Below are 144,179 nucleotides of genomic sequence, written 5' to 3'. Positions count from 1 at the left end.
ATCATGAAACATTTACATTTTGTAGTCCATTGTATAATTTAAATAAACATAAATGCAAATTTCACATGTGGAAAAAGTAAGTGCACGCCATGAAATGTTTTTTAAATCTTTTTAACATATGTGGACATATCAATATTTGATCTTCATTTAAACAGTATCTATAGATAGAGGTGATCTAATTGAACAAAAAACAATGAAAATTGACTTTGCAATAATTTATTCAACAAAAAATTGTTGCACAGCATGCACAGCTCGTTTCAAACCCCCCCCCCCCCCCCCCCCCCACAACATCTCGATGGGATTTAGATCTGGGCTTTGACTTGGCTATTCCAGAACCCTCCATTTCTTTCTTTTCAGCTATTCCTTGGTGGATTTACTGGTATGTTTAGGGTAATTGTCATGTTGCAAGGTCCAGCTTCCGTTGAGCTTTAACTTTCCAACAGATGGCCTCACATTATCCTCAAGCACCCTCTCGTACAATGAAGAATTCATAGTGGATTCTATGATGGTGAGCTGCCCAGGCCCTGATGCAGCAAAGCTGCCCCAAACCATAATATTTCCACCACCATGCTTTACATTTGGTATCAGGTTCTTGTGGTCAAATGCTGTCTTTGGTTTTCGCCAAACATGTCGTCTGGTACTGTGGCCGAATAGCTCTACCTTTGACTCATCTATCCAGAGCACATTGTTCCAGAAGTGCTGGTCTTTGCCTCGGTGTTCATTGGCAAACTTTAGTCTTGCCCTGATGTTTTTTCTGGACAGCAAAGGTTTCCTCCTGGCACACCTCCCATGTAGATCAAATTTGTGCAGCCTCTTTCTAATGGTAGACTCGTGCACTTTGACATCAACAGTGGCAAGAGCTACCTGTAGGTCCCGTGATGACATTCTGGGGTTCTTAGAGACTTCTTTCAGCATCTTGCGGTCTGCTCTCGGGCTGAACTTGCTTGGGCGGCCTGGCCTGAACAAGTTGGCAGTTGTTTGGAATATTCTCCACTTGTAGATGATCTTCCAGACAGTCGAATGATTGATTTCAAATTGTTTGGAGATCTTTTAAAATCCCTTCCCAGACTCGTAGGCATCTATAACCTTCTTTCTGAAGGCCTCAGTGAGCTCTTTTGATCTAGGCATGGTGACGTCACACACTTCAACAACAAAGAGCAAACCAAACTAAATGTCTGAGGTTTAAATAAGACGGGTTCCTCCAAGATCCTCTCTAACGATGTTCTAATCATTTGCACCTGAGCTGGTGCACCTGATTCTAATTATAGGTATTTGAAGTAGTGATAAATGTAGGGGTGTACTTACTTTTTCCACATGCGAAATTTGCATTTATGTTTATTTAAATCATACAATGGACTACAAAATGTAAATGTTTCATGATATTTGTTATATTATATCACCTTTATCTATCAATATTGTTGAAATGAAGATCAAATAGCTATATGTTGAAATATGTTGAAAAAGTCAAAACTTTACATGGGGGGTACTTTTTCACGTGACTGTGTACAGCAGATTACATTGGTGGACTGTGAGATTAATAACATTGTTATTAATGAGGTGAAAATCAAGCAGGAAAGGATTACATGCTTGTGTGAGTTGCCTAATTTGGTTGAGGAAAATCCTACCCAGGTCCAGCCTTCATGCTGACGATTTTATACGCGTTATGCAAAAAATGGAAAGCTCGAGTTGGCACGAGACAGATCAGTTATGTCAGTCATTATTGCAGGCCATGAGAAACAGTAGTCCTCATGCAGGTCTCCAACTGTCAGGCCTTCATAACCTCAATAGTGATGATGACATATCATGCTACCTCTGCACCTTTGAACGCATTGTAACTTCTGCTGGGAAGTCAAGAGAGGAATGGCCTCAACATTTGGAGCCGTATCTGACAGAAAAGGCCCAACAAGCTTTTCATGTGTTGAACAATGATGAAAAGAACAACTATGACCAGGTTGTAAAAGCTATTAGAGTAATTAGACGCAGATACCATCTCACTCCGGAGGCCTACAAGTTGAAGTTGAAGACTGATTCCAAGTGTGGTGATGAAACGTTTGAATAGTTTGGCAATAGGCTACAGAACCATTTCTTCAGATGGTTACAAATCACCCAGCCTACAGCTGACCTGCCTGAAGTAAGTAGGTTCCTCAATCTGATCATGATTGATCAATTTCTGTGCACAGTCTCAGATGTGGAACATTGAGGTTGAAACTACAAGAGTACAATGTGACTTCCCTCATCAGAGTGGTGAGAAGAGCTGACAAGCTCCTACTCCATCGGTGGTCAAACATTACATACGTGGGTGGTGAACCCACCCCCCCCCCTCCCCCCAAAGTCCATGTGTGGGGTGACCAGGGATCACCACCCAAATCCCACTTGCAACATCAATTGCTTTCGTTGTGGACCGTTGGGCCATAGGGCTGCAGAGTGCCCTACCCCTCCTCCTCAGCCTCCAACTCGTATGCCTACTCGGGTATCTCAATCGTCAGAAACCAGGCATGAAGTTAAGCCTCCCAAAGGCAACTTCATTGCACTCCATCGAGGGACCATGCCCAATGATAGATGTCATTATGAATGGCCAGAATGTTACCACGGAAGCTCTAGTCGACAACGGGTCAAGTGTGTCCCTCATAACAGATGAACTGTGTTCGAACCTATCCATCTCCCCGACAGCCTCCAAAAGGGAGGAGGCTTTTGTGATGGTAGATGGTACAAAACTGAACCCAAAGGGAACCATTGTGGTGGATGTTGGAGCTGATGGCAAAGACACGGAAATCACCTTTCATGGCATGGCATGAATCGTGCAACACTTGCCAGCGCCCATTCTTCGGGGGCGTGGATTTCGCTCGGGAAGTTCAACTGATCTTGGACTTTAGTGAGGGCTGCTTTATTACTGGTGGCAGGTATGGTCAGTCTGTGAAGTTTCCCCTGCGTGGAATCCAGGCCCCGGTACAGCTAGAACCAGACTACGATGTTGAGATAGAGGAACTTCCCACAAGATCGAGCCTTCTCCAAGGTAAGATTACCCTGACCCCAGATGAACAGCAGTGAGATCATCATTGAGTTTCCTGAAGTTTTCACCAAAGATCCTGGCCACACTGGTGTTGCCCAACACCCCATTGATGTGGGAGATGCTGTCCCTGTTCGTTCGCATCCATACCGCTTAGGACCAGAATGCAGAGAAGCACTTCAGGACTAACTAAATCAGCTCTTGAAAAGTGGTAAGATTGAGCCGTCGACATCGCCATGGGCCTCGCCTGTTGTTATGGTACGAAAAAAGAATGGAAGGTACCGGATGTGCGTTGACTATAGGAAGTTGAATGCTGTGACAAAAGTAGATGCTTTTCCCATGCCGACTGTTGATGCGAGACTAGGATCCCTACATGGAGCTAAGATATTCTCCTCCCTTGACCTACGTAGAGGCTATTGGCAGATGGGTGTTGCTCCTGAGGATGTTGAGAAGACTGCTTTCATCTGTGAGCAAGGCCTCTTCCATTTCAGGGTCCTTCCCTTTGGAGTTGTAAATGGTTCAGCAAGTTTCCAAAGGTTGATGACTCAGGTGCTTGGAGATTTGGTTGGCCACACTTGTTATGTCTATCTCGATGACATACAGTGCATTCAGAAATTATTCAGACCCCTTCACTTTTTTCACATTTTGTTATGTTGCAGCCTTATGCTGAAATCGTTTAAATTCATTTTTTCCCTCATCAATCTACACTCAATACCCCATAATGACAAAGAGAAAACAGGATTTTAGAAAGTTTTGCAAATTTATTAAAAAGAAAAAACTGAAATATCACTGACATGAGTATTCAGACCCTTTGCTATGACACTTGAAATTTAGCTCAGGTGCCTCCCATTTCTCTTGATCATCTTTGAGATGTTTCTATGTGAGGGCAGCACCCAGCTCCCCTCGTCTCCCCCTCCACCCAGGAAGAAACCCGGGAAGCACTCAGAACTGTTCACATGAGGTTTATTAAAAGAGCCAATTACATGCACGGAATATTCTCAGTCTATGAGCCAAGGTGACAGTCCCTGGTGCACAGCAGCATGACCCACATTAGCAAGAAGCAAGTCGCGATGCACACAATACACAAGGGATTGCCTCGATGCCATACACCGAAAATCTTAAAGTTCTCCCCGCCACACCCGGTCATGTACATAGTCCACACTAAAATTCCCCCCCAACCCCACGCCCCCACCCCCCCCCCCCCCCTCTCCTCATCCGTTACTGAGAAATCACAGAGGTGGTCGAGACAGTTTGAGAGAGAGGCAAGGCTATTGGGAGAAAGACAAGAATGCTTGACCACCATAGAGTAATAACAACTGACTTCAGGGGGAGAAATGCTTACAATATTTTGGCCTTGACAGCGATTGGACTGGTGGGGAGGCAGAGAGACAATATACAAACATGTCTGCTTCCTGCCCTCCCCCCCCCCATCCCCGCACGGACCCCCCACGGGGAGATCGTCTGGCATGGATGCACAGAGCCGTAGATAGAGAGAGAGTTCGGTCAACCCGGTTTCAACTGGTCTGCCCTATGATTGGTTAAGCGCTGTCATGTGATTCACAGGCGCCATGTTGTTACCCAACCTCCGTAACTAGCAGAACGCGCATCGCATTGCATGCATTCGCTTAGTGGAAGTTGGGATGGATGAGGGGAATTTGGGATAGATGAGTGGAAGTGGAGATGGTTGAGTGGAAGGACGGATGGATGAGGGGAAGGACGGATGGATGAGGGGAAGGACGGATGGATGAGTGGAAGGAAGGATGGATGAGTGATTGATCTTCCACTCATCCATCCTTACTTCCACTCATCCATCCAAAGTTCCACTCATCCATCCCAACTTCCACTCACCCATCCTTCCTTCCACTCATCCATCCTTCCACTAATCATCCATCCCTCCTTCCTTCCACTCATCCATCCATCCTTCCACTCATCCATCCTTCCACTCATCCATCCCTCCTTCCCCTCATCCATCCTTCCTTCCAATCATCCATCCTTCCTTCCACTCATCCATCCCGCCTTCCACTCCTCCATCCCTCCTTCCACTCATCCATCCTTCCTTGCACTCAGCCATCCCTCCTTCCACTCCTCCATCCCTCCTTCCACTCATCCACCCTTCCTTCCACTCATCCATCCTTCCTTCCACTCATCCATCCCTCCTTCCACTCCTCCATCCCTCCTTCCACTCATCCATCCTTCCTTCCACTCACCCATCCCTCCTTCCACTCCTCCATCCCTCCTTCCACTCATCCATCCTTCCTTCCACTCATCCATCCCTCCTTCCACTCCTCCATCCCTTCTTCCACTCATCCATCCTTCCTTCCTTCCACTTATCCATCCCAACTTCCACTCCTCCATCCCTCCTTTCACTCCTCCATCCCTCCTTTCACTCATCCATCCTTCCACTCATCCATCCCTCCTTCCACTCATCCATCCCTCCTTCCACTCATCATTCATCCTTCCTTCCACTCCTCCATCCCTCCTTCCACTCATCATCAATCCTTCCTTCCACTCCTCCATCCCTCCTTCCACTCATCCATCCTTCCTTCCACCCAACCAATCATCCATCCCAACTTCCACTCATCCATCCCAACTTACACTCATCCATCCCTCCTTCCCCTCATCCATCCCTCCTTCCCCTCATCCATCCCAACTTCCACTCATCATCCATCCGTCCTTCCACTCACCCATCCCTCCTTCCACTCATACATGCCTCCTTCCACTCATACATGCCTCCTTCCACTCATCCATCCCACCTTCCACTCATCCATCCTTCTTTCCACTCATCCATCCCTCCTTCCACTCATCCATCCCAACTTCCACTCGTCCATCCCAACTTCCACTCATTCACAACTGACTAAACAATGTATGAAACTCAGGAACATAAAAATAAACCCGTCCCTAATAGCAGTAAGTTGCATGCACGCTTGAACGCAAGTGCGCGTGCACTTGACCTTGGGTAACAACATGGCGCCTCTTGTTTAGTTGGCCAAACTCTCTCTATCTACAGCTCTGGGAATGCAGTGCTAATGGGCCGTTACTCAAATTGCATTTGTCATTTATGGTCTTGGACTGCCCTCCAGAGGATTGGGAGGGTATAAAAGGGGGAAATACTCATTATTCTGGCGTAACTGCGCTGGGAGTAATGAATAAACTCATCACTGCCACCACATCTACACCTTGATTGGAGTCCACCTGTGGTAAATTCAATTGAATGGACATGATTTGGAAAGGCACACACCTGTCTATATAAGGTCTCACAGCTGACAATGCATATCAGAGCAAAAACCAAGCCATGAGGTCGAAGGAACTGCCTGCAGAGCTCAGAGACAGGATTGTGTCGAGGCACAGATCTGGGGAAGCCTACAAAAGAATTCTGCTGCATTGAAGGTTCCCAAGAGCACAGTGGCCTCCATAATTCTTCAATGGAAGAAGTTTGTAACAACCAGGACTTCCTAAAGCTGGCTGCCCAGCGAAACTGAGCAATCGGGGGAGAAGGGCCTTGGTAAGAGAGGTGACCAAGAACCCTATGGTCACTCTGGCTGAGCTCCAGAGATCCTGTGTGGAGATGGTTGTCCTTCTGGAAGTTTCTCCCATCACTGCAACACTCCACCGATCTGGGCTTTATGGCAGAGTGGCCAGATGGAAGCCTCTCCTCAGTGAAAGCCACATGAAAGCCCGCTTGGAGTTCGCAAAAAAAGTACCTAAAGGACTCTCAGACTGTGAGAAACAAGATTCTGTGATCTGATGAAACCAAGATTGAACTGTTTGGCCTCAATTCTAAGCATCATGTCTGGAGGAAACCAGGCACCGCTCATCATCTGCCCAATACCATCCCAACGGTGAAGCATGGTGGTGGCAGCATCATGCTGTGGGGGTGTTTTTCAGCAGCAGGGACTGGGGGACTGGTCAGGGTTGAGGGAACAATGAACGGAGCAATGTACAGAGATATCCTTAATGAAAACCTGAAACAGAATGCTCAGGACCGCAGATTGGGCCGAAGGTTCACCTTCCAACAGGACAGTGACCCTAAGCACACAGCCAAGACAATGCAGGAGTGGCTTAGGTACAACTCTGTGAAGGTCCTTGTGTGGCCCAGCCAGAGCCCTGACTTGAACCCAATCGAACATCTCTGGAGAGACCTGAAAATGGCTGTTCGTCCACCTACGGTCCCCATCCAACCTGACAGAGCTTGAGAGGATCTGCAGAGAAGAATGGCAGAAAATCCCCAAATCCAGGTGTGCAAAGCTTGTCGCGTCATACCCAAGAAGACTCGAGGCTGTAATCACTGCCAAAGGTGCTTCAACTAAGTACTGGGTTAAGGGTCTGAATACTTATGTCAATGTGATATTTCAGTTTTTTCTTTTTAATAAATTTGCAAAACTTTCTAAAAGCCTGTTTTCTCTTTGTCATTATGGGGTATTGAGTGTAGATTGATGAGGAAAAAAAGTAATTTAAACGATTTCAGCATAAGGCTGCAACATAACAAAATGTGAAAAAAGTGAAGGTGTCTGAATACTTTCTGAATGCACTGTAGTGTGTTGTTCTTCCAGTGTACAGCAGCATTTTGGTGACTTGCGGGAAGTTCTGTGCAAGCTTCACGTCGCTGGCTTGACTGTCAATCAAGAGAAATGTCAGTTTGGTAGTCAAGAAATGAGGTACCTGGGACACATTGTGACGTCAAACGGACTGAGACCAGATCCAGAAAAGGTTTTGGCCATTTGCAGATATCCAGCACCTACAAAAATAAAGGAACTGGAATGTTTCCTCTGCATGATATCATGGGACCAGAAGTTTGTACCCAAATTCGCGGATCATGCAGAGCCCCTGTACAAACTCAAGAAGAAGGGTATGGGATGGAATTAGACTGAAGACTGTCAGTCAGCTTTTGTGATGTTGAAGGAGGGGCTGATTACCGAGCCAATCCTTGGTTATCCAAATGACAGAGACACATTTACTGAACATACAGATGCCAGCAATGTAGGACTTGGCGCAGTGTTGATGCAAAAACAGGGATCCAGTACCAGGACTATTGCCTATTCAAGTCGAACTCTCACCAGGCAGAGAGGAATTACAGCATGACTGAGAAAGAATGCTTTGCAGTTGTTTGGGCTCTAGAGAAGTGGAGGCCATATCTGGAAGGTAAACAGTGCCGAGTGGTAACAGACACAGGCTCTATGCTGGCTGTTCCGGAAGTCGAAGCAGCAATCTGGAAGACTGGTTCGTTGTATCTTACGGCTACAATACTTTACTTTACAGGTGGTGTACTGTCCGGGCACCCAACAATGTGTTCCTGATGTCTTGTCCAGGATTCCAGAGGTTACACATATTGTTGGTGTGGTAGTGGGTGAGCTGCAGTCTTCCAGCGCCTCTACAATTGATGGATCTACAATCAGCTCGCGAGTGTGGAGACGAGGCAAAAATATCAATAATTGTGCATGTGGACCAATTGAAACCATGTCCTGAGGGATGAGGGCAAGGCAAATAACTCAACATCTTTTTTGTGCTAGAATGTTTGAGCATTGCATAAAATATTATATTAATCACCTGCTTGGGGACAATTTTATTTGAACTTGTGATTGATTCTTAACAGTGATTCTTAAATTTGAACAAAAATGTCAGTTTAAAATTGGATTGCAAACTTTCAAGTTGGAAGGTTAAGTTTTGTTTGTTGTGTTTTTCTTTGTTTATATGATTGAAAAGACAGTAAAATGACCTATGGGTTGATTTTGGAGGGGGAGTGTAAGGGGATGTTGGGACTTCCGGGTGTGACGGAATGTGCCCTTGATGTTTCTGGATTAGGTTTCGCCGATCGATAAAAATGGCGCCATTAACCCTTTGAGTACAGATGACGTCCAGTGCCGCAACCCGCGAAAAAGTTTTGTGTGCGGATGACGTTACTACACATCATCGACTCTACCTATAAATAGATCGTCAGTACGTGGTTGCATTGAATTTATACACTGAACTACTGCCTGGAGATTGTTTATAATTACTCTGGCTTTGTGCAGACGGCAGCACAAGTCAGTTGGATCGTCTGCTGCATGTGTTTTGGCGGTCTGAAATTAGTACACGTGCGCTGAGATTTCTTGTAAAAAACATGGCGTCTCATAATGTACGAAAGCTTACTGCGTCGCAAGTTATAGAGGATTTGATGGCCACAAGTGACTGAAGACATCGATGGCTCTGAAAATGACTTATTCAGATGGTGAGCTGTATTTTAGTACAAAACGTCGTGGGGTGGAAATTGGGTTTTTGGCCAAAATGAATCCCGTGCCGAGGGTATTTTTATCAAAAAAAATTCCCGTACTCAAAGGGTTAATAAAGAATAAAAAGAAGACATACCATACCATACCATACCACCAACCTCGATCGCTTCCAGAGGAGGATTATTTGTATTTCAATGACTGGTAATTGTTTTGTATTTATTTATGTGTACTTGTATATAACTGTCATAAATTTTAAAGGTTCAGGCACGATAAATTGATTTTTTTTTTTAATCCAAAAAAAACCCATCCTTTTATTTCAAAAATTATCTTAAATTTGTTTTGCCCAAAACACTCCCTGGCACTCACTGATGAACATCTGAAAGATTGACGAAGATCCGTTCAGGCCTCTCTGAGAAAAATGTGACCCAGAAAATAAATGAGAGGAGCTGTCTGCTGTCTTATACACCGCCCAGTATTCAATGTTTTTATCTGAGTAATTGAAATATATATATTATTTTCCTAGACGTTTGGATGAATTTGAAGCAACTTTTACTTCTTATTTCCTTTCCCAGGAACATTTCAGGATTGGACAGACACAGGTGACGTCACTAGCTTTTCTCTGTGTGGCAAAAGTAGGAATTGACATGGAGGACCTCCTCGGAAAGAAAAATCTGCTTCGAAAATCTGGTACGTCTTCGGGCATGACCTGGAGCTTCTTTGGATTTGAAAATAATCTGGAAAACCAAGCGAGATTTTAAATCTGAAGCAAGTTCGATGCGTGCTCAGCAGCAAGTACCAGTACCTCTGTGCTGCCATAAGCATCGAGAGTAATTTCCATCCAAGTGAAGCTGGTGGCCGGAATCGGTATCGATTCTCAAACTTTAAGAACCGCCCAAACATATTGTGAAGCAGTGATGGGATTTTGCCCAAAGTTGGTACAAGTTGGCCATTCTCAGAGAGCCTCCTCAGCATCGACGAGTCTGGTATTTCACTCAGGCTGACTGGCACGGTCTGCAAGCAGCCATCAATCATCTGGACTGGTCTCCCATCTCTACTGCCTCTGACATAAATTCTTCCTGGGAATTCTTCCAAAGCAAACTGCTCTCTCTCATGCACAGATTTATCCCATCTCGTCTTCAGTTGTCTTACCCTTCCTCCCGTCCATTGTACACTGAATCTTGTGGTGAGGCAGTTGCCCTGAAACATCTTGCCTTTGCCTCTTGGAAGGGAGATCCAACTGAAGGCAATCTCAGTTACTTCCACCAAGCTCGGAACAGGTGTGTGTCTACCCTCAGGAGTGCCAGGAAGCACGAGCTCTCCACACTCAAGATTGAACTCTCAAACCTGTCTCCTTCCTCCAAATCCTGGTGGCGTTTGGTCAAATCCGTTTCTGGTGTTTGTTCCCCCTCCATCCCCTCCCTTACCTCAAATGGCTACACAGTTGACAACACACGTGACAAAGCCGAATGCCTCAACTCTGTGTTTGCCTCAAAATCTTGTGTCCCAAACCCATCTCTCTCTGTTCTCACCTTTACCAGTCGAACTCAACTGCTCCTGGACTCTGTGTCCTTCTCTCCTGGACTCTGTGTCCTTCTCTCCTGACAAGGTGGAGAAGTTTTTGTCAAACCTCGACTCTGATTCTGCAACTGGACCAGACGGCATCAGCCCACGGGTCCTAAAATCCTGCTCTTCCGCTCTATCTCACCCTCTCTCTGTTCTTTTCACCCTCTCTTTTGCTCAAGGTCATCTGCCAGCATCTTGGAAATCAGCAAACATTACCGCTTTACACAAAAAAGGTGCAAAAACAGATCCTTGCAACTACAGACCAATCAGCCTGCTTCCAATTATCAGCAAAGTCATGGAATCCATCATTGCTTTGGATATCAAATCCTTCCTCTTCTCCAATGGCTTGATCTCTGATCATCAATTTGGATTCAGACCAGGTCATTCTACTCTGGACATGTTGCTTCTGCTGTCTCAACAATGGATGGAGGTCCTCAATGCCAAACAGGAAATCAGAGCTGTCTCACTTGACATATCACGTGCCTTCGATACGGTCTGGCACCCAGCTCTGCTCACCAAACTCTCCTCCTATGGTATCCATTAAAATCTCCACTCATGGCTTGCGGACTTCCACTCTGGTCGTAGGCAAAGTGTGGCCCTGAATGGATTTCTCTCATCTCCCCTTCCTGCTCTGGATGGAGTTCCCCAAGGTAGTGTTCTGGGCCCTGTGCTATTTCTGGTCTTCATCAATGATCTCTCCGACTCTCTGTAAAATCCTCTCTATCTCTTTGCTGATGACTCCACTATCTGCCGCTCCATTCCTCATCCCTCAGATCAGCAGTCTGCAGCCTCCTCACTCTCTGCAGACCTGGAAAAAATCACAGACTGGTCAAACAAGTGGAACATGTCTTTCAATCCTGACAAATCTCACACTCTTACAATGTCTCTCCGAAAGGACCAACTGGAAAACCCTCCCATCTACTTTCTCAACAATCCTCTCCAAAAAGTTCTGTCGCTCAAGCTTTTGGGTCTCACTATCTGCCATGATCTTTCTTGGGAAAACCACATTTCCAAGCTGGCCTCCAAAGCCAGTCGCCGACTGGGCATCCTCCGTCGTGCGAAGTCCTTCCTTGGCACACCTGAGCTCCTCACCACATACAAGGCTTTCATCTGCAGCTCAATGGAATACTGTTCCCCCCTCTGGGCTGGTGCTCCTGCCTCACACCTAGCTCGGCTTCACGCTGTTGAAACCAAAGCTTTCAGAATCATTGGAATCTCCTGCGATGAACTTAACTCTGAGGGCCTTTCACTCACTCACCGCAGGCAGGTTGGTGGTCTTTCTGTCTTCTACCGACTCCTCTCCGGCCTTGCACCCCCAGCTCTCTCTGTGCTCTGTCCCCCAAATATTCCTACAGGTCGCACAAGATCTGCCAGCAACCCTCTGATGGTTAAACTGCCGAAATCTCGGCTCTCTGCTCACCTTCACTCTTTCATTCCTCTTTTCTCCCGCCTCTGGAACAAACTCCCTCACTCCCTTCAATCCCACTCCTCCCTCCAGGTCTTTAAAACAGCTGTTCACCACCATCTCTTATCTTCCCCCATCCAAAACCTTGATCTTTTCTACCCCCGCTAATTCACCCCAGATCCACCTTGTTTGAAATTCCAACTTCTTTCCTGGAAGTCCTGGCAGTGTCCATATGTTTTATACCTCTCCCACCGCCCCCTTCCCATGCCCCCCCCCCCCCCAAAGCCCTCGCCCTCTCTCAGATCTCTCGATGTCTCCATGTCTCTCGGTCCCTGCTCTCAAATGTTGTGTTTGTGTCCTTCCCCCTCTCTCCCCACATCTTGTCTACCGCTCCCGATGTTATATGTTTTATGTGTCGGTTTGTCTTTCTGTGTGATTAATGTTCGCTCTTTCACGAGCCTCGATCTTGTATACAAAAAAAAAAAAAAAAAAAAAAAAAATCGTGCTATGTACGACATATTGTATTTTTTATTCTGCCATTTTAGATCACTTTTTGCCGGTGAAATATTCATTTTATTTAAACACCGCTCTAGTCATTCCAAAGCATTGGAATTTAAAATTAACATTTCACGACGGGCTTACCCGCCGAGACATTCGACCAGCTTCTGGTCACCTTTACTCCCGTTTCGCCGAGCGTAACGGAGATGGGGGATTGCCTCGAAGCATCTAACCACCATATGACCACATGTGAGTATAAATTCACACACATAATTTCTACAAGGGGAACCAAGTGCAGTATAGCATCAGTGTTCCACGAGCCAATGTTTTACTCTGATATTTCAATATTGTATTTTCACATCATTGAGACAAAGCAAGACAGGAGACAGAGTTATCACATGCTAATGAACTTTATTTGAATTGGTAATGCTTGGCCATTTCGACCACTTTCGACAAATCCCTGATGAAACACGAAAGCCCGAATGAATCCACATTTCTTTAAGGTTTACGTTTTTGTCCATCTCATTTCTTTGCAAAGCTGTCCATGAACTCTGCAAAACAAAAAAAATGCATGTGAACAGAAGCAGCGTTATAGGCATGCAAACTATTGGAGTTGGTGGAAATTGTATAATTAACAACCGAATACTTCACCGTCAGACAGGCGGACACAAAATTTCGTTTTTTAGTGTGATGACATGAACAGGGCTCACAGGGGTCCCCACTAGGCCACTATTGCGGTTTGGATGGGGCCCCCAAGTGACTAACGCCACCTCTGCATGTGAACGATGCCTTTTTAAATCATATATCTTTGCCTATACATTCCACCCTGAGGCTATGCAGCTAAGTGAAGATTGTGAAATACGTGTACATGTTACATCACACAATTTAACAGCACATCCTATGTGTATGTGCTTATATATTGTATGACAGACTCACCTTTCTCCGTTATATATTTGTTATCGTCTTTGTCCCAACGTTCCATCATATCCTTATAGGAGTTATCATTCAACCGCTCGTAATGCATCTTCAGCTCATCAAGGGTCACCTTCCCATCGCCGTTCTGAGGGCAGAGAATTGTTGTTTAATTTTAATCCTTTTCCCTGAATTCCCAACAATGTGCATCACAGAGCTGTACAAGCATTTCATATTCTCTTTTTGCTGCAACTGTTCAATGAGTTACCACTTTGCTAATGCATGTTACCCCATGGTTTGTTACTACAGCATGGAATGTCTTATCCATGGACAGATTTCACGATTAGAATGTCACGAAATATTCATATTCAGAACATGTAACCACGACGTCTCTTATAAATGGCTTGTTGTACCATGTTTCATCCACCTGTACAGGTACGGCCAAAGCTGAGATGAGATAAACAAGGTGCACACTTGTGGAGCGACTAGTCTCAAGTGAAAACGCCCAATGAGAAGAAAAAGTAAACATCTAAATATCACCAGAAGGAAGAACCTACACTTTATTGACACCGTCTGTCTTTTTGTATACATTGTTGAGGCTCGTGGATCTCGAACACAAACAGCAGAGACGAAGTGAGAATCAGATGAAGTCGAGAGGAAGATGGACACATTGGGGTGAACAAGCTACACACAAGCTGAATGAAGCAAATCAAGATGAGGAAGTGGGAAACGGGAATGAAACAGGAAAGGAACAAACCAACTGACAACTAACAAACAAACGGGGGTGAGGGAGAAGGACGAAAATCACAATAACCTGGAAAAAGGGAGTGCTTGGGAATGGGGGCATTTGGCATAAATGAGATCATGAATGAATGATGATGAATCGCATTTAAATGCTATTTTTTGAGAGGAAGAAAGGAAAAAGGGAATGGTTTTGAGGCCATTGGCAAAAGGCAATGGTTTGAGGCCATCTCCCAGGGTACAAAGGGACGAGTTTAACTCTCGTCTCTAGGGATAATAAGTTGCTAACATTGAGAGAATAACAGGCAGTAGGATGGATCCATGGTGCAAGAGAGTGAAGCAAAATTGAAGCAGAATAATCATGTTTTCCTGATGTATATTTTTTTTCATGTAACTCCTGAATAATGTGATAGTTATAAAACCAGCCATGAACATGCAGAACTCTCTAGAATCAGTTATGCCATTAGTTTATGTGCACAGATAGACCCCCACCTGTTGCCTAGATGGAAACGATACAAATGTGTTGTGTGGGTTTAGTTAGGTCTTTTCTCTTCTCTGCAATTCTCTTACATTATGCTCTCACATCTTTCAAACACAACCACATTACAGATGAAAACCCTTCATTCATTCCAGGGTACTAGGTGGGAAAGATCGTTGGTTAGGCGGAAAAATAAAACCGTTACAGGAGGAGCAACCGAACTCGGGGACGAGCCAGACCTTTGAAATGATTGTTGCATGGGCTGAGACTGGTGGGTGCGGTCAACGAGGATGTGCTGAATCGAGTCAAACAGCACCCCCCCCCCCCCCCCCCCCGACATCTTCTCCCAGGACTCCAACTCCCACAAATTTTGCTCCCTCGTGTCTCCACCCAGTCCAAGCAGCCTAAAGCTGGATGCCATAGCATTCGCTACTGTTGAAACATGTTGGGGGCTTGAGGAGAAGCTGCCTGCCTATTTGTGCCACAGAGAGATCACCAGTTGAGGTCAATTGCACTGGAGCTGGGACGAGCTGCGCCATAGCGGAGCCAAACATACGTGCCTTTTCTTTGGTAAATGCTTTTCCATCCAGCCCGTTTGTGTCATTTCCTTTATTGGTTCAATTTAGTGCGTACAAATAGAAAGATGGAACATTGTACCCCACCGTTCGCTCATACCACTAGCCAACATGCACTCACGGTTCCGCTCGGCTGTACGTGTTAAATGGAGTGGTGCATGTTGAGGGTACATACTCCAATTAACCCCGCCAAACTACCGAAAAAGTAACGTGTTTGTAAAAGAGCAAGGACCCTGCCCAATTTAGCAGTCTCAATCGGCATCTGTAGTTGCTTGACAATCTGTCCAGCCATGGATTTATCTGCACCGCAGCGGCCTGCAGGTCCAGAGGTCGGGGAGAGTCTGAGAAGCCCCCCTCATGGGGAACCCCTAAACCCCAATCCGTAACAATGTGTTTTGGACTTCACATTGTAAAACATGTTGTGACAGTTCTTGGAGTCCCCAGGGACGTACATTCCAATTGTAGTTATATTTGTTGTATAGTGTGTAGCTAAATTACCTCTCGCCTTGTATCGGTGAAAAGGGAAAATGCATTGTGTTTGTGTAGGATTTGAACCCCATTATGACCCCCTTTCTCCCTATCTCTCTCCTTCTCTCTTGCTATATCTGTTGCACCTCCACAGCACATTCAAACACACTTTCCAACACGCATACATCTTAAAACATGCTTTGCAACACACAAATCAAGGCAAAACAGCACAATTAAACACCACTAAGCCAGCGATCTGCCAGGGAAAGTGGCTCAACGTCCGCTAGAAAAGATCACGCTCTGCTGTGCTGAGAAAGCTTATCAAATCCCAATAGCAATGTCGACAATAACCTCAAGGCTTTATGGCAGAGTGGCCAGACGGAAGCCTCTCCTCAGTGAAAGACACATGAAAGCCCAATTGGAGTTTGCAAAAAAGCACCTAAAGGACTCTCAGACTGTGAGAAACAAGATTCTGTGGTCTGATGAAACCAAGATTGAACTGTTTGGCTTCCGTCTGGCCACTCTGCCATAAAGCCCAGATCGGTGGAGTGTTGCAGTGATGGTTGTCCTTCTGGAAGTTTGTCCCATCTCCACACAGGATCTCTGGAGCTCAGTCAGAGTGACCATCGGGTTCTTGGTCACCTCTCTTACCAAGGCCCTTCTCCCCCGATTGCTCAGTTTGGTGGGGCAGCCAGCTCTAGGAAGAGTCCTGGTTGTTCCAAACTTTTCCATTTAAGAATTATGGAGGCCACTGTGCTCTTGGGAACGTTCAATGCAGCAGAAATTTTATTGCAGGCTTCCCCAGATCTGTGCCTCGACAGAATCCTGTCTCTGAGCTCTGCAGGCTGTTCCTTCGACCTCTTGGCTTGGATATGCATTGTCAGCTGTGAGACCTTATATAGACAGGTGTGTGTCTTTTCAAATCATGTCCAATCAATTGAATTTACCACAGGTGGACTCCAATCAAGGTGTAGAAACATCTCAAAGATGATCAAGAGAAATGGGAGGCACTTGAGCTAAATTTCAAGTGTCATAACAAAGGGTCTGAATACTTATGTCAATGTGATATTTCAGTTTTTTCTTTTTAATAAATTTGCAAAACTTTCTAAAATCCTGTTTTCTCTTTGTCATTATGGGGTATTGAGTGTAGATTGATGAGGGAAAAAATGAATTTAAACGATTTCAGCATAACGCTGCAACATAACAAAATGTGAAAAAGTGAAGGGGTCTGAATACTTTTTGAATGCACTGTATATTAGTAAAAAGAAAAAAATGACCTTCTGTGGAACGGTTTGGGGACCCAGTGGGTGTCATAAGGTAGGTTGGAGGTTTCAGAAATTCCTTAATATTGTTGCGGTTTTGTGAATAAAGGATAACCCCCCCTCACCACAAAGAGTAGGTAGACTCACCACAACATGTAGCCTCGCTGTAGTTCAGATATTTCTTATTAAATGTAAGCATAGTCTCCTTTCCTGTGTTAGTTTTGCGTTGAGCAGGCCAGTGAGTAGGCCTCAATTGGGCTAGAATTCCATGTGCTCGGCCTGGAACAAGTCTGACAAGGCCGAAGGGAGGAGCTGCAGGGGGAGTGGCCGGTAAGCAGCGAGCCGCCAATCGGAGCTCGAGGGGAGTGGCGCACCATGGCTACGAGAGGAGGGGCATGGAACATTCGGGTAAGGCCGGGGCGGGGCCATAAAACCCTGCCCCGAGCCCCCCGCAGTGGACAAGTCAGAGACGGTGAGAGAGAGACAAGTCAGAGTCGCCCAACCCCTGAACGAGTCGGAGTGCTTGAATTGAGTTGCTTGTTATAGCCTCGTGGGACGCGAATTCCCCATGCCCTGTGCCTTGCGCTCTGCGGTTGTATTACTCGTGCTTGTGGAGACGATCCATCCCTGAGCCACCTATGCCGATGACCCTCCTACCTGGGCTCCCTGCATACGTGCCGTGTCCACCAGAGGGCCACGCCGGGCAAGCTGTCCGGGAGCGACCGACGGCAAGGCGTGTTTGGCACGCGAACTTGCTCTTCCTCCTTTTCCCCGCGTGAGTGAGTGGGCCCTTTGTCTGGGTATTAGTTAAGACTGCGTAAGTGCCTGCTCTGTGTCCCTTCCCTTTATTCGGATCATTGTACATTATAAATAAACCTGTGTTCTTTCTTCAATTTGATCTTTCCCGTCCTTTCCATCTATTGGCCTAGCATCGTACGAATAAAACCACTCGAATCGGGTTCAATAAAAGTAACGGCATGAGTCACGTGATACGCAAACCGCTCGGCGTACTCGATTAGCGTGGCTTGTGCGAGGTCAGATCCCCGTTTTCGTGGCAGCGTGGGTACCAAAGGTACGTGTGGAGTCGACCCGATACCCTTTTCCACACTCGCTGAGGGAGTGGCGATTCGGCCTCGTGGACATGAAGAACAGAGGGGGAAAAGGGGTTTAACCTCCCCTCTGTACGTCGACGGGCTTCGGGAGATCCACAACATATTGGTGTCTGGGAGTGGGATAATTGGACCGAGAGTGCGCTTCACGCACTCGAAATTACGAGCGCACGAAATTTAGTTTTAAAAGCCAAATTAAATTCGTACGATGGCTGGCCAAGGCGGTAAAATGCCAGTGGGAATAATGGAGGATGAGGAAGAACTGATGACCCAGGACCAGCAGGGACAGTTGGTAGTGGAGGCTGAAGAGGGTGCGGCAGTAGGTAAAGACAATGGCCACGCTTCGCATGCACGGCCGGCGGCGGAGGCCAAACCCATTGTGCAAATGAGTGTTGAAGACATGCAATCATTCATGAGACAAATATTAGCGCTCTTGAACGGGTTCAATGATCAAATGGTCAGGAGGGAGGAGGCGAGATGTGAGAAGAATAAAATGACTACTCAAATGGACACCATGAAAAAAAAATGGGGGAGGACATTGGGCGTGACCCGAGCGGGAAGGTCGCGGTGGTACGTGACGAGGTGACCCAATGCAGAGAGCGCATGGGGAGCGAGCTAGAGCGGAGCACAGCCAAGTTTACCCGGGCTATGGGAGTCGCGACACGGGGTGTAGAGGAGCCGGCGATTGTCGCATTGGAACAGAAAAATTTTGGGGGCGCCGGCAAAGGCTGAGTTGGAAAAGAAAATTTCAGGGGCGCCGACGATCATAGAGTTAGAGGAGATAACCCGGGAAAAAGAAGAAACAATTGGGGCTGAAGAGACGGGAGAAACAGAAAGTAAGTCACAGAAGGAAGAAATGGAATCCGCGCAAAGTCTGTTTTTGCACCGTGATGCTGGGCTTGCTAACCCAATAAAAAGTTTGCAGGTGCTGGCGGAGAAGGAGGGCCCCGAGGTGAGTAAAAATGGCGCGAATGTGTTTGGCGCGAACGGGTGCTCGGCGCGCTTGGGAGAGAGGCGAGACCCGGACGTTCGCGATGGGCCCATTGTGCAGTGTACGAGTGAGGGTGGTACGATTTGTGAAGGGCCCATTGTGCAGTGTGAGAGGGAGTGCGTGGAGCGAGAGTGTGTTATGGAAGAGTGTGCACCAGAGTGTGTGATGGCCGAGTGTGTAACGGAAGCGTGTGCACCAGGGTGTGCGATGGCCGAGTGTGGAAAAGAAAAGTGTGCACCGGAGTGTGCGAGAACTGAGTGTGTGGAAGAAGAATGCACACCGGAGTGTGTGTGGCAGGAGTGTGCACCAGAGTGTACAACGGAGTGTGTGTGAGAAGAGTGTGCACTGGAGTGTGCGAGGGCCGAGTTTGTGGAGAGAGAGTGTGCACCGGAGTGTGCGATGGCCGAGTGTGCACTAGAATGTGCGAGAACTGAGTATGTGGGAGAAGAATGCACACCGGAGAGTGTGTGGGAGGAGTGTGCACCGGAGTGTACAACATAGTGTGTGAGAGACGAGTGTGCACTGGTGTGTGCGATGGTGGAGTGTGAGGGAGAATGCACACCGGAGTGTGTGTGGGAGGAGTGTGCACCGGAGTGTGTGACACCGGAGTGTGTGAAAGGTGCGTGTGCACCTAGAGAGTGTGTGATGGGCGAGTGTGTAGAGGAAAAGTGTGCACCGGATTGTGCAGGAAAAGAGTGTGCACCGTAGTGTGCGAGAACGGAGTGTGTGGGGGGTGCGTGTGCGCCTGGTTGTGCGAGTGTGGAGTGGGTCGCGAGGTGTGGGGATGCGGCTCAAGCATCGACACCGACCGGGGTAGCACCTAGCGGGACGGGTAGCATACGTGAGCCCCCGGTGAGTTGTGTGCTGCAGGGACGGGAGGGGATTGGTGCTGCGTCGGTCTCATGGACACGAAAACCCGAGGGGGAAAAGGGGTTTAACCCCCCCTCTGTACGTCGACGGGCTTCGGGAGATCCGCAACAATATAATTATGATTTTACTCTGGGTAATGTGCTAGTATTATATATGCAAGGACATTAGTAAGGAAACGCAAAAATAATTTTAATAGGACACAGAAACCAACCTTGTCCATAGTTTTGTAAGTTTCACGGAGATTCTTCTGTTTACAATCGTCCTGTTGCACACAAAAAAGAGTGTTTGAAAAAACCTGTCATCGCACAAAGATAAGCAAACTTAAAAATAACAAAAATGTAACCAGCATGTACAAGGTGGCATATAATCAGGTTATAGAATTAAAGAACGGAGTCGCTTGCCACCTTACCGACATCGTGCTTGTCCCGTAGGTTTTTCAATAGGTGTCTGTGAGTCCTGTCCTTGTCCCGTAAGATTTTCAATATGTGACTGTGAATATTATCCGCTCAAAGCTTCTTTATAAAGAGTGCCCTGCCCTCCCTCTAGTCGGGTGTGGTGAATTGTTCTTCCCACGGGAATTTCAGTTTCATTATTTTACTAGCTGAAGTACCTCGTGTTGCATGGGGAAATTCAATGAAATATGTATATAAATATTTCCTGCATGTCAAATTGGGGAATGTTGGCCTTATGGTTTTGTATGAATCACTGATCTTGGGCATTGCAAAATGCACTTTGACCGTTTTACCTTTTTCAACTTGTTTTTTATTAATTTTGTTTTTTAAATACAACAAATCACTATAACCTCAACATACGATCTTCACAATAAAATAATTGATCGATCCAAAAAAAAAAAAAAAACCCAGGCACTGTGGGACATACTCGAGGCCTGAACCTGCATGTCAAATTGGGGAATGTTGGCCTTGTGGTTTTGTATGAATCACTGATCTTGGGCATTGCAAAATGCGCTTCGACCGTTTTACCTTTTTCAACTTATTTTTTATTAATTTTGTTATAATATTATTAATATATATTATTAATATATAACAATAATATATTATTGTTATAATATTATTAATTATTTTGTTATAAGGTGTTATAATAAACCTGTGTAAAGCAATCTTTTTAATAACAGGTGCATGTAGAAACACTATAATGATTAAATTTGTGTTGTCGACAACAAATACCGACGACCTCAAAATACGATCTTCAAAAAACATATCAATCAATCGCTCCCGGAAAAAAAAAAACTATGAGCACAAGACCCGATCGAGGCCTGAAGGCCAATTATCTGGTTTTATCCGGGGTTAACTTTTACCTCCGCCACCGAAGGTGGTTGGAGGTTATTGTTTGCACCCCTGTCTGTTTCTTTGTTTGTCTGTCCGTGAATAAAATATCTCAAAATGTTGTGGACGGATTCGGCGACATTTGGTGGCGAGGTTGGGTATGTCACACTGATGAAATGATTACATTTTGGTGAAGATCCGGATCCGGATCTGGATCTGAGAATTATTTAAAGTGATTCTTCACCATTAAGTGATCGGGCTAAAACTGATGTATAGCACGATATCTCAAAAGGTTATGGACGGATTTGGACGAAACATGGTGGGTGAGTTGGATAAGTGACAAAAACAAGTCGATTATATTTTGGTGAAGATCCGAATGCCGATCTGAATACGAGAATTTTACATTTTTAAAAGTGATTCTTCACCAATGAGTGAGAGGGCCAAAACCGATATATAGTACGATATTTCAAAAAGTTGTAGACAGATTATGACAAAACTTGGTGGATGAGTTGGGTAAGTGACAATAACAAGCGGATTAGATTTTGGTTCAGGTCCGAATCCAAATCCGACTCATCAGTGGGATACAAAACATAACCTGTTCAGCATGGCGGATGTATGCTCTCTACCAAGTGTTGTTCCAGTTTGTTTTTTCCCCCATCAAACAGTAGCCCTCGACCTTCCTCTGGTTGAAAGAGGAGACCATGCAAAGTTTGGTTGCACTGGTTCCTGCAGGGTCTGAATACATAAATGAACAAACAAACAATCTTTATTCTTTATACATTAGATTTATCTATTTTTGAGAAATTGTATTTATTTACTCCAGGTACATTAGCTCTCTTTATTGGTTAGATCATTTTATGTTTTGTCCTTCCTCCTTACCCAAAGAATAATTCAAGAAATCTGTCATTGTGACTGAGTTGTCCTTTGCCAACAAAAGCACAGTAAGGTGTGTTAAGATCCCCTTACTCTAACCCCAACCCTAACACTCCCCCAACCTTACTTTTCTTCTTTCTTCAGCCATAATTTCAACAGTTAGGGGTTGGCCACTCAAATATGTCTTCTTCATTCTCCTCTATGTTTGTATGATCTACTCTGAAGAACCCAAACGATAATGTTCTAACAAGTTGAAAGCTTTCATGTACATCTCAGAAATGTTTTGATAATATTGATTCCAGAAGTGAAGTAATATAACAATAATATAATATTATTATAACCAAATGAGAAAGGTGGACATTGCAGTAACAAACAGTGACGTCTGTTCCTTCACGTGATCATTTACAAATACTTTGTGTGACATGTCTGGTCAAAAACTTTTCATTCCTTCTTGATGATTTATTTGTTTCTAAGCTGCACACCTTTAACATTTGGTTGTAAAAAATATTTTATTATGATTATATCGTTCTGGAAGATGTAGAAACAACATCACAACTAGTTAGGTTTGCGTATTCACGAAGGGACAGGGGAGACCATTGTAAGCTGTCTTCGTGTCAGTGTGTGTGTGAGTCCACACACAGATCTACTTTCATATAGATTGTTAATTCTTAAATCCACAGTAATCTACATATACTCTTGTGAGGCTCTGCATTTTTATACACACAGTATTATAATTATAGTGCGAATGTTTCAATGGCTGAGAATGATCCGTGGATCCTTCAATCAGGGCAGCTATTTGAGAATTCAGTCAGTGTAGTAGCACACAATGGCCTACAGTTTTTGAATGGTACTTCAATGTCCACTGGTGATTGTTATCCCATGGAACAGGTGACAATATCCACTTGATGGACAGTATGCTCAAGCATGCAACACCCTATATATATGAAGCACCAAGATGTCACATTAGGAATCGAAAGAGACATGGTCCAAAGGTGAGTTCACAACCTCAAAACTATCCTGCCATCCTCAATATTTTAATTGAAAAGGATAAACAATAATGGAAAGCTGCTGCATTTTGCTGCCACAAGGTGTTATTTCAGAAGCAACTCAAGTCGGACAAATGCACATGGTAGATTCCAGTGCATACATTTCAATTTACAATATCTGAATGCATGGCAAGAGAGTGTTTCATTCTTATTATTTAGTTCACTTTTGAAAAAAGACAATGAGAGGAAAATGGGATTGAGAAAGGAGAACATTTTTATTGGAATATGCCTGAGCATGTTTGCATGCCACCAAAGGGAGCTGTCATAGCTGATTGCCTCAGGCAACACTAGCATGAAGTTTCTATTGTTGCCATTTTAATTCCCACATTGTAATAGCAAATCTGCAGCTATGCTCTCACATGTGTTTGGGAAACACTGGTTTGGTTCCCAACCTGCTGTCCCCTGATCTGAGACCATCGGTTCGGGATCGAGGGGCTCACGAGAGGGTGAATCAGACACACTTCTTAATCTCTGACCCTGGCGCCAACGATCCACGGATAATTCGGCTACCCGACGGGTTTCCCGATAAAGGTAACTAAATCTGGCAGGGTTTCCACAACCAAATCTCACGTTGCCTTTCAGTGATGAAGCTATCCCATATGGGGAACCGTGCTCTTGGCTTCTCACTTTTATCCATCAATTATGTACAGCCGAACAGAACCTTAGGTGGGACATTGGCTAATCGAGTGCAGCAAATCAGTGGGGTACAATGTCCCATCTATTTATTACATGCTATGTGTAACCAATGGTGGAAACACAATGGAGCAGGTTTGGAAAAGTTTATGTATTCACAAGCATGTATTTACAAGAAGCAGTGTCACAAAGAAACAGTCGTACCCCTAGCAAAGAAGAACCCCTTCAGCATTCGGCTTTGGTACGAAGAACACAACACAGGCACATATCATTCACCCGGGAAATTAGATCAGAGAGGGGAAGAAAGAGGAAGAAAAAGAGTTGGGGGTGTTTTTGGCCCCTTTCTCACCTGCACCTGAGCCAGCAGGCCATCGTGTGTCCCAACGTGAGGGGGAGGGAAGGGGAAAACTGATGTGGTGTAGCATGTCGGGAGAGGTGCCGATGTATGCAAATGTATACAGCAAAAATACTGTGAGAGTGCAAATCAGTAACCCCACCCGGACGGGTCATGGGGTAGTCGTTGATACTCTGTGTACCCTGACGGCTCAAGAGGAAAACATCGAGCTCTCTTGAGCATCTCAAGTCGACAAATTAGAAAGTATGGATAACAAGAACAGATCTTGTGAATCAGTATGCCTGGCCGCTGCGTTCAAGTAACTTGTGCTGCCCGCCCACTTGGTCACTCGTGGCCCAGCCTGCTTACCCTGGCAGAGACTCAACCTTGTTCAGGTGGCACAGCTATACCCGATCCGTCTCCCAGACAAAAGCAGTTCCTCTTTCCATTCGTCAGATGCAAATAGCACAGAAGCCTTGAAAGCACCATCTTTTATGGCTCCTGGGAGAGGCATGGCTTCTGAGAGCATAGCATCGTTTGACCCCTGTGTGCTGCTTTCTCATTGGCATGCATGGCCCATAGCTGCTCAGAGGTTTGGTCTAGCAACCTTAGCTCACCTGCCAAGGGTGTCCGCTGGATAATTCATGCAGCGTTTCCCTCACTGCAGCGCTCAGGATGGAATGGCTTGTGTGGCAGTGATTGTAGCGCTAAACTAGCGCAGTGTGAATTACGCATTGTGGTAGCATTGGAATGGCCTTGCAGAGTCGTGATTTTAGTGCTTAACTAGCTTTGAATGTGTGTGTTTTGTCACATAATGTAATGAGTGCATCTTGTTATGCGTGCTGGAGGAAAGTGCGGGGAAGGAGAAGGATAAAAGGGACGGGGAGATGGAATAGAAGGGATTGATGAAGAGAGGGATTTTACAAAGGGGAGAATTGCAAAGGGGGATCGAAGCAGCTATACACATACAACTAATTTCCCTGTCCACTGAAATGAGGCCATGGGTAACTTAAATAAACAAAATTACTATGCAAATATCTAAATGAGGGATCCCTTGTGGGTTGAGTGTAACACCTTTCCACAACCGCAACAGTATTTTCCATTTGTTAGTCAATCCATTTCGGTCAGCATTTTCGATTCTTTGAAATAAGACATTCACAAAACGTTGCGGAAATCATCCTTATGCAGAAACAAGAGGTGCTACTCTCACGTTTGTTTATACCATCCCCAACATTGTCATTGTAAGCGGGTATTCCAACTCAGAATTAAAATAATATTTTCAATAATTTTCCCAAACACTAAGCTTGGAAATTTCGATCAAAACTGGGAACTTAACTTCATTTTGGACCTCATTGAATTGAGGAACATATAAAAGCCAACCCCACAAATTTTTAAAGGACCCTTCTGGGCTCAAAAAGTTCAGGGTCACATGATGTGTCCAGATATTTTGGCTAGCCAGGGCCAAATGCGTTAAGGAGCTGTTATTGTCACTATATATCATTCAGTGCTGAGATTACACCTGTTCACTTATATAAATGTCGGTTCTGCCTGTTTGCATAATTTTCTTTTACATTTTACAAACGATGTCACTTTATGCTGGAGAGTGTGGAACACACCTGCCGACTTGTGATGCTCACCTTCCTGCCCCCTTTTATTTCCTCTCCCATTTTATACAGAGATTGTTTGTCTGTCTTTCTGACTGTGAGGAAGGTATCGCAAAAAGTTATGGATGGATTCCGACAAAACTTGTTCGACAGGTTGGGTGTGTGACAAGGAAGAATTGCTTAGGTTTTGGTGAAGATCCAGATCCAGATACTAGAATTTTTAAATGTAATTCTTCACCATTGAGAGATAGGGTCAAAATGATATATAGCGCGATATCTCAAAAAGTTATGGATGGATTTTGACAAAACTTGGTGGATATGTTTGGTTATTGACAATAACAAGCAAATTCGATTTTGGTTCAGGTCTGGATGAAAATCCGGTCTATCAGTGGGATACAAAATGTCAACTGTTCAGCCTGGCAGGGGAATGTTCTCTACCGAGTGCAGTTCTAGTTTGTTGCTGTTTTATAGAGCCAGCGGCATTATTTAAGCAAAGCAAATACCTTGGTTGTTGTTGTTGTCGTCGTTGATGTTGTTGTTGTTGCATCGTATGCAGCCTGTGGCTGCTGTTGCATCATTTTATGTAAGCACAGCTGTGCCGCTGATGCAGTGCCCCTGTTACCAGTAAGCTTGTACCAATTTTGTCGACTTTGGAAGGATGATAGGCTGAGTCAACCCACCTGGTGTTATTGAACAGCCCGACAGGGGCTCAAACTCAACACCCTAATATCATAAGCCAGCCACCTTAACTGTTAAGCCAACACCAGACAGCAAATGTCCTAAAAGCACCAACATCTTACTATAATTCACCAAATGTCCGTCCGTCTGTCTGTCTGTCTGTCTGTCCGTTCGAAGGTACCGCAAAAACAGCTGAACCGTTCGCAACGATATTTTGGGTGGGTAATCCTGGGATCCCCAGGAGTAAAATAGGCTATATTGTTTTTCCAATTTCAGCTTTGGTCTCCAGCATTCTCAGGTTTGGACTCCGGCATAACATTCGCGTTCGCATAACGTTCATTGTGACGATGTTTTCATTGTGACGATGTTGTTTTCCCGGGTGCCGCACAAACGGCTGCACCGATCGCTGCACAGCTGCACCGATCGGACTCGGTGACCTTTTATAAGGACACGGGTTGAATCCACTGATCTCTATACTAAATGGATTGGAGGCTCAATGCCAAATCAACGCTAATCGGTCCATTCGCTGTGAAGTCACCGGAAGTACATTCGTCGCCATGTTGGTTCCCCCAGAAAATCTGCGTCCGTTCATTGTCTTTATCAAAAGACAATGCCTGCTATATTTTATAAAATAATTTAATCGAAATTTCAACAAAATATTCGATTCAAATTGACTTTAGACAGCAAGTTGCTGTGAGGAAAGATGCCGTCCTGTACACATGTTGCTATTTTATATTCTGTAATTATACTTTATCATAATTTGGCAATATCCTGACATGTCTTGGAGGAGAATAACAAAAATATTTACTATGACCATCATGTTTCTCTGCCCAGAAGTATAACTCAGAAGTTTGTTTTCACTATACTCTTCTGATTCTGATTCTTTGATAAATGGATGCAATTTATTTTCAATGGTACTCACTTCAGTAAGAATATTGTGCCATGTGGAATGAAAAAACAAAACAAAACAAAACCAACACTTGACCACAAATATGGTATACAAGTATTCACATACCAATTTATTTTGCAGATCCATGTTATATTATCAGCCATGAAAAAGTAAACGCAGTCCTATTTTCCTATTCTTTAAATTTTTAAAGAATATTTAATTACTATTAGTATTTAATATTAATATTATTTAATATTTAATTTAATTTATTTAATTATAATTTATTAATTTATTATTTATTATTTAATATTATTATTTATTATTAGAATATTTAATGTATTTGTTATTTAATATTTAATTAGAGGGAATTTAAAGAATTTAATATTTAATTATCAGCATATTTCCTACGAAAATTCCACCGTCCCACTTTATTTTATTCCATTCCGAATTGATTTTAATCCGTTCCAGGGTTGAAAAAGCATTATTACAGGATTGATGAAATGCCATCGTACGCTGCTTACGGTTATAAAAACCGCAGCGGTCGATTTGAATGAAGAAGAGGAATCACATTACATAGGTAAACTAGAACGGGCACTCTGTAGAGCGCATACCTTCGCCGCAGCTACTGTTCTGTACTTGGCATGGGAGTGTAGGGAACAGAACAGTGAACAGTTTGGTGCTGATTTCATGCAAATCGGATAAGAATTGACCGAGTTATGACAAATAAAAATACGATTTTGACCTTTTCGTGACCTTGACCTTGACCTTTGACCCGATTGCTCCCAAAATCTAATCAAATGTGTCCCGTATAATAACCAATCATCCCACCAAATTTCATGCAATTCGGTTGAATACTTTTTGAGTTATGCGAATAACATACACACACACACACACACACAGACATACAAATAAATACACAGCGATCAAAACATAACCTTCCGCTTTTGCGAAGGTAATGACATTCGTTTTGGGGAATCGTGGGGGAGCAAAGATGGCGGACAAATGGCTTCAAAAAATGAGCTTCCCTTCATATCCAGTTAGTATTAAGATCAGTGGTTGAATCCCTGCTTGAGAGAATTCCATCCTCCTCCCCGCCATCACGGCCGTCTCTCCAACTCACAATCCCACGAGACATGCGGAAAGGACGACCCAAAACCAAAATAAACATCATTAAAAGTAAATAATGACCTCGGCCAAAGTTCAAACGACGTTTAATCTCGACATGAGAGAATTCCACATAGCTATTTGGGCGGAGTATACGCTAACATATCGCTGTCTCCATCGATCTTTCCAAGGCCGTAACACCTATCGGCTCAATGTCCGTTTTAACTGTTGATTTGGTACAGTTACACGTTTCGGGAATTTGGTACACGTATCGGGAGTACATACGACATAGCGATTGTGAATGTGACAGCTCTGAGGCGTCTTTCGCTTCGCATCGCAGTGACGGCGAGCACCAACATGGCGGCTGTAAGATTAAAATCTGGCTTCAAGCCCCCTCACCACCCAAAGCCTTCAACCAGACATATTAACACGCTCCTCCCCCTTCATTCCCGTTCTTCAAAGCAAAGCGGTAAAAATTGTTGTATCGCCATTATGTATTACAAGCAACGGTACCTGCCCTAAGGGCGGGGCTTCAATTGGGAGGTGCGATTTATATGAACATCCGTTAAATATCACACGCAAATCATCAAAATCTAAACAGTATTTTTTGAATTTCAGCGAGGTATCCATCATCATACTCGGCGAGCATGTGGACCATTTGAACGTCATCCTCTATAAGCGTGAAGGTAGACTTGAAACGATGACGGAGCTGCCCCGGAGCTACGATCTTCTTCACTATGTGCTGATGTTCCCCCATGGTGAAGAAGGATTCAAGATCGACATCCCTCATGCATCAATTTTTTTCCCTAAAGAAAAGCGTACAGTTGATATCACGATTTGAAACACGATGGAATAATATTTGCCGATATGAACAGTGATGTGGCTTTCATTGAAATTCTACCAATACTGTTTGGATGTGATTTGATGATTTGCGTGTGATATGATTCAACGGATGTTTATATGAATCGTTTAAAATAAAATAAAAGCCTTTAATTTCTGATGTTTTGCCTTTTCATTTGGGCCTCCCAATTGAAGCCCCGCCCATTGGGCGGGTACCGTTGCTAGTATTTCGAATTTTAACCATTGAAGGGAAGAAAAACGGAATCAGCAGTTAACACATCTACATTTAATGCATTGTGACGTCACACCCATTATTACGTCACAATAGTGTTGATCGGGCCTCCAACAAGCATCTGCAAAAATGGCAGAGAGACAACATCAAGAGATGAGTTCAGGGACACAGGAGTGTGACCCAGACAATGAAGGTTTGAAGTGGAGCTTAAACTTTGAAAGACATGTGATTATTTGATACATGAGTTTTGTGATTGTATGTTTTGGTGAAGATCTAGTTTCACCCGAACTTTGTTCATTTTTTAGCAACTGAGTGTAACATGATGGTGGTAGTTTAATGTTTGAGAAATATTTGTTATCATGATTTTTCACTTACCCACAAGTGAAGAAATGAATTCTTACCATGAAGTGCACCTTGAAGGAATGAAGTGCACTGGTGAATAATTTGCAGATTATATTGTAATCCTGCACCACATGGGTAGAGGAAAGAGCAGTGCTTATGTTCAGAATAATATATAATAATAAAAGGGTGTGTGTGTGTGTGTCTGTGTGTGTGTCTCTTTGTGTGTCTGTGTGTGTGTCTGTGTGTGTATGTGTGTGCACACGCGCATGTTATTCTCCTCCATAACTCCAAAACCATGACACCTATCAGCCTCAAACTTTGCATGCCTACGAAGGGAACTCCACGGTAATGCATGAATGAAAACTCGGTGTTTGTATGAGTTTTTAAAGATCATTTACGATAACAGGCTTACCTTTGGTCAGCCTGCATTCAGGTCGCTCTGCTTGGGGTCTTAATTCCGCTATTTGTCCACTCAATGCAAGTATGCCTTGCCTCAGAACTGTTCGGTCTCTGTACAATAAAGCTTCATATCTACGAATAGTAATATAGCTGATCTTCATACTGTATTCCTGTATTCATCGCAATGCTTATAAACGCCAGTGTTTGTGCCTTTATTTAATCCTTGCAAAGCTCGAGAATCGCTTCTTCACCTGAACCGAATTTCAAAATTTTAACCAGAATTGAGCAGTTCCGACTATTAAAAAAGTGTTCATCTGTCTAATTTGAATATTGTGGGACACTCAACAGTATTGTCCGAGTGCTTAAGCTTAAGCCCTTGCTGTCTCCCTCCCCCTTACCTTCCCTCCCCCTTTCCTTTCTTCCCACTTCACCTTCCCTCACCTCCCTCCTCCCCCCTGTCTCTCTCCCCTTCCCCTCTCCCTCCCCCCTTCCCTCACTTTCTCCCCTCCTCCACTTCCCTCCCCTCCCTCCTCCTTGCTCCCCCTCTCCCCTTTCCTCCTCTCACCTCCCCCCTTCCCTCCCATTCTCCCCTTTTTTCCATTCTTCCCTTCCCTTCCTTCCCTCCTCCTTGTCCCCCCTTTCCCCTTCCCTCCCTTCCCTCACCCCTTCCCTCCCTCCCTCTCAATATTCCCATCACGAAGCGACTCCACGTTGCCTGCAACGCTGGGTACTTTTGCTCGTGTTTAATAAAAAGGATCTTCGCACCAACTGCTAACTTACTTATCTCTATAAAATGAGATGGTTGCTGTGGATTGATACTTGATAATGGAGATGGGCCATGAGACCAGCACAATTGCCAAAGTAAAATCCCATAAACCATAGTTCAAAATCGATGAGGAATCTAAGTGAGTCGAACTTTCAACCACACGTACCACCACTAGCCACTATGGGTGGAACAACCATACAAGGCTTGCAAGTCAAGGAATTGACAAGAACGTGCACGTCCTAGGCCTGGCATTATAACACCTGTCAGAAACCAGTTAAACATGTTTCAGTTATTTTATTTTATCATGCACAATCCAAGATTCTACACAACGATATAGGATTGCTATTTGTTAATTTTGGTGAGAGATCTATTAATTGAACTCTATATTTAACTGGCAAAAATACCTGGCAGTGCCAGTCAATGTATGGTTCCTCCAACCCCTTCCTCTCCCTCATCCCACCTCGTCCCCTGCCTCCTCCCACCCAAATTCCCCTCCCTCCTCACTGTGGCCCCTACCTCCAGACTCCCACATCACTCCTCTCCCAGAGAGACCCAAACAGTTAAATCTTGGTTCCATCAGACCACAGAATCTTGTTTCTCACAGTCTGAGAGTCCTTTAGGTGCCTTTTTGCAAACTCCAATCGGGCTTTCATGTGTCTTTCACTGAGAAGAGGCTTCCGTCTGGCCACTCCGCCATAAAGCCCAGATCGGTGGAGTGATGCAGTGATGGTTGTCATTCTGGAAGTTTCTCCCATCTCCACTCAGGATCTCTGGAGCTCAGCCAGAGTGACCATCGGGTCTTGGTCACCTCTATTACCAAGGCCCTTCTCCCCCGATTGCTCAGTTTGGCCGGGCGGCCAGCTCTCGGAAGAGTCCTGGTTGTTCCAAATTTCTTCCATTTAAGAATTATGGAGGCCACTGTGCTCTTGGGAACCTTCAATGCAGCAGAAAATTTTCTTCTAGGCTTCCCCAGATCTGTGCCTCGACACAATCCTGTCTCTGAGCTCTTCAGGCAGTTCCTTCGACCTCATGGCTTGGTTTTTGCTCTGATATGCATTGTCAGCTGTGAGACCTTATATAGACAGCTGTGTGCCTTTCCAAATCATGTCCAATCAATTGAATTTACCACAGGTGGACTCCAATAAAGGTGTAGAAACATCTCAAAGATGATCAAGAGAAATGGGAGACACCTGAGCTAAATTTCAAGTGTCATAGCAAAGGGTCTGAATACTTATGTAAATGTGATATTTCAGTTTTTTCTTTTTAATAAATTTGCAAAACTTTCTAAAATCCTGTTTTCTCTTTGTCATTATGGGTTATTGAGTGTAGATTGATGAGGGGAAAAAATGAATTTAAACGATTTCAGCATAAGGCTGCAACATAACAAAATGTGAAAAAAGTGAAGGGGCCTGAACACTTTCTGAATGCACTGTATGGCACCTGTTAGGTCCACAATATCCAAGAACCAAGAGAGTGAAAAAACGTGTTCAAAATCCCTTTGTTCACCCTCACCAAGGGTGGGGGGATATTGGAGGTGTCCTGGCTCCCTATTGGTGGAGCCCATTACTCCGCCCCACAAGTCCCCCCAAAATGATTCAGGACCTGGTTGGTGGGTTTCTGAACCTGGACACCATGGTGTGCCTTGGAGCCTGGTGCATTGCCTGGTAAATGATTCCTTATGAGAGGAGGACCTATCTTTCCCTTTCCCCAATGCATAAATACATACTAACCCAAAATAATGGAAAGGGACTAAGATAATGGTCTGCTATGAAATAACTATTCTAAGGGATATGTATGGTGGTTGCCATTACTTTTTAGTGCTCTCCCAAAACCGCCACAATATAATTCATAAAGTGCTCCAAGCTCCTAATTTGCAAACTATAGCACCTACAGAAGCGACCTATGCAGCGATTCGTAGGTATGAAGATCAGGCATTCGATGGTGTTAGTGAGAAAAGTGGAAAAAATAAATTTTGAGTGCTTAATCGTGCAGAAACCCTTGCGGCCTGTTTAAGGTAAGGCGTTTTTGAGCAGGCCAAAGCCCTAAGACCCTGCGAGAGATAGCAGGCTGACCAATGATAAAGCCTGATTTTGTTTTAATTTAATAAGCAGCTAATTATCTTCAAAAGGGGTGTTTTCATTTATCCAAACAAGCAGTTTTCATTCATGGACTCCTTTGGAGTTCCCTTAGTACGCATGCAAAGTTTCGGGCCGGTAGGTTTCATGGTTTTAGAGTTATGGAGGAGAAACACTGACTAACTGACACACTGACATACTCTCTCTTTCATAATTATAATTATTATTATTAGTATTATATGATGTATCAACTGTACTCTGTAAGCACAGAAGAGTGTAACAACATAGAAGGTGAGGGGAACTGAACAATGACTGACATTTAAAAAATGGAAAATGTGAGGGGAGGAAGAATTTATATTGTGACAGGAATGGGTAAAAAGTCAAAATAAGCCAGGTCAATGGTCAAGGGTCAAATATAAAAGGGAATAAATGAAAAATCAAGGGTCAAAAAGTTCCAATGGCATTGCAAGACTGGTTGGTTGTAACTCTGCCCAAAGCAAGGCCGAATAAATTTACAGAGCCATTGAATACATTTTGCTTTGTGTGAGCAATAAAGCATATTGTCATGTGACTATCCTGCAGTGAAGACCGCAGGGTGCCACAGATGACCAAACGAGCTTAACACTCCGAGGCATTCAATTCAATATGACGGTATTCATTATACTCACGGGGAGTGGGGGGGAAGCCGTAAGCACCTAACTTTACAGAGCCCACCAGCAGTCTTCATTCTTGGATAAATTAACTCAAACAACAAGACAGTAAAATGTACAAAAATAAACAGGTTTTTTTTGTTGTTTTTTTGGATACAGAATTGAGGCCTGTGAAAGAGCTAAAAAAAAAAAAGGTTTAAGGAAAGAGATGTCGGTAACAAATAAAATGCATGGTAAACTAAATTGCTAATTGGAGCGCTTCCACACACAGACTCGAATACAAACAAAGGATAAAATAACTGAAAATAAATGTGTTATTTTGTGGCACTTACAGTCATGTGAAAAAGTAAGTACACCCCATGTAAAGTTTTGACTTTTTCAACATATTTCAACATACAGCTATTTGATCTTCATTTCAACAATATTGACAGATAAAGGTGATATAATATAACAAATATCATGAAACATTTACATTTTGTAGTCCATTGTATAATTTAAATAAACATAAATGCAAATTTCGCATGTGGAAAACGTAAGTACACCCCGACATTTATCACTACTTCAAATACCTAAAATTCGAATCAGGTGCACCAGCTCAGGTGAAAATGATTAGAACATCATTAGAGCGGATCTTGGAGGAACCTGTCTTATTTAAACCTCAGACATTTAGTTTGGTTTGCTCTTTGTTGTTGAAGTGTGCGGCATCACCATGCCTAGATCAAAAGAGCTCTCTGAGGCCTTCAGAAAGAAAGTTATAGATGCCTACGAGTCTGGGGAAGGATTTAAAAAGATCTCCAAACAATTTGAAATCAATCATTCGACTGTCCGGAAGATCATCTACAAGTGGAGAAGATTCCAAACATCTGCCAATTTGTTCATGCCAGGCCGCCCCAGCAAGTTCAGCCCGAGAGCAGACTGCAAGATGCTGAAAGAAGTCTCTAAGAACCCCAGAATGTCATCACGGGACCTACAGGTAGCTCTTGCCACTGTTGATTGCAAAGTGCACGAGTCTACCATTAGAAAGAGGTTGCACAAATTTGATCTACATGGGAGGTGTGCCAGGAGGAAACCTTTGCTGTCCAGAAATAACATCAGAGCAAGACTAAAGTTTGCCAATGAACACCTCGGCAAAGACCAGCACTTCTGGAACAATGTGCTCTGGACAGATGAGTCAAAGGTCAAGCTATTTGGCCACAATACCAGAAGACATGTTTGTCGAAAACCAAAGACAGCATTTGACCACAAGAACCTGATACCAACTGTAAAGCATGGTGGTGGAAATATTATGGTTTGGGGCAGCTCTGCTGCATCAGGGCCTGGGCAGCTCACCATCATAGAATCCACTATGAATTCTTCATTGTACCAGAGGGTGCTTGAGGATAATGTGAGGCCATCTGTTGGAAAGTTGAAGCTCAACCGAAGGTGGACCTTGCAACATGACAATGACCCTAAACATACCAGTAAATCCACCAAGGAATGGCTGAAAAGAAAGAAATGGAGGGTTCTGGAATGGCGAAGTCAAAGCCCGGATCTAAATCCCATCGAGATGTTGTGGGGGGATTTGAAATGAGCTGTGCATGCAAGAAACCCCTCAAACATCGCACAGCTGAAAGAATTCTGCATGGAGAAGTGGGCAAAAATTTCTCCCAGTCGATGTCAGGGACTGTTAGACAGTTATAAGAAACGCCTACTTGAGGTTGTTTCTGTCAAAGGGGGCAATACCACCTATTAGAGCCAAGGGTGTACTTACTTTTTCCACATGCGAAATTTTCATTTATGTTTATTTAAATTATACAATGGACTACAAAATGTAAATGTTTCATGATATTTGTTATATTATATCACCTTTATCTATCAATATTGTTGAAATGAAGATCAAATAGCTGTTTTGAAATATGTTGAAAAAGTCAAAACTTTACATGGGGTGTACTTACTTTTTCATGTGACTATCTCAAATTGGCTTGTGTATCTCATCAGGAATCGTCAAAGATCGTCTGAGGCCTTGGCAGGAAACACACGTTCGTTGGCGCGCAGCGCGTCGGCTGGAAAAACCAGGCCTTCGTGCACAGTTCTCTCTTCCAGCCACGCTTATTTTGTCGTCCTCGCGTGGGAAACCGCAGCTCTCGGTCAACGGCTCTGTCTCCTCATGACCACTAGCATGATGTCCTCCTCACGACCACTAGCATGATGTCCTCCTCAGGACCATTAGCAAGATGTCCTCCTCACGACCACCAGCAAGATCTCTGAACACGGCTGTTCGCGATGAATCCTCTTTGCGCAAGAGTGCAAAATGCGACCATTCACCAACAAGGCCCGAAACAAGAAGGGCGAGAGGATGTCGATGCTGAGAGAGCCAAAATGTGACCGTTCGCTAACAAAGTCCAGAACGAGAAGAAACGAGAAGGGGTCGGCACACGACCATTCACGATAAGATCCACCACGAGACGGCAAAATGTCCACCGCTTCAACTATTTTGTACGCGTGACTCTGACGTCATCCGCGCCTGCTCCACCAATCCCATTGTCCCTTCTTACGAGTCATCTGTGCCAATCAAATCCCTGTACAATCACTGCTCTTTGGGCTTGTCTCCATGGAGCTACCTGTCCTCTGCGCTCACCAAGTCGGTGTTATCCATGGTAATGCTTCATGCTTGATTTCCGGTTGGTTTTTTAATTATTGTGTTTAATGGCCGATTTCTGGCTAGGTGTCTAGTGCGGTGTCATAAAGAACAGAGGAATAAATTGCAGAGGCAATTAAAAACGGAATTAATTACCCATAATCCATCGCTAATTAACAAGCCCTACCCCTCTGATGGGGACGAAGATACAAGCTTACCCGACATCCAGTCGACACAAATTCCCTACTTATGATATTTCAAGGTTTCTTCTTCTTCACGACAGTTGGAGCACACTAATCTATACACTCTACCTGGACTAAGGTATCCCTACCCCCTACAAACGTAATAATATTCTCATGTTCTATTCTCAATGAACAGGGTATATTTATTATGAAATATGTATTTTGAGTATTATTGGGTTATTCAAGCCTTCATATCTGATTAGCCGATAGCCTGGTGTTGGCCTAGCAGTTAGGGTGCCAGCTTGGGATCCTAGGATCCTTGGTTTGAATCCTGATTGATTTTCTGAATTAACACCAGGGGTGTTGACTCAGCCTGTCATCCTTCTGAGGTCAGCAAATTGAGTACCAGTTCACTGGTAATTCCCTGTGTCGCAAGAGACGACTAACAGGATTTGCGGCAGGAATGGCATCTGGCCGTAAAACATTGCTTCAAAAATAGGCCACGGTGCCCCAAAAAGGCCAACCCCTGCTCTGAGGGGTAAAATTGCCTCTAAAGGCGGTTCCTATATATATATATATATATATATATATCTGTGCAGTGTCTGTGTTGTCTTGTGTTGTCTTTTGGGGAAAAATAAAATTTTCAACTTCAATTGTTTATGAAATGTAATATCACGTATATTACAAATACATTTGTGCAAAATAATTGTTTGAATTATGACTGTTGTAAACCATGACAAAACAGCAACTCAGGTACAGTCATTTATCTATACAGTATATCTACATATCTGGGCAGTGTATGTTGTCACTGAACTACTCCCTGAAACTTTTGTTTCCGTGGTTGTCAAGTGTTTTTAATAACGTGGTGGTGGTTTTGAATCACCTGGTGGTGCGGTATTTTGAATTATGTGGTGGTGAGCTGTTTTTAAATGACGTGGTGGTGAGGTGTTTTGAATTACGTGATGGTGTGGTGTTTTGAATTAGTTGGTGATGAGGTATTTTAAATTACATGGGGGTGAGGTGTTTTGAATTATGTGGTGGTGAGGTGTTTTGAATTACTTGGTGATGAGGTGTTTTGAATTACGTGGTGGTGAGGTGTTTTGAATTATGTGGTGGTGAGGTGTAATCCTCCCATACATACCCCTCCCGTATGTATGTGCTGAGGGGTTCTTTTTTCAATTTTATACATTTTTTCAACCTAAATCTTCAACCTAAATTGCTTATAAAAATGTAATATCACAAACACTACAAATAAATTTGTGCAAAATAATTGCTTGTATTATGATTTCTGTAAATCATGACAACCCGGCAACTCAGGTACAGTCACTATCCTCAGCTAAAATAAGCCTTTTCCTCAGTAATGACACACGCGAACCGAGCCAAGCTAGTATGTATATATGTATAGTATACAGTCACGTGAAAAAGTAAGTACATCCTGTTGTGAAAATAAACCAAGTCCAGAACTTTGTCCCATAGGTAGGTTTAATCTCAATCAGATCTTTAGCATCATCCTGCAAAATACAATCATGCAATAGATATCAGGATCTTGGCATCACATAGGGAGGATCGATTAATCTATCTATAATTCCAGTAATCTCTGTTTGTACGTCTGTACGTTTGTACGTCTGTACGTTTGTCTGTGACCGCTGTTTCTCGACAACCACGGGTCCGATATACTTTTAACTTGCCAGGTATATTGCTGGGGACCCGAGGATGTGCCTTTTCAAGGTTTCATATTAATCGGACAATTACTTACCGAGCTATGTCCAAAAAACGATTCAACCAATCAGAGAGCAGCGAACGATCGCGTGTGCCGAACGTGGAGGACACACTCTGCCTCGGATGGCACATTTGAGAGCGTGTTCATTTATTTCACGTTTGCAAACTATGTTGGCGTTAAACTATGTTTTAAAACTAATAAAACCGAATTTGCGATTCATTCGCTTTCCTGCGCGTTTGTGCACGCGATGGCGATTTCTTTACCAAACTCCGGAAGCCGTTCGCTTTGGACCAAACCATTGCATGTAAATAGAGGGGGGGGGATTGTCACCGTACTCGCAAGCCGTTCGCTTTGGACCAAACCATTTCATGTAAATAGAGGGGGGGGGATATAATTTTAGATATAGATATAGTACGGGCAATGCCCTAGTATTAGTCAATGCAAGCAAGCCTAGAATACATGTGCGAGTACGTACCGTTCAGGACTACATGTCATAGTAAAATGTCACAGGAGTGGCTCCGCGTCACGGGTGTCCGAGGTCTTATAGACGCCCCTCTGCGGTTTAAGTGGGCATCACTCCTGGGTTCAACTTTGATATACATTTTCACTACATTCTCCCCGCCGTTAGAACTACACTGCCGCTAGGCAGGAATCAAGCGTGCGTCAGCATTAATTGATTGGGGACGTCATTCCGTGTCAGTCGGTCCATCCGTAGCGGTCAGGGTGGCGAATTACTCTGCCAGCACGGGTCCGGAAACTACCGGGTGCGGCCTCCCCAAGCCCAGAGTCCCCTGCATCGGAGTAGCCGCTGGAGGCAGGTGTCGGAGGGGGCACCTCAGGGCCTTCATGCAGGGGTGTATTTGACGAAGGAAGGGACGGCAGATGTTCAATAGAGGAAGCTTCGGGGGAGTCCATTGACTCGTAGATCGGTTCATCGATATCCCCATAAGGGTCGATGACCCCACATGGGGCGAGATGGCGTACGGAGACAGTGGACTCACGTCCATCTGCCGTCATCACACGAGCATGCTCAGGATTAGCCTGGAGTACCTGCACCTTATCCACTAAGGGGTCGTACTTGCTTGTGCGAACCACACGTTTGAGATAGGCCGGCCCCGGCTCAGCGAGCCAACTGGGTAAAGATCGGATACTACTCGAGCTTCTAGGGTGGTGGAACAGTCTCTCATGAGGAGTCTGGTTGGTGGCCGTACATAGTAGAGCCCTGATTGAGTTCAGCGCCGCAGGTAGCGACCAAGCCCATTTATCGTGGCCATGGCCGAGGGTCCTGAGACTTAGCATGACGGCCCTCCATATAATCCCATTGAAGCGTTCGACCTGCCCATTCGCCTGGGGCCTGTACGGGGTGGTGTAACTCGAAGCGACATTATTTTGGAGCAAGTAACCCCTCACATCCTGGGACAGGAACACCGCACCCCGATCGGTATGCACGTAGGCCGGATACCCGAACATAGAAAACAAATTCTGCAGGCACCGTATGACCGTGGCAGCCGTCATATCCACGCATGTGTAAGCAAAAGGGAATCGCGAGTACTCATCAACGATAGTGAGCAGATGACGATAGTTACTCGACACCGGCAGCAGCCCTTTGAAATCCATTGCCAATCTCTCCCACGGTCTAGTAGCCCTAACCAGCGTCCCCATGGGAGGGTTGTAAAAATGCGGTTTGAGTTCCGCACATATAGCGCAGTCGCTGCAGATCCGGCGGATGTCCTCAATCGAGTACGGCAGATTACCACTATGCACAAAATGAGCGAAACGCGTCACCCCAGGATGACACATAGTGCCGTGCAAAGCGCGCAGACCCTCCAGAGTTACAATACCCGCGCACATAGCCGGCCTCGATAAGGCGTCGGCGACCAGGTTATCCTTCCCCGGGCGATATTTGATGGTGTGGCAGACGTCGGCGAGTTCGATACACCAGCGAGTGATTTTCTCATTATTAATGCGTTGAGCATGTAGGGTGTCGTACATGAATGCTATGCTTTGTTTGTCCGTGATGATTTGGAAGCATCGCCCGAGTAAGTACGGTCGCCATCGCCGAATCGACTCAACGATGGCGTACGCTTCCTTTTCGACAGACGAATGCCTCCGCTCAGCGGAGGTGAGAGTCTGCGAAAAGAAAGCCACCGGGCGCCCCCCCCTGGGAGAGTGTCGCCGCTATCGCATGATCCGAGGCATCACTTTCTAAGACGAAAGATTCGCTCTCGTCGATCGTCGCCACAGCGGCGCCAGCGATGTCGGCCTTAAGACCTCCGAAGGCTGCCAAGGCAGCTGGGCCCATGGGGAACGTGTCGCAGGCCACAATGGGGTGGAACTTCGCAGATAAATTTTGCACCCACTTCGAATAGTGGGCGAACAGCCCGAGAGCGCACTTCAGTGAAGCTCGATCGCTAGGCGGAGCCATATCGTGCAAAGGTCGCAGACGCTCTTTATCTGGAGAGACAGAGCCATGGGTCACGGTGTACCCCAGAAGATCTATCGTGCGTAGAGAGTAACAACACTTAGCCTCATTCATGGTTAGGCGATACCTCTGCGCGACCTCGAGGAAGCGCTTCAGATTAGCATCATGATGCCCCTGGTCATACCCACAAACCGTAAGATTGTCCAGATATACAAAGACATCTGTCAAGTTCTCCTTAGTAATGAGGTCGTCCATAGCCCTCTGAAAACAGGCGACCCCGTTCGTCACCCCCAAAAGGTAATCGGGTGAACTGGTATAACCTTTGACCCGATTCAAAGGCGGTATAGATGCGATCAGCCCTCGAGATGGGGATCTGATGATACGCGCTACGCAGATCGAGAGTGCTGTAGACTGAGTACTGGGCCACCTGTCGTACCAGCGTGTCCATCCCCGGTAACGGGTAGGCCTCTAGCTGTGTAAAGCGATTAACCGTCTGTGAATAGTCGATTACCATGCATCGGCGATGGGCTTCACTTCGCACCACTAAGACCTGGGCCCGCCACGGCGACCGGCTAGGTTCTATGATACACTCCTTTAAGAGCTGGGCCGTTTCTTCCGCAATGAATTGCGCGTCCGCTCGTGAGTAGCGCCGTGATTTCACCGCTACAGGAGTGCAGTCAGTGGTCAGGTTGGGGAACAGCGAAAGAGGCTCAATTTCCATTTTCGCTAGTGCACACACAGCAAGAGTGTCAGTCCCACCGAATTCCATTTCCAATCGTCCATGCCGCTTAAGAAAATCGTGTCCTAACAGGATGTCGGCACATAAAGCAGGCAAGACCATGAGATGTACATCTGGAAACATGCGTCCCTTTATCACACGTTTCAATCGACATTCCCCTTTAGTGTTGAGCCGAAGGCCCTGGGAGGCCATGAAGATCTGTCGTGTTGTCCCGAGGACCGGCCACCCATGTTGACCCACCAGTCATTGATCGATAAAACTATCCGTAGACCCCGTGTCGACCAAAGCCCGTGCAAAAATGCCTTCGACCATGAGTGGAATAATGGCCTGAGCAAGGCCGGAAGATCCAGCAGGTATTGTGCCACCCGGGCGAAAAGATCGCGCCTCGCGTGTGGAGCCCACGCCAGCTGCAGTTTTCCGGTCGTTTGAGCGGCCTCCGGAGGGCCCTCTTGTCAAAGGCATATTTGGAGCTTCAGGAGCTTGTAGTCCGCACGAGCAGCTGTCAGAGGGCGCTCGTGTCACGCGAGAAGGATCGCCGCCAACTGTAGTTTCACGTGCTGAGGCAAGAGCATGTAGTTCGTACGTGCTGCCGTCATAGGGTGCTCGTGTCACGTGCATTGTTTGCGTCAAAGCGGGAGCTTGTCGTTTGTTTGAGTTGCCTTTGGTGGGCGTTCGGATTCCAGTCAAGGACGGTCACTCCACGGTCGGTCGTGTTCGCGCCATTTGTTTTGGCGGCCCGATGTATCTAACAAAGGTCGAGCGTGCAGCCAGGGGCCCACGAGGAGGAGGACCGCTCATCAAAGTCGGGTGAGGCGCCCCGCTCAGTGCTCGGTCCGTTGGCTCGGCGATAAGCCCATTCAAGGTCGCGCAAGTTCGTGCGCCCCGTGCGGTCTTCCGACAGACTTTTGCAAAATGTCCTTTAGTCGAACACAAATGGCATATTGCTTCCCGAGCCGGACACGCTGACGTGGGATGCTGTCGGTTGCCACAGAAGTAACATGTTGCATTTCGTCCAGGCCTTGGCCTGGCCGCCGTGGCTGCCGCCAGGCCGGAATCCGAGTCCATCTCGGGATTGGCCAGGGGCTCCGCTAGCGTGGTCGGGTCCGCTCCCGTATCCTCGGCGGTAGCCCTCTCCGGTCGCGTGAGTTGAGAGGTCCCCGCGACGACCCGTGTGTGGTCATAGGCGGTAGATTGTTCCCGGGCCTCAGTGTAGACGTGAGCCACCCATAGAGCCTCCGCGAACGTCAGGTCAGCTGTCTCCAAAAGTCTGAGCCTGAGAGCGGGAGAGCCAATCCCAGAGACGAAAGCGTCTCAGACAAGATCGTCCTGGACTTGCTCGTGAGTGCGGACCTCTTGGGTACTATCCGCTAGTAGTTGTCGTAGCTCCTGGGCGAAGCGGTCTATAGTCTCAGTGGGCTGTTGCTGCTGCGATGAGAGCAGATACCTGGTGTATACCATGCTCCATTTCTTAATGTAAATACGCTTTAGCTCCGCCAGAGCGGCATCGTACGTCGTACATCGTCCGATGCTCCTGTAGACGTGGTGGTCCACTTTAGTCTGCAGAACGTCCAGTTTCGTTTCCGCAGTGGGAACGGTCTCCTGGGCTTTGAACTGGTTCTCCAGTGTCCTGAGCCAGTGAGCTAACTCCGAGCCAGAATCCGCAGCTTGTGGGTCTGCGCTGAAGATCGGTACATGGATCATCCTGTGTCCCGCCATTTCCATAGATCTTGATTGAGATTAAGTGTTGTGAAAATAAACCAAGTCCACAACTTTGTCCCATAGGTAGGTTTAATCTCAATCAGATCTCTAGCATCATCCTGCAAAATACAATCATGCAATAGATATCAGGATCTTGGCATCACATATGGAGGATCGATTATATTAGTCAATGCAAGCAAGCCTAGAATATCCGCATGTACGTACCATCCGAGTCTGACAATTGAAGTTGAAAACTTAAGTTGAAAAAAAAAATTCCCAAAAAAATTCCCCCCCAAAAAGAGGAAGAAATTGGAAATTTTTTCAAAAAAAATACCCTTAGGACATACCGACGGGAGAGGTATGTGCATACCAGAAGTTTGGTACGATTTCACAAAAGTTTGAGAAAGTAGTTCAGTGACAAGACAACACAAGACAAGACAACACATGACAGGACAGACGCTGCACAGATATATATATAGATGTATATATATATATGATTAGTACTTAAACGATTTTTAAGCCTACCAAAAATCTGTGTTCAGTTATGGCTTTGAATGGAACGTTGAGAAAAAGATTTATCGTGAGAGAAGAGCAGAGGGACAATTTAAGTAATAAACAAGGACAATAATTAACAAATTCATTCATTGTAACAGTCCCCTTGAAGAAGTTCAGTCATTCAAACTCCTGAGTCTCACTACATCAGCCATTATCTTTCTTGGGCAAACCGCATTTAAAAGTTGGACTCAAAAGCTAGCTGTCGACTGGGCATCCTCCATCGTACAAAGTCCTTCCTTCATCTTTGGCACAACTGAACTCCTGTCCACCTACATACAAGGCCTTCATCTGCAGCTTTGATGGAGTCCTGCTATCCTCTCTGGGCTGACTCCCCCTGCCTCACATCTTGCTGAGCTTGACGCCATGAAACCAAAACCTTAAAGATAATTGGAATCTCCCATGATGAAGCTGGGTGGATGGGCCGATCACTTTGCCATCGCAGACAAGTTGCTGGTATCTCTGTCTTCTGCCATCTCCTTTCTGGTCTTGCATCCTCTGCTCTTTCTGTTTTTTTTGTCCTTTCCCTCAGGTTCCTGCAAAGCGCACATGGTCCACTAGCAACCCCATCCAGGGAAACTACCTAATTCCAGGATCACCGCTCTCCTGCACTCCTATTCCTTCCTCTATTTTTCCACACTTGTGGATCCAACTTTCATGTTCTCTACAATCTCATTCTTCCCTCCAGGTCTTCAAGACGGTTGTTCACCAACATCTCAGATCATCCCCAAACCAAATCCATGATCTTTTCTACCCTCGTTAACCCCTCCCAAGCCCTCCCCCTTACAAGCTTCCCCTTCCTGGGTTTTCCCTCTGTATCCACATTGTCCACCTGATGCATCCTCCCCTACTCTTCATTTCTCCCCAAACCCGTTGTTTTTTTTCCAAGCCTCCCTCTATTTTGTCTATAAACTCAGCTGCCAGTGTCCCTCCCCCCACCCCGTCCCACCTCGACCTCCACCTCCTTGTACTGTTCCTTTTGGTCCTCTTCCATCTAGCCTTGACTCTGTATCCATAAACGAAAAAGGGATAACATCAATGAAAGCGGGAGGTAAAATTTAAAATGCTCATCAATGCTGTTTGGTGAGAATGTGTGTGGAGTTTCAAAATACTGTCAGAGGTTTTTCTGTGATGTGGTTTCTGGCTCTGTGATGTGGTTTTTTACCCTCGCCAGAAGAGAGGTTATTGCATTTGGGTCCGTTTGCTTGTTTGTCTGTCTGTCTGTGTCTGTTTGTTTGTCTGTCTGTGTCTGGTTGTTTGTCTTTCTGTGTCTGGTTGTTTATCCGCACAGAATGTGTGTGCTTTTCAATGCAACCATTGGTCCGTTTGACAATAAATTTTCACTATCGGAGTGCCTCCTCCTGTATAATTTTTAAATGATAATTATGGTGTCAGAGATCACGTGGTACGGGCGCCATCTTGGAAAAACCGAAAAACTTTGCACCGATATATCTTTGAAACCGCTCCATGGAAAAAATGAAACATGACTTTATCAAGTACTCCTCATGGGGAACAACATATATTCATGATGTCCTCAAGTGCCTTCATTATGATGTCATAATTAGAGAAGTACAATGCTTGATCTGATCAGTTTGAAATTTCCTCAACATTATCTACATTATGGTGTCCCCTCCAAAGATTGTACAGGAGAATTAAATTGATGACGTCATCAGTCACATGGTTCGGCAACCATATTGGATTGAACATAGATCTACGTAGTCAATAAACCACACAAACACAGCAGCTAATAAACACCGCACAAAATATACTTCCTGGCGAGGGTCTGCAATCTCTGCTTGCTCTTTCTTGTTCAAAGAGTACATTTGATACAACCCTATACCATTCGTAGACCTGCAGACTGCAGTCAACGTGATCATGAGTACCTTTGAGGGGGGTTTGAGGTTCTGAAATTGTAATTGTTCATATAAAAGCGCAGGTGTTAGAGATCGCATGAACAAGATCCTGGTCGGAGGGCAACTGGGGATCTTTTCACCAATTAATTTCACAAATTCCTGGTTAAAGGTTTGAAAGAAAGAAGAGATGTTTGTGAATTAACATCGAGGTGGTTTCATGACCATTCCATAACAACTGGAAGTTTCACCAAATGGTGTCATTAACCCAAAGGTTACCAAATTATTTCTTCAGTATTTGGTTCTGAAGGTTGTCAAATAATCTGTCTGTCAATGTTGCAGGTGCGGCCCAATGGACAATGGAAAATGGAATCTACTGCATTATTTTGCCTGCAAAGGAGAACTTCTGCATTCTTTCTGCAAGGCAGAACTTGAGCAACCATTAAAACTATTACCGTACCGGGGGTATCACTTTACACCACAGATATGCATCTTCCTGTCGAGCAATTGCTGTTTAGGAGTAAGGTGGAGGACAAATAATATCCAGATTTGAGTTCTACTTTCTGCAAAGCGAGTTCAGACCCAACAGATAATTTTCTACCAAGTTCCAATTTTTCTTGTATATCTCAAAAATGTTTTGATAATATTAATTCCAGAAGTGAAGTAATATAACAATAATAGAATATTATTATAACCAAATGAGAAAGGTGGACAATGCAGTAACAAGCAGTGACGTCTGTTCCTTCACGTGATCATTTACAAATACTTTGTGTAACATGTCTGGTCAAAAACTTTTCATTCCTTCATGATGATTTATTTGTTTCTATGCTGCACAATTTAACATTTGGTTGTAAAAAATATTTTATTATGATTATATCGTTCTGGAAGATGTAGAAACAGCATCACAACTAGTTCGGTTTGCGTATTCACAAAGGGACAGGGGAGACCATTGTAATCTGTCTTTGTGTCAGTGTGTGTGTGAGTCTACACACAGATCAATTTTCATATAGATTATTAATTCCTAATTCCACAGTAATATATATGTACACCCTTGTGAGGTTCTGCATTTTTAAACACACAATATTGTTGTTTTGTTCAATGGCTGGGAATGATCCGTGGATCCTTCAATCAGGGCAGCGATTTGAACATTCAGACAGTGTCGTAGCACACAATGGCCCACTCATTTTGAACGATACTTTAATGTCCACTCGTGATTGTTATCCCATGGAACAGGTGACAATGTCCCCTTGATCGGCAGTATGCTCAAGCATGCAACGCCCTATATGTGAAGCACCAATATGTTAGATTAGGAATCAAACGAGACAAGATGGGCCAAAGGTGAGTTCACTACCTCAAAACTATCCTGCCATCCTCAATATTTTAATTGAAAAGGATAAACAATAATGGAAAGCTGCTCCATCTTGCTGGTACAAGGTGTTGTTTTGGAAGCTACTCCAGTCGGACAAATGCACGTGGTAGATTTCGGTGCGTACATTTCAATTTACAATATCTGAATGCATGGCAAGAGAGTGTTTCATCCTTATTATTTTGTTCACTTTTGAAAAAAGACAAAGGGAGGAAAATGGGATTGAGAAAGGAGAACATTTTTATTGGAATATGCCTGAGCATGTTTGCATGCCACCAAAGGGAGCTGTCATAGCTGATTGTACATGGTGATCCAAAATCGTACATGGTGATCCAAAAACCTTTAGAGGTTAGGAAGGGATCTGCACATCGAGATTAAATTGGTTTGGTGAGGAGTGAGAGAGAAAGTATGTGTTGAGGTGAGTGATGGAGATGGGGCAGCCATGGTGAAGAAGAATGCCGAAGACCAGATGGAAGGATGTTGCTGGTGAGAGATTTCAAAGTTGTGGGATTGAAAGAAGAATGGGCAATTGACAGGAGGATATGGAGTAGGGTGATCAATCAGCATTGTGGCAACCCAATCCTAAATATATTTGGAAAAGCCAAAAGAAAAATACAAAGAAGAAAATACATAAAATGTCAGCCCCCACTGTGGTTTTAGTAATTTTGCTCTACGGAGTTAAAGGCTGTCAGTCGGCCATCATTGGTTGGATGACGAAACAAAATCTCCTGCATATGTATACTCATGTATTGTCTTTGTGCCAAGTTTGAAGAAAATCGGTCCATGCATGTCTGGGAAATGGATGAGGAAACGTTTAAGTAACAAAATGGCCACCACTCGGCCATCTTGGATCTGATCTGAAAACAATGATGTGAATATGTTACCCATCATTCATTATCTGTGTGCCAAATTTGAAAAGATTCAGGAAATGCATGTCCGAGAGATAGTTGAGGACGTGGTCAATATTGTGTTTTTTACAACTAAAATGTCAGCCAGTCTATCAGTCGGCCATTTTCATTCAATCACAAAACAAAGTGAAGTGCACGTATATTCTGCATGTGTTGTGCTAGAGCCAAGTTTGAACAAAATCAGACCATATATGTTAAAGAATGGTTGGAGACACGTTTAAGTAACAAAATGGCCGCCGTTCGGCCATATTGGAATTTTTTGGGGGTAGACAAGATTGATGCTCATGTAAGAGCTAGCACATTGAACACAAAAAACAAACGGACACATAAAACATACTAGTACCCTACTGCAAAGCCGCAATGAGCCGGCGAAGCCAAAGCCTCTTGCCACTATTTTACCCATCACTATGACATAAGTAGGTTAGGTAGTTGGTAGTAGGTAGGTGTAGTAGGTACTGCAGGGCAAAGGGGGGCATTAACCTCCAAGGGGCATTAGGCTCCACTACATTGTAAATCTTGAAGGTAAATATAATGCATTTACAATGTAGTGGAGCCTAATGCCCCCTGGAGCTTAATGCCCCCCTTCGCCCTACCTGTTAAGACTTGGTAAAAGAGAAGAGCAGACAATCCTCCCCAATACCTACATACAATAAATGTCACAAGAAGCTTAAGGAAGTAACTATACGATGTGCTAGCTCAGGGCCTATTTTAAGAAATTTTAACTGGGCTTAACATACGTTTTCACAGTATGTGTGTCGTCTTCTAAGTTCAGTCGCTGTCAGGGCTGGTTCTCTCCGGGCACTGCGGCTTCCTCCACCAGAAGAAGTTAGCTTGCAGTAAGATCAGTGCCGACAGATCAGACGATAGCGCCGTTTCAACTGCAATGTGTGACTATCGTAAATCAAACCGAGCTTTCTTTCTTTATGTAAACCGCTTATACCGGTAGGTGCAGGACAACATCATAAATCAGACAAACCTACTGAGCATGGGGGCATGGGATTGAAGCCTAATTCGGCTTTTTAGGTCTACCACTAAAGAAGAGAAAAATTTCGAAAATGCCCCAGAGTCGCGACTATTGTCGCGAAGGGTGCACTAACCGGAAGTTACGTAGTTCTGCGGGCACCTTTTGAACTTTTTCGCAATTTTTTATGCATACTTCCGCATCCGCAAGATGGCAGCCTCCATGGAGCGATTTGGTGCATCAAAGCTTCGAAATTCTCAAAGGATCCAGCAAAATCTGGCTTTTCAACAAAAGATTGTCAATCAAAAAAAGACGGCTGAAACAAACTCCTATTGAACTTTTTCGCAATTGTTTGTGCATAATTCCGCATCCGCAAGATAGCGGCCTCCATGGAGCAATTTGGTGCGTCAAAGCTTCGAAATTCTCAATGGATCCAGCAAAATCTGGCTTTTCAACATTAGATTGTGAATCAAAAAAAGACGGGTGAAACAAACTCTTATTGAACTTTTTCGCAATTGTTTATGCACACTTCCGCATCCGCAAGATGACGGCCTCCATGGATCGATTTGGTGTGTCAAAGCTTCGAAATTCTCAAAGGATCCTGCAAAATCTGGCTTTTCAACATAAGATTGTGAATCAAAAAAAATAGGGTGAAACAAACTCCTATTGAACTTTTTCGCAATTGTTTGTGCATAATTCCGCATCCGCAAGATAGCGGCCTCCATGGAGCAATTTGGTGCGTCAAAGCTTCGAAATTCTCAATGGATCCAGCAAAATCTGGCTTTTCAACATTAGATTGTGAATCAAAAAAAGACGGGTGAAACAAACTCCTATTGAACTTTTTCGCAATTGTTTATGCACACTTCCGCACCCGCAAGATGGCGGCCTCCATGGAGCGACTTGGTGCGTCAAAGCTTCGAAATTCTCAAAGGATCCTGCAAAATCTGGCTTTTCATTTGAGATTGTGAATCAAAAAAAGACGGGTGAAACAAACTCTTATTGAACTTTTTCGCAATTGCTTATGCATACTTCCGCATCCGCAAGATGGCGGCCTCCATGGAGCGATTTGGTGCGTCCAAGCTTCGAAATTCTCAAAGGATCCTGCAAAATCTGGCTTTTCAACATAAGATTGTGAATGAAAAAATGACGGGTGAAACAAATTCCTATTGAAAATTTTCGCAATTTTTTATGCATACTTCCGCATCCGCAAGATGGCGGCCTCCATGGAGCGATTTGGTGCGTCAAAGCTTCAAAATTCTCAAAGGATCCAGCAAAATCTGGCTTTTCAACAAAAGATTGTCAATCAAAAAAAGACAGGTGAAACAAACTCCTATTGAACTTTTTCGCAATTGTTTATGCACACTTCCGCATCCGCAAGATGGCGGCCCCCATGGAGCGATTTGGTGCGTCAAAGCTTCGAAATTCTCAAAGGATCCAGCAAAATCTGGCTTTTCAACATAAGATTGTGAATCAAAAAAAATAGGGTGAAACAAACTCCGATTGAACTTTTTCGCAATTGTTTGTGCATAATTCCGCATCCGCAAGATGGCGGCCTCCATGGACCGATTTGGTGCGTCAAAGCTTCGAAATTCTCAAAGGATCCAGCAAAATCTGGCTTTTCAACATAAGATTGTGAATCAAAAAAAGACAGGCGAAACAAACTCCGATTGAAACTTTTCGCAATTTTTTATGCATACTTCCGCATCCACAAAATAGCGGCCTCCATGGATCGATTTGGTGCGTCAAAGCTTCGAAATTCTCAAAGGATCCAGCAAAATCTGGCTTTTCAACATAAGATTGTGAATCAAAAACAGACGGGTGAAACAAACTCCTATTGAACCTTTTCGCAATAATTGTTTGTGCATACTTCCGCATCCGCAAGATGGCGGCCTCCATGGAGCGATTTGGTGCGTCCAAGCTTCGAAATTCTCAAAGGATCCTGCAAAATCTGGCTTTTCAACATAAGATTGTGAATCAAAAAATGACGGGTGAAACAAATTCCTTTTGAAATTTTTCGAAATTGTTAATGCATACTTCCACATCCGCAAGATGGCGGCCTCCATGGAGCGATTTGGTGCGTCAAAGCATCGAAATTCTCAGGATCCTGCAAAATCTGGCTTTTCAACAAAAGATTGTGAATAAAAAAAGACGGGTGAAACAAACTCCTATTGAACTTTTTCGCAATTGTTTATGCATACTTCCGCATCCGCAAGATGGCGGCCTCCATGGAGCGATTTGGTGCGACAAAGCTTCAAAAGTCTCAAAGGATCCTGCAAAATCTGGCTTTTCAACATAAGATTGTGAATCAAAAAAAGATGGGTGAAACAAATTCCTATTGAAATTTTTCGAAATTGTTAATGCATACCTCCGCATCCACAAGATGGCGGCCTCCATGGTGTGATTTGGTGCGTCAACGCTTCGAAATTCTCAAAGGATCCAGCAACATCTGGCTTTTCAACTTAATACGTACGCGTTCATTCACAACACCGGCTTCGCCGGCTATAATAAAAGGAGTGGGAGACAAGATGGGGAGAGAGAGGGAAGCACACAAGTACAACAGTGGAGAACAGAGACATCGGGAGATCAGTGGGAGGGAGAGGGATTGGGGGAGGGGGGAGAGGTATAAAACACATGGAGTGCTAGGACTTCCAGGAATGAAGTTGGTATTTCAAAAAAGTGGATCTGGGGTGAATTAACGGGGGTAGAAAAGATCAAGATTTTGGATGGGGGAAGATAAGAGATGGTGGTGAACAGCTGTTTTAAAGACCTGGAGGGAGGAGTGGGACTGAAGAGAGTGAGGGAGTTTGTTCCAGATTTGGGAGAAAAGGGGAATGAAAGAGTGAAGGTGAGCATAGAGTCTTGATTTTGTCAATTTCACAAGAAGAGGGTTTCTGGCAGTTCTTGTGAGACCTGAAGGAATATTTGATCTGATCTTGAAAGAAAATGACGCGCATATGTAAGCCATATATGTAGCCAGGGACAAAAGAGTTAAAGACCTGTTATTGTCAGTCTATATCACCCAGTGCTGAGATTACACCTGTTCACTTATATTAATGTCGATTCTGCCTCTTTGCATAATTTTATTTTACAAAAGATATCACTTTATGCTAGAGAGTGTGGAACACACCTGCGAACTTGTTATGCTCACCTTCCTGCTCCCTTTTTTTTCCACACCCATTTTAGGCTTAGATCCCCAAGAAATTGTGAAACGCTATGTGGAAAAACACGAGATCTTCAAAATCTTTCTAGTAAGTAAATTGGGAGTCTGTAAAATAAAAACTTCAATTCATTATATCGTAAAATGTGCTGAGTGAATCGTCAGTGCTTATTTGCTTACTTGCTTTGCTCATTTGCTATTTGCTTACTTTAAAATCTTAACTTGCTTACTTGCTTACAATTCTGTCATGCGTGACGGTATGTGGCGCCTCGTGCAGGAACTCACAGCATTTTCTTCTTTCCTGGACACTGACTGATTGCCATCCAGGTGGTTTGTATCTCACTCATCTGCTTTTCCACCATATGCTGCAGGTCTCTGAAGGTCATCCAACCCTCCTTCATCCTTAAGGCTTCCAGTGTATCACTCTTTTTTGATGTTATTTGCAACGATGACATCATCAGTGAAGTGGTATTCCACCAATAAATAATTGGTTGAATCAAAATCCTTATCCAAAAAATCTGAAACAATACATATATCTGATCTACGACTCGATGTGAGACAATAATTAAATTTATGATGGCGTCAGTCATGTGGTCTGGTGTCCATAATGGATTGAAAATAAAAACGTTTAAAAAAACCTTTTTCTCCAGCACCGCTTAACAGATCGATGCAAAACTTTATACATATGATTGACGAGTATTGGGGAATATGGTTTGAATTTGTATAAGTGACTTTTTGCTGATTTACGAGTATTTTTTAAGAGTTTTTTTTTGGATACAAAGTCGACGCTCATGTAAGACCTGACACATAAAACACATAAAAACATAAACAGAAACACATGAAACATATCATAAAGGGAGTGGGAGAGAAGAGGTGGGAGAGAGAGGAAAGCACAACAACAGTAGAGAACAGGGACATCGGTAGATCTGTGGAAGGGTGAGGGCTGGGGCGGGATACACGGTACAAACAAGATGGACACTACGAGGAATTTCAGGAGAGAAAACGGAATTTTAAAAAGGTAGATTTGGGGTGTATTCATGGGGATAGAACAAAACAAGGTTTTGGATGGGGAAGATAACAGATGGTGGTGAACAGCTGTTTTAAAAATCTGGAGGGAGGAGTGGGATTGAAGAGAGTGTGGGAGTTTGTTTCAGATGCCGGAGAAAAGAGGAATGAAAGAGTGAAGGTGAGCAGCGAATCTTGATTTTGGCCGTTTCACAAGAAGAGGGTTGCTAACAGATCTTGTGCGTCCTGCAGGAATATTTAGGGGACAGAGCACAGAGAGAGCTGGGGGAGCAAGGTCGGAGAGCAGTCGGTAGAAGACAGAAAGACAACCAACCTGCCTGCAGTGAGAGAGTGAAAGGCCCTCGGAGGTAGCTTCATCATGCGAGATTCCAATGATTCTGAAAGCTTTGGATTCTACAGTGTGAAACCGAGCTAGGTGTGAGGGAGAAGCCACATTGGAAATGTGGTTTTCCCTGGAAAGATCATGGCAGAAAGTGACACCCAAAAGCTTGGGTGATGGAACTTCTTCGAGAAGATTGTTGAGAAAGTATATGGCAGGGTATTCCAGACAGTCTTTTCGCTGAGACATAGTAAGAGTGAGATTTGTCAGGATTGAAAGACATGGTCCACTTGTTTGAGCAGTTTGTGATTTTATCCAGGTCTGCAAAGAGTGAGGAGGCTGCAGACTGCCGATCTGAGGGTTGAGATATAGAGCGGCAGAGAGTGGAGTCATCAGCAAAGAGACAGAGAGGATTTTCCAGAGAGTCAGAGAGATCATTGATGAAGACCAGAAAAAGCACACGGCCCAGAACACTGCCATGGAGAACTCCAGCATGAACAGGAAGGGGAGAAGAGAGAAACCCATTCAGGGCCACTCGTTGACTCTGACGGGAGAGGAAGTCCACGAGCCATGTGTGGAGATTTCCATGGATACCATAAGAGGAGAGTTTGGTGAGCAGGGCGGGGTGCCAGACCATATCGAAGGCACGAGCTATGTCAAGGGAGATGGCTCTGATTTCCTGTTTGGTATTGAGTTCACTTTACGTGCCCACCATCATGCATTTTGGACCAACTGTCTCAGCCCAGTGAGTTGTAAATCCATAGGTACTACACATAACTCATTTGTCATAAGGAAGCAAAATGAATGTCATGTATGGTGCACCTAATTGTAAATGTAAAAAAGAACTCATATAAATTTACCCAGTTTTGTTCACTTATTGTAACTCTTGTGCATGGTTTTTGTTCAAATTTCCATAGCAGATCACAGAAACCTTGCTGAATGAGCAGCCAGACGACCCCCTCAAGAGCATTCTGGAGCAGGTGAGTCAGTGGTAAGGGGAGATGAGATCAGATTGAACACCAGTTTGAATTTAAAACATTCCAGGCCTTGAGAAAAGGCCTCTGGACATTTACACAATCTTCGTGTGGATATAGATCAAACATTTTAAATATAAATTATTTCTGTTTTGGTACAACCTTGCACAAGGTGAGTATTGCTATCACCATTGCTGGGTATTAATTGTGACTTTGGAATGGGTGTCACTTCTGCATACTTCCGGAAGTTTAGCTTGTTCAAATGATGCATTTCGAACATCAGCCAGAGGAAAACTTAATTTATAAGCAAATTCACGGATTACTTGCACAGGTAGGTCTCCAGAAATGCTTGCTTTTTGTAATTAAAGTTTACATAATTGATTATAGACATGTTGGGGTTGGACATTGGGAGATCTTAACAGGGAGGGTAGGTATTGTTGCGGATCTCGAACGTCAGCTCTCCCCTTATCAAGAGGGGGTGTGGGGGGGGGGGTTAATCCCTTTGTCCTTTTATCTGGCCGACGCGAGTCCTGGAAGTTATACTTTCCTTCCGGCCGGTATTAGGTAGGGTTATTGGTCGACTTAGTCCTAATACCTAATTACTAACACCGACCGTGAAGCAAGGAAATAACTCCCGCCCGGACCACGGCGTTAGTGGACACGCCGAGCGAAGCGAGCCACGATTCGGGCCGTTAACAAGGACTAAACCCGATTATGGTGGTTCCGATCGTGCCACGTTTACCAAATGGAGAAAAGATTGATGCGATCGGATGGAGAGGAAACCAAGAAAATAGGAAGAACAAAGCAATTTATTAACAATTTACAGAAAGAAGAGGAAACGAAAGAAATGTACAGGATAGGAAGAGGAAGAAGAAGCACACAGGGCAGCCTTAAACAGTCTTATCTTGTTCCCTGGACAAACGGGCCCGTCTCACACATACAAACACTCACACTGGGATGGAGATGGTCGGTTGAGGGTCCGGCGATGGCGTCCACCTTGTCCGGTCTCCGACTCATACCGAGCAGATGGATGAAGAACAGCAAGCAGGCTCCACGTGGCATTGGCGCGAACGGACAATTATAATGCGGGGCGAATGGTCGGGCTGGGCTCTGGTGGTTACACTGGCGGCTGCGTATGTAATCCGAATAGGCGCTAACAATGCGCGTTTCTCATACGAGTCCTTTCAGCTGCACTCGCCCCCTCAAGTTATTTGGTTCAACACTCCGGTTTATAACTCAAGTCCTGTAACAATGCCAATGCTGCAGTCCTCCGGTAAGTCCTGTCAATACCACTCTTTCTCATAAGTCCTTTCAATGCGCTCTCTCCCAATAAGTCCTTTCATAAGCCACCCTTCCAACAAGTCCTTTTGCAAAGCACGTTTCCAACCAGTCCTTCAAATGTGCTCTCCCCCAATAAGTCCTGTAAAAGGGCTTTGTGCGCTCGCTTTTATATCTCAAACGCGATTGCTCTGCCAGCCCAAAAGCCACGCCTATCAGGCGATCTTACTTCAGCCCTGGTTGGCTGGTTAAGGCTTACTGGCCCCGCCCTGATGGTTGGGTGACGTGGCCACACCTTCTTCCTGGCCCTCTGCCACCTTTTTCCTGGCCTCACCTCGTGGCTTATCGTGGTGTTGAGCAAGCTCACGGGCAGCGAAGGCTGCTGCTGCTGGCCGAGGAGCATTACAATTGGTAGGGCCATGGGGCACAGACAGGAGGGCGCGCTTAATGGCGTCGCTTGGAGAGGGAGGCTGTCAAAATGGATGGAATGGGGCCTACTCCTTATTTTATTGACACAACGCAGATTCAACTATTGGAAACATGGCCTTATCTATACACATACTAATGAAATAATTGAAATCCTATGATGACCTACGTGTTGCTTGTGGCCTATCTATGGGGTGCTACCTTTAACCTTTAATGATGTCATATTTACAAGAGTGTGCGTTCTCAAAACCGCAATAGTATGCTGGTAGTTTTGTTTTATCAATTCTGGGTATGTGGTCTCCTATAGCAATAAAATGTTCGTTGATTATGTTTCCTGTGTTTTTGTATTGCTGTGGATCATCAGAATCAATACCTGGTATCGATATAGAGGCTGGGGCCTGTGGACCTTGAATAAATGTTTTAATCTGTTTATACCAGCCTGCAGGGTTATCAGATTTTAGTTTGTAAACCCTGGTATTATAATCAATCTTTCTTCGCTTGAGAAATAGATTGTATGGCGTGCAAGTCCTTTTTCATGGACCTCCTTATTATTGAACATCAATACGTCCCTGTGAGTGAGTTTTTATTCACAGCTGAAATTGTAATTTGTGCTTGGAGCTTTTTACATTGCAGAAGATAACAGAAACATGAATATTGTTTTGTAGAATTATCTAGAGCCATAACAATGTTGCATATTCTGTAAAAATGATAAATTAAGCTACATACGAACATGTTAGAAATGTTAAAAGCTAGAAAGAGCTGATGATGGATGACAAAGGGAGATGCAGCTCACTCTGGCAAGTACTCTGGGAGAAGCTGTGGAAAATGCAGGGTCAGCGCTCTGACTTCGGAGATAAGTTCCATGCCCCACCATGTTCGCCCATCTCTTCTTCACGCTGAGACCCGAAGATAAGAATGACTTCCAGCCTGGCCTTATGATGTGATTAATGAGAAACACCTGGGTCTTGGTGTCGGCCTGGCTGCAACTTCAATGACCTTTTAATTACTTTCTGACCTTGCACCCACTTCTGCGAGCTATGGATACTATAAGAGAGCTGTACCTTTGAAGAGCAGGGAGAAACTAATTTGATGTCTTGTGTGCTGTATGTTCAATGAAGTATTTGTTTAAATGCAAGTGAGTTTGTTCCAGCAAGTTAGATTAAATCGTTCACCAGAAAGTGATAGTCTCTGTCTCTCAGTTATATATATAGAGTAGAGATATTACATTCTCCAACAATGGTCTTAGTTCTTAGGTAACGCCAAAGAGCTGTAATACCTTGTTTATTATGGACTTAACTTCGGAGGTTATCCATGGTTTATCAGTCTTTTGAAAATGGATAACCTGTGTTGGTAAATGCTGATCAAGTTGTTCTTTGACTATTTCACATAAAAGATCACATTTTGCACCTGGATCAATTGCTTTTAATATAGTCAGGTTCACCATGTTTTTTCGTTCAAAATCATGGTAGATTAGCAAACCTATACATTTTTGGAAACGTTATTACATGGAAAATCTGAAAATCATTGTTTACATTTGCCAATTCCGACCAATTCGATTCGACCAATTCGACCAATTCCATTCGACCAATTCGACCATTCGACCATTCGACCAATCGCTTCGATCGACCATTCGACCAATTCGATCGATTCGATTCGATTCATCGAATTCGATTCGATCGACCATTCGACCAATTCGATTTGCCAATCAATTTGACCGACCTTTGCTTGTGTGGAACGGACTGTGAAAACGATGCGGACTATATTGTCGGATACGACACAGGACAGTGATGACGAACTCTAAATGGCATATTCTGTAATCGTGTATGTTTGATGCCATTGACTGCCTGTGTATATTTTGTCATCGACTGCCTGTGTAGATGTGAAGTTATACTGACTGCATGTGTATATATGATTTTGCTGACTGCCTGTGTATGTTTGGTGATATGAATTATTGTGACACATTTTGATGTTATTAACTGCCTGTACAAAATGGTAACATGTATTTGATTATGCAACTTATCGCGAATTTAAAGACAGTATTTTGCAATTCAAAACCTTTGATTCGTGTCTTACCATTCCCCCATAGCACTAATTTGATACTTTCATTGGATTCCTTGTCCCTGAAAATATAGGTTTAGTATATTTTAAAAAGTTTTTCGGGTAATTAGAGGCAGAAATAGAACAAAATATGTATTTTACAGTGGCCATTTTGAAAATCCAAAATGGCCGCCATACAGGTATCTCTCCAAATGTAAACATTGATTTTTAGTTTCCTTATGCTATAACCTTTCCAAAAATGTATAGGTTTGCTAATCTACCATGATTTTGAACGACATATAATTTATTGACATAGTGAACCTGACTAATACCTGCTCCCATGTGAATTGCGTTATCCATCTACCAAAACTTCGCAAACCATTGTCTTTAAGGGGACGTATTGTATTTTTTCTTACGACATTATGCTGCGGGGCCCAGTCTAAGGGTATCCAAAGAACACAATTGTGATCACTCGTTCCCACTAGGGGTAGAATCTGGATATTAGAATACAAATGAGGGTAATTTGTGATAATTTTATCCAGGATATTAATCCCTCTCGTAGGTTGTGCAACTACTTGTTCAAAACGGTCATGTGCAAGAAGAAGTGTAAAGTCCAGATCATTGAAATCCATACTATGGAAATTGCAGCTCCTGGATATTGTATCAGTAACAAATTAATTGTTGAAATCAAATAATTTATACAGTCATCCGTGTTACCACTTGCAGGAGGGTAATGCACACACATAATGAGACAAGAGTCCTCAGTCCTCAATGAAGAAATCATTAAACAATGGGTACAGTGGCACTCACTCATAAAGCATCACAAGCTCTGCCTACGTCACTGCAAATTCTGACCACAATATGTAGTAACTTTAGTACACAGATGAAGACATGCAGAGAGGATCAAGCACCGTTTATTCCAGGCAAACAGGCCTCACCTGGCCGTACACGGTACTACAATCCACCTCCCTTAAGTCACATGGTCCTTCAAATATGCAGGTCATACAATGTGTCTGGAAGAAACAACATGAGGGCGTTGAGCTGCAGACATGACCGGCAACGGCAAGACATTGGAAACAGATGATGGCTCCCTACCAGACACCAAACCAGGTGCAATCGATACCGAAGGAACATCCAAGCTACAATCATCGCCCTGAACATCCGGGATCCACAGATAAAGAGGCGGTCGGAACATGGTATTGTGCACTTCAAAGAATGAGGATACATTGGACGGTGGAACAGAATCGGCTGCATGTGAATGATCGGACCCGTGAGCGAACCATTGATTTGCACAGCGAACGCCTCAGATACAAACTGTCAACCATTGTCCGAAACAAAAATCTCCGGAACACCCTTGTTCACAAAAAATACTCCGCAGGTGCTCCACCATGTTCTCTGCCAAGGTGGACTACATTATAGCTATTTCTGGCCACTTTGAGTAAGCGTCGATCACCACCAGAAACATGCGGCCCATGACCGGCCATGATAAATCTACATAAACGCGCTGCCACGTTCTATCAGCAGGCGGCCATAACAACGACACGCATGCAGTGCCGGATTAACCATTAGGCAGACAAGGCATGTGCCTTAGGGCCAGCCAAAAATTCGGGCCACAAAATGGACAAGCAGTGATTTGCTCCGAGAACTGGACTTCAGTTCCGTAATTGAAGAGTTTGCAGTTGTAAACACGCGCAAGGTTACAATCTAAGGTCTAGTAAACTGTAAAGCAAAGTGCCAAATCTGTGCGTGTTTTGTCATGCATATATTCATACACTGCAAATTGTATAGACTAAACTAGTTTGAAAGTACTTTCTTTTCACATTAAATATTTGTCTTTTTTTGTATTAAATATTTTGTTCATGAATCAGGTCATCTTTTGTCTGGGGTCCATTTCCATGAGCCCGAGATCTAATTTAAATTGTTCAGGCCATTCTCTAAAATTTCAAAATGTGCCTTAGGGCCAGCCGAAGCTTAATCCGGTACTGCACACATGAGGGATTATCAGCATCAGTTCGACATGTATCACATGCTTTTACCATCCGCATCAAACCCGGGTCACCACAGCAAACTCCAGGCTAAATTCTTCGTTTTGACCTATCCCAAATGACCCTCATGCAACTCATTGAGACAGCACCGACATAATGAAGCCCGAATGACCACCCTCATGCTCCACGTTACGCAACCTTCCACTAAAGCCAGGTCGGACACATGCAACATATATGAAGCATATTCTGACGTCGAGGGCTATTCGCACAAACAACCAGACACAACAACATGCATGACACGTGTCAAAACGGGACCAATTGCAGTGGCCACGTCCACAGCGATTACCAGAACAGATTCAATCTGTTCGAACATGTACACCTCAACCTCATTTACAGGTTCGGCAATGGCCTTAGGAGATGGCACTCAAGACATGTTATCACAGTTGGCATGCTGTTCAGAAGCACAAAATTTGATTTCATATTCGTATTATTGTCCCCCGTCGCACCGCGAAACGAAAGGGGAACTATGGTTTTCCCCTCCGTCCGTGTGTGCGTCCATCCGTCCGTCCGTGCGTGCGTAAGCGAAGGACCGAATTCTAATTTGGTGTGTGGGTGCAACTAGGCATAAGGAAGAACGCTTTTGAAAATTGGGTCGCCACGTCAAACGCCAAGATGGCCGCCACTATATATACAGTCACGTGAAAAAGTAAGTACACCCCATGTAAAGTTTTGACTTTTTCAACATATTTCAACATACAGCTATTTGATCTTCATTTCAACAATATTGAAAGATAAAGGTGATATAATATAACAAATATCATGAAACATTTACATTTTGTAGTCCATTGTATAATTTAAATAAACATAAATGCAAATTTCGCATGTGGAAAAAGTAAGTACACCCTTGGCTCTAATCGGTGGTATTGCCCCCTTTGGCAGAAACAACCTCAAGTAGGCATTTCTCATAACTGTCTTCCAGTCACTGACATCGACTGGGAGAAATTTTTGCCCACTCCTCCATGCAGAATTCTTTCAGCTGTGCGATGTTTGAGGGGTTTCTTGCATGCACAGCTCGTTTCAAATGGCCCCCACAACATCTCGATGGGATTTAGATCCGGCCTTAGACTTGGGCATTCCAGAACCCTCCATTTCTTTCTTTTCAGCCATTCCTTGGTGGATTTACTGGTAAACATACCAGTGCTGGTAAACAAGGTCCACCTTCGGTTGAGCTTCAACTTTCCGACAGATGGCCTCACATTAACCTCAAGCACCCTCTGGTACAATGAATAATTCATAGTGGATTCTATGATGGTGAGCTTCCCAAGCCCTGCTGCAGCAAAGCTGCCCCACACCATAATATAGCCCAGGAACATTAGCCAAAAATGAAGGGGAAGCCTAGAAGAAATTAGTAGAAAGCTGATTTTTTTGCACAGAGCAAATGTCATGTGGATACCCACAGTACAAAGTCCCACGAGTCCCACCTTGTGGCATTTTCAAAATTCAAGATGTCCGCCGGTTAGACGGAAAATGCATAAATTGCGATAACTTCAGCCTAGAACCTCATAAAAGTATACTTTTTATGTCTAAATATATTTTTTAGCATCCTAGGATTTCAATAGAATATCTTTCAGTGACCTCAGATAATGATATGCAGAGATAATCCAAGTCACTGGACAAACACCGATATCTCATGTACTTCCGATCAATCCATAGAACATCTTTGACGTCATCTGGTTTCAAGCTGGAATCACTCCCACCTACTTCGGCAGCTACCAAATTCCACAGCTACAGAGCATACCATGCTGTTCAGCAGTGGCAGGGGAATGAACTTTTGCCAACTGAGTGGGGGTGGCAGTACAGAGAGGGACTACTTGTTCCAATCGAGACTGATAGGCCTGTCGCCCCTGAGAAAGTGCTGAAAATGATATTTTGTGGATGCAAGGCGGGGTGTGGAAAACGATGCACTTGCTACAAGTCTGGTCTGGAGTGTACCCTCTTGTGTACTGTTTGTAATGGCCATAATTGCAAAAACTCTCGGGACATTGATTTAGAGGGTGATAACAGTGTTTAAGTCAGGAATAAAAAAAGTGACATTCAGTTAACACAGTACTGTCCAAAACACTAGAATCAGGTTGGGATGACTGGGATCAAAGAGTTGGTCTGCTTTTGTGTCGTATTGTAATTAAATGTCAAATCCCCATGTGTTGTTTACCTCTTGCAGGCCTTGTGGTCACAATGTGAAACATTTTGGATTAAATAAAATAATAGCAAATTAAACTTATCATGATTTTGATGTTTTTTTGCATTACAGCAGCGGCAATTTTGTCAGCCATCTTGGATTATATCTACATATCATTATCTGAGGTCACTGAAATATATTCTATTAAAATCCTCGTGTGCTAAAACATATATTTAGCCACGAAAAGTACACTTTTATGAGGTTCTATGCAGAAGTTATCCATATTTATGTATTTTCCATCCAACCGGCGGCCATCTTGAATTTTGAAAATTCCACAAGGTGGGACTCGTGGGACTTTATATTGTGGGCATCCACATGGTATTCTGAAGCTCTGTGCAAAAAATCAGCTTTCTACTAATTTCTTCTAGGTCCTAACCTAATGCTCCTGGGCTATCACATCACTTCACCGACAGGGGACCGAGGCGTAACGCTTGTTGACTATGGATTCATAGGTGATAGCATCATCTGGCACCTTCGCAAGCGAAATCAAGTCAAACAGCAAACAGAACACCATTGCTGGCAGCAACGACAGCAGAATCGCTTTCCACTTCCCCGCATCGGCAATGTTGAACGACAAAATAGAAGCTGAGCTGCCGTGCAAAAAGTTCAAAGTTATCTCCAGCATACTCCGGGACCTTTCCATGCAACTTAGCCATGGTCCGACAAATGCCACCTTCGTGGCCAATTGTAGTGTCTCTCTGACACTGATGAGGACATGCAGAGAGTATCAAGCACCATCTTTTTTCCAGGCAAACAGGCCTCATTCGACCAGCACGTAGCGGCCTCACTTGGCCGTACATGGTACTACACAATGATTAAAATATTTTATTTTATATGTGTGTATATATATATATATATATATATATATATATATATATATATATATATATAGCCATATACACATCTGCTCCATTATACATATACATAGATGCAAATTGAAAAAGAAAAAAGCACCCGACAAAAAAGGCTGGAAACTGAAGGACCACAACATCAGGGAAGAGCTTCAAGGAAAATTGTAAAATAAAGACACAGTAATTTCCAATAGGATTGCTAATTCTTGGAGATAAATGATAAATGCCTGGAAAAGTGTTGCAAGTAAGACTTGTGGAGTTAGTGCGGGTAAATGGCAACATGAAAATGCTTGGTGGTGGAATGCAACTGGACAAGAAGCAATAGTGAAGAGGAAGTGTGGATATAAAAGGTGGAAAAAGATAGAGAATCAAGAGGATCAAATGGAATACAATCGTGCAAACAAAGAGGCGAAGCCTCACCTCTGAGCCACCTACCTTAGTTTCCAATCTCTGCCAGCATTAGTTACTGGACGTTAAATATCCTGCGGTGTCCTTTGCGAAGAGTGGGCGAGGTGTTGCCACCACCCTGGCCAAATAATACATTCCTGCTCTAACCTACAGTATTTGTTGTTTTACTACATGCAAAATCGAAGATTTTTCAAGTATATTGGTCGGTTGCGTTTGTGGTTCTGTCTGTCTGTCTGTCTGTCTGTTTGTTTGTCTGTTTGTTTGTTTGTCACCGGCCTACAGGTCACAATTTTCAACCGATATTCACGAAACTTCACCAAATGGTAGAGTTGGTCAAAAGCAAGAAGCATATTGTTTTTGGGGTCAAAAGGTCAAAAGGTCAACATAGGCCAAAGGTCACCATCTTTGCTAAATTTCTAAAATTCTCAATTTTCATCCGATTGAATTGAAATTTGAAGAGGACTTGCATATCTGGGCACTGAATTCAACCACCAAGTATATTTGAAGTCAACATAGGCCAAAAGGTCAACATAGGCCAAATTTCTAAAATCCTCAATTTTCATCCGATTGACTTGACATTTGAAGAGGACTTGCATATCTGGTCACTGAATTCAACCACCAAGTACTTTTGAGGTCAACATAGGCCAAAAGGTCAACATAGGCCAAATTTCTAAAATCCTCAATTTTCATCCGATTGACATTAAATTTGAAAAGGACTTGCATATCTGGTTACTGAAATTTAACCACCAAGTATATTTGAGGTCAAAATAGGCCTAAAGGTCAACATAAGCCACATTTCTAAAATCCTCAATTTTCATCCAATTGACTTGAAATTTGAAAAGGACTTGCATATCTGGTCACTGAATTCAACCACCAAGCATTTTTGAGGTCAACATAGGCCAGATTTCTAAAATCCTCGATTTTCATCCGATTCACTGGAAATTTGAAGAGCATTTGCATATCTGGTCACTGAATTCAACCACAAATTATACTTAAGGTAAACATAGGCCAAAAGGTCAACATAGGCCAAGTTTTTTTAAATCCTCAATTTTCATCCGATTGACTTGAAAATTGAACAGCATTTGCACATTGAGTCACTAAATAGGGAAGCTAACTATTTTTGAGGTCAAAAGGTCAAAGCTCAACTCAAGGTCAACCTTCCAAAATCATCATTTTTCATCTGAAAAATCGTCACTTTTCTTCCTATTGACCCGAGCTTTGATCAAGATTGTCAATTTTAATATTGATGAAATGGACAATTTGCTGTATCAATGAAATTTTTTTTCCCTGGGGGGGGGGGTGGATTTTGCAAGTATCGTGTTCCGCATGACGTCTTCTTGTTTTATTTATTGTTGTATTTGAGAAGAAATACTTTCGTCTGAAGGATTTTCTTATTGCCAAAGAGGTGTTAAGTTTCTAGTGCACTGTTTCTTTTGAAACAACCTGTATAAGTAAAGAGCAGAGAAATGTGAACTCGGTTGATGATCTTCGTAAATGTATGGTGGATAAGCCCGATTAGGCAAGAGCATGTGTCACCACATGTGATGATTATTTTGATCAATCCACAGGCAGGTGACAATGGTCTTTCATCCGTGAATTTATTCAGAAAACCAGACATGGCACAACATACGCAGCAACTCATGACTTCTCTTGTTCTCCCTCTCCCCTGTCATTTATACCCCTTAGAGAGAATCTCTGCGAAGAATCTTCCTTCTTCCAGAAGCTCTCGTTTTCCATTTGATTCTAAATCTGAAAGGAACTTGAAAATTCTCGCACCTCGGCGATTATTTTATCCAGGTCAAAGGCTAACCCCTACGTCAACTTATTCCCACGTTACACAACACTTTTAGAATACATCACTTACTTCTCCAAACATTACACAATCATATATTAAAACAAATACCTTGTTGTCTTAAACCTTATGCGTACCATCATTACCATTTCGCTACACCCATACACCAACCGACAGACCCTCAAACAATAAATATGGCGTACAGAGCACGATACGGTACTTGCGAAATCCCTAAAATAAGTGGTTGACCTTTTGGCCTATGTTGACCTCAAAAATAATTGGAGGTTGAATTCAGTGATCTGATATGCAAATCCTCTTCAAATTTCAAGTCAATCATAAGAAAATTGACGATCTTAGAAATTTGGCCTATGTTGACCTTTTCACCTTTAGACCTCAAAAATAATTGGTGGTTTAATTAAGTGACCATATATGCAAATCCTGTTCAAATTTTAAGTCGAATCAGATGAAAATTGAGGATTTCAGAAATTAGACAAAGTTGTTGATCTTTGGCCTATGTTAACCTTTTGGCCTATGCTGACCTCAAAAATAATTGGTGGTTGAATTCAGTGACGTGATATGCAAATTATGTTCAAATTTTAAGTCAGTCAGATGAAAATTGAGGATTTTAGAAATTCCAACTAAGTTGTTGACCTTTGGCCTACGCTGACCTCAAAAATAATTGGTGGTTGAATTCAGTGACCTGATGTGCAAATTATGTTCAAATTTTAAGTCAGTCAGATGAAAATTGAGGATTTTAGAAATTCCAACTAAGTTGTTGACCTTTGGCCTATGTTGACCTTTTTACCTCAAAATCAATAGGCTTCTTCCTTATGACCAACTCTACAATTTGGTGAAGTTCCATAAATATTAGTTTAAAATTGTGACCTGCGACTGACATACAGACAGACAGAATATTGCACAAGACCAACCAATATAATTGAAAAATCTTCCATTTTCGCAAGTAATAATTTGTGGTCATGTCTCGATTAGCTTGAGCTTGGACAGCAGGAAAGCCAGATACACTAACTAAGCACGAAAGAAGATCGACACGGAAGATGTCAATGGAAAGATAGCAAAAAAAGGAGAGATCTTCGTGTGCTGGCGGTGAGGTTAAAAAAGAGCGCACCAAGAGAGAGAGACATTTGTGAAACACTTCACTGGGTTTGCATTGCTGGGATAGATACTCCTTTCGAGACAAGTACTCTCTGAGGCTCGGTGTTTATCAGAACGGAGTCCAACAGCTACCTGGCACATCCTTTGTTCATGTTGAGGTGTACTGTTTCTGCAAGGCTTATAAGTTCCTGTGGGGCCGATCGTCGCACTGGTGATTTCCAGCAGAAAGGTGGCAGTGTGCCCCACGTTATGCTCATGATTTAGCTGCAAAGTGATTTAGTGCTTCACAGGGAATTACCAGTGAACTGGTACTCAAATTAGCCGACCTCGGAAGGATGACAGGCTGAGTCAACCCCCCTGGCGTTAATTCAGCGATCGACCGGGATTCGAACCCAGGATCCTTGGAATCCCGGTCGATCGCTGAATTAACGCCAGGGGGGTTGACTCAGCATGTCATGCTGTCATGCATGTCATCTCATGAGGATATGTATACTAAATTGTCACAGCAGCTCCACAAAGAGAAGGGGCACGTAGCAATTCTCAAATCGAAGATGGAGCTGAGTCCTCCTGAAGGACTGAAGATGGTAAAAGGACTGGTAACTGAAGATGGTAATTCTCTCCGGCCTTGCACCCCCAGCTCTCTCTGTGCTCTGTCCCCCAAATATTCCTACAGGTCGCACAAGATCTGCCAGCAACCCTCTGATGGTTAAACTGCCGAAATCTCGGCTCTCTGCTCACCTTCACTCTTTCATTCCTCTTTTCTCCCGCCTCTGGAACAAACTCCCACACTTCCTTCAATCCCACTCCTCCCTCCAGGTCTTTAAAACAGCTGTTCACCACCATCTCTTATCTTCCCCCATCCAAAACCTTGATCTTTTCTACCCCCGCTAATTCACCCCAGATCCACCTTGTTTGAAATTCCAACTTCTTTCCTGGAAGTCCTGGCAGTGTCCATATGTTTTATACCTCTCCCACCACCCCTTACCATGCCTCCCCCCCCAAAGCCCTCTCCCTCCCTCAGATCTCTCGATGTCTCCATGTCTCTCGGTCCCTGCTCTCAAATGTTGTGTTTGTGTCCTTCCCCCTCTCCCCATCTTGTCTACCGCTCCCGATGTTATTTGTTTTATGTGTCGGTTTGTCTTTCTGTGTGATTAATGTTCGCTCTTTCACGAGCCTCGATCTTGTATACAAAAAAAAAAAAAACAAACAAAAAAAAACACAGAGATGTAAAGCAAAGCACCGCTTTTTTCAGCACCATTTCTCCACGCCGATCCCGTAATGTCGTCTTGTAGTACTGCTTCATCATCCAGTTCACAATTACCTATCTTATAAATTAATTAGTTGCAACTTCGTCCATTGCTCACTGCACAAGTCTATCATCACATGCTCGATACTGTATCCGCTTGCCAGGTTTCAGAATTCAGAGATTGTGCTGTTGCATTCTGTTGTGTATAATCCTTAGTTAAGGATAGATTCAAGGTAATTTCGGTAAAGAGTAGAAAAGAAAGCAGAACCACCTTCAGAGGCCATTTTTCCCCACAGAGCAGGAGTTGGTCTTTTTTTGGGCACCATGGTCCCTTTTTGAAGCAATGTTTTATGGCCGGATGCCCTTGCTGCCTGAAGCAATGTTTTATGGCCGGATGCCCTTGCTGCCGCCAACCCTGTTAGTCGCCTCTTGTGACACACTGGGAATTACCAGTGAACTGGTACTCAATTGTGCCGACCTCGGAAGGGATGAAGCAGGCTGAGTTAACCACCCTGCCGTTAATTCGGGGATCGACCGGGATTCGAACCACAGCATCCGAGGATATCCCAAGCTGGCACCCTAACCGCTAAATCAACATCAGGCCTGTAAATTTCGGTAAAGTGTGTAAGTTGTAAATAAATAGTTAGTTTTCTATCACAAATCACAAACAATGTGGCACAAGTTCGGTTCCACTCGTATTTGGTTAAACGGCCTGTTTATTGCAACCACTTGATGTGGTGGCTGCCTTCTTAGGAGTTGTTGCTTGATTGTTCCATGTGGATGGTCGTGACCCCCAAACATTCGACATTATTGTCACGTTAGAGGGTCTGCTAACACAGACTGTCTTCAGCTGTAGGGCAAGTACTTCCAAGAATGGACAAACGATCTTGCAAGTCACACATATCACACATATCAGTTCACGAGAACGTATGTGGTATGAGGGGGAGATGAGCGTGAGGAGAGAGAGAGAGAGGACGGAGAGAGAAGAGAGTGAGGGGAGAGAGAAGAGAGTGAGGGGAGAGAGAGGAGAGTGAGGGGAGAGAGGAGAGTGAGGGGAGAGAAGAGAGAGAGGGGAGAGAGGGGAGAGAGAGGCGATTGAGGGGAGAGTCGGGAGAGAGGGGAGAGAGGGGAGAGAGAGGAGATTGAGGGGAGAGAGGAGAGTGAGGGTAGAGAAGAGAGAGAGGGGAGAGAAGAGAGAGAGGGGAGAGAGGGGAGAGAGAGGAGAGTGAGGGTAGAGAAGAGAGAGAGGGGAGAGAGGAGTGAGAGAGGAGATTGAGGGGAGAGAGGAGAGTGAGGGAAGAGAAGAGAGTGAGGAGAGAGAGGAGAGTGAGGCGAGAGAGGAGAGTGAGGGGAGAGAGGAGAGTGAGGGGAGAGGCGAGTGAGGAGACAGAGGAGTGAGGGTAGAGAGGAGAGTGAGGGGAGAGAGGTGAAAGAGAGGACAGTGAGGGGAGAGAGGCGAGTGAGAGGGTGAGGAGAGTGAGGGGAGAGAAGAGTGAGGAGAGAGAGGAGAGTACGGGGAGAGTGAGGACAGAGAGGAGAGTGAGGACAGGGAGGCGAGTGAGGGGAGAGAGAGAGGAGAGTGAGGAGGGAGGGGAGAGAGTGAGGGTAGAGAGGCGATAGATAGGACAGTGAGGGGAGAGATGAGAGAGATGTGTGACATCGTTTGTATTTCCTTTCCACGCTCGAATAGTGAATCTCCGTTACAATTTATATCTCCCCATGGTCTTCAATATGGCCGAACCAGGCAGTCTTTAGTCTATGCCATGCACAGGAAGTGAAAGGTGGGAACACACTGCTTATGCTCCCAATGCACTCTCTGTGAGCTGCACTGCGGTATATTTAATTATTTGGCATGGGGGCGGTGTACTTTGAATGTATCTATACTTGTTGTACACCGCTCCTTTCCTATGCCATCCCCGGGCATTGCAAAACGTCATTGCCAGGCACCGGCAATGTAGGGGGCTCGGCAGTGACGCACGCTGAAAGGGAGTACTCAGTTTTCACTCTGGTTTCTTGCTTTCTTTCTTGTTTGTCCGGGCGATATCTCAGCCATCCTTTGAGCTAGGAAGCTGAAATTTCGGCACAATAGTGAGCAAGTACTTTGTCAAAAACAGTATTTTTTGTTTTATTAATCAATTAATTGATGAGTTATTTAATTATTAGCGAATAATTAAGTACTTATTTATTTCCTTTCTCTTCTGGCCATTATCTCAGGCACCTTTTGAGTTGGGAAGATGATATTTGGACATACCAATGACAAAGTGATTTGGCTGTAAAATATATTTTTGATTTATTGATTAATCAATTAATCGATTAATTATTTAATTATTCGATTAATGACTAAAATTTTTATTTTTTTTAAAGTTACAGATTCTGATGAAATGGTGGTGATTTACATGTTCTATTAGCGAATTGAGTAATTATTTCATTTTTAAAAGTTTTTTTTTTTTTTTTTCATTATTAATTATTTCTTTATTTTATTTCTCATCTGGGCAATATCTCAGGCACCTTTTGAGCTAGGAAGCTGATATTTGGACATGACAATGACCAAGTGATTTGGCTGTAAAGGATATTTTTGATTTATTGATTAATTAATTAATTGATTAATTCTTTAATTATTCGATGAATGACTTAATTAATTTTTTTAAAGTTGCAGATTCGGATGAAATGGTGGTGGTTTATGTGTTCTATTAGCCAATTGATTAACTATTTAATTTTTTGGATTATTATTTCTTTATTTTCATTATTAATCATTTATTTATTTTCTTTCTCATCTGGGCAATATCTCAGGCACCTTTTGAGCTAGGAAGCTAATATTTGGACATGAAAGTGACCAAGTGATGTGGCTATGAAGGATATTTTTGATTTATTGATTCATCATTTCATCGATTAATCAATTAATTATTTAATTTTTTTATTACTGACTTTTTAAATGAAATTTCTAAAAGATACATCTTCGGATGAAGCACTAGTGGTTTTGTTATGCTATTAGCCAATTGATTAAGAAAATATTTTATGACAATCTTTTATTGATTTGAATTATGCAATTAATCAATAATTATTATTGTACACCTCTCCCTCTCAATGCAGTCTGTATGAGCCGCACTGCGGTATTGCCGGGCACCAGAGGCGCGCCGGCAATGCCGCGCTGTCGAATATTTAATTATTTGGCATGGGGGCGGTGTACTTTGAATGTATCTTTACTTGTTTTCTTTGATTTTCAGACATATAAAATAAATGTATTATTATTATTATATACACACATGACATATAAAGTTGCCTTGTGGAGGAGGTGGGGGGGGGGCATGGTGGGCGAAGGGAGTGATAGGGGGAGGAGTTGTGTGACCATGACCTGACCCTGGTGGTACCATGACCTGACCCCCACCGCGAATGCAAAATTTGATCAAGATTGGGTCAGGGGTGTGGAATTGCATAGAATTCGAAGAACGCTTTCAACTTCACATTTTTATTGTGTGTGAGGGCCATCTAACTCTGTAGTCCAGCCCTGCGAGAATGGAAAAGGGTTTATACACCTCCACAAATCAAAACTCGCAATTATCCAAGTACGACTGACTTCTGTCCCATGCCTGTATGATTTCACATGAAAACATAAGAGGTATTTTTTAAAATTAAACTTTTTAGTGATAAATCGTTATAATTTCACATGTTTATTGTTGTGTGCGAGTCATCTTAACTGTGTAATCCAGCCCGGCGAGAATGGAAAAGGGTTTATACACCACCTCAACATTGTTCCCCTGTGATACTTCATTCCCTCTATTATTACCACAGCATAATACCTTTAGATATTTCTGACAATTCTGAGTGAGTATTTTTTTATAGTTTGTACGTTTTGTGACAGTTTTGTACACTCACTTTTTCCATTTAACTACGGTATTTTTTTGGATTTTCCCAAAAACATTGTGGATTAAAAATATCGGAACAAGAACTGTTTTCAAATGTGGAATTTTCCATGGGTATTTGTAGTGATTATATGTGCTGCTGTATATCCTATAAGCTCTATTATGTATGCAAGACGTATCCTTTATATCCTATATGCTCACATCCCATAATACCTCATATATGTTGTATGCCACATGTTTTGTGCTTCACACGCTATGATGTGATGCTATTTTCTACTTTTTTTTTTTCAGGTTCAAGAACTGATTAACATACGGGAAAATGCAGACAAAGATCATCAAAATTAAACGACATCAAGGAAATAGGTTCCTTTGTTATTTGAGCACTTGATAATTATCAAAGTAAATGGACTGTTTGTGATGTAATGTATCAACCTATTAATCAATTCATGTTCTGTGCCACCTGCCAATTAGTGTTTCACTTGTTTAATGAGTCCATTTGTCTGGGGTTATTTTTATGTTGCTTCGATTTCCTCATGGTTATGACATCATGAAGACGTTCACAATATTCATTATTGAGCTTCAGAGAGAGATGGTTAAATTAGAGTTTGTAACCTCTGACTATTATTTGGCTTCATGGGAAATAGATTATATTATCCATTGTAAATTAGTGATTCGAAGTGGGCCTTTTGGCCCATCATGCCTGTAGTTTATCCACATCGCATTAACTTTATCAATTCACTTGTTTTCTCTATGTCGACTACTAACCTACATTCTTATAATTTTTTAATACAACTTACCATCCACCTTGAGAGTCCTATACAAACAAAATACTCATGATAATCCAAGATAAGCCAATCCAATGAGTGTTTTATTTTTCAAATATCACTACAACAACAACATCACTACTACATATCACGACTACAACATCATCACTACTACATATCACTACCACAACAACAACAACAACAACTACTACTTTATAAAGACCATTACCCCATACTGTATTAGGGGGTTGTCAGCTGTACATATCATTAGTACAGAAATATTTTACTTTTGACTTTATAGATGTGATGGAGACGAATCCTGCCAGGTTCGATTCTGCTCAACTTGAGATTTTATGGAATCATGCAATATTAAAAGCAAGATATATATTAGATTTTGTTGTATTGTTTTTTTTTCAAGGAAGATTGAGACGAAACAAATTAATTAACAAACGACAACAACCACCCAAAAGGTAAAGAGGCAAGCACCAAGAAGAGCTAGAGAGATAGACAACCACCTAGAAGAGCTAGAGAGATAGACAACCACCTAGAAGAGATAGAGAGATAGACAACCACCTATAAGAGATAGAGAGATAGACAACCACCTAGAAGTGATAGAGAGATAGACAACAACCCAAAGCCAAAACACAGATGTTAATATAGGATCCAACACAGCAACATGTTCCAGCTGTCTGTTAATCTTGCGTTGACACCTAAGCTAATTATTTTTGGGCTCATCCATTTAATGTACCTCACTGCACTTCCTGGCAGACTGCTCCACATATAAAAGAGGAAAATACACCAAATTCATCCCTTATACTGTAGTTGTTCATACTCTCCTTTTCACTTTAAAGCTGTAGATCCTAGCCCCTCCCTACTTACCAATTCTACAAAGTTTGTTTCAACGCCTAGGAGTTGTCAGTCAAGCAATTTGCTATTACAACACCATGCTCGTGTAGAGATGTTTCTGATTATTCCTTTACTCTCTCTCTCTCTCTCTCGCTCCCTCTCATCACTTCCTTACTCAATTCGCCATTTCATTCACATTGATAACCTTTGAAAAGAATAGGAAGCAATAAGTTCGCTGTCAGCAGGACTGGATCGAGAAAACTCCACCATTTTCTTGGCCTCGGACATGTAGCGTGCCACATTGGGAAAGTTGTCAGGGATTGAAAAGTCGCGGGCACTTTGAGACACCACCTGAATAAGGCACAGAAAAGGAACAGGTGATGGTATAAGTGCTAAATGGGTGCTCTCCATCGTTTTACTGTCGAGCATTGTCATGTTGTCGTTTTTATGGCGTAGCCCTTAGGGCAAAGTCGTCTAGAACAGTGTTTGTCTGTCCGTATGTATGTATGTCCCCTCAAATGTATACCAATCAGAGCTGAGGATCTGGTCACATGATCGGGTGATGTGATTACGTCTGATGTCATTACGGTGCACAACGGCTGACTCCACACTCCGCCATTTTGATCCCTATGCCGTTCAGGCCGAACATATCGTCAAGCCTGTCATATATCACAATCGCCATTCTCTACCTTGACGTTTTTCATTCAGTGTGAAACACAAACAAACTGATTGTTAAAATGATCATCAAATATCAACAGCATCGACATTACAGATCTTCCAACGACACAGTACGTATGGGCCTTAGGCTTCATGCCTTCATGCCTCACCTTCAGGCTGCTTCGGACAAATTAGCCCAGGTTTCTTAATACAGTAGTATTGCTTTCATAATAATAATAGCATTAATACTAATAATATAGTAAATACAAGTACAGATACATTCAAAGTACACCGCCCCCATGCCAAATAAATAAATGAAATCCTCCAACGCGGCATTGCCGGGGCGCCTCTAGCTCCTGACAATACCGCCATGCAGCACATAGAGACGGTATTGGGAGGGAGGGGTGTACAATAATTGATTCATTAATTGCAGAATTAAAATCAATAAATGATCATGAAGGAATTTCTTAATCAATTGGCTAATAGCATACCTCGACAACCAGTGTTTCATTCCAATCTAACTTTTAAAAAAATTTAGTCATTGATCGAATAATTAAATAATTAATCGATTAATTAATTTATCAATAAATCAAAAATACCCTTCACAGCCAAATAATTTGGTCATTGTCATGTCCAAATATCAGCTTCCGAGCTCAAAAGATGCCTGAGATAATGTCCAGAAGAGAAAGGAAATTAATAAGTACTAAATTAATCGGTAATAATTAAGCCTGCAACCCTCTTATGGTTAAACTGCCAAAATCAAGACTCTCTGCTCACCTTCACTCTTTCATTCCTCTTTTCTCCCGCCTCTGGAACAAACTCCCCTACTCCCTTCAATCCCACCCCTCCCTCCAGGTCTTTAAAACAGCTGTTCACCACCATCTCTTATCTTCCCCCATCCAAAACCTTAATCTTTTCTACCCCCGCTAATTTCAGCCCAAAGCCTCTTTTTTGAAATACCAACTTTTTTCCTGGAAGTCCTTGGTGTCCTTGTGTTTTATACTTCTCCCACCCCCCACTCCCTTCCCACACCGCCTCCCCCCAAGCCCCCTCCCTCCCACACATTCCCGATGTCCCTCACAAATGTTGTGTTTATGTGCTTCCCCTTCCCTCCCCATCTTGTCTACCACTCCCCTTTTTATATACTTTGTTTGGTTGTCTGTTTGATTTGTTTGTATGATAAATGTTAGCTCTTTCACGAGCCTCGATTATGTATACAAAAAAATAAAAAATAAAAAAAGGCCCCTTCAGTGCCTGCCGATGACGTCATGCAGCATCTGCAGATGGCATAGGAAAGGAGCAGTGTGCAATAACCTAACACTGCCATCCCTTTGTCGTTATTGAAAAGTTTATAGATTGAAGCGGTGTATGGTTGGTTCATTCTTGACTCTAAACATAGAATAAACCATTGTCTCAATGCAATCTCTTCAGTTCCCATGGTGACAGCAGCTTAGAGACTTACAGTACTTCAAAAAAATTTAATACTTACATTATTTGCTAACTGGTATCTCCACCAAGGTCATATACTATCCTCTTCAACTAAAGTATCGACCAAGCCCGGCTACGCCGCTGTTAGACTTTCGGTCTTGTTTTTCTATGTTTTCAGACATACACACACATACTTGCAGATAATTGCCTTGGGAGTGGGGGGGGGGTGGGGTGGGGAGGGCGGGGGGTGGGTGGGGAGGGCGTGGGGTGTTGTTTCCAGAACCTAAATGTGGATACCCCCAGCAAGTTTGCAAAGTCTGGTGGAGATTGGGCCAGATGTTTTTTATGCCTCCGCCGATGAAGTTGCCGAAGCCATTATGTTTTGAGGTTGTCCGTCCAGCTGTCCGTCCGTCCATCCATCCATCCATGATAGGTTTTCGTTACCGCGATAACTTGACAACGGCTAAAAGAATCTTAGTCAAACTTGGCACACGTATGTATAAGGAGGTAAAGATGAATTGTTTAGATTTTGGGGTCATGAGGTCAAAGGGCAAAGGTCAGAGGTCATGTTAGGTAAAAATACTGTCACAGCGATAACTTGTGAACCAGTGATGGGATTCTGACCAAATTTGGTACACTTTTGTAGAATGATGTAACGATGAACTGATTAGATATTGGGGTCAAGAGGTCAAAGGTCAAAGTCTGTAATAGGTGTATAACTTGAGGACGGCTGAAGTGATCCATTTCAAACTTAGTACAGGCATGTATAATGTTGTAAATATTAAGTGATTAGAGTTTGTGGTCAAAGGTCAAATCTGTAATAGGTCTATAACTTGAGAACGGCTGTAGTGATCCAATTCAAATTTGGTACGGGTATGTATAATGATGTAAAGATTAATGATTAGATTTTGGGTTCAAGAGGTGAAAGGTTAAAAGTCAAAGTCTGTAATATGTCTATAACCTGAGAATGGCTAAAGGGATCGAATTCAAACTTGGTACAGATATGTAGAATGATGTGAAGATTAAATGATTAGATTTTGGGTGTCCCAAGGTCAAAGGCCAAAGGTCAGAGGTCATGTCAGGTAAAAATGTGAGAACTTGTGAACTGCTGGAAGGGATTAAAATTAAAATTTGGTACAGGTATGTATAATGATGTAAACATGAACTGATTACAATTTGGGGTCAATCAGTCAAAGGTCCGAGGTCATGTCAGGTAAAAATGTGCTAACTTGGGCACAGCTGAATGGATTTAAATCAAACTTGATACAAATAATATAATGATATGATGTAATAATGTGGGCGGAGGCATATCAGTCGACGTCGTGACGTCGAAGAGTGCCGTTGTAGTTTTTATATGATTTTCTGACGTACACATGCATAGATACGTATGAATAGATGTATAGAGAGTTGCCTTGTGGGGGATGAGGGAGTTTGTGACCATGACCTGACTCGAGGTACCACAAATGCAAAATTTGATGGAGGTTGGGTCAGGGGTATGCAATTGTATAGAAATCTAAGACAATGCTTCACAGACACAATGTATGTATGTATGTATGTATGTATGCACGATTGTATGTATGTATGTATGTATATATATATATATATATATATATATATATATATATATATATATATACATATACATACATATATATATATATATATATGTCGGAATCGTGCTTTTTATTATTTAGTGTTTGCTTTATAAAAGAAATAGGATTAAGCTTCCTATGATCCCTCATTGCTTCAAATGTGCTTTACAGCCAACTCACTGGCTTCATGGTTGAGAAATGTTGTTAATAACATTTCCAAACGGCTTGCTAAAGAAACCTCCCTAAAGTGATAAATCTTTCATAAGTTTCATCCTTGATCAAACCCAAGGCCTGGTCAACATCCGTTTAAGACGATAAGGGCTCAGGGGAAAGTTGTGAAAGCCTTCTCCCACATCTTCTCCTTGAGCCTAGCATTTCCCAGGATGGGACAAAGGTGGGGGCTGTTAAGGCCCACTCTGTCCCTTTGTTTCAGCATGCTGAGCTTGCCAAAGTTAGCAGAGATCCTTATCACACTCTGCAAGTATATAAGGAAGGCTTTCTGTAAGGAACCCAGGAGTGTCTGGGTCTATGCTGTTCAATTGAATTGTATATCCCTTTCACCCTCCACAGCGGCTGTGTAATTGGTTTTTCAATAAATGCTTGTTATTCCTTGAACTCAAGTTGTGGATCCTGGTTCGATTCCCGACATCCTGGTGTCAGAAGTGGGATCCAACTCGGAGCGAGATTTGGTAGGCAGACACTGTGGAGACCCTGCGGAGATAGGCTGGCCAGCACTGATTTGATTAAGGTGAGCTTTCATGCTGAGGGGACATTCCAAATTGAACTCCGTTCACTCACCCAGGTTGTCTGTCTCCCCTTTCGTCACTTTGTGCTTGGATCACGAACAAATTGTAAGTGCAGGCCTATTTGGCTCGGAGTAACGAGTTGTTTTATTGATCTCCCAAGGATAGGGATCAGTTAGCAGGAAGGGGGAAGTGAGGCTATGGCTGCCACAGGGCAACGCCGGCAAAACCAAGAACTTCCCAGGGAGGGCAGTCTAGAGACAAGATGGGGTATGCCATTGCATACCAGGGAAAGTATAGGCTGCGGGCTAATGAAGAAGACCCAAGGAACATGGCCAGGATAAAGGAAGAGCGCAAGTACCAGGTAGGCTAGGCAGGAGGGGTAGTGGCAACTACAAGATCAAGCCAGGAAGCTCTAGACAAAGCTCTAGACAAGAGAAACCTTCCCATCTGACTATTGGAAACTGTTCGGGGTGGTGGAAAGAGGAAGCGAGGAAGAGCCAGGCAGCGGTGGAACAGGCTAGCCTGGCAGGAGAAGTGCTGAAACTTCAAGGGCGGAGGGAAGCAAGCAGATAAAGCATAGGAAAACAGCAATCCAGGTAGAAACAAACAGGACAGGTGAACCTGAAGAGAAAATAAATAGGCTCACAGCAAGGGGCCAGGTAAAAGCACAGGTAGGAAGGATTGGAGTGGTTCTTGAAATATTGAAAATTGAAGCATTAAAGCTGTAGTATTGAAGCTACAAGGACAGAGGAAAATTAAGGAAATAGTCAAGCAAGCGAACCAGCGACTGATGCCGCTGGTTCTGGATCAAGACCCCGTGGTAGGGGAGGTAGTTACCAGACGCCTACCCTCCCAAGACCTGGGCCCTGTCCCCGGGCTTCAGGCACCACCCTCCCTGCCCCACCCTTACCACCCCGTCCTCAAATCCCCTTTCCTTTGAATGGTGTGAGAGGAACATGAATGAATAGGGGATTGTTGGACAAGATTGTACAAAGAGATGCGCGTGTGCATGAATTTATTCTGTAATGTATGTGGTTAGTGACAAGTTGGTCGGATAGGCGTTGTACACGACTCACTCAGGTCGTTGTGCTGTGAATTTTACGACTGTTAACACCGCTGAGTGTGCACAGTGTTTTGAAATGCGAGCCGGTACGAGGTGACAGTCACGTGGTATGAAGAATGTTTAAGGGAACGAATGATTCGAAATACGTTGCATCGGTTGGCGTGGGAGTGACGGTTGAGGGTACATAATTAGAATCGATCCAGTATTCGCGCAAAGTTGGAGAGACTCACTGGTATATGTGGATATTAAAACTTGTATGGAAGCATGAAAGTGCGCACTGAATCAAAGACAGCATGACGTCATCGCGTTGAATTGCTTGCGTCAGGCTGATTGGCGATCTCATATTTGAATTTAAATCGAATTTTTTTGGTTAGACGGTAGGGATGTATGACTGTATGTATGGTTGCAAGGATGTGTCATTGACGTGTGTAGTTGGCCGACTTATGGACATGTGTAAGTTATGGCTTCTTGTTTGCAAGGATGTGTCCACATTTTATGATTGACAAAGGGCTGCTTGTTTTGTCTGCATAAAATATGCAAAGTAGATGGGTTTCGGTGTGAAGTTTTGCAAATATCATCTCGCAGCGTTTTGCGTACATAATTTGTGAACGAAACAGTTTGGTGAGAGGCTTCCCTTTGAAATCAGAAAGATTGTTTTGGGAGCCAACAGCATGGTAACGCGGAGTGGCCGAATGCGGACGTGCAAGCAGATCCCCCATGACGAGGCACGAGCCGCTGGAATAGCGAGGCGAAAGAATGATTCCGTCTAGCCGGTGGGAAATGCGCAAATTTAATGTGCGTACATTGATGACATTTTGAGTGGCTTGGGAAGCGAAACTAGGATTTCTTTAATGTGCGGATTCTCAGCACAATGATTAATTGTGATTAATAAGATTTGGGAATCGGAGCGACACGTGACCAACCTGAACCAGCGGTCGGAAAATGATGCAACGAGCCGAACAATGATTGCACCTTTGTGGGCAGCCAAAATTAAGGGCTCAGAGTGGAGACGCGTGGAGCTGCCGTGTGAGGAGGAACATGCAAGCTGGGATTGTGCCCATGGGTGGTGAGCATGGCCCCACAGGCGGATGAGGGAAAGTATTTGAGATTTGACGGTTTGAGAAGGGAAATGTGAATTTAACGTCAATCCGAGGGATAAAAACCTTCCGGTATGGTTGTGGTATTCAACTGTCGGTATGGTTGTGGCTTGCACCGTGTCAATGACATATGCTGGTGTAGGAGAATGTGTTAAGACTCAGGAGACTCCAATATGACCGAAACAGCTTTATAAAGTAAGGATTTATTATAATTACTAAGTCACTTGTTTCAATTCAATAAAGACTACAATAGCTAAATGGATTGGTAATTCAAGTCGTTGGTTCTTCTTTCTTTGGCCGGTCCTCTGCGCAGTGCTGTTTCTCATGCCGTACTCGTTCGTTCCGTTGGACAGAGATTCTGGTAACAAGTGTGTCGAGTCCAGGAAATGTTCACGCTTTTATGGGCACAGCAGTTTTAATCCTCCCTGCGCTAATGTTAATCCCTTCTCCGCAAATGTTACTCAGTCATCCCCGCTCGCCTCACCGGCACCAGCTCGCTCCCCCCTGCTGGGAATTCCTTCACCCTATATTTTGCATCCCGATGTCAAAAACAATAGTAAGGGCTTAGGAATGTGTGTTAGCCCGGGGCCGTGACAAGGTGAACAAAAGGACTCCCAGGTTCCATGTTCCGAGGTACATTCCTGACATTCTTACGAACCACTCATTGGTTCACTCACCAATCTCATAACTAGTTACAAGTAAAGATTTATACTACCACACTGGTTCTTCAGTGCAGGAGGTGTGCACCAGGTAGAGATGGTACTGCATGGTAGCGCACACCTCCCAAGAAAGGCTGTGAAGTTTTGAGATGAGAGCAAGTGTTCCGCATTTCGATTCAAGATAGAGGTGGCTTGTGGTAGCAGGAATTCCTGGGCAGATTTGGTGTTAGCGGTTGTTATTTTGATTCATCAAATGTTTGCATTTGTAATGTGGAACCTCTCTGATTGTCTGTCTATCTGTCCAGATGCAGAGCTCTTGGAGAGGTAGGATGGGCTGGGGTTGACCAAGCAATTGTTGTATTTGTAGGATGGAGACGTCTGTTAGCCCAATTTGGTAGCAGCAGTGGGATTTGTGGTGGGATACCCCAATAATTTGTGAACTCGTAGCTTTGTTTGAGATACGTGTGAAGATCATTCAGACAGGGAAGTTTTGCAGATGGAAAGGTTCTGCTCGCATGGGAATGAGGTCAGAGTTAATTTGCTAACCTTGAAAGGATGACAGGCTGAGTCAACCCACTGGGTGTTAATTCAACGGCATGACAGGGACTTGAACTGGGCCAACTTGGGATCACGGAATGCGTTGAATGAAAGGAGATATGATATGATATGATATTTGCGAGATGTGATTTTAAAACATGGGGCCTGACATTATAACGATCACGTGGGATCGTGCGCGATCGGAGGTCCGCCGGGCGTGGTGGCGTGTGCCTGTAATCCGGCTACTCGGAGGCTTAGGTTGAGGGATCGCTTGAGGACGGGAGCTCGGGTGCACCTGCGGTGAGTTGTGGTGGTCTGGGGTGAATGTTCTACTGGAAGGTGGTTTGGTGTGAGATGTTGACCAGGCCTTGGAAGGTGGTTGGAAGGTGGTTTGAAGGTGGTTTGGTGTGGAAGGTGGTTTGGTGTGAGATGTTAAACAGACCTTGTAAGAGATGTGAGATGAGATGATGTGAGATGTTAACCAGATGTTAACCACAACCTGACGGTGTTGTTCGTGGTGGAGGCCTTGTGTTAAAGTTGGGACGTGTTGCTAGGGGGTCTGGGTGGCTGCACTGTCGGTGTGGTTGAAGTGTGGCTGGCACCTCATGTGGTTGAAGGTTGCAGTTTGCATGGAATGCAATAAACATGCCCGACTTTTGGCTTTGTGAGGCTCCAGATAGAGGTTGGTTTGCAGGTTTCACGGAGGGAGAGCGAAGAAGGACGGTGGCTGGGCTGGTGAGAAACTACCTGGTTTATGTTGATTTACGTTGTTGTTGATTTATGTTCAATCTTAATCTTAATTCCTATAGTCCAGTGCATATGGGATGGGGGAAATGTAAGATGACGTCAGTATGCTCCGAGTTGAAAGGAAGACGAGGTCATCACATTGGATCCCTTCCAATGTCAGAAGGTAATTGGAGAGGTGGGGTGCTGATTTTTGCATGAGGATGGCATATACAGACTTGGCATTTAATATGGAATAAAACATTTTTCTTGACTTGGGTTTACTTTCTGAACTCAGTATATCAATCTGGTGAGTTTCTTTTACCCTTCGGTGATGTCTTTGTTGAAAGAACCATGTCACTGACTGTCTTTTGCAGCAAGAAGTCAATAACAGGATTATATCACAGGTGGCGTGACAAAATGTAAGGACAGGTACATTTGACGATTAGCTTCACAATCGGGTATATAAGGGTTGTTGCATTCTGTATTAGTGGAAAACAACTGCTGCACATCTACAAAAGTTATTGCCGCTTCCTCTGGAGATGGTCCGTCAACTTGAGAATGCTGTTTGTCATGGAGTGGTGGCTTTACGAAATTCTGCCATGAAACAGCATGCTATTGCTCGGCAGTATGGTATCACTCAAGGTCAGCTGTCAAAGATCCTGAAACGAAATGCTCAGAGGGGTGTCCCTACTCCAATACAGAGGCCAGGACGTCCACACTGAACCACAAGGAGAGATGATCGCCAGCTGCACCGGTTAGTCTGCAATGGCCGTACCAAGTCAGCTAATCGGCTTAGGGCTGAGTGGCAGCAACTGACAAATGTGCCTGTGTCCAGAAGGCTAGTCAACCAACGACTGGTTCAAGCAGGCTATCGTGCCAGGCGTCACCCGAGAAAGCCACGCCTGACCAGAAAACACAGCCAGCGCCGATTGCAGTGGGCCAGAGAGCACCGTCAATGGCAGCCAGGGCACTGGAATCACGTGACCTTCAGTGACGAGTCTAGATTTCTGGTCTATCGTCAAGATGGCCGCGTCCGAGTGCGCAGACAAGTGCATGAAGCCCACAACGAAGATTGTGTAGTGCCAAGAGTCCAAGCTGGACGTGGTGGGGTGACCGTTTGGGCTGCTTTTCATGCAGGGGGCAAAACTGACCTGGTTGTTCTGAATGGAAACCTGAACCAGTTCAAGTACAGGGTCATTCTGGAAGAAACATTGTTTCCATTTGCTCGTGCAGCCTTTCGAGGAAACTTTGTCTTCCAAGATGACAATGCACGGCCTCATCGTGCTCGCATGATCCAACACTTTCTTGCTGACCGTGTTGTAGAGCATATGGAGTGGCCTGCCATGTCCCCCGATATGAATCCGATAGAGAACTTGTGGGCAGAATTAACGCGTCAAATCGACAACTTGGACCAGCAGCCTGCCTCTGTGCGTGAATTGCAGCAGGCTATTGTCACTGCATGGCAAGCGATTCCTGTCCAAACCTTGGCAAATCTCGTGAACAGCATGCCTCGACGTGTACGTGCTCTCCTGAATGCTCGTGGGGGTTACACGAAGTACTGAACTGTAATTTTACTGTCCGTAATCCCAGTCGTAATTTAACTTTTGTTTTTGTTAAAAATAAATTTGACTAATGTGCAAAATAAAGAGACACTTCTGGAAAACGTACAGAAGTTTAACACAGTACTGTCCGTGAATTGAGTTCGATATCAGTTTACATAACTTTCAAGCATCAATTTATTTGCTTCGAAATGTCAAATGTGTTTTTTTTTTCTTTTAAAGGTCACATTAACAAAATCTAGAATAATTTCAACATAATTCCAATGAACTTTTGGTTCCAAGTCATCTTGAAAAGTAAGTTCACCCCCACAAAAAAAAAATTCCATATTAAATGCCAAGTCTGTATATATATATATATATATATATACTAGCTTGGCTCGGCTCGCTTCGCTCGCCTCACCGAGCGTCGTTGCTGAGGAATGGGCTTATTTTAGCTGAGGATAATGACTGCACCAATTAGGCTGGGCCAAATCGGAGGTGATTTTCCTAATTCAATGTAATTTACCTAAAAGTTGTGAGTGAGTATCAGGAACAAAATCATGAAAAAAAATTTCAAAAATATTGACGTTTTACGGTCAGACAGCCCGTTACCATAGCAACAGTTACAGACGACTTTAAAAATGCCTAAATTGACGATTTCTCAAGCTGTGTTTGACCCCCAGAGTTGATTCTGGTACCAAAAGATGCAGAATTGAAAGCCAAGGATGATTGGATAGCTTAACAATGTCTGTGACACAATTCAATACCACTTTTATCCAAAAAACTGATTTTTGTCTGAAATTTCAAGCATATTTATGGAAAAAAATTGAAAATTTTGCTTTCAATTTTGCTTTCACTCACTCACCGCAGGCAGGTAGGTGGTCTTTCTGTCTTCTACCGACTCCTCTCCGGCCTTGCACCCCCAGCTCTCTCTGTGCTCTGTCCCCCAAATATTCCTACAGGTCGCACAAGATCTGCCAGCAACCCTCTGATGGTTAAACTGCCGAAATCTCGGCTCTCCGCTCACCTTCACTCTTTCATTCCTCTTTTCTCCCGCCTCTGGAACAAACTCCCTCACTCCCTTCAATCCCACTCCTCCCTCCTGGTCTTTAAAACAGCTGTTCACCACCATCTCTTATCTTCCCCCATCCAAAACCTTGATCTTTTCTACCCCCGCTAATTCACCCCAGATCCACCTTGTTTGAAATTCCAACTTCTTTCCTGGAAGTCCTGGCAGTGTCCATATGTTTTATACCTCTCCCACTGCCCCCTTCCCACGCCCCCCCCAAAGCCCTCGCCCTCTCTCAGATCTCTCGATGTCTCCATGTCTCTCGGTCCCTGCTCTCAAATGTTGTGTTTGTGTCCTTCCCCCTCTCTCCCCATCTTGTCTACCGCTCCCTATGTTATATGTTTTTTATATGTCGGTTTGTCTTTCTGTGTGATTAATGTTCGCTCTTTCACGAGCCTCGATATTGTATACAAAAAAAAAAAAAAAAAAAAAAAAAAAAAAAAAAAAAAAAAAAAAATCATAGGATAACCATTAATCAGATTAAATTTACTTTTAATTGTCTTTTACAACCTTGTATTGTCCAGTTTTTATAACTGTTATAACGTTGTTTAAATTTGGCCATCTTCATTTCAATAAAAAAAAAGTTAACAAAAGCAGCTTACAATCATTAATTTTAATGCCTGCTTTCGGTTGTTACTGTAACCATTCATCAGGGCGTTCAAGGCGCTCTTGCACACATCAAGGATAGGCGCTCTTGTCTTCGATACAACGGCAGTGAACTCTGGGGTCAAGAGTTGAGTCGTAGTAAGACTGGAGACTGAGTTTGGCAGGAGTCTTCTGCAACTGGCGTGTCGGCACCACATCCACGAATTGGTTGGAGGGGCGTCTTGCTCAATAGTGTATGGCTCCACCACAGGACCTAATGAACAGCTGTTCAAGCGACTGCTCAACACTTGGAGTGAATTGGACCAGGGCAACTACACATTGGTCGAGGTGTCTGCTCAACAGAGAGAGCTGGCTGGCCATGTACATGCCACCATCACCTTCCTTCAGACGTGGATGGACAATAGCACAAAGGAGACTCTTCGACACGACTACCTGGAGCTGGCACACCTCACACTGCTGTTTCTTGGAGGGACTGTCCCTGATGGTATGAGGACCATCACTATCAAAGCTCCTGGGGCATTCCACCACGCCCGTTGGATGAGCAAGACTTTATACACTATAAAGGTGGCACTCTTCCGTTGGCAGCTGGGAGATATCTACACACCCGAAGAGCTGGAAGACATAACCAGTCTCGCTGCATTCATGTCAGTCTTCTACACTAAAGCGTGGTTGACATGTACCAGTGCTGCAGATGCACCATCTAACGACCTGTACCTGATGAAGAACCTCCTCAAGGCTGAGGCCAGTATCGCAAAGAATCCAACAAAGTGGCCTGCCAAATTTCTGTCCTTTGTGACTGTGGCCCGAGAGAAGCTACAAAACCATTTGTGGTACCTCTCAGAGAGATTGGTCTCTTTGGCACTCTTCTCGGACAGAACGTCATCTGACAAGCAGACTGTGAGAAGGGCTATGCTCAGGTACAGTGGGACTGCACATAACATGATACAGGAGATGCCAGCCTCACAGCAATTGGGGAGTAAAGCCCTCAAAGACTTTGTTGGTTACGACTCTTGGAGCATGTTTGAACTCTTGGGTATTGACTCCAGTTTTGTCAAGCTCCCCGTTGCACAGTGGCCCACCGCAGACAGCTATCGTCATGGCAAGGAAGTTGTGGCCAAACTCCCAGTTGTCAATGACGCAGCAGAGCGGACACTTGGACTCGCCACAGATTTGAACACTAACAAGGCCCCCAAATCTGAGGCGCAGCTCCAGGCTCTATACAGGGTTGTGAAGGGCGTCAGGGAGAAGCTGCATGGACTGGCAACATCCACTGAGGTTGTGACTAAGAAGTCATTGGCCTCCATTGATTACAATTGGGACTAGGTTTTTTATTTTGTTATCAATGTTCAATGTCAGACCTTAAATTTGAGACAAAAAAGCTTAATCAATGACAAAAGTTAATTTAAAGTACATTTAATTTGACTATAGCTCTGATTAATGATTAGCCTATGATTAAAAAGCAAAATTTTCATTTTTTTTTCAAACAAATGCCTTAAATTTGAGATAAAAATGAGTTTTTGGGATAAAAGTTGTATTGAATTGTGTCACAGACATTGTTAAGCGATCCAATCATCCTTGGCTTTCAATTCTGAATCTTTTGGTACCAGAATCAACTCTGGGGGTCACACACAGCCTGAGAAATCATCGATTTTAAGAATTTTTTGAGTCGTCTGTAACGGTTGCTATGGTAACGGGCTGTTTTACCGTAAGACGTCAATATTTTTGAAAAAAAATTTCATGGTTTTGTTTCTGTTACCCAGCCACAACGTTTAGGTAAATTACAACCTTGTAGTATGAAAAATTGAAAATCACCCCTGATTTGGCCCAGCCTACGTGCACCTGAGTTGCTGTGTTGTCATGATTTACACCAATCATAATACAAACAATTATTTTGCACAAATGTATTTGTTGTGTTTGTGATATTACATTTTTATAGGCAATTTAGGTTGAAGATTTAGGTTGAATGTTTTTTTTCAAGAAAGAACCCCTCAGCACATACATAGGGGAGGGTTCGGTGCAGACTGGAAGTTTGGGACGATTACACCTCACCACCACGTAATTTAAAACACCTCACCACCACATAATTTAAAACACCTCACCACCACATAATTTGAAACACCTCACCACCACATAATTTAAAACACCTCACCACCACATTATTTAAAACACCTCACCACCAAGTATTTTAAAACACCTCAACACCACGTAATTTAAAACACCTCACCACCACGTAATTTTAAACACCTCACCACCACATAATTTAAAACACCTCACCACCACATAATTTAAAACACCTCACCCCCACATTATTTAAAACACCTCACCACCAAGTATTTTAAAACACCTCACCACCACGTAATTTAAAACACCCCACAGCCACGAAATTAAAAACACCTCACCACCACGAAATTTAGATCACCTCACAGCCATAAAACACGTAATAAAAACACCTCACCACCACGAAATTGAAAGCACCTCACCACCACGTAATTTAAAACACCTCACAGCCACGAAATTAAAAACACCTCACAGCCGCAAAATTAAAAACACATCACCACCACGAAATTGAAAGCACCACACAGCCATAAAACACGTAATAAACAAACCTCACAGCCGCAAAATTGAAAACACCTCACCACCACGAAATTATAAACACCTCACAGCCATAAAACAGGTAATAAAAACACCTCACAGCCACGAAATTAAAAACACCTCACCACCACGAAATTGAAAACACCTCACAGCCAAAAAATTGAAAACACCTCACCACCACGAAACTGAAAACACTTCACCACCACGAAATTGAAAAAACCTCACAGCCATAAAACACGTAATAAAAACACTTCACAGCCACGAAATTGAAAACACCTCACAGCCATAAAACACGTAATAAAAACACCTCACAGCCATAAAACACGTAATAAAAACACCTCACAGCCACGAAATTAAAAACACCTCACCACCACGAAATTGAAAACACCTCACAGCCAAAAAATTGAAAACACCTCACCACCACGAAACTGAAAACACTTCACCACCACGAAATTGAAAAAACCTCACAGCCATAAAACACGTAATAAAAACACCTCACAGCCACGAAATTAAAAACACCTCACCACCACGAAATTGAAAACACCTCACCACCACGAAATTAAAAACACCTCACAGCCATAAAACACGTAATAAAAACACATCACCACCACGAAATTAAAAACACCTCACCACCACGAAATTGAAAACACCTCACAGCCAAAAAATTGAAAACACCTCACCACCACGAAACTGAAAACACTTCACCACCACGAAATTGAAAAAACCTCACAGCCATAAAACACGTAATAAAAACACCTCACAGCCACGAAATTAAAAACACCTCACCACCACGAAATTGAAAACACCTCACCACCACGAAATTAAAAACACCTCACAGCCATAAAACACGTAATAAAAACACATCACCACCACGAAATTAAAAACACCTCACAGCCATAAAACACGTAATAAAAACACCTCACAGCCACAAAATTGAAAACACCTCACCACCACTAAATTGAAAACACCTCACAGCCATAAAACACATAATAAAAACACATCACCACCACATAATTCAAAATACCTCACCACCACGTTATTAAAAACACTTCACAACTACGGAAACAAAAGCTTGAGGGAGTCCTTAAGTGACAACACAGACACTGCCCAGATGTGTACATATATAGATAAATGACTGTACCCCTATGAGTTGCCGTTTTGTCATGGTTTAAACCAATCATAATTCAAACAATTATTTTGCACAAATGTATTGGCAATATACGTGATATCACATTTTATAAACAATTGAAGTTGAAAAAAAAAAAAATTCCCAAAAATTCAAAAAAAATAAAAATAATAATTGGAACATTTTTCAAAAAAAAAATTCCTTTAGGACATACCAACGGGAGAGATATGTGCATGCCAGAAATTTGGTACGATTTCACAAAAGTTTGAGAAAGTAGTTCAGTGACAAGACAACACAGGACAACACAGGACAGGATAGACGCTGCACAGATATATATATAGATATATATAGATATAGATATATATATGTATATATATATATATATATATATATATATATATATATATATATATATATATACACACACATATATATATATATATATATATATATATATATATATATATATATATATATATATATATATATATATATATATATATATATATATATATATAGTCACGTGAAAAAGTAAGGACACCCCATGTAAAGTTTTTACTTTTTCAACAAATTTCAACATACAGCTATTTGATCTTCATTTCAACAATATTGATAGATAAAGGTGATATAATATAACAAACATCATGAAACATTTACATTTTGTAGTCCATTGTATAATTTAAATAAACATAAATGCAAATTTCGCATGTGGAAAAAGTAAGTACACCCCTACATTTATCACTACTTCAAGTACCTAAAATTAGAATCACGTGCACCAGCTCAGGTGCAAATGATTAGAACATCATTAGAGAGGATCTTGGAGGAACCTTTCTTATTTAAACCTCAGACATTTCGTTTCGTTTGCTCTTTGTTGTTGAATTGTGTGGCGTCACCATGCCTAGATCAAAAGAGCTCTCTGAGGCCTTCAGAAAGAAGGTTATAGATGCCTACGAGTCTGGGAAGGGATTTAAAAAGATCTCCAAACAATTTGAAATCAATCATTCGACTGTCCGGAAGATCATCTACAAATGGAGAAGATTCCAAACAACTGCCAACTTGTTCAGGCCAGGCCGCCCCAGCAATTTCAGCCCGAGAGCAGACCGCAATATGCTGAAAGAAGTCTCTAAGAACCTCAGAATGTCATCACGGGACCTACAGGTAGTTCTTGCCACTGTTGATGTCAAAGCACACGAGTCTACCACCAGAAAGAGGCTGCACAAATTTGATCTACATGGGAGGTGTACCAGGAGGAAACCTTTGCTGTCCAGAAACAACATCATGGCAAGACTAAAATTTGCCAATGAACACCTCGGCAAAGACCAGCACTTCTGGAACAATGTGCTCTGGACAGATGGGTCAAAGGTAGAGCTATTTGGCCACAGTACCAGAAGACATGTTTGGCGAAAACCAAAGACAGCATTTGACCACAAGAACCTGATGGTGGTGGAAATATTGTTGTTTGGGGCAGCTTTGCTGCATCAGGGCCTGGGCACCTCACCATCATAGAATCTACTATGAATTCTTCATTGTACAGAGGGTGCTTGAGGATAATGTGAGGCCATCTGTCGGAAAGTTGAAGCTCAACCGAAGGTGGACCTTGCAACGTGACAATGACCCTAAACATACCAGTTAATCCACCAAGGAATGGCTGAAAAGAAAGAAATGGAGGGTTCTGGAATGGCCAAGTCAAAGCCCGGATCTAAATCCCATCGAGATGTTGTGGGGGGATTTGAAACGAGCTGTGGATGCAAGAAACCCCTCAAACATCTCACAGCTGAAAGATTTCTGCATGGAGGAGTGGGCAAAAATTTCTCCCAGTCTATGTCAGAGACTGGTAGACAGTTATAAGAAACGCCTACTTGAGGTTGTTTTTGCCAAAGGGGGCAATACCACCTATTAGAGCCAAGGGTGTACTTACTTTTCCACATGCGAAATTTGCATTTATGTTTATTTAAATTATACAATGGACTATAAGATGTAAATGTTTCATGATATTTGTTATATTATATCACCTTTATCTATCAATATGGTGGAAATGAAGATCAAATAGATGTATGTTGAAATATGTTGAAAAAGTCAAAACTTTACATGGGGTGTCCTTACTTTTTCACGTGACTGTATATACATACATATATGCATAACACGTCATCCGAGCACAGAATTACTGCACAGAATTAGAACACTCCACAGTATCTATTAGTACAATTAGCTGTCTCCCTTTTCCCCCATTGAAATAATAGCATGGCATGGATTTGTGGATTATCATCGACATACGCGGGATTTGCCTCGACATTTGCTGACTTTCCCTCGCCATTCCCGGTTTGTTCCCCGACATTCACAGATTTTCGCAATTTGGGAACCAATCCCCCATTTTTCCATTGAAACATTGCCCCCCTATTCGTGGTTTCGCAATTCACAGCATTTTCCAGGAACGCATCCCCCGCGAATCACGGGGTCCAACTGTATATTGATGATGTTGGGTCCCTCTCTTTGAGCATCCCTCTACTCCACTCTACTCCTCTACTCATCCCTCTACTGCCACTCCCACTAAACCCAATTCTCATTCAAAATAGCATTTTTTCGTAAGAAGTCGGTGTTCTTATGAAGGCATCCAATCAATTTGGTTTTGGTACATTATGGTCAACATACTACAATGACCATTAAGGTTCAACTTTAGCTCTAAATATATTATATTGGCTTACAACAAATCAAAAATCAGCCTGTGATGACATAATAACAACAGCTTTAGGCTCACAAGAACAATGTTGAGTTTGGGAAGAAGATCGCAATCAGCGAGTGTGAGCTCGTCTCCATCCAGAAATCTCCTCCTGCTATTTGGACCACTCTCCGTGGGTAGAGGCCTCTGCAAGTAGTCCTCCAGGTGAAGGAGAGCTTTCAGGAGATGGGTCTCCAAAACTGAGTCACATGTAGGCAGAAATACTTTTTATATAAAACTAACTAAAAGCACAAGTGTAACTCTGAGTAAAGAAGAGCAATGTAACAAACATGATATCCTCGCGAAGCATCAGGATAATGGTTAACAGTCAGATCAAATTCAATTTAGAATCAAACCAAAACGAAATAGCTAAAAAGCTCACTATCTTGCAATGTAGTTGTCCGATTCAGGAGCATTCTGCACTATAAACAAATTCACATTCCCAGGTTGTTTGCACATCACATGTGAACGACTTCTTCGGCTTTGGCTAGAATGGGCAACCATGTTAATGCCCTAAAACCCATTCCCAAGTTATCCTGTCATTTTGTAGTCTGTGATACAGGTCTGCAGTTCAATTATGCTTAATGCTTTAATATATCTTTAATATATAGTTACCTCCGCCACCAAAGGTGGATGGAGGTTATGTTTTCACCCTGTCTGTCTGTTTGTTTGTGAGCAGGATATCTCAAAAATTTGTGGACAGATTTGGACGACACTTGGTGGAGAGGTCGTGGGTGTGACAAGGACTAATCGATTAGATTTTGGTGAAAATCTGAATATGGATTCGGATGTGAGAATTATTTAATTTTTTAAGTGATTCTTCACCATTGAGAGATCGGGCTAAAACCAACATATAGCAGGATATCTCAGAAAGTTATGGGTGGATTTGGACGAAACTTGGTTGTGTGTGTTACAAGGAAGAATCGTTTCAATTTTGGTGAAGATCCGGATCCGGCTCGTATAATTTTTAAATTAAATTATGCTTTAATATATCTCACCTTCGTGCCTCCCAGGAATGTTGTTCTTGATATAGGCAGAAAATTTTTGGAAAATATCTGCGCCCGCGTTGAATGATTCTTGATTTTTGGGACGGAGATTGGGGTACCTGGTATGGGCGATGGAGGAAAATAGGCAAGGAAAAATGGAGACAAAATTTAATACAACAGATCTCAATAGATTATACACCTGGAACATGAAAGTAGATTTCCTCGCCCTCTCACCGAGGAGGACAAAACGTTTGCTCCAGAAAGTCCTCAATTTCCATGAAGTCTGTAATTACGCTTCCATTGAATTTGAGGAATGGTGGCTGTGCTCCTGGGGCAAGGCGTTTCATCTCCATTGTTTTCCTGCAACAGGAGACAGGGATGTGTAGAACTCCAGAATTTTATGCAATAACGTTTTCAAAACATCAAAGCGTATCACAGATGTACAAAATGAAATGTGCGCTTGTTTTTGAAAAGTCACATTGGAGGCAATTGCACAAAAATACGATAATTGTAGAAAAAGGATGTGCACATGCCAACAAGATGTGGGTGTAGTTTGTTTATTGAAAGCATTGGTTTAAGGATTTGTGAAATCCTTTAAAAATGCAAAAGCTCTGCAAACGATACAATTTCGAGGTGGGGGAAGATACATTTTTTTGCACAATATGGAGATTGATTGTTTGGCAGAGACAACGAAAACTTTTTTGTTACCTTGTCTGGTCCACCGTGGTAACATCAAATGTCACTTTCTTCAGCCAGAGGATCATGAATATTCTCTGGCATAGATGGCAGGTACCAATGCATTCTCCATTAGAACCAGCCTGAAAAACCACACACACACACACACACACACACACACACACACACACGTCAGTTTTTCATAAATCTGTTCCTCCAAACAACTATAATAATTTGCTGAACATTAATGGATATTCCCAAAAAATTATATTGACATTTAAAAGACGTTATAAATGATACAGATATGTTTCCTCTCCTCTGCTCTCTCCTCTTTTCTTGTTCATTCATTCTCTTGCTTTTTAGTGTCCAACTGTAGCCCTGCTGTCGAGTGAGTCTTCAAGTCCATCAAGTCAACGTTTGTCCGATTGCGCTGGCCGCTGGGTCATCGACACAAGATTTTGCTGTGTTTTAGACTCGCTATACAAGAAATCTGTTTTTTATCAATACTTTAAAATTTTGTACATCCCATACTATTTATTATTTTCTGAGTCCATTATCGGTGTCTTGGTTGGAGCAAATTATGGAAATGATGCTGCAGTGCCCCCATAGGTTAGAGCATGAATTTGGAATTTGTTCCAGCTCACCTAGTCTTCGCGAAGAACCCCATGGGATCTTTAACGTACACCAACTAATGTTGGTAGGTCATTGAAACACCTGTTTAACATCCATCCGAGAGATGGCACACACGTTGATGCCTCGCCCTGCTTGCGAGACACCAGGATGACAGTTTTTAGCTGGGCGGGATTGGAACACAGGCGTGACAGCTTATGTAGAGATGGGTGTGCGTACCTCTGGGCTATCCTGTCAACCCTCTGATCTATGACTTATCGTCTTGAAAGCGCAGTCTTGTCCGACCGAAAGGTAAGCAAAGTTGCCTCCCCCATCCCTGATTGATGAGTTAATAGGATTTTATAGACCAATGCTAGCACAAACGGCCTCATTCTGTGTAAGCATTATTTTACAAACTATATAGTACAAGCAGAATACAGGTATGTGAAGGTAACTGGGCTTTAAAAGGTCAAAATCATCAAATATGTTGTCAGCTGCCCCTGTTTTTGGAATACTAGCACCGCTCACTATGGGAGTGGCAGGGGGAGTCATGTTATTATCCTTATTATTATTGCCAATTATTATTATTACTTATGTTAGATTAGGTCATTGAAACGATCAGAACGTGCATGACATCATACCGTAACATGTTTGATCAGGTCATTGAAAGGATCAGAACATGCATGATATCATAACATGTTTGATCAGGTCATTGAAAGGATCAGAACATGCATGACATTATAACATGTTAGATCAGGTCATTGAAAATATATCATTAATATTATAGCATCATCATAAGTGGTATTGTTGGAACCCATCTGTGGATCGGTCCCATCGGCCGATGGGTCTGACCCATCTGTGGATGCACGAGAAATGACAATGCAGACCCATCGGCTGATGGGTCTGCGCCATCTGCGGATGTGTTGTTCACCTTGAAGGTGAACCCATCTGTGTTTCCTATGCATCAATGGTGGATGAGTATGTTTATTTGAACCTAAAAATAAGCAATTGATGTCATAAATGTTTATAAAGCAGTCCGTGACATGTGGTTTAATCTGTTAAACATTAAAAAATCATCTCTGTTAAATTCCTACCACATGTAATTCCAATGACTATGTACCTGATTGAAGAGCACCATTCTGTCAACACATTCCTTCAAGGTGAACAACACATCCGCAGATGGCGCAGACCCATCGGCCGATGGGTCTGCATTGTCATTTCTTGTGCATCCACAGATGGGTCAGACCCATCGGCCGATGGGACCGATCCACAGATGGGTTCCAACAGTATTACTCGCCAGAGGAGTGAGTATTGCATTTGAGTCCGTTTGGCTGTCTGTGTTGTGTTACTTGGCAAAAAAAATATTTGACAAGTATGTTGATTGTGTGTGTGCCTGTGTGCGTGTGTGTGTGCTCACTTATAGCATGGCATGGATTGACATATTTTGGTAGTCAATGGTAAGGTCAAAAGGAAAGGTCAAAGTCTACTTATGCATAGACTTGCCAACAGGTCACAATTTTAAACCGACCTTCACGAAACTTTATCAAATGGTAGACTTGGTGGTCAGACATAACCCTATTTATTTTTGAAGTCCAAAGATCAACCGCTTTTTTCGAATTTCTAAAATCCTCAATTTTCATCCGATTGACTTGGAAATTGAACAGAATTTGCACATTTAGTCACTAAATAGGGAAAACAACTATTTCTGAGGTCAAAACGTCAAACTTCCAAAATCATCAATTTTCATCTGAAAAACCATCAATTTTCATCCGATTGATTTGAAAATTCCTGCTCTCATTGACTATTTATAAAACACTTTATAAACATTGACTCGATGTCTGTTCCAGGAGGAAAAACCCCTTGGGGAGGTGGAATATTATTGGTATTAATATTGTTTTGTAATAACATTAATATTATGCTATTATCGTTAGTTTGTTATTAGAAGTGGCCTTGGAAAAACGCCACGATAAAGCTAACTTAACATTGATATACACCTCCACACGCAACCCAATCGACGGCAATGGCGGGAAAACCTGCTCGGGGCAGGAAACTCCCTTGGGGAGGGGGGCAAATGAATACGCTACAACCTTCATTGTGTAAGCCTTAGTCATCCTGTCAAGTTTGGTTGACATTGGATAAGTAACGACGGAATGCATCGCGGTCAAAAACTCATCAGACAGACAGTCCCCGAATTGTGTATTTTAGTATGATGATGATGATGATGATGTCGTCAGTTTCCCCTGTTTTTGGAATATGTCATCAGCTGCCCCTGTTTTTGGGATATGTAGTCAGCTGCCCCTGTTTTGGGGGTATGTAGTCAGCTGCCCCTGTTTTTGGAATATCTAGTCGTCTGCCCCTGCTTTTGTAACATGTAGTCAGCTGCCCCTGTTTTGGGAATATGTAATCAGCTGCCCCTGTTTTGGGGATATGTAATCAGCTGCCTCTGTTTTTCGAATATCTAGTCATCTGCCCCTGTTTTTGTAACATGTAGTCAGCTGCCCCTGTTTTTGGGATATGTAGTCAGCTGCCCCTGTTTTTCGAATATCTAGTCATCTGCCCCTGTTTTTGTAACATGTAGTCAGCTGCCCCTGTTTTGGGGATATGTCATCAGCTGCCTCTGTTTTTCGAATATCTAGTCATCTGCCCCTGTTTTTGTAACATGTAGTCAGCTGCCCCTGTTTTGGGGATATGTCATCAGCTGCCTCTGTTTTTCGAATATCTAGTCATCTGCCCCTGTTTTTGTAACATGTAGTCAGCTGCCCCTGTTTTGGGGATATGTCATCAGATGCCTCTGTTTTTCGAATATCTAGTCATCTGCCCCTGTTTTTGTAACATGTAGTCAGCTGCCCCTGTTTTGGGGATATGTAATCAGCTGCCTCTGTTTTTCGAATATCTAGTCATCTGCCCCTGTTTTTGTAACATGTAGTCAGATGCCCCTGTTTTCGGAATATGTCGTCAGCAGCCCCTGTTTTTGGAATACGTCATCAGCCGCCTGTTTTTGGAATACATTGTCAGCTGCCACTGTTTTTGGAATACGTCATCAGCCGCCTGTTTTTGGAATACATTGTCAGCTGCCACTGTTTTTGGAATACGTCGTCAGCTGCCCCTGTTTTAGGAATATGTCATCAGCCGCCTGTTTTTGGAATACGTCATCAGCCGCCTGTTTTTGGAATACGTCATGAGCCGCCTGTTTTTGGAATACGTCATGAGCCGCCTGTTTTTGGAATACGTCGTCAGCTGCCACTGTTTTTGGAATACGTCATCAGCCGCCTGATTTTGGAATACATTGTCAGCTGCCCCTGTTTTTGGAATACGTCGTCAGCTGCCCCTGTTTTTGGAATACGTCATCAGCCGCCTCTTTTTGGAATACGTCATCAGCCGCCTGTTTTTGGAATACATTGTCAGCTGCCACTGTTTTTGGAATACGTCCTCAGCTGCCCCTGTTTTTGGAATACGTCATCAGCTGCCTGTTTTTGGAATACGTCATGAGCCGCCTGTTTTTGGAATACGTCGTCAGCTGCCCCTGTTTTTGGAATACGTCATCAGCCGCCTGTTTTTGGAATATGTCGTCAGCAGCCCCTGTTTTTGGATTACGTCATCAGCCACCTGTTTTTGGAATACGTCGTCAGCAGCCCCTGTTTTTGGAATATGTAGTCAGCTGCCCCTGTTTTGGGATTACGTCATCAGCAGCCCCTGTTTTTGGAATATGTAGTCAGCTGCCCCTGTTTTTGGATTACGTTGTCAGCTGCCCCTGTTTTTGGAATACATAGTCAGCAGCCCCTGTTTTTGGAATATGTCGTCAGCAGCCCCTGTTTTTGGATTACGTCATCAGCCACCTGGTTTTGGAATACGTCGTCAGCAGCCCCTGTTTTTGTAACATGTAGTCAGCTGCCCCTGTTTTGGGGATATGTAGTCAGATGCCCCTGTTTTTGGAATACGTCATCAGCCGCCTGTTTTCGGAATATGTCGTCAGCAGCCCATGTTTTTGGAATACGTCATCAGCCGCCTGTTTTTGGAATACATTGTCAGCTGCCACTGTTTTTGGAATACGTCGTCAGCTGCCCCTGTTTTAGGAATACGTCATCAGCCGCCTGTTTTAGGAATACGTCATCAGCCGCCTGTTTTTGGAATACGTCATCAGCCGCCTGTTTTTGGAATACGTCATCAGCCGCCTGTTTTTGGAATACGTCATCAGCCGCCTGTTTTTGGAATACGTCATCAGCCGCCTGTTTTTGGAATACGTCATCAGCCGCCTGTTTTTGGAATATGTCGTCAGCCGCCTGTTTTTGGAATACGCCGTCAGCTGCCCCTGTTTTTGGAATACGTCAGCTGCCCCTGTTTTTGGAATACGTCATCAGCCGCCTGTTTTTGGAATACGTCGTCAGCTGCCTGTTTTTGGAATACGCCATCAGCCGCCTGTTTTTGGAATACGTCGTCAGCTGCCTGTTTTTGGAATACGTCAGCTGCCCCTGTTTTTGGAATACGTCATCAGCCGCCTGTTTTTGGAATACGTCGTCAGCTGCCTGTTTTTGGAATACGTCAGCAGCCCCTGTTTTTGGAATACGTCATCAGCCGCCTGTTTTTGGAATACGTCGTCCGCCACCTGTTTTTGGAATACGTCATTAGCCGCCTGTTTTTGGAATACGTAGTCACCTGCCCATGTTTGTGGAATACGTCGTCAGCAGCCCCTGTTTTTGGAATACGTCATCAGCCGCCTGTTTTTGGAATACGTAGTCACCTGCCCATGTTTGTGGAATACGTCGTCAGCTGCCCCTGTTTTTGGAATATGTCATTACCTGCTTATGCACTTGTCTGTGCACTCGCTACTCTCCCAGCTGCCCCCCTCCCTTCCCCGTTATTAACTACTCAACTCTCTCTAATACAAGTTAATTGCAGTATTAGACTCAGGTTAATTCGTCTTTTTGACAAAACGGAAATAAAGTTAATCGATCAGTGTTTTTCTTTCATAAGGACCATTGATATAAAATGTCTGTGAACTTTACGACAATACAATGTCCAACAGGACTTAAAGTAAACTTCAACACAAGAGGAAGCCATTAGGCCCATCAACCCTGCATAAGGTAGTGCACATCGACAAAGCACACTTACTGTCTCGTCTAAGTTCGTTTGATTCCTGACATGACTGTAAACCGTCCGATTGGTGCGTCAGCTTTTCTGACTAGGTCACCAGGGAGTATACCATCCCTCAGATGGACATTAAGCCGGCTGTCCATTAGTTGGTGAACATTAGTGGATTAGTTGGAGTTGTGGACATCTTTCGTTGGTGAACATCCTGAGAAGTCAATGGCAAACCACCCGGTATAATCCTTCCCAGGGTACACAGTTTTGGCAGCAATGAAGATGCATCCCGATGGAGCACCAGTAAGAGGACAAAACACCAGGTCAAGTCTATATCATGCAGGTCATTTATTCAGTCAATACTTTTAAAACATAGGAAATACATTCGTTGCTGGACGTTAAATATCCCATGGTTTATCCCAAAGAAATATTTTTATTTACCTATGTTAATATACCAATGTGCTACTGATGCCACATTCGTACCATACTCAATAGTTGCCAATGGAAGTACAGTAAGTACAGTACATCGACTGGGACTGTGCAGAAAACTATACAGTTATCGTACATATCATGTACATACGGAAACTTTTGAACATTAGTTTGTCTTTCCCATGTTAGATATGCTGTACATACAGAGTACAGAGTATATGTGGCCTATATTACCTCCACTACCGAAGGTGGACGGAGGTTATGTTTTCACTTCTGTCTGTTTGTCTTTGTCCGTCTGTGGGCGGGATATCTCAAAACGTTGTGGACGGATTCGGACAGAACTTGGTTGACAGGTTGGGGGTGTGACCAGAACGAATTGATTCAATTTTGGTGAAGATCGGGATCCGGACACAATAATTTTTAATTTTTTTAAGTGATTCGTCACCATTGAGAGATATAGTCCAGGACCTGACTAACATATGTATGCAAATAATTTAGGAGAGGATAACTCAACTGTTATAGGCTAATATCACCCCCAGGAACAACCTGGGATGTGTGCCAAAATCTCTATCCGGGGCGAAAAGCCCGAAAATGACCACGCCCTTTTAAAAATGACCACGCCCTTTTTCATAGGAAGTGCTATTTCCGACATAGCTCTATCTTCTATACCGTTGGAGCTACAGATTTTCTGAGGTGCTTAAAATGTTCAGAATAGCCATTTTTAGGAGGTCATATATTTCCAAATGGGTTTTCTACGAGAAAATGACTAAAAAGCCCGAAAATACAGCCATTTTTAACACGATTTCATACTAATATTAAGCATATTCATGATATACAAAGGCTACTATGAGCCTCCATACATTTTATGATTTTGAGCTCCCTGATTGGCTGATAGTTTCAGTCTATAATTATACCACAGTGAGGTTTGTCAGTGTGAGTCATGTAAAATGGTAAGTTTTCACATCTTATTTCAATTTTAATGAGCAAACTCTTTAGATTTGTGATGCCTAATTAGTAGTTTTAGAGGTGATCAATATAAATGAATCTAATTTCACATGGAATTTTATAAGCAGATGAGAAACCTATGTGTTTCTAGTTTCTCTGTCTACTGACGCCTAGAGGCCTAGTATTATGAGTGGTGGTGTGCTACACTGCCCAGCCTACTACTATACGGGTTACTCTGCCTCGCTATAGGGCCTAGGCCTGGCTAGACTAGGCCAAGTAAACTCTACTTAGCACTACTGTATGCCTAGTAGAGTGTAGTAGTATTATTAATTACTACTGCAACTAGCTAGGCCCAGCTTGAATAACCTAGGCCTAGAGGAGCTAGGCCCCATGACTAAGTATTAGTACGGGCTAGGCGAGCCTGGGCCCTATAGACTTTCCCTGCGTGTGTAGGGCCTGGCTAGGCCTAGTTAAGAAGTTTGATTATAGTTCTACAATTGGATGTTTAAAATTGACATGTTCTAATTATAGTACACTAATAATTGTGAATCATATATTGTGAATAACTTCAAATTAAATGGAATATAACACAATAAAGTGCCATACCACTGACTGAAACCAGAAAATAGGCTTAAAGCCTTCACAGGCCTCATTTTTCAATATATGAACAACAGAGGGGAAGCAGAGTATTTACTCAACCAATGTTGACGGGTAAGGATTGCTGGTTAATATAATCATTGAATTATAAACTAACAAGGTTGCTTTTGATTTATTCATAGCACCAGTGCTACAAGATCCGGAGAGAGTGAGAAAGTGAGAGAACGACTTATCCATCCAGTGTCACAGAGATAATATCTCACTGAAGTAAAGCGAAATGGTAAGACAGGCTTTAATATATTACCAACCTCTTATAGCTGTGGCTTCCTCACGCGAAGCTCATGGGCGAAGAATTGAACACCACAAAGGAGTGCGCTGACACCATCCAAGCAGCCTTTCAAGTCTACCTTAAGGAAGAAAGGGCATCGCTGTCTCAGTCATTTGATTACTGGAACACATACGTTTCCGACCTGTTCCCAATACTCAGGAATCTCACCAATTCTCTGCGCTCTGGAGACTGGATTCTCTACCTCAGTGCTGTGGAGAGGGCAACTTCACTGTTCTTCTTTTTTGGGAGAACAAACTACTGTCGATGGACACCATTATTCCTGCAGGACTGCTATCAACTGAAGGAGAAGTTCCCACTCCTGTACGACTCCTACATGAACGGTGGATTTGTCGTGAACACGACCAAGAAAGGTAGTGGAGTGCCCTTTGACCAGGCGCTAGAGCAGTGCTACAACCGGCCTGCCAAAATAAGTGGTGGGATAATTGGGGTCACCAGGAAGAAGGAGGCAGTAGCTCTGTGGGGAATCATCAAGCATAAAAAAGACCAGTACGTTGACCTCCTGAAGATGAAGGATGATGTCGAAGGAGAACTCTCACTTCACCACGACCTCAACCCAAGTACTGCAACTAAGATAGTTGGGATGGTGCAAGACATAGAGGATTATCTCCTGAAGGTATGTAGTCCTCTACAAGACCAGGTAGCGCTGAAGAATATTCTCACTGGAGAAATTGTGACCAACGTAATCGTAGACAAGTTGTTGTGCTGTATCAAGGAGGGCAGCGCTGCCTGTGCTAAATTTATCGATGATCGACTCAGAAATAGGTCGATATCGATACACTCAACTATTAGCAAAATCAAGTTTACATCCCCTAAGACCACCTTAAATTTGGCTCCCAAAGCAGACATCAAAGATGAGACAATCAAAGCTCTCATGTTTATTGAGTATGGGCGTCACCGGGGGTTCACTCTTGAGGAGCTACTCCAGCATGAGATCACCAACTCTGCGTTTTTCTTGGTTGACAAAGATGGTTACTTGAGGAAGAGTGCCAAATCACAACTTGGGACTGAGCTGCTGAAGTTGTGCCCACTAATAGATAAAAAAGGGCCAGAAACCTCCCCATACGATAACTATGCCATAGTTATCGACTTCATGGCCATGGTGAGAAAAGTCCCCTTAAAGAAGCTTCATCCACCCGTCAAGACATTCCATGACTTTGCTATTGCCTTGACATCTATGGTCACCAAAGCTGGGCACAGCTGTGATGAGATCCACATCGTTTTCGATGCTTACAGAGAGGACAGCATCAAGAAAGGAGAGAGGGGGAGAAGAGGAAAGTCAACAGAAATGGTGGTCCTTGATGTGATATCACCGAACCAAAATGTTCCAGTGGTATTAGAGAACTTTTGGTCGTCTTCCATCAGCAAAACTGCTTTCCAGGCATTCTATGTTGAGTGGCTCACCACCAATTATCAAGGCACCAAACCGCTATACCTTGGTATATCACCACAGTCATGGTTGGTGTCAGCTGGGTGTGCTTCTCCATTCCCTCGGCTCAACTGCACACACGAGGAAGCTGATGACAGGATGATGTTTCATGTGCAGGACATTCTAAGACACCGGTCAGGACCTACATCCTTGACGCTGTCATCAGGTGACACAGATGTCTTTGTGTGCCTGTTATACCACATCACAGTCAATTGGAGAGATATTGGCCTCCAAGAGCTCTGGCTCGTCCGCAACTCAGGAGTGAAAAGATCAATATTACCACTCCATGATATCTGCACAGCGCTGGGAGACGAGCTCACAAAGTGTCTCCCAGCACTCCATGCGCTGACTGGGTGCGATACAATCAGCAAGATATCAACTAAACTTGCAGCCCTGAACGCTGTCCGCAAACTAGGAAATTCCTCTCTGATCCTGAATTTCGACTGCCCACAGCTAACAGGAAGCACAATAGAGATTGCGGAGACATTCTTGGTCAAGTGTCTCAAACCATCAACAGACCTGGAGATATTTGACGACCTGCGTGTCGCTGCATTTGATAGCAATGCCCTCAAGATGGACTTTGAGAGAACCGCTTGCATGTCAACTAATGCAAGAAAACATATCCAAAGAGGCTATTACCAACAGCAACTGTGGGTCCAAGCCCCATTTAGAGACGCCACCTTGATTATGAATGCCGAGTCTTATGGTTTTGTAAGAAGGGGCAGTTTATTAGTCCCTGAGATTGTGATCTCAAAACCCGAAGGCCTGCCAGATCCCTGTAGGTGTGGCAAGTGTGCTCGTAAGAATGGGTGTCCATGCAGGGTAGCTGATTTCAAGTGTTGCAAGTACTGCAAATGCAAAGGAGGTGATTGTTGTAAATACCCTATCACTGAATGAACACTGCTCATCATCCTCATAACTGGACTCTGTTGTGTTACTCTTCATGTTCCTGTTCCCGACCCTGGTTTATGTGACACATAAACAGTACTATTGTGGTGTTCAAAGTTGTATGGTTGGCTGTTGGGCAAATTCCCTGCTGATCTTTGAAACATTAAGCTCTCTCGGTACTGCTGCCTACTAAAGTAATAAGTTTTGTTTTTGTTTTTTTCATTTTAAGTTAACATTCCATTGATAATAGTATGATTGAAAATTCAATTTCTTTACAATAATCAAATGCTCGCTTTCTTTACTATGATATGGCAATCCAAGTATGTAGGTAGTTGTATGGTAATAAGTTGACCGAACGCTTTTTAGTCATTTTCTCGTAGAAAACCCATTTGGAAATATATGAGCTCCTAAACATGGCTATTCTGAACATTTTAAGCACCTCAGAAAATCTGTAGCTCCAACGGTATAGAAGATAGAGCTATGTCGGAAATAGCACTTCCTATGAAAAAGGGCGTGGTCATTTTTAAAAGGGCGTGGTCATTTTCGGGCTTTTCTCCCCGGATAGAGATTTTGGCACACATCCCAGGTTGTTCCTGGGGGTGATATTAGCCTATAACAGTTGAGTTATCCTCTCCTAAATTATTTGCATACATATGTTAGTCAGGTCCTGGACTAATAGAACCAAAACGATATACAACATGATATTTCAAAAAGTTGTGGACGAATTCTGTCAAAACTTGGTGGATAGGTTGGGTGTGTGACAAGAAGAAGCCGATTCGATTTTTGTTCAGATCCGGATGCAGATCCGGCATAACAGTGGGATAATCCGGAAACTGTTCAGCCTGGCGGAGGTATGCTCTCCAACGAGTGTCGTTCTGTTCTGTGTTGTTGTTTTGTATACAAAATCAAGGCTCGTGGAAGAGCGAGAAGGCAGAACTGATCATGACGCAACAGAAAAAAAGAACAGTAGGGGAGAGAGAGTGGGAAGCACCAGCAGCAAGGTTGAATGACGAAATAGAGAGAGACTTGGATAAACAATGGGTGTGGTAGGAAATCGTTGGGGAGGGGAGGATGCATGTGGTGGACAAGAGAAATGGGGCAGCAAGCTGGAAGAAAGGAAAAACTGAAAATTTGGAAGGAGGTGGGCAGGAAAGGGTTGGTGGTGTTACAATAGATGATGGTTTTGGATATTGGATAATCCGAGATGATGGTGAACATCTTTCTTGAAGACTTGGTGGAAAGGATGAAAATTGAAAAGAATGTGGAAGTTGGTTGCACAGGCAGCAAAAAAATAAGAATGAATGAGTGGAGGTGATTGAGTGACTGGATTTTGGGAGTTTCACCAAAAAACATGTTTACCACATTCACCTGAAGGCGCACCCTGCACCTTGGGGAGACGAAGCAGCTTTATGGTTTTAATCTTTCCGTGCTAAGAACTTAGGGTGCAAAACAAGAAAGGAAGTGGTCGAAGACAGAGACCACCGCCCTGTCCGAGTTGAGCAAGTGACATGTCCACAGACTCAGCTTCATTGCGAGAGATTCCAATGATCTTGAAGGTTATTGCTGTTTTAAAGTCCAATTGGACTTTAAGAAGTTCAACAAAGTTCTGGTGTCAATATCCCACAAACAGGTTATATTTTATCAGCATGTGGATCATGTCCAGCTACATTCCGAGTTTCATGCGCATTTAACCCGAAATAAATTCACATCTTTTTCTCATTTCCAGCATGCTGCACTTATAATTATTTACCTCATCTGTCGCTCTCTCTATTTGTCCATCACGTTTTCTTATATCTCATGAACATTGCAGCTTTATTCCCTCGTCTGTAAGATTTACCAGAGCCAGTTGTTGCACAACAAGATTTCTTTGTTTAGAAGTGTGTAGTTACAATTTTTTGCCCCCACCGACAAAGTCGCCGAAGCCATTATGTTTTGAGGTTGTCCGTCCGGCTGTCCGTCCATCCGTCCGTGATTGGTTTTCGTTACCTCGACAACTTGAGTGGCCAAAGGGATCTTAGTCAAACTTGGCACAGGTATGTATAATGAGGTAAAGAAGAACTGATTAGATTTTGGGATCACAAGGTCAAAGGGCAAAGGTCAGAGGTCAGAGGTCATGTTAGGTAAAAATACTGTTACCACGATAACTTGTGAACCAGTGATGGGATTCTGATCAAATATGGTACAGATTTGTAGAATGATGTAAAGATGAACTGATTCGATTTTGGGGGTCAAGAGGTCAAAGTTCAAAGTCTCTAATAGGTCTATAACTTAAAAACAGCTGAAGTTTTTTTTTTTTGTATACAAGATCGAGGCTCATGAAAGAGCTAACAATCACACACAAAAAAAAAAATCAAACAGATACATAAAACATATTAAGGGGAGCGGTAGACAAGATGGGGAGAGGGGGAAGCACACAAACAACATTTGAGAGCAGGGACATCGGGAGATCTGTGGGAGGGAGAGGGCTTGGGGTGAGGAGGCGTGGGAAGGGGGGGGTGGGGGTGGGGAGGAGAAGTATAAAACACAAGGACACTGCAAGGACTTCCAGGAAAAAAGTTGGTATTTCAAAAAAGTGGATCTGGAGTGAATTAGCAGGGGTAGAAAAGATCAAAGTTTTGCATGGGGGAAGATAAGAGATGGTGGTGAACAGCTGTTTTAAAGACCTGGAGGGAGGAGTGGGATTGAAGAGAGTGGGGGTTTGTTCCAGAGGTGGGAGAAAAGAGGAATGAAGGAGTGAAGGTGAGCAGAGAGTCTTGATTTTGGCAGTTTAACCATAAGAGGGTTGCAGGCAGATCTTGGGCGACGTGCAGGAATATTTGGGGGACAGAGCCCAGAGAGAGCTGGGGGAGCAAGGCCGGAGAGGAGTCGGTAGAAGACAAAGACCACCAACCTGCCTGTGGTAAGTGAAAGGCCCTCGGAGTTAGCTTCATCGCGGGAGATTCCAATGATTCTGAAAGCTTTGGTATCAACATCGTGAAGCCGAGCTAGGTGTGAGGCAGGAGCACCAGCCCAGAGGGGAGAGCAGTATTCCATTGAGCTGCAGATGAAAGCCTTGTATGTGGTGAGGAGCTCAGGTGCGCCAAGGAAGGACTTCGCACGATGGAGGATGCCCAGTCGGCGACTGGCTTTGGAGGCCAGCTTGGAAATGTGGTTTTCCCAGGAAATATCATGGTAGATAGTGAGACCCAAAAGCTTGAGTGACAGAACTTATTGGAGAGGATTGTTGAGAAAGTAGACCAAAGTTGAGAAACCAAAGTGATCCAATTCAAACTTAGTACAGGCATGTATAATGATGCAAAGATCAAGTGATTAGATTTTGGGGTCAAAGGTCAAATCTGTAATAGGTCCTCAACTCGAGAATGGCTGAAGTGGTCTGTGAGTGAGTACAGCAGTTCTGAATTATTATTTTTGAGGAAAAACTTGGAACAACAGAGGATGGCACATCAGCAGATGGCTTAGGAGGCCTACTTTCCAATAGTCATCCCAGGAGAGGTCTTCGTTTATTGTAAGACCTCGATGTTCAAGTAATTAAACATCTTCCAGAAGTTGACTGTGGGAATATGCAGGTTTGTTTGACGATCTTCCCGGAGTAACAAAGTGAGACTGAGTTTTCCATGATTGAAAGCGAGTGTTCCATTTATCAGATACACCTCAAATCAATTCCAGATCAGCAGACAGGGATGCAGCTCATGCTGCCTACCTATGGTACAACACAGCACAATACAATATGGAGTCATGGGCAAAGTTGAGAAAATGAAGAGAAGTTGGAATAATAGAGCAAAGGAAGGAGAGTAGAGGGTGGAGAAGAGGTGTGGTGAGAAATGAGAGATATGGGAGCAAAGGGGATGGAGGAAGAGATTTGAAAAGGAACATTTGTGGCTGGAGGTCGAAAATTCTGGCCCTCCTGCATACATAAGAAATAGATGGTTCAAAATACTGCGTCACTATTAACACATGAACATTTGTTTTCTCACAGATATTCTCACATTTGTTTCATTTTGGTTTCAAGTTTTTAAACATCTGTCACACACACAACCGAATAAAGTCTACAGAGCAAATTGTTTTTATTTACCTTCACAAACAGTTCGATTTTCGGTTCGTCTGTTTTCTCCATCGCTGGCTCGCTCTCTCGCTCTCTCTCTCTCTCTCTCTCTCTCTCTCTCTCTGTCTCTCTCTCTCTCTTTTCTTCTACGTCTTTAGGCAGATTATCTCTCTCATGCACCAGGACTCAAACAACCCAACCCATACTCCTCCCAAAGATCCAGCTTCCTCTTTACACTTATACCCAGTCTGATGGCATTCTTTTGTCTCATTCTTTCTACAGGGTGGCCGAACCCCAAAATGACGTCGTGTTTACTTGAAATTGCGATTAATCGAAAAGTTGTAGTGAAGTGTTTCTTTTTCCCAAAGAGGGGAATGGGCAAAATTGGAAAATTGGTTTTTGGTCCCATCTCCCATGCAACACACAAGTTGTAGTAAAGTGTGCAGAGCACATTTATTTCGAAATGTCAACAGCACTAAATATTCTTTAGAGATCATGCGTCCATAGCAACTTGTTCGATGTGACCATCACTTTGGCTTTGCACTCTTTCCAAACGATTATTCACTACCTGCGACACTGGTCTTCCTCAATTGAGTTGCAGAAAAATTCCTCAACTTTTTGCCTGAGCTACATGAAAGTTTAGGGTTTGTTGTTTTAAGAACATTCATTGTGTCTTCAAAGTCCCCGAAGAAAGTATCCGTGTGCGTTGTTGTTGGTCGTGCCCCAAGCCGCTCATGCCACTCCACATTGATACCCATCTGGAGACCTGAGAAATAGCAAGGTCTTCAAATATTGTAAAGAATTTCAAGGACATCTGTGTCAGTAGGGTGAGTTGTACCAATCTACCCAAACCGTTGACGGTCAGTGTCAAAGTGGTTATTCAAAAAAGAGGAAAAATCAGGCAGGAGGTTAAGTCGTAAGAACTGTCTCTTCAATAACTAAAACAGCAATCGGTAGGCGCATACCTCCACCAGGCTGAACAGTTTACGTTTTGTAAACTGTTGGTCCACTGATGGACTGGATCTGGCTCTAAATATCTAATCGGCTTCTTCTTGTCACCTACCAAACTCATGCAGCAGGATTTTTCCAGACCCGTCCACAACTTTTTGAAGTATCATGCTACACAGTATATCGCTTTTGACCCCATCTCTCAATAGTGAAGAATCACTTAAAAATTAAATAATTCCCATATCCGAATCCATATTCAGATCTTCACCAAAATCGAATCGATTAGTCCTTGTCACACACACAACCGGTCCACCAGGTTTCGTCCAAATCCGTCCACAACCTTTTGAGATATCCTGCTGTGTATCGTTTTTGGCCCTATCTCGCAATGGTGAAGAATCACTTGAAAAATTCTACTAGTCGAATCCGGATTTTCACCAAAATCTAATCATTTCGTCCTTGTCACATACGCTACCTCTCTGCCAAATTTCTTCCGAATCCGTCTGCAATGTTGAGGTATCTTGTTCACAAACAGACAGACAGGGGTGAAAACAACCTCCATCCACCTTCGGTGGCGGAGGTAATTATGTCACACAATGCAAATATCTCGGAGAGAGAGAGGGAGAAGGAGGGAGGGGAAGAAAAGTGTAGGTCATGGATGGCACTTACATCAATGGAATCCGTATTTAAAAGAATAACACTATCATTGTATGGCATTCACAATGCCACAATATGATCCTTCAACACTAAAAACCAAGAGGTAAAACAAGTTAGCCTTTGTTCAACATTCCATACCCGATTGGAACATCTTTGCTGGTGTCGTAAGTAGTGACACCTTGGAACAATTTCAGATCCAGCTGAATGAATATATTAACATGAATTCGGACTGACATCCATATGCATGCATGAGCACACAAAATGATCACCTTTGTGATAGGCTGGAAGAACTCTTTGAAGATTATCCAAAGAAGAAGAAGAAACTCTGGGACCATCTTTGTGGGTGGTTTGTGGGCGTCACCATCTTCTGGGTTATACCGCTGTAACATATTGTGATGTTATATCCTCTTCCGGGCTCCGCTTCTTTATGGGAAACAACCTCGTAAAGACTTCATACCCACCCCACAGCCTCAACCAAAAGTAGTTAGCCCCTCTCCATGGCTATACAGCCAACTTTGCCACCATCGCTTACAGTGCATTGGTCAAACAGTCCATGCCTTAATTTATAGGCACAAAGTACTTGCCCATATGCTTTTCTGCCCAAATCCTCACCTGGCCTTGTCTGAAAACCAGAGGTTTTATAATGACACAATCTTACTCTATACTGCTCGACGATTTACACTCGACATCTCCACAGAACAGGTTTTAGGATGTCACTTCATGACAAACATCTTGTGCAAGATTAATCTAACCGACGTGATCACATGGGCTATTGGCGTCGAAGGGTATTGGGACATGTTCCCCTTCCTTTTTTGCTCCAATGTAACATAAAATGTGTTGCTCTGTACAATCCACACAGGTCTGGATATTTTCCAAATGCATCATCGAATTATATCCAAATCAGTATTAACTTTCCCTAAATAAGTTAACTCTTAAATCAATACTGTGTTGGTGGGCAGTATTTAATCAAAGAGACCGGTATTGGCTTGTTCATGTGCTGGATTTCATTAGTTGGAGTAACTTACTAGTTTAATACATTTCCAGCACATGCACCATGCAGTATCACTTGTGCGTGAGCACTGGTACTCAGGTACTAATACGGATAGAAATTTCCACTGTAGTTCGGTGTTGCTTCAAGTTATCTTCCAAAGGAGCCTCTTTGCTCACCCAGAGCGGAATTTAAAAGATAAGAAAAGTTTACTTGGTCATTGTTGCATCGTTGAAGAATGTGTCATGAGAGTGCCAAGGGTCCTCAAACTTTGACCGCGGTCCACATATTTGATCAAGCTCAACCAAGTACGCAGAGTGACAACTGTAGGACTGGCTGAGTACCTGAAAAGTTTGATAGACAACCGAATCAAACTTGTACGCAAAGACAGAAAACGGTATCCCTAACACACGGAACAAAAAATTTACAAAGACAGGTACAAATAGAAGATGTCACAAATTAAACTTAAACAACAAATGCAGCCCCCAAGACTGCAAAAAAAAAAAGACAAAATAAAAATACAAAACTAAATATCGACAAATATGTACCACGAACTGGGCAAATGACAGAGCAGGAAGGAATTTAAAAAAAAACAATAAAAAAAAACAAGAGTTGGACAGATTGGGAGTAGACAAAAAAGGCTCATTGGGATCGCTAAGAAGAGGTCAACTCAATTGGGATGGAGAACGAATCATAATAAATGCCCAGGACCCAGGACACTACACCAATGGTTTTAAGACAATGGCGGGACAGTCAATCGAACGGGTGTAGAGTTTGCAAGGTTGATAAAGCACGATTGATCACCTCCTATTGGATTAATTAATAAATAAATACATAAGTAAACATGTCAGAACAACTGAATTTCGTTAATGAATTTAGCAATGAAGGAATAACAAAAAGGCAGACTCAAATGAAAAATAGAAAAAATAAACTGCACCATTCTTGGCAGGACGTTAAGCTGGCTATCCTATGTGCTCCTATTTACCAGTAGACATTGAGGATCCAGTGGTACTTTTTGGAAAAGAATGTACAGTGTGCCAGTACCCTCAGGCAAATTCGAAATATCTTCTTTTCTTTTTTTTCATCCCGATCTCAATAGCACCTATTTGGAGCACAAGCGCATGCATGGAGATGTTCAAGATTGTCCTGATGCTCAGAAATAACGATGATAAAGGTTTGCACCACCAAGTCGCCACGTGATCTCCACTTTAAATTGGTCTGTTAATGTACCATGGTATCTATAGAGCGTCGGCTCTGCAAAGGCAGTTCCTTAGCCCGGCTTACAATCCCACAAGTCAGAGCAGGAATTTGCACAAGTGGTCCCGGCGATAGCTTGCCTACTCTTAGCGAAAGACACCGTGAGATTTTGTAAACGTTCACCACCAAATACATCCAAGGTGCGGCACACCCATCGATGAATCAACTTGCCTGTGACTGTGAAACGCCGGGATGACAGTCAATAGCTGAAGCGAGATTCAAAACCAGGCGACATAGCTCAGAGGTGAGTGTGTACCTGCAGAGAATCTAAACCATCCTACTAGCCCATAGTTTCAAATTGTGTAATCTTCAAATATGGAACATTGCATAACATAACTTTTGCTCAAATCATGACTAGTTATTGGTTAACCTCAGCATTTTCAGATACACATATTGCAACAATGGCATGTAAAACTGAAAAAATAATAATGTGACATCAATAGATCAAATACGCCTTTTGTTTCCCTTTTTAACTAAAGCCTACTTCACCATGACTGACATAACTTCTCTTCTATTTTGACCCGAGTTCCTGAATGCAATTTGTTATTTTCCATTTGTGAAGATATGTTCTTAACTTGAAGATATCTTGTACTGCTCCTGAGTGAAAGGACACACGAACAAACAGGTAAAACGTGTGCTTACCTATATTTGTGAAAGAATTTCGCCAATGGCACAGTCAGTTTTCAACGAAGAAACAAACTGCATTGATCAATCACCTTGTCCTCACCCTGGGCGACCTCGCTGGGCAAATTGCCCTTAGGAAGACCACTTCGCCCTCTATTAGGTTTCTTTTCTGGTTTTGTTAAATATACAGGAGTTTGGGACTGGCAGGATGGCTCTAGGTGCAAAAAAAAAAAATGCACTCACCTCCAAGCTGTCTAGCCTGAGTTTGAATCCCGACCCAGCTATAAACTGTCATCCCGGTGTTTAATCAACGTTTTTCAGTGGTATATTACAACACGCTGTTTTTCTTCCTATTTAAAAGGCTTTTCTCAGTAATTTCCTCTGTGATCAGCGAGGGCGAATGGCACGCGATCTACCTCCTGTACAACCTCGGTTCATTCCATGCTTTGCAGTCGATGCTGAAGCTTCGTCCTCAAGCACGGGATCGTCCTTTTCTGAAAATGGCCTGGGAGATAAACAGAGCTTTCATGGAGAGCAACTATGTGCGATCGTTTCGTTTGGCACTGCGTTTACCTTTCCTGCACTCGTGCGCCTTGTATCGTCACCTTACCACACTGCTGCGGTGCATCACTATAAAAGCACCTTCACCTATAAAAGCAGCCGTAATAGCTCCGTATCACTGGATAAGCTCGTGGAATGGCTCGCACTGGATGGCGTGAATCAAGGCATCGCTTTGTGTTGCCATTTTGGTCTCACACTGTCCGCAGATGATCATACAGTGACATTTAAAAGAAAATACGTTCAGGGTGGGCCACCGTCACCTTCCCTCCGCAGTGCTGCAAAGCTTGTTGGGAACAAGCAAGGAGGCACATGCCGGCACCAGGTTATGCACAGCGGAAGGGCCAATGGAGAAGAAAAGCTGGTCAGGTTTCAAGATAGTTGGTAGTATACCTCCATCTCCGATGTGGTGTGGTGTGGTGCAGTGTGGTGCAGTGGTGGTGTGGTGCTGACTGGGCCCCCGCCTTCCCCCCATCCCCCACCCCCAAAATTTCCATTTTTAAAATGTTTCCCAGTGTGTACCCTGGTTTAGAATAGGTACACCGTATCCCTGCGTGTTGTAAGAGGCGACAAAGGGTTGGCGTCAGGAAGGGCATCCGGCCATAGAAACTGCCTCAACAAGCGTTACGCCTCGGTCCCCCGTCGGGGAAGTGATGAGTTGACAAAGTGGAAGACGCAAGGCGGCCATCTTGTATTTTGACGTGGCGACCCAATTTTCAATAGCGTTCTTCCTTGTGCCAAGATACACCCACACACCAGATTAGAAGTTGGTACTTCGCTTATTTTTCAGGATATTTCGCTCACAATGTTCAGACATGTATATGGTGGCAACCATCTTGGATTTTAACGTGGCGACCCAAATTTAAACAGCGTTCTTCGTCATGCCGAGATACACCCACACACCAAATTAGAAGTTGGTACTTCGCTTATTTTTCAAGATATTCATCTCAAGGTTCAGACATACATGGCATCAGACATACATGGCGGCCGCCATCTTGGATTTTGACGTGGGTTGCACCCACACACCAAATTCGAATGCGGTCTTTCGCTTACGCACGCACGCACGGACGGACGGACGGACGGACACAGGGGAAAACCATAGTCCCCCTTTCGCTCCGCTGTGCGACGGGGGACAAAAAGAGAACCATGACAATTACAACTACATATGGGCAAGGTACAGCCCGAAGTGATCGGTTTCTGAGGTTTGGGACATGGAATGTAGGGACAATGATGGAGAGATCACGAGAAGTGGTGGAAGTATTGGTCAGAAGAAGAGTGGACATAATATGTTGTGTGCAAGAGACTAGATGGAAGGGAAGTGGTGTGAGAATGGTGAAGGGTAGGCAGGGACAGAAATACAAGTTTGTGTGGCAAGGGTGCCCGGAGGCCGTGAATGGTGTTGGTGTCCTGTTTTCTGAGGAGTTTGTAGACAGTGTGGTGAGTGTGACTAAAGTGAGTGATAGGTTGATGGTGAAAATGATGATTGGAAAGCTCTTGGTGAATGTCATCTCGGGATATGCTCCGCAGGTTGGTCGGAGCGATGAAGAGAAGGACAAGTTCTGGTGTGCAATAGAGAAGGTGATGGAAAACGTGAAAGATGAGGAAGTTGTTGTGGTAGGAGGAGACCTAAATGGACATGTTCGAAGGAGTATGGATGGTTTTGAGGGAGTTCATGGAGGTTATGGATTTGGTGTGAGAAATGGAGAAGGTGAAAGGATTTTGGAGTTTGCTGATGGAGCGATTTATAATACTCAGTTCCAGAAAGAGGATAATAAGCTTGTTACATACACATCAGGTGGGTCGACGACAACTGTTGACTACCTGATGGTGCGTAGGCGAGATAGAGGGCACCTCCAGGACACAAAGGTGATCCCAGGGGAGGAGGCTGTTTCACAGCACCACTTGGTTGTCTGCGACATAAGGGTGAAAGGTGCGAGGAGAGCTCGGTGGGTAAAGTACCAACCGAGAATGAAGGTGTGGAGGTTGAAAGAGGCGACAGTAAGAGAGGCATTAAAGAGAGGCTGAGTAGGGTAGAGGCTGATGTGGTTGAGCTCCAAAGTGGTTGGATATCAATGAAAGATAGTCTGTTGGGAGCCGTTGTTCAGGTATGTGGATGGACAAAAGGACCACCGAGGCACTCGCAAACATGGTGGTGGGATGATGAAGTTGGAAAGAGGATTGACAAGAAGAGGAAGAAGTTCAAGGAGTGGCAGAAGGCGAAGGGTACGGGAGCAGAAAAAGCAGAGCATGAAAGTTATAAGGCAGCCAAGAAGGCTGCAAAGAAAGAGGTAGCAAAGGCGCAGGAGGCATGGAGGAAAACGTTCGGAGAACGCTTGGATTCGGAAGAGGGTCAGAGAGCGGTATTCAGGATTGCAAAGCAGATAGCGAAAGAGAGGTGTGATGTGATGGGGGTGAGTTGCTCGAAGGATGAAGTGGGACAAATCGTTGTGGACCCAGATGGAATTAAAGGAAGATAGAAAAGATATATGGAAATGCTGTTGAATACAGAGAATGAATGGGGTGGCAACATAGAGAGTAACCCAATTTTAGGACCGGCAGAGAAGATAACTGCGAAGGAAGTTGAGGAAGCGATAAAAGCAATGAAGAGTAGAAAAGCGGGAGGGCCGACAGGAGTTGTGGCAGATATGTTGAAGGCAGCAGGAAGTTGGGGTGTGAAGAGAATGACAGATCTATAATCTGGTGGTTTAAGAAGGCTGCATTCCAGTGGATTTGGAACCGAGTACCCTCGTCCCTCTATACAAGGGGAAAGGTGACCCTCTGGAGTGTGGCTCGTACCGAGCGATGAAGTTATTGGAGCATGGAATGAAGGTATTGGAAAGGGTGTTGGAGAGGAGGATAAGAAAGAAAGTGAAGATCGACGAAATGCAGTTTGGATTTATTAAATTGTAGCGATTCTGATTCTTTCAGAATAAAATCAAATGTTCCTGTAGGTTTCCTCTGCTGGGTAGTGCATTTCACAGCAAAGACTCAACCATGAGCACCAAGGAACTTTCAAAAGACCTCCGGGATAAAATTTTGGAAAGCAAAGATCAGGGGATGGGTATAAAATATTTCAAAGGTCTAGAATAATATCCCTTGGAGCACAGTAGAGACAATTAAAAAGTGGAAAGTATATGGCACCACGAAGACTCTGCCTATATCAGGCAGTCTCTCCAAACTGGATGACCAAGCCAGGAGACTGATCGGAGGCCATCAAGAGGCCAATGGCAACTTTGAAAGAGATACATGCCTTCATGACAAAGACTGGTCAATCCGTGCATGTCAAAAAGTATCCCAAGCACTCCACAAGTCTTGTCTACACAGTAGGATGACATGCCATTACTCAAAAAACCCACCTTGATTCCAGTTTGAGGTATGCAAAAAACACTCCGGAGATCATGAAGCCATGTGGGAAAAAGTTGTGGTCTGACGAAACAAAGATGGAACTTTTTGGCCTAAATGCAAAACGTTACGTGTGGCGCAAACCCAACACAAAACATAAGCCAAAGAACACAATCCCTACTGTGAAGCATGCTGGTGGCATCATCATGTTATGGGGATGTTTCTCATCAGCAAGGACTGGGGCACCTGTCAGGAGAGAAGTGAAAATGGATGGAGCAAAATACAGAAAAATCCCAGAGGAAAACTTGCTGCGCTCTGCAAAAAAGCTGAAATTGGGACAGAGGTTCAGCTTTCAGCAAGAAAACAACCCAAAGCATACAGCCAAAGCTACACCTGAGTGGCTAAGGAACAAAAACATAAATGTCCTTGAGTGGCCCAGTCAGAGCCCCGACCTCAATCGAAAATCTGTGGCATGGCTTGAAGATTGCTGTCCATCAATGCTCCCCACACAACTTGACTGAACTTCAACAGTTTTGTACACAAGAATGGGAAAATAATGCGTTATCAAGGTGTCCAATGTAAATGAGACCTATCCCAAAAGACTCGCAGCTGTAATTGCCGTTAAAGGTGCTTCCACCAAGTATTTCTTTTATGGGGGGGGAGGGGAGGGGGGTGGACACTTGTCCAATCATCCAACCAATATATTCCAAATTTTTTTTTTTTTTTTTTTTTTTCTGAAATTTGTAGAATTTGTTTTTCACTTGGAAGTTATGGGTTACCATGTATAAATAAAGGTGGAAAATGTCTGTTTTAATACAATTTAATTCCAGGCTACAAGGCAACAAATAGTGAAAATTTTGAAAAGGGGTGTAGACTTTCTATACCTATAGGCGAGAGACGACGTCCTGCTTTATTCAAGTTTAGAAGGTAAATGTTTTTGTATGAAAATGGTTTGTTATTTAGTTTTAAAGTCCGGTCCTTTGTCTGCTAAACTGTTTTTGACCATTTCCAAGCAAACCATTTCAGAGCATGCAAGAGCAGATATTGACTTCACAGACTTGAGAAGCCACCACCTGGAACTCTGGGTAGAATATGTCCACCGACAGCTTAGGGATTTAGAATGATGCCATGTAAATAAATTATGGCTGTGCAAAATGCACAGGTGAGCATAGCAATATGGAGTTATCCCATTGGCCTTTGGCAATCGGTCACCTCTTCCCCCTCAACAGTTCCAGTAGATTTGAAATAAAACAGGCTCGAGGAGGCAGGGGATGAGAAGAGAGAGGGCGAGCGAGAGAGACGGGGCGAGCGAGAGAGACGGGGCAAGTGAGCGAGTCAGAGTCAGTCAATTTCTGGAAGGAGCCAAACCCAATGGGTTGAGCGCTGTGGAGGTCCACCCCTTGGCTCCCATGTGACATGTTCACTCAACCTGAGCATGCAGTCCTTCAGCCAAGGTTTTGCTAAAAAGACCAAAACTGTTGCTCCAAAAACAGATTTTAACATTTTTTCTCTTCCACATCAATTCTTGCCCAGCAAGCTCAGATCAAACAAACATGGGTTACGGAGGCCGAGGCTCAAAGTGCTCTCACTTCCCTCTGTGTAAAACCACTGATATGTGCACATCAATAACAAGATTTAGGCTCTTGCATAAATATCTTGTTTCTACCATTATTACTTCACAAGAATACATTTAAGTTCTTGAATTAGAATTAAAATTTACGAAAAAAAAAAAAAAAAAGTTCTGTAAATTTCAAGTTTGTTATGTTATACATATCCAGTTCTTTTTGTGTTTTTTTTTTAACCATTTCATTCCTGCACAAATAAGTCGTTGAATCGATAACCTCCATTTGCTACATCAGACATAACTTGCATAGATCTTCCTGCCCAATTAGGTCAAAATTGCTGCCATGCTGGTCCGAAAGACCAAAATACCATAGCGACAGTACTATGGCTTCTACTCTACACATTACATATCTCACTCCACCCTGTAGCCATTGGTATGAGTCACACATGGTAACAAGTCTGTTGGGTGGGATGATGAAAGACATGAAGAAGAATTGAATACATCTGAGCAATATACTTAGCATGCTGATGACAGAGGAACAGGTTTACTCATCTATTATTATACACTAGCATGACTCGGCACGCTCCGCACGCCTCACCACACATCGTTTCAGATGGGTAGGCATCTTTGACCATTTCGGTGTCTTTTGGGTATTCATGGTGTTTTGGGTATTCATGGTGTTTTGGGTATTCATGGTGTTTTGGGTATTCATGGTGTTTTGGGTATTCATGGTGTTTTGGGTATTCATGGCTTTTTGGGTATTCATGGTTTTTGGGGTATTCATGGTTTTTGGGGTATTCATGGTTTTTGGGGTATTCATGGTGTTTTGGGTATTCATGGTGTTTTGGGTATTCATGGTGTTTTGGGTATTCATGGTGTTTTGGGTATTCATGGTGTTTTGGGTATTCATGGTGTTTTGGGTATTCATGGTGTTTTGGGTATTCATGGTTCTTGGGGTATTCATGGTGTTTTAGGTATTCAGGGTCTTTTGGATCCTTTGGGCCTTTAAGGGTATTTTGGGTCTTTGAAGTGTTTTTGGGTCTTCGGGGTCTTTTGAGTCTTTTTGAGCCTCAGGGCCTTGAAGGGTATTTGGGGTGTTTTGAGTCTTCGGGGTGTTTTGGGTCTTCGGGATGTTTTGGGTCTTCTGGATGTTTTGGGTCTTTGGGGTATTTTTGAGCCTCAGGGCCTTGAAGGGTATTTTGGGTCTTCAGGGTGTTTTGGGTCTTTGAGGTCTTTTTGAGCCTCATGGCCTTGAAGGGTATTTTGGGTCTTTGGGTGTCTTCAGGGTATGTTGGGTCTTTGGGGGTCTTGGTGGTCTGAAGGGTCTTGGGGGAATTAAAGGGTCGTCAAAGGTCTGAGGGGTCTCAGCAGTCTTAACGCAATTAAGAGGGTGGTCATTTTATTTGAAGAAGAAGAAGACGTTTTCGTCGCATATAAACATACATAGCGAACCATATGTTTGATCGATGATAATAAGATGTCCTGATAAAGGTGCAGAGGTTGCATGCACACTCACTTACCTTTGCATCTGGGTTTATATCCCTGACAACTATAAACAGTCATCCTGGTACTTCACAAGGTGTTGCATCTTCCTTGGGATGGACAGTAAGCTGGATGGCCCGTCAGATAGCATTTACAGGTGAACGTTGAATATCCTATAGCAACATTCCCAGGTGGTCAACTATGCCAGAAACTCTGGGCAACGGCACCAACTGTTAGCCAGAAGAGTAGGCCAATGTATGTCAGTACCATGATCAAATTCCTGCCCTAATCAACAGCATCCTGAAACAAAATGGCAACATATCCAGGGTTAAACCAGTAACCTATCTAAAGTTGCTTAGTAGCAACACAATAGGTGCAGATTCTCAGCCCCAGCAAAACAGTCAGAACCGATGTTCTTGAAACAGACCGATACCGATTGCATCAAATGGGCCCAGGAGTCGAGTACGAATTTGGCCAGCTGGTCGCGCCATTATAGGGCGAGGGTGGGGGCGGAGGAAGGAGGGGAAGAGGATGGTGACTACACCTTATACAAACCACACACCGTCATGCGTCCTATTGGGTTGAGAAGGAATTTGTAATAAATAAATAAAATAAATAAATAAATAAATAAATAATAATAAATAAACATATATATATATATATATATATATATATATAACAGTTTGTGTGTGTGTGTGTGTGTGTGTGTGTGTGTGTGTGTGTGTGTGTGTGTGTGTGTGTGTGTGTGTGTGTGTGTAATGTTACCGAAAGACTCCTAAACGGAGAGGCTCACAAACTTGATATTTGGCACAAACATGGCCATTGAGCCTGGTACGAACATGGTCGACCTAAAAATTTATTTCATAATATTTTTCAACCATATTTTTACCTCAGCGCATTTCAGCGAGGAATATTATGACCGGAATGGCAGAGCAGCGCGCCGATTCACTCAGAGCGATCACGTGATGTTCCAACTTTGCCGCCATAATCTTACAGTTATGCGTTCGCACGTAATTCAGTTTTTTCACATTTCAGCGAGGAACATTGCCATTCACACCACATAGGCTTTTTTTTCTTTCATCGTTAGATCCATATTTTTAGCCATAATGTAGCGAACGTAGCGTAACGTAGCGTAGCTAACGTAGCGATCCTTGCTCAGGATCTTCGTCAGGTTCGCGAGCGAGTTAGCCAAAACGTAAAAGTGAAAATATATCGAATTTTTTATTCATATTTACCTCAGCGCATTTCAGCGAGGAACATTATACACGGAATCTCAGCTGGTCGCAGAGCAGCGCGCTGATTCGCTCAGAGCAATCATGTGATGTTCCAACTTTGCCGCCATAATCTCACAGTTATGCATTCGCACGTAATTCAGTTTTTTCACATTTCAGCGAGGAACATTGCCATTCACACCACATAGGTTTTTTTTTCACTTTCATCTGATATTTGTGATTTATTTCAAACAAACTATTTCCCATCTACACGGCCATGTATTCCTATTAACGTTATGTAAAGTACATAAATTGTGTGGATTACATCATTTGTGGATGTAATCAATTGCCAGTAACCATCTATATCCCTCCCCTCCCCTTCCCCTACCCTTCCCCCTTCCCCCATGCCCCTCCCTTTCCCCCCTACCCCTTCCTTTCCGCCCTACCCCTTCCTTTCTGCCCTACCCCTTCCTTTCCGCCCTACCCCTTCCCCCATGCTCCTCCCTTTCCCCCCTACCCCTTCCTTTCTGCCCTACCCCTTCCCCACCCCCCTCCCTTTCCCCCATGCCCCTCCCTTTCCCCCATGCTCCTCCCTTTCCCCCTACCCCTTCCTTTGTGCCCTACCCCTTCCCCACCACCACCCCCTCCTCCTCCTCCCCACTCCTCTACCCCTCCCCCCCCGTTCCCCTCCTATCCTCCTCCCACCCCCTTCCCCCTCCCCCCCTCTCCCCTCCCCCTCTTCTCCCCTCCCCCTCTTCTCCCCTCCCCCTCCCCCTCTTCTCCCCTCCCCCCCCCATTCCCCTCCCGTCCCCCGCCCGGCAATGCCGGGTACTTCTGCTAGTATAAAATAAAATAAACTAGTGTGCTGGCAACAACTCACCCACTTTTCGCAAAAGCAGCAGACAAAGGTGGTGTCACTTACTCGTCTGTAGCCCAATATCCTCGCCTCACGAAATCTCCTGACATGATCCATCGTGTTCAAATGCACAAGTTCCTCCACAGCCCATGCATCAACTTAACTAAAGATCCTCTATTGAGTGACAAGCACTTACACATTTACAATTGTAAACAGACAGTATAAGGCATCCACATTGTAAACAGATGCCATTCATAGCAATGTTTACATCACAAAAAGCCAATGCAAGACAGGTAATCTTTAAAAATGGTCAAAAAAAAAAAAACAGCTGACTCGGTGAAAACCAAACATTCCCCATTCCCAAGAGATTCTGACATGGCTGGAGAATGCCAGAATGCATTAAAAAAAAATACGTCCATCATGCAATTTGGTCCAAAACAACAACACATCTCCTGGCACCTGCCACAGCAGCTTTTACCAAAACAATGAGTAACTTGCCCAATGTACCAACACAATGGCCTGCTCTTTTACAAAATGTGATCTGAGCATCCATAAGTGAACGCTAGAGCACATTCGGTTCAACTTTCTACTACATTAATTCAAGGCCCATAGTGTGGGGCTTGTACACAAATTACATGGAGGAAAGACAGATGTCCAATGTACTTGAATACGAATTAAAAGGTCACTAAACAGCAGACAAACATAGCACACACACACTTGGGTTTCAGATGATAAAACAAAGTCAACTCACATTCTAATGTGGATCAAAATATTCATGTCAGTTGTACAACAAAGAAGATACAAAGGGAAGTTTCAATCATGCACACTTTATTGAAAGCATCTGGTCCTCAACAAACAAAGGACGAGGAGGTTTTTTTTCTTTCTTTAATATTCCCCAATACTACACCTCCAACTCAATCTTTCAGCTGCTCGTAGAGAGTGGGGACATAACTGTCCCACTTAGCCTGGTAGCACGTGGCCACCATCGGACGTTCCAGACCGAGCTTCTTTCTCAAGGTACGAGCAGAAAAATTTGCTCGACCTTTAGACGAAGTTGCCGTGAGCCGGGGAAGGTCTTCCGGTGGCGGGATTTGACCCGGTTGCTCATACACAAGCCACACGTATCGGTGCAGGCCTAGACCAGATGGAAAATGGAGAAATCAGGAGGAAAGGGCCAGTGGGGACAACATTAGATAGAAAAGGAACAAGGTGGTGAAGGGGAAATATTTACCTGTCCCTTTTGGTGGTCCAGATCCAATGTAGCCAGACATCACATCTCCAGTGGATATGTCACAGCATTGAACATTTATTGCCACATAATGTTGCCACTCCCTGAGTAGGAAAAAAAAATGGAGGGGAGGATGAGGGGTGGAATAGATTTTGCAAATAACATTCTATAATCACAATAACATCCATTTCTTATCTTAATTTCCTTCCAAACAAATCTATATGGAAATTCATATAAAAAGACCATGCCCAATCACAGCCCTCAGCCACAAAGTGTTGTGGAACCAATCAGCTGTACCCATGTCAAAGCTGTGATTAAACGACAGAATTTGTCTCAAGCTAAATATCTCACCAAGTGATCCAGATTTACCTGAATTTGGGGTTCTCTCGGCTTGGGGCATCTGGATCAGTCAGGATGACAGTGTACAGCTTGCTCTTGTCACATGCATCCCAGCTGACCTTCAGTGGTTTGTCTTTCACCTGCAGAACAAAGTAATCAACACGTGAACCACTGAACCTCTGTGGTAAACACGAGTAAAGTTTAAAGTTTGCAGTGATAATGAAGGGCTTAGGTCACCTGAGTCGGTGTAAGCTCTTGGCCCAGGGTCTTGATCTCAACCCCTCCCTGGTATTCAACTCGCAACACGGAGATTGGAGCTTCGTCCACTTCATTGAGCTCAAGACCATCCCAAGTTGCCATGGTGACTAGAAGAAATGTGTTGGTGCACGAAATTATTTTGAACCATTAAAGCAAACACTGACATTCACCACTGCATACAGGTGAAATGCAGGAGCCCTAACCCACAGCGAGGGGCAGGCTTGCAGAGCACAAAATAAATGTCATGCTTTGAGAAGCTCTGTCTTTCCAAGCTCTTAGCACAGGAAAATTCAAAAGGTCAGCACCTAGTTTGAAAACATTACCACCAGAGGAAGATTTTTGAAGAAACCATTACAATTAGAAAGATGGAATGCAGAGTTCAAAATGTCAAGACGACTTTCTGAACTTTTCCAAATCATGTGATACTGGTGATTGTGCAGAATGGTTCCAACCACACTGTTGGACATTCCCATATGAACACAAGGTCAATGGTGTTGGAACCTCAAGTTTAAATCCCACTTGCTGCACAAACATGTCCATCGTCTCCCGATGGCTTTGGCACGTTGCGTGTACAAGTTCCTCCATGACTTTTTGATACTGTAGAATAAAGTGAAGTATGATTTTGTACAATATAGGAGAAACCTTTCCCCCCCCAAAGCATTAACATTAAGGGACAATGGTCCTCACAGAGGAGGTCCAAGAGTAGATGGACACAGAATAAAATTGCTTAGACATCAGAGATCTGCAATGCAAGAGTATTACAGGTTCTGCACGAGTAGAACATTCAGCAAAACCTTCGTGATAAAAAAAAAATGCAATAAAAAGTGACAAAAAATAAAATCTAACTCTGCTTAAAGATGCCATATTTACCCCACACACGCGAAGTGAAAAGTGGGATTAAGCAATTCATTCATGTCCTTCCGTCTGTCCACATCAGTTTACGATTGAGGAACGAAAGATTTTAATTGAATGTTATATTTTGAGCACAAATGTGAAAACGAACCTGGAGCTTAGCAGAATTTTGTGTGAATTTATCCTGACCACGCTCCTGACCACGCAGGAGCGAGATAATTTAAAAAAAGATTGTGTGTCAAACAAAAATTGAAAATCATTCCAAACAGGAAATTTCCTGTTTTTAAGGACATCATAAAGGATACAGAGGTACGAAGACCTAATGTAACGTGTTAAATAAGGTGGTGTAAAAAAAAACCAAAAAAAAAAACCCATCAATTGTGGTAAACTACAGAATTTATTTATTAATACGACTTTTACAAATTTTTTTTTTTTTTTTGGATCCAGAATCGAGGCTCGTGAAAGAGCTAACATTTATTTCACAAACAAATCAGACAGACAAAATATATAAAAAGAGGGAGCAGAAGACAAGATGGGGAGAGAAGGGGAAGCACACAAACACAACATTTGAGAGCAGGGAGATGTGTGGGAGGGAGAGGGCTTGGGGGGAGGAGGCGTGGGAAGGGGGGGGGGGGTGGGAGAGGTATAAAACACAAGGACACCAAGGGCTTCCAGGACAGAAGTTGGTATTTCAAAAGTGGATGTGGGGTGAAATTAGCAGGGGTAGAAAAGATCAAGGTTTTGGATGGGGGAAGATAAGAGATGGTGGTGAACAGCTGTTTTAAAGACCTGGAAGGGTGGAGTGGGATTGAAGAGAGGGAGTTTGTTCCAGGGGCGGGAGAAAAGAGGAATGAAGGAGTGAAGGTGAGCAGAGAGTCTTGATTTTGGCAGTTTAACCATAAGAGGGTTGCAGGCAGATCTTGTGCGACCTGTAGGAATATTTGGGGGACAGAGCCCGGAGAAAGCTGGGGGGGTGCAAGGCCAGAGAGGAGTCGGTAGAAGACGGAAAGACCACCAACCTGCCTGCGGTGAGTGAGTGAAAGGCCCTTGGAGTTAGCTTCATCGAAGGAGATTCCAATGATTCTGAACGCTTTGGTTTCAACAGCATGAAGACGAGCTAAGTGTGAGGGAGGAGCACCAGCCCAGAGGGGAGAGCAGTATTCCATTGAGCTGCGGATGAAAGCCTTGTATGTGGTGAGGAGCTCAGGTGTGCCAAGGAAGGACTTCGCACGGCGGAGGATGCCCAGTCAGCAACTGGCTTTAGAGGCCAGATTTGAAATGTGGTTTTCCCAGGAAAGATCATGGCAGATAGTGAGACCCAAAAGCTTGAGTGACAGAACTTCTTGGAGAGGATTATTCAGAGAGTGGATGGGAGGGTTGTCCAGTCGGTCTTTTCGGAGAGACATCGTAAGAGTGTGAGATTTGTCAGGATTGAAAGACATGTTCCACTTGTTTGCCCAGTCTGTGATTTTGTCCAGGTCTGCAGAGAGTGAGGAGGCTGCAGACTGCCAATCTGAGGGATGAGGAATGGAGCGACAGAGAGTAGAGTCATCAGCAAATAGATAGAGAGGATTTTCAAGAGAGTTAGAGAGATCATTGATGAAGACCAGAAAAAGCACAGAGCCAAGAACACTACCTTGGGGAACTCCAGCCTGAACAGGAAGAGGAGATGAGAGAAACCCATTCAGGGCCAGCCACACGTTGACTACGACTAGAGAGGAAGTCCGCCAGCCATGCGTGGAGATTTCCATTGATACCAAAGGAGGATAGTTTGGTGAGCAGAGCGGGGTGCCAGACCGTATCGAAGGCACGTGATATGTCAAGGGAGACAGCTCTAATTTCCTGTTTGGCATTGAGGACCTCCATCCATTGTTGAGAAAGCAGAAGCAGCATGTCCAGAGTAGAGTGACCAGGTCTGAAACCAAATTGATGATCAGAGATCAAGCCATTGGAGAAGAGGAAAGATTTCATATCTGAAGGAATGATGGATTCCATGACTGCTGATAATTGGGAGAAGGCTGATTGGTCTGAAGTTGCTAGGATCTGTTTTTGCACCTTTTTTGTGCAAAGCGGTGATGTTGGCCGATTTCCAAGCAGATGGCAGATGACCTTGAGCAAAAGAGAGGGTGAAGAGAACAGAGAGGGAGTGAAAGAGCGGAAGAACAGGATATTAGGACCCGTGGGCTGATGCCGTCAGGTCCAGTTGCAGAATCAGAGTCGAGGGTTGACAAACTTTTCCACCTTGTCAGTAGGAAAGGACACAGAGTCCAGCAGCAGCTGGGTACGACTGGGTACGGTGGGTACAGAGAGGGATGGGTTTGGGACACAAGATTTAGAGGCAAACACAGAGTTGAGGCATTCAGCTTTTTCACGTGCTGAGTCAGCCGTGAAGCCGTTTGAGGTGACGGAGGGGATGGAAGGGGAACAAACACCAGAAACAGATTTGACCAGACGCCACCAGGATTTGGAAGAGGGAGACAGAGAAGAGAGTTCGGTCTTGAGAACAGAGAGATATTGTTTCCTGGCTCTCCTGAGGGTGGACACACACTTGTTTCGGGCTTTGTGAAAGGAAATGAGATTTCCGTCCATTGGATTTGCTTTCCAGGAGGCAAAAGCAAGTTGTTTCTGGGCAAAAGCCTCACCACAGGATTCTGTGTGCCATGGACGGGAGGAAGGGTATGACAACTAAAGACGAGATGGGATAAATCTGTGCATGAGAGAGAGCAATTTACTTTGGAAGAATTCCCAGGATGAGTTGATGTCAGAGGCGGTGGAGATGGGAGACCAGTCCAGATGATTGATGGCTGCTTGAAGACCGTGCCAGTTGGCCTGAGTGAAATGCCAGACTCGTCGACGCTGAGGAGGCTCTCTGAGAATGGTCAGAGAGATGTCCACTTTGACAAGCACATGATCAGATGAGCCGATTGGAGCAGAAGAAGAGCAGCAGACATTTTCAGGGAAGTTAGTCATAACCAAGTCCAGAAGAGAAGATGCTCCGTTGACTGAGATCCGGGTCGGGAAATTGACAGATTGTGTCAGTCCCAGTGAGTCGCAGAAGTCCTTTGCTGAAGAGCCATGGCTGGTGAGAGAGGTACCCACACCCAGCCAACTGGCATGGTGACAATTGAAATCACCACACATGAGGAAGAGAGAGTTGGGATGGGTAGATAGAAGTTGGTCCATATTAATCAGACAGCGAGATGTAGATGGACTCATCACTGTTTGGTGGACGGTACAACACACATATGAACAAAAGGTGGGAGCGAAGGGGAAGCCGTAGCCAAAGGTATTCCTGGGGGTGAATTTTATCTTAATTTTTATTTTATTTGAATCTTAATTTTATTAACAAATCTTTATTTTATTTGAATTGAATTATATACTAGAACACTGTTGAACACACACAGCCTTACTTGCACTTCCAAGAACGTCCAGTTTTGCAGTACTTGGACATGTTAAACAGGGTGGTGTACAAGACTGCTTCAATAGCGCTAAACTTCCAGAATGTTTATTTTTAAACGACCCATAAATTCATTATTTTATTTAAATTGAAGTATATACCTGAATGCTGCGTGAAGTAACGCGTTCTACAAACTAGAGTTCAGCACTAGTTATAACTCGGCCGGAACAAGTAGAGAGAATACCTCTGCCAGGTGAATAGTTTACGTTTTGTATCCCAGAGTAGACAAGAAAATCACAATACAGAATCACATTTAATCAAAATCATCCTTCCACAACTTTCAGATATTCTGCTGTACATAGTTTTTGGCCCCATCTCCCAATGGTGAAGAATCACTTTTTAAAATTCTACTATCTGGATCCGTATCTGGATATTCACCAAAAGTGAATAGATTCTTCCTTGTCACACACACAACCTCTCCACTAAGTTTCATCCAAATCCGTCCACAACATTTTGAGATATCCTGCTATATGTTGGTTTTTTGCCATATCACTGAATGGTGAAGAATCACTTTAAAAAATTAAATAATTCTCATATCCGAATCCATATTCAGATATTCACCAAAATCGAATAGTCCTTGTCAGACACCCAACCGGTCGACTAAGCTTTGTCCAGATCAATCCACAACTTTGAGATATCCTGCTATGTATCGTTTTTGGCCCTATCTCGCAATGGTGAACTTAAAATTAAAAAAAATCCTACTAGCCGGATCCGAATCCGGATCTTCACCAAAATCTAATAATTTCGTCCTTGTCATATACGCTACCTTTCTGCCAAATTTTGTCCGAATCCGTCCACAACTTTGAGATATCTTATTCACAAACAGACAAATAGACAGACAGGGGTGAAAGCAACCTCCATCGACCTTTGGTGTTGGAGGTAATAACTCGTATTCAACCCATTCTAAGAGATCACACCGGAACAAGATCTCAAAGAATCTTGTGTACCCAAAAAAACCAGAATCGCAAAAAAAACAAACTGTTACCATGCCAATCAAGGAGTGTAATGATGCCTTGGAGGCAGGGAGGGGAAGGTGACATTCCCAGAAAGGTGCACCATTACCTGAAGATGTGTTGGAGAACAAATGCACCAGAGTTTATTTTAGTACGAGATAATATATCAAATTGATTAGTAAATAAATCGTTAATTAAACCATGAGATTTCATAAAACAATTTACCCCATGTAGTCTTGAGAACAAAGCATATGGATGGAGTCTGCAAGTGGCAAATTTAATTGGTAGACATAATGTAAAATGCCATAATATATTGTGCAAGTACTTCCAAATGGAATCGTTTTGAAAGTGCCAAAAGGATAATATATGTTCGTGTTGAATGAATGATCGTTTTTAAGGCCATTTTCCCCGCTAGAGCGGGGGTTAGCCTTGCGGGCCCCATGACAATCATGGTTCCCTGTTTGAGGCAATGTTTTTTTTATGGCCGGATGCCCTTCCTGGCGCCAACCCTGAGTCGCCTCTTACGATGCGCAGGGATACGGTGTACCTATTCTAGGCCGGGGTACACACCGGGATCATTCATCCCAGCAAGCTGGTACTCAATTTGCCGACCTCGGAAGGATGACAGGCTGAATCAACCCCCCTGGCGTTAATTCAGCGATCGACCGGGATTCGAACTCAGGATCCTAGGATCCCAAGCCGGCACCCTAACTGCTAAGCCAACACCAGGCTCGAGTGTTGAAGTATATGTTCTAGTGTTGAAGTATATAATTCAGTGGAAATAAAAACATTTTGAATATCTTTAGAAAAATATTTTTGGAAGTTTACCACATTGATGCAGCACCTTTTACATGTTAAATTATTTATCCATGCCTGTTGTACGTGTCCTTAATGACGTCAAAAAAGTTTCCTGATTGGAATGATCTTTTTTGATTGGCAGACAGTTAAAATAAATAAATAAATATCCATCATCACTGCGCATGCACGATTGGGATGAATTCAGAGCTGATGTACAGTACTGATAATATCTACAGGTTCGTTTGTTAATCATAAACTGACATTTGTGGGCAGATGGGCAGACAGATAGTGAACCAACATTCACGTCACACGTGTGGGATAATTAAGCTTACAGTTACTTTTCAGAAGTAAAATATGCATTCAATGCAAGTCACATTCAAGAATAACCATGGTGTTAAATTTTCACACTAACCTCTGAAACCTCTCAACCACCTCCCAGCCCCATTCTCTCCCCAACACAACTGTTTTGCTTTTCCCAACACATCATGCCTCAAATTTCTTCTTTTACCAAAGTGAAAGCGCAAATATAAACTCAAAATGCAATGTGCATAGAATAGAATTAAGGGTCAATACATTCACCCCTGACCTTAAGTCATGGGGAGATGTGCTTGGGGGAAGTTACAATATGCAGTTTCTTCTAGAATATGGCATCTTAGTAGGTAAAGTTGGTGGTCTTCAGCCACCTCTCTGATAAGCTTTTTCAGTTTCCTGCAGCCCCCAGGAAAGTGGTCATCACTCCTCCATGAGGAATTCAGCAGTCTTTTTTTTTCTTTTTTGTATACAGGATCGAGGCTCGTGAAAGAGCCAACAAAACAACAAACAAACAACAGAGCTAAAAGAGTGTGTGTGACACTCCAGACAGGGTGGACAACTAGAGAGAGACCCCATGTGTATAAGCAGGAGCCAAACCACACATTCTATCGAGTCTGACAGTCAGATCTGGAAGAGCCAGGTGGGTTGTTTGAGATATTCAGAGGACTTTGAGGTGGCCTCTCCCTTCGTCTGTTGAATGTTGTCTTGTCTGCAGAGGAGTAGCACTTAGCAGCTCCGATCAGGTGTTGGTTTTGGTTTTGCGCCTGGTTGATGTTGCCGAGCAGGTGATGAATGTTGGATGGCCTAAAAAGCAGCTTGCTTCTCGTCTGTCATGATGCATTAATGACAAGATTGTATGGGTTTTGTACGCACGCACACACACACACACACACACACACACACACACACACACACACACACACACACACACACACACACACACACACACACACACACACGCTTAAGTTAAACACGACGCTTTCTCGAATAAGTACAACGAATTCCATACACATTCTAACTTCAAAAATTAACATTAAAAGTTGTACAAACACTTGAGTATACTCGTGGGGAGTGGTGGCGATAATCGAACGTCACGTGACTGCAATGTGCACATAACTACATGGACGTCATTTACATCTCAATCTGCATACAGTATTGCAGTCACGTGATGCATAGATTGGCAGTACAAAATGTCTCCGAAGACACGAGGCTTCCTTGCAATGTCCCCACCCGGTCGAAACGTCAAACCACCCGAGCATTGCCTTTTGCCTTTGGGGAATTATCGTCGGTGGTGGCGGTTTCGATAATGGATACTCCAAACTACAACCAAAAGTCCGTCACACCAAGTGACAATTTTTTTTTGTTTGTTTGTTATCAATTAAAGAACACCAGACATTGAAAAACTGCCCTGCACTAGCAGCTGTTCAAATTGCAAAAGCATCCCGAGAATAACCGACCAACAGGATAACACCACCCGAGGTAGGCCCCGGATATCGAACATACAGTGATACTGAACCCAAGCAAAACCCACTCGATGATTCTCACGGAACACCGATACAAGCACCCATTGGGTGCAGGACCGAATTCTAACCTGGTATCGCTAACAGCAGAAAAACCAAAGCAAAACGCACCAACCACAAAAACCACCACAACCGCCTCCACAGCCCGTCTTAATAATCTCATGACACGCCCATTCACTGGTCACGCCCACCTCAAACCGCGTCTCTTATTGGCTGATTGGAAAGTGGTTGAATTTGGAGGCTTTTTTCACGATAAATACGTAGAACAAAATTACCGCTTTATGCGCAAGGATCTTTAGGCGTGTTCGAAGTTCGCTTTGCCGCCTTGTCACGGAAAAAAAGAAAAAGGTTAGAACACGAACAAACACCGATAGGTTGGCAACCACAGTGTGGACTGTGGTGGGCCTAATGGCCTCCTTTTGCCTCAGGGCTGCCACTCTAAATTTTCATTTTCCACTGTTCTGCCACTCCTGCAGTGTACGGAGTTGATGTACCGTGTACTAGGTACGTGAAACCAGACCCAGCTGTCCATCAGACTCGTAATTGATAGTGAACCAAATCATGAAGACCCTCGGAGATTAATTATATAATACCTTCAACAGCAAGGATGAGGGGGTTGAGTGGACAGAGGAGGCGAAAAAAATAGATATTTTGTGGCGCAGGTTGTGACCACAGTGCGGTCATTCTTATTATATTACAAAGCACGTGGTTCATGTCAAATTTATCGTCACGTGATGCATTGCGATTTTACGTAAAGGCAAAATTAATAAATATCTTGAAGCACGCGGTACTACGCGCGTGACTTGCTACCAAGGAGGAAGCGCACAACGCGGTGAGTTTATAGTTCTTTATTCCAAAGAGGTCACTGTAGCACTGGCGCGCTCCGGGCTGCGCACCCGGTGTATATCCTGAGGCCACGCCTACCCTTCGGGTGTGGCCGCCGCCCACTTGGTGCGCGGAATGATGTCACCACGCCAGTGTGCTTTCGTGTCCGCCACACGTGCCCCCCCAGAATTCCCGCGCACCTGGAGGGCCAGTTTGCGGGGCAAACGGATGACCCGGCCGAAGCGCCCTCTGGCGACCGGCGGCGTCCGGGGTGCAAGGATGCCAGGTGGGATGCCCCCGGCTGTACCCGGGATGGGTGCCGGACCAGGGGGCGGCGTGCCTGCGGGGCTGGGCGGTGCCGGGGGTCCGCCCGCAGGGGGGCGGCCCCAACGCGGGGGCCGAGCCACCGGCGGTGGGTGGTCCACGTCGAGGTGGGCCGGCTTGAGGCGGTCTATGGAGACCCGGTCAGGAGTGCCGCCGATATCCAGAGTGAAATGTTTCACCCCGGTCTCCAGCACGCGGAAAGGCCCGTCGTACGGGGGCCGCAGTGGGTGTCGGTGTCGGTGGGTGTCGTGCCGGACGAAGACGTACTCCGCGATGCGAAGCTCCGGGGCGACGTGTGTAGGAGGGTGCCCGTGGTGCGCCGTCGGCACCGGGGCGAACCTCCGGGCAGTCTCCTGCAGCGCAGAACGCTCCTGCGCCGCGGACCAAGGTGCCGTGGGGTCGGGGAGGAACTCGCCCGGCACCCGCAGCGGTTGTCCAAAGACCAACTCCGCCGCGGATGCGCGCAGGTCCTCCTTGGGCGCCTGTCGACCCAGCCGCCGTCGCGGAGGGTGGCCCGGAGCGCGGCCTTCAACGAGCGGTGGAATCGCTCGCACAGGCCATTGGCCTGGGGGTGGTAGGCCGTGGTTCGGTGCAGCTGGACCCCGAGCCCCCGCGCGACCGCGGCCCAGAGCTCCGAGATGAACTGGGGGCCGCGGTCGGACGAGATGTCCGAGGGGGCGCCGAACCAGGCGACCCAGGTGGCGATGAACGCCTGCGCGACGTCTGCCGCCGTCGTCGCCGCCAAAGGCACGGCCTCCGGCCACCGGGTGGTGCGGTCCACCATGGCGAGGACATGGGTGAAACCCCGCGAGGGGGGCAGAGGTCCCACCAGGTCCACGTGAACGTGGTCGAACCGACGTTCCGGCACCGTAAACGGGGCCAAGGGGGCCTGGGTGTGTCGGTGCACCTTTGCGCGCTGGCACGCGAGGCACGTCCTGGCCCAGCCGCGGACGGCTTTCCGGAGGCCATGCCAGACAAACTTGTCGGCGACCAACCGCTGGGAGGCCCTCGTGCCCGGGTGGGACAGGCCGTGGATGGCGTCAAAAACCTGGTGCTGCCAGCCTGCGGGCACGATGGGGCGAGGCCGCCCGAGGCAGACGTTGCAAACGAGGGCCGTGCCCGCGCCGTCGAAGGGCACCTCGGTAACGCGGAGGCCCGTGACGGCGGTCCGCAGGGCCTGGACCCCGGGGTCGGCGGCCTGGTCCACTGCCATCCGGGCATAGTCGATGCCAAGGTGGACTGCGTGGGCGACGGCCCGGGAAAGGCAATCGGTCACCGGGTTGTCCTTTCCCGCGACGTGCCGGATGTCCGTCACGTACTCGGACACGGCCGCGAGGTGACGCTGTTGCCGGGCCGACCACGGCTCGGCGACCTTGCCCATCGCGAAAACCAGCGGCTTGTGGTCGACGAAGGGCGTGAACGCACGGCCCTCGAGCAGATGGCGGAAGTGCCTGACCGCCAGGTGAAGCCCAAGCAACTCGCGGTCGAAGGTGCTGTAACGGCGTTCGGGCGGGCGAAGCTGCCGGCTGAAGAACGCCAGCGGTTGCCAAGCTCCATGCACCCATTGCTCGTACACCGCGCCCACCGCGTAGTCCGAGGCGTCGGAGGTGAGAGCGATCGGTGCATCGAGCGCCAGGTGCGCGAGCATGGTGGCGTTGGCCAAGGCGAGCTTCGCGCCCGAGATCGCCGTGTCCATCTGCTCAGTCCAGGTAACGTCACCTTTGCCCGGCTTCCCTCGAAGGGCCTCGTGTGAGGGGCGCAGGAGCTGGGCGATGCGGGGCAGGAACCGATGGTAAAAGCTTACCATGCCCAGGAACTCCTGGAGCCCCTTGATCGTGCGGGGGCGCGGAAACCCCTTCACCGCCTCCACCTTGGCCGGTAGGGGGACGGCCCCGTGCCTGGTGACGCGGTGCCCCAAAAAGTCGATTTCAGCAACACCGAACCGGCACTTGGCGGGGTTCACGATCAGGCCGTGCTGGCCCAGACGTTCGAAGAGCGTGCGGAGATGGTGTAGGTGCTCTTCGCGGGACGCGCTGGCGACGAGGATGTCGTCCAGGTAGACGTACAAAAAATCCAAGCCGCGCAAGATGCTGTCCATGAGGCGCTGGAACGCCTGAGCCGCATTTTTCAAACCGAAGGGCATCCGAAGAAATTCGAAAAGCCCGAATGGCGTGATGACAGCCGTCTTCGGGATGTCCTCCGGCCTGACAGGGACCTGATGGTAGCCGCGCACGAGGTCCACCTTTGAAAAGAAGGACATATTCGCCAAGCGGGCGGAAAAGTCCTGAATGTGGGGGACAGGGTAGCGGTCGGGGGTGGTGGCGTCGTTGAGGCGCCAGTAGTCCCCGCACGGTCGCCATCCCCCGCCGGGCTTGGGCACGATGTGGGGCGGGGACGCCCACGCGCACTCGGAGCGCCGCACGATGGAGCCGCTCCAGCGTAGCGAACTCCGCTTTCGCTACCGCGAGCTTCGTCGGCTCGAGGCGGCGTGCCCGGGCGTAGACCGGTGGCCCGCCGGTGGGGATGTGGTGTTCCACCCCGTGCTTGACGGTCCCCGCCGAGAAGGTCGGCCGCGTGAGGGCCGGGAAACCCGCGAGGAGGCGGGCGAATTTGTCCGCTGCCGGAAGCGTACAGATGAACCTGGCCGGAACGGAACCGCTCAGCAAGCCGCTCGGCGAGCCGCTCGATGAGCCGCTCTGTGAGCTGCTCAACGAGCCGGGCAGCGCACACGCGAGCGAGCTGAACGTCTCAGCCTGGACAAGCCTTCTGCGCTTTACATCGACCAGTAATCCATTAGCACATAAGAAGTCCGCGCCGAGCAGTGCCATGGGCACGTCGGCCAAAACGAACGACCAACGGAAAACCTGACCTCCGAACCGCAGGGAGAGACAGCGTTTTCCGTACGTGCGTATAGACGTACCATTGGCCGCAAGCAGTGCGGGGCCCCGGCCCGCGGTGTGCTTGTCGGACGTACCGGCACGAACGACATTCACCTGCGCTCCCGTATCGCACAGGTAACGGCGCCCGGACAAGGTGTCCGTTATGTACAGCAGGCTGTTGGAATTGCCGACGCTCACCGTTGCCACCGAGCGCCGGCTCGCCCGTTTCCCGACCTGCCGAATGAGCACGGCGGGTGACACTGCCGAGCCTCGTGGCCGAACTTGGTGTGGAAGGAACACCAGGTGGGCAGCTGCGGCGTCGGAGGCCGCGATTTTCTTTGCGGCGGCGGCGGTGGTGGTGGTGGTGGTGGTGGGCGGGGCGTGACGGCGGACACGAGGTGCGGTGCATCGGGGAAAGCTTCGGGAGCGGCAACCGCGCCAAGACTCGCCTGCGTGTCCAAAACCGCGTAGTATTTGTCGGCCTCAGCAGCGAGCACACGGGGTTCCGTTAACGCGGAACCAGCCAAAGCGAGGCGGACTTGTGCTGGCAGCTGGCGTCGAAACAACGCCCGGAATAGAGCGTTCGCGGTTTCGTCGCCCATGAGCGCCAGCATATGGTCCATACGGACCGACGGTCATGTGTCCCCGATCTCGGGGAGGTCCAAGAGGCGATCGGCCCGTGCGTCCACCGTAAGGCCGAACGTGGCGAGGAGGAGATGCTTGACCGCCTCGTACTTGCCGTCGGCAGGTGGATTCCTTAGGACCGATACGACGCGGTTGGCCGTGCCGGGCCCGAGGGCGGAGACCACGTGGCAGTACATCGTCTCGTCCACCGTGATGCCTCGAAGTCGGAACTGGGCTTCCGCCTGCAGGAACCAAACTTCGGCTTGTGATTCCCAGAATTCGGGGAGCTTGATGGAGACCGCGTTGGTAGCCATTGTTGCGGCGGTTTCGGGGAGTCAGCGACGGCTGACTCGAATGTCGGAGGTCACCAATGAAGCACGCGGTACTACGCGCGTGACTTGCTACCAAGGAGGAAGCGGACAACGCGGTGAGTTTATAGTTCTTTATTCCAAAGAGGTCACTGTAGCACGGGCGCGCTCGGTGGATATCCTGAGGCCACGCCTACCCTTCGGGCGTGGCCGCCGCCCACTTGGTGCGCGGAATGATGTCACCACGCCAGTGGGCTTTCGTGTCCGCCACAATCTGCCATATATGTATTTCAACCTTGGTGTTAGCTTAACGGTTAAGGTGGTTTGCTTGAGATCTCGGCACTGACTGGTCCTAAATTTGAGCTCGTCAGCCGTTGAATTAACATCAGGTGGGTTGAATCAGGCTGTCATCCTTCCGAAGTCGGCAAAATGAGTACCAGCTTACCTGGATGAATGAGCCATCTGAGTATCCTGCGTCAGGAGTGGCGACCCATCTAGGATTGTGCCCAATAGCCTAGAAATTGCTTCAGCAGCTCCATGAATCGGAAGATGCAAACATGAGTGGTTTCCTTCTTCTTCTACATAATGTGAGGTGAAGGATGATGTGAACTGAGGGTGGACCCCAGGGAAACCGACAACACGCAAGGGAGTACAAACAGGAGGATGAGAGAGAGAGGAGAGGAGGAAACTCAGTAACCTGCCTGGAATAGGGTTAGGTTGGGTAGGTTTAATGGGGGTAGAAAAGATCAGAGGTGAGAATAGGGGATAACATGCAATTGAGGTGCACCACTTTCTTGAAGCGCTGGAGGATGGAAGTCTCCAGAAAGCAATTCTACAAATGAGAAAAGCGAAGAACAAGGGTTGAGGATGTACAGTCGGCCTTGGTTTGAATAGTTTAATCAGGGAGAATACCGATATGTGCATTCTGGTTGTGTTGGGAAGGATTGGAGGACAGAGCGCAGTGGGAGCAAGACCCAAGGAGAGGCAGTAAAATGTAGATGCCACCGACCTGCCTGTAATGTCAGTGCAACATGCTCTGCTCTTCAACCTTTTGGGCAATGTTTCGTATTAATGCCCTGTTGAGATTCCTCAAACTTCCTCCTCCACAAATGAAATGTCACCGAACCTCTTATTCCCCTCTACCAAACCCTCCTACTTTGGTGATGAAAAACTGGAAATGGATGCGTGGAAAACTTCTAAGACAGTTTAATGAATTAAAAAATTTTCCTTGTGTTGTAATGTCAATTGAACTATTCTATATTTCACTCAGTTTATCATTTCAAAGGTCCTCAGATATGTACGTCTCGTTTTGTTCCAATACAAAACAAGTAAATCGATTAACATAGGTGATGAACGTATTTTTAAGCACCACATTTCCCACTCCTCCCTCCAGGTCTTTAAAACAGCTGTTCACCACCATCTCTTATCTTCCCCCATCCAAAACCTTGATCTTTTCTACCCCTGTTAATTCACCCCAGATTCACTTTTTTGAAATACCGACTTCTTTCCTGGAAGTCCTAGCAGTGTCCATGTGTTTTATACCTCTTCCCTCCCTCCACCCCCCCCCCCCCCCACTTCCCATGCCTCCTCCGCCCAAGCCCTCTTCCTCCCACAGATCTCCCAATGTCCCTGTTCTCTACTGTTGTACTTGTGCGCTTCCCTCTCTCCCCCCCATCTTGTCTCCCGCTCCCTTTATTATATTGTTACGGAACCCATCAGCCTCTGTTCCCCTTACCGATGGGGGATTAATCCCCTTGTCTTTGACTGACCGACGGGGTCCCTGACGCTGCACAGCTACCTCCGGAAAGGCAGGTGCGCAGCCCCGTTCGTACCGCGGACAGATGTTAATTGCCGAGCGGTTTTAGCAACCGCGGCACGAACTATTAACAGAAACTAACCCGATCCTGGAACGTTGGCCAAATCGTGCCACAGGTGTTCAATGTGGAAACCTCAAAGACGAACGGATGTGAAGAAGAAGAAGGCAAAAGTAGGAAGAACAAATATAATTTATTACTACTATTTACACAATCAAAGAAACCAAGGAAGAAGGAAGAATAAGAAAATAATTACAGAAAGAGGGACGGACCAGAAGGACACAGTGCAACGCTAGCTTACCTATGGCAGTCTTACTTACAAACCCAGGACAGAACAAACAAAGACAGACTCACACGAATGGGCATTGAAGGCAGGCACGAGTGGCTCGAAAGGAGGGAAGGTTCAGCTCGGACCAGAGGACGATCGGGCCGGGAGGCAGCAGCTGCCGACTCTCCACACTCTCGTTCGTCCGGCGGCGTTGCTTCGCGGCCGCGGGTCGAACTGCCGTTAGAACCTCAACCCCACCCAGCTGCAGTGGATTCAGCGGCGGTGGACTCCTCACTCATCTGCTGTGGGGGCTTCCTTGGTCAGCCGCTCCACTGGACTCTCCGCTCCTCCTCAACTAGACTGGACTCGACTGGGCTCCGGTGCACTGCCAACTCTCTCACGCATCTGCCGACTCTCTAAAAGGCTTGCGCGCGCTTTTATTGCCCTGGGGCGATCAAGCCGCCGGCCTCCAGGACACGCCCATCGGTGAGCTCGCCTCGGCCTTGATTGGCCGCGAGGGCTCACCGATCCAGCCCCTAGAGGAGATGTTGGCAAGGCCACGCTTGTTCCTGGCGCTGGGCTGACTCCTCCCGCCTTCTGCTCCGAGATGACCTCGTGCGTAATGGACGGCGAATGCAGTTGGCAATAGCTGACAAAAGGGGAATTCGGTTGGAAATGGAGGCTTTGGGGAATTTGAAAAGGGATTCTACCTTGTTCCAATTTGATGCAATGCAGTGTCAACTAATGGAAGACAGAACCTTAACCTAATACACAGAATAAGGAGATAACTACTAACAAAAGGAAATCTATGATTTGCTACGTGAGTGTATATGGAATAACTAATGGGACGACCTTTGACCTTTATACACAAACTGGAGGGTGATATTTACAACAAGCTTCATTACACTTACAATGATAATAAAAAACACACCATTCTCAAATCCACAACACTGCACCCTCCTCCTCTTAGGCACGTCCCGGGCCTATTAAACTTTTACCACCTTTAGTGTGGCACGTAGGTGTAGTTCCCTCTACATTTAACCTGACCCTGAGTGTGACAGTTTTAAAACACAATAAATATGTCCCGCTGCTGCATTGCACCCTATCCAACAGATTTACGCCCTCAGCTAACCGAATTGCGGAATTGTCTTCAAACTACAACATGAACGATGGGGGAGCATTATTTACAGTTGACGCTACTTGTATTTACAAAACTAACCCAGGACCTGTGATTGTTCTTTTGGGGGGGGAGACAGCCTGCCCTGCATCGACGCACCATGAAGCACCAAAAATGCACCAAAGCACCATAAAGCACCAAAAACACCAAACAGTGCACAGTCATCTCAGTTCACAATAAAAATGAACAAACCCCTGGTGGTGTTCTTGCTCTTCGGCTCCCTCTGCTGGCCAATGTTCTTCCTGATGTTGTCTTTCTTCATCTTCTTACTGGCGGCCCATATGGCATAGGTGCCATGTTACCAAGGTCCGCCAGCAAGATCTCGGGCCATCATGGCCGGTTCCAGCAGAGGGGCCATGCCCCAACCCGTGGGGTCCATAAGTGGTGCTCAGCCACAGACATGTGGTCCATTAGTGGTGCATCGATGCAGGCAGCTGGTTGCGGGGGTTCGGGCACACAATGGCAGACTCCCGCACGCTCCCCTCGGTGCCCAGAAAGCACAGTCCTCGGGTGGGAGACAGGGGGATAGAAGACAGGTGAGTGAGGGGTAAGGTCACAAGCGTACACATCAAACAAGGCAATGCAAGACGAGGTGCGTACGGAAAGCGAAGTGAGAAAGCTCGTCCATACCATACGTCACCCCCCCTGTTACCTACTCTACCCTTGCCCTTACCCCATATGTACAAATATCTACACATTTACAAATTCGTCACAACTGTCTCGTCTTCCCTATATTTCCCCTATACCAAATTCATCCCCACAATCCCTCTAACCAAAATTTGCCATTACCCAATTCATCATCAATCCTCATAAGGAGGGAGAGATGGAACAACAAGCACAATGTCACACCCACGTCATGATGCATCTGTCATTTCAAACATTTGCACAAAAAAAAACCAAAAAAAAAACCTGGCATGGTGTGGAGTTCTGTCACCTCAGGTGAGTGGATGTAGATGGTGCGAGGAGATTCTTAATCCTAACTATCTTCTAAATGACATTAACTCACTTTACACTACCCGGGGTCTTTCCCTGCCAATCCATTGGCCAACTTACTCTATGCGATTTTAAGAACCAAATTCCCATTGACCAAACTGTGGTGCTTCCTCAATTTGGGGTCTCACTACCCCGATTCAACTCCCTGTGCCCTTGCACAATTTCAGGACTGGGTCATGTGGCTCTCCCAGCAGGTCTACCCACCTGCACACCTCCACCACTGCAGTTGCCTCCGAGCTTACCTGCTCCTTATCCTAACCTATCTACTGGGGAAGGCCCTCTGGTGCTCTCCCCACTCGGTGCCCTCTCTGGCACTGGGCTACCCGGGTCCGTCCTCCAGATCCTCGGGCCCCATCCACAACTCTAACGGCTCCCAGAGCCTACCTGCGGCCTCACCTGGCTGACATCCTAACAGTGGCGGAGTGCTCAACCAACTACACACACTAACAGGCCACACGCCCAGCCATTTCCACGTCACTAATGCACCCATCCAAACACCATTCTTCCACCACGCACCACAGATGCCAATATCCAACCACAATTTACCTACTCCCTCTACCTAACTCTTAAACTACCCTCCCCGGGTATTCGTGATAGGGGTCCACTTTTCCCCCATTCACACCTTCGCACCATCCACTCCACTCCACAGTTTCCACCATACTCACTCCATACCATCCATTCCATACTCCATATATTCCATACTCCATGTATTCCAGACCATTTATTCCATTACAACCATGCTCACCTGTATTTGCAGACCTGTGCAATCACTCCTATACCTGGTGCTTCCTGCACACTCCTTCCTCCAGGACCATTGGGTCAACACAACACTCAATACAATGCGCAATCAATTATTCCTCATACGCTGCTTCATACACTTCCACGCTCAATACAACTCACAATCACCTTTTCACAATACACTTCTGGGTACACTTTTAAACACACACACAGCATCATCTGACCTACCTGGTGCCCTGCTAAAACTCGCGCTTCCCCGTCGCCCCTTATATTATTGCGCTCCCTCGTCATTATCATCCAACTACCCTCTCTATGTCCCCACTACCTGTCCACTGTTGCTACTTAAACTTGCAGTTACCTATGGTCATCTTCTCTAGATCCCTACACACTTTATCCTAACCCTCCCGGGCTAGTTTTCACTGCCAAACCCCATAAAACTATAGCTCCTTTGCCCCCGTTATGCGAGAGATGGCAAAGTTGCCATCCCACCATATCGGGTATCTCCCACTATAAATTTTGCTCTCAAATCCCAACCAATCAAAAATTTGCCAACCACTGCCAATCACAAATTTTGCTTTTCCAATTCACTAATTCGCTATCCCTACCAAATGTCCTTTAAACTCGAGCCTCGGTGCGTCTTTACATGCTCAGAACTTGGCTTCGCCAAGTCGAGCAATGAACGCGGGTGGTTCGTTGCCGGCGGTTGGATCCGCCCGGCATTCGGTGCAGGGAAGGGGGTTCGCTCAGGCCGAGATCCCAAGGTCCACCTCGGCGCAGAGCCTTTCGGTCTCCCGCCTGATGACCCGATCTCGCCCTGCCGGAACGCGTCAACCACACGGGATCGCCGTGCCGACCCTTCTTACCAGGCCGCCCGTTCCGCCTAGCGGAGCACGGACGCGGCCGTTCGGAGTGCGGCCCGGCATGGATCCCATTCGGCGGTTCCTTCGAAACCGCCGTGGTTACGATCCCCGCTGGTTCCCGCGGCACACCAAGCCCGGCACGAACCGCGGGCTCGCCTCGGCTAAAAGTCGATCTAGCTGCTAACCCGGTTAGCGTCGATGCTCCACTTGCATGCTCACACCCCACGTTCCGTTCCCTGCTCACACATCCAGCTGTCTCCATGCTCTCCGTCATTGCACCTTCTCTTACACACACCCCCTGTACACTCATAGACTTCGTCACACACCTGACCACCGCACACCTTAGCACACACTCGTCGTTCGCACACCTCACCAACACACCTCTTCGCGCCCCTTCCTCGGTCACATCCTCTGTGACAACCACGGGTGTGCACTCACTTGCACACCCAATCACGTGCGTTACTACTAACTCAAGTGTGCATTCCCACATGTGCTCGACCATTCCAGGTGTGCATCCTTCCATTCCAGGTGTACATTCTCGCTCACCTGCCACAACCAACTCATGCTCCGTGTCACTCTCACTACTCTCACCACCACACTCGGTTGCGCATTCACCCTTACTCTCGACCGCACACTCTTTTATCATGCACTCCTCTGTTGCACACCTTTTTCGCGCATCCTCTTGTGCACACTCTCCCGTTACACCCTCCATAACACTCACTACAGGTGTGCATTCTTCCGTTACATCCCCTGTAACACTCCCCATTACGCGCTTCCATGTGCCCCCCCCCGCACACGCGCTACGACCAACTCACTCTCGACAGCACACTCACTCCTCGGCGCGCACTTTCTCCTTACACACCCCATAGTCGGACCTCCTCGCACACCTCCTCCTTCACACTCTATACCTGTCGCACACTTCACCAGCGGCCTCGCACGAACACCCGGGTCCAAACCAACCCCCAAGCCGACTGAATCTCCCCTCACACCATATACATTTCCGAGTATACCGCCACTCACCTCGGTCCCTCGTCGTCGCTCCTCCTCCGCCACCTGCAAACTCTTTATTTGGTTAGCAAGCACATCATCATGATTTGAGCACAGACCTTGCACATATTCCATCACTTCCTCCTTTATCTCCTTCTTAGTTTCCCTCCGTCTCTTCTTAATTTCACTCACCCCCTCTTCCACTTTCTCTAATTTCTCCTTTACCTCCCTCATTTCCCGGTGCACCCCCTCGATCTCTTCCTCTAATGCCCCCTTGACGACTGTTTCTATGTGCGTCCTCACCTCCCGTTCTTTCGTCTCCATTGTCTCCGTCACCTCGTCCAACCTCTTTGTCAATCCCTCATGTACCATCTCATATTCCCTCTTTGTCGCTATAAGTTCCTTCTTTATGTCCTTCTGCGTCGCCTTTAACCCCCCGATTATCGCAGTGTTCTTCTCCACTTGATCCACTAATTCCCTCTGTCCCACCGTCAGCTGTTCCACTCCCCTCGTTAGATCTTCTATGCCCCCCTGTAACCTAGCCATACTAGTTCTCACCTCTTTCTCCATACGCTACTCACCTCGCTTTACATCCTCGCGTACCCCCGAGACCTTCTCGCCCACACCTCGTCTTATCTCCTCCCCCATTTCTCCCATCTCTTTAGTAGATGCCGCCCTCATCTGTTCCAATTCATTCCTCTGAGCATCCAGTTTACCTTCTAACCCGATTTTCACCTCCTCTATCTGGTTCCCCATCTGTTTGATTTCCCGGGCGGATTGCTCCCCTATTTCCTGCAATTTGTCTTCCATCTTGTCTTCTAGCCCCGTTAACCCATTCTTCACCCCTTTTATCCCGTTGTCCAACCCCTCAAATTTATTGTCTAACACCTCAAATTTATTGTCTAACCCCTTGATTTGATTTTCTAATCGCACCCCCATCCTTTGTTCTAGACTCCCCAGCCCATCTCTCAATCCCCCGATTTGATTTTCCAATCCCTCAAATTTATTTCCCAACTGTTCGCTGGTACCCCTCGCTTCGTCCCTCATTTCCCCCCAATTGCTCACTGGTACCCCTCGCTTCGTCCCTCATTGCCCCCAATTGCTGCCCCTGAGCCCTCGTCTCTTCTTTTTGGGTGTCCAATTTGGCCATTTATTGCATCATAAATACTCTCATGTACTCCGGCATCTCGGGCTCGGCTGCAGCAACCACGTGCGAAGCGCCGCCATTTTGTGCACCTGATACCCCCTCAACCACCTCACCATTTCTCTCCTCCTCCATTTCTCCCACATACATTTCACTGGGGTCCTGGGTTGACTCTAAACCCTCTAACTCTCCCACCGGCATCAGATCGCCTTGACCATCCATGGCACGATTTTAAATTTAGGATCTTATAAAATAAAATTTTGGGCCACTCGAAATTTTGAGCGCGCTATTCGCGCTTCAGGTCCGAATCTCGCTCCCGACACCAATTGTTACGGAACCCAACGTCGGCCTCTGTTCCCCTTACCGAGGGGGGATTAATCCCCTCGTCTTTGACTGACAGACGGGGTCCCTGACGCTGCACAGCTACCTCCGGAAAGGCAGGTGCGCAGCCCCGTTCGTACCGCAGACAGATGTTAATTGCCGAGCGGTTTTAGCAACCGCGGCACGGACTATTAACAGAAACTAACCCGATCCTGGAACGTTGGCCAAATCGTGCCGCAGGTGTTCAATGTGGAAACCTCAAAGACGAACGGATGTGAAGAAGAAGAAGAAGGCAAAAGTAGGAAGAACAAATATAATTTATTACTACTATTTACACAATCAAACAAACCAAGGAAGAAAGAAGAATAAG

The 144,179-nt window shown here is 44.6% G+C and overlaps 2 protein-coding genes and 5 long non-coding RNA genes across 13 annotated transcripts; 1 reads left to right on the top strand and 6 right to left on the bottom strand.

The window, feature by feature from the left end:
- Window positions 1–13,070: 13,070 nt before the first annotated feature.
- Window positions 13,071–20,625, bottom strand: LOC137429929 (uncharacterized). 2 transcript variants are annotated; one of them, XR_010984966.2, is made up of 4 exons: window positions 20,495–20,625; window positions 20,297–20,347; window positions 13,616–13,739; window positions 13,071–13,230 (listed from the first exon to the last, which is right to left on the bottom strand). It is a non-coding gene; the product is annotated as an uncharacterized LOC137429929 (long non-coding RNA). The 2 variants fall into 2 exon arrangements; XR_013623819.1 differs by having other exon boundaries at window positions 20,297–20,380; window positions 20,495–20,579.
- Window positions 20,626–40,512: 19,887 nt separating this feature from the next.
- LOC137429927 (uncharacterized) lies at window positions 40,513–52,039 on the bottom strand. Its single transcript, XR_013623816.1, has 3 exons — window positions 51,214–52,039; window positions 48,625–48,765; window positions 40,513–43,330 (listed from the first exon to the last, which is right to left on the bottom strand). It is a non-coding gene; the product is annotated as an uncharacterized LOC137429927 (long non-coding RNA).
- An 8,167-nt stretch (window positions 52,040–60,206) lies between these two features.
- On the top strand, window positions 60,207–72,715 carry LOC137429926 (uncharacterized). Its single transcript, XR_010984965.2, has 2 exons — window positions 60,207–60,756; window positions 71,851–72,715. It is a non-coding gene; the product is annotated as an uncharacterized LOC137429926 (long non-coding RNA).
- On the bottom strand, window positions 72,716–109,223 carry LOC137429924 (chloride intracellular channel protein 2). 3 transcript variants are annotated; one of them, XM_068120309.2, is made up of 6 exons: window positions 109,087–109,223; window positions 93,016–93,125; window positions 92,542–92,667; window positions 92,320–92,426; window positions 91,361–91,521; window positions 72,716–73,520 (listed from the first exon to the last, which is right to left on the bottom strand). In XM_068120309.2, the coding sequence occupies exons 2-6, from the start codon at window positions 93,069–93,071 to the stop codon at window positions 73,362–73,364; spliced, it is 609 nt and encodes a 202-aa protein (XP_067976410.1). In that variant the 5' UTR covers window positions 93,072–93,125; window positions 109,087–109,223; the 3' UTR covers window positions 72,716–73,361. The 3 variants fall into 3 exon arrangements, with proteins under 3 accessions (XP_067976410.1, XP_067976409.1, XP_078636120.1); XM_068120308.2 differs by lacking the exon at window positions 109,087–109,223 and adding an exon at window positions 107,377–107,591; XM_078779994.1 differs by lacking the exon at window positions 109,087–109,223 and adding an exon at window positions 93,627–93,754.
- A 9-nt stretch (window positions 109,224–109,232) lies between these two features.
- LOC137429925 (uncharacterized) lies at window positions 109,233–111,404 on the bottom strand. The gene is made up of 3 exons (XR_010984964.2): window positions 111,167–111,404; window positions 110,922–111,038; window positions 109,233–109,328 (listed from the first exon to the last, which is right to left on the bottom strand). It is a non-coding gene; the product is annotated as an uncharacterized LOC137429925 (long non-coding RNA).
- A 4,349-nt stretch (window positions 111,405–115,753) lies between these two features.
- LOC137429207 (uncharacterized) lies at window positions 115,754–119,074 on the bottom strand. The gene is made up of 3 exons (XR_010984833.1): window positions 118,802–119,074; window positions 115,899–115,963; window positions 115,754–115,801 (listed from the first exon to the last, which is right to left on the bottom strand). It is a non-coding gene; the product is annotated as an uncharacterized LOC137429207 (long non-coding RNA).
- A 2,563-nt stretch (window positions 119,075–121,637) lies between these two features.
- On the bottom strand, window positions 121,638–130,974 carry LOC137429923 (phosphatidylethanolamine-binding protein 1). 4 transcript variants are annotated; one of them, XM_078779992.1, is made up of 6 exons: window positions 130,485–130,513; window positions 129,630–129,854; window positions 122,635–122,762; window positions 122,428–122,537; window positions 122,062–122,162; window positions 121,638–121,965 (listed from the first exon to the last, which is right to left on the bottom strand). In XM_078779992.1, exons 3-6 carry the CDS (start codon window positions 122,755–122,757, stop codon window positions 121,745–121,747), a joined length of 555 nt encoding a protein of 184 aa, XP_078636118.1. In that variant the 5' UTR covers window positions 122,758–122,762; window positions 129,630–129,854; window positions 130,485–130,513; the 3' UTR covers window positions 121,638–121,744. The 4 variants fall into 4 exon arrangements, with proteins under 4 accessions (XP_078636118.1, XP_078636117.1, XP_078636115.1 ...); XM_078779991.1 differs by lacking the exons at window positions 129,630–129,854; window positions 130,485–130,513 and adding an exon at window positions 130,823–130,974; XM_078779989.1 differs by lacking the exons at window positions 129,630–129,854; window positions 130,485–130,513 and adding an exon at window positions 130,659–130,972.
- Between the last annotated feature and the right edge of the window lie 13,205 nt (window positions 130,975–144,179).

Source organism: Myxine glutinosa, chromosome 6 (genome assembly GCF_964187855.1).
Source record: "Myxine glutinosa chromosome 6, kmMyxGlut1.1, whole genome shotgun sequence".
NCBI classification, from domain to species: domain Eukaryota; kingdom Metazoa; phylum Chordata; class Myxini; order Myxiniformes; family Myxinidae; genus Myxine; species Myxine glutinosa.
This window is presented reverse-complemented; position numbering and strand designations above follow the sequence as displayed.

Coding starts and splice junctions, on each gene's coding strand:
- LOC137429924 (XM_068120308.2), bottom strand. CDS start 107,418: ATGGAGAAAACAGACGAACCGAAAATCGAACTGTTTGTGAAG. Junction 91,522..92,319: donor CATTCCTGGGAGGCACGAAG/GTGAGATATATT, acceptor CATGTGACTCAG/TTTTGGAGACCCATCTCCTG. Junction 73,521..91,360: donor CCAAACTCAACATTGTTCTT/GTGAGCCTAAAG, acceptor TGCCTTATTCAG/GTGGTGTCTCAAAGTGCCCG.
- LOC137429923 (XM_078779989.1), bottom strand. CDS start 130,710: ATGAGATTATTAAGACGGGCTGTGGAGGCGGTTGTGGTGGTTTTTGTG. Junction 122,763..130,658: donor TGTGGTGGTTTTTGTGGTTG/GTGCGTTTTGCT, acceptor CATTTCTTCTAG/TCACCATGGCAACTTGGGAT. Junction 121,966..122,061: donor TGGACCACCAAAAGGGACAG/GTAAATATTTCC, acceptor CATCTGGTCTAG/GCCTGCACCGATACGTGTGG.